This window comes from Megascapheus bottae, chromosome X, assembly GCF_031878675.1.
Source record: "Megascapheus bottae isolate mThoBot1 chromosome X, mThoBot2.hap1, whole genome shotgun sequence".
In the NCBI taxonomy this organism is placed as follows: Eukaryota; Metazoa; Chordata; class Mammalia; order Rodentia; family Geomyidae; genus Megascapheus; species Megascapheus bottae.
Genome location: NC_143547.1, coordinates 45,281,134 through 45,425,312, shown reverse-complemented (window position 1 = coordinate 45,425,312; position 144,179 = coordinate 45,281,134). Strand labels below are relative to the sequence as shown.

Genomic DNA, 144,179 nt, shown 5'->3' with positions numbered 1-144,179 from the left:
AGAACTCTTAAATCTGATGTGATGACTTGTCTTAGGCAGATGGTGCATGATTCTTCAAGGTCACATAATAAATGAGCTATATAACTGGTTTTGTAATCCAGGAACTATAACTTCAGAGTCTAAGACACAAAGTGTCAGTGTTTGTTCCACTACAGCACTGAGCATGTGTCTCCAGTAGTACTACATGACCGCTTATCCACTCTCTTTTTCCTCATCTTCCTTCCCTCACAAGTGTGGCTGTGGCCCACAAAATGCAACATAGGAGGCCTCTTACTTTCAGACAACAGACTTAAAAGAAGAAATCCATGTAGCTAGACATGGAAGGCAAAGACAGGAAGATCTCAATTTTCAGTCAGGAATATAAAGTAAGTCTCCATCTCAAAAATATTTTTTAAAAAAGTGGACACTTTGTGCTAATGGTTGCAAATTTGGCCTTTTCCAGCATACTTTGTGTCTGTAAAAAGGAACTCCCAAGGAACCTAGTGCCCTTTGCTCTAATTCAGACACTCTGCATAGAAAGCATTGGTAGATCTTCCTGACTCATGGGCCTACTACGGGGCCCTCAATAAACATCAGTAATTTCTTCTCTAGGTGAAGACTCTGTCTGCAGAACATTCTTGTTTAGGAGCCAGTAGGAAGGATCTGAAATGTTATTCAGTAGTCTAGCTCTTAGCTAGCATATGTGAAGTCTTGGGTTTAACCTCCAATGTTGAAAGAAAAAATAAATAGCTAGTAGAGTAGCTTCACTGGTAAATAAGACAGGAAAAAAAGAATGGTGTCTGAATTTAGACTGTACAGTGTAAGTAGGAAGGAGGGGAGGGATCCCTTCTTAGCAAAGCACTCACAAGAACCATCTAACTTCCCTGTGAAGCTTTAGTCAGAAACCCAAACAGAACGGGAACTGAATCTTTGTAGATGGCAGATCTGGAGAAACTAGTTTCAAGACTGAAGTCAATAAATTCTGGTAGAAGAAAGGTGGTCCCTGCCAGAGCAGTGTGAATACAAATGGATCCTTATCCCAGGCTATCTCCCAAGGTTTGGCCTTGAAATTACAGGGAGACCTACAAGTGGTAAATAGAGGAGTATGGATGGAGAAATCCATGGGAAAAATTGAGGGGAATGTTTGAATTAGAAAGGCCAATACCATCAAGTCTAGCTTCTAATGATTAAATGAGAAACAAGGCTCTGGGAAGTAACAGGGTTGGAACTAGGGCCCTGGGATCTTGGATCTTAGTGTTGTACCCGAACTCTTGGGACCCCGAAAGAACCACCAGAGGCCGAGGCCAAAGCAAAGGGGCAAGGGTCATTTATTACGAGTTTGAACCTGGACCTCCGTGCACTCGTTGCCAGTGACACTGAGAGGTCCCGAGCAAAGATTTTACAGAGCTTTTATAATCATGTAAAAACAAGTTACAGCTACAGGCTCATGATTGGATAACATTTAGTTTGACATTTAGTTTAATTCATGAGTATATTTCTGATTGTTTTTGGGTGTAGGTGACCAACTGTTGGGTCCTGGTGACTGCTGGACCCTGTAAACAGGCCAGTTATTGGAATTTATGTACATTAATTGTGTCCCTGAAATAGATGTTTACCATGACCACTGGACCCTAAAGTTTTTACTTCCCAGAACAAGGTGGGAACAAGGTGGGCCTACAGGGGTTTTCTTAGCTTGTCCATTCCTCCTTCACTAGGATGTGCTTATTTTTTTTTGAGTTGTCTTTTTTTTGGGGGGGGGTCGGTTGTGGGGCTTGAATTCTGGGCCTGGGCACCATCCGCGAGCTCTTCAGCTCAAGGCTACTGCCCTACCCCACTTCTGGTTTTCTAGTGGTTAATTGGAGATAAGTCTCACAGACTTTAGTGCTGGGCTGGCTTTGAACCTCGATCCTCAGATCTCAGCCTCCTGAGTAGCTACAGGTATGATCCACCATGCCCAGTCGTAAGCCTGAATTTTGAAATAAGGTGGCTGAACCTAAGTAAGGAAACTGAGTCACAGCCATGCCAGCACCAGCCCAGGTGCTGAGGGTTGGGGGAGGGAATTCTCCACCCTGTGCTGGAAAGCATAGTGGTGAAAAGAGGCTATTCATTAAATGCAGATGCCAGGCCGGGACTTAAGCTTCAAAGCCTTACAAATGCAGATTTAGAGTCTGGCCTTTGTCTTCCAGGTGTATGAAGGTAAAGCCCCCTCCCCCAGGTGATGGGTGGTGCCTGCATCCTTGGAGACAGGGTGGGCACTTGGCTGGTAGGTTACTAGGCCTGTCATTCCAGTACCTGGGACTGGGAGCTTCCTGTGACACTACCCCATTCCCTGAGTCTATTTAACTCTGACCCAGTTTGGGCCCCAGGACACCATTACCATGTGTCTCCAAGTTTGCTTCCTGTGTCTGGTCTTCTGGCTGTTCTCTCATCATCGTGGCGTCCCAATTCAGCTTGCCATCAGAGATGAATTGGCTTACTGGTATTGTATCTGTTTTTTCCTGACTGTATTGGGTGTGTTTTCTGGCTGCTGGCCTTTGATACGCAAGTTCTCTATGTGGTCACCAGTCTTTTGAAAAAAGACTCCAAGTTTTGAACTGGGAAAAATGTAGCTTCTGTAAATTCTAGCTTTACAACCATTTTTTACATGCCCATTACATAGATTAGATAGATTGCTCACAAGACATTGAGTACTGCCTAGGGCCCTGCTTCTACTGGTGTGGGCTGTAGACTGAATATCCCAAAGTGTATCCTGAAAATATAATTGTTCCTTTCATTCTCTAAGTCATTACACTCTATGATGGCGGACTATACAGGATGGAAACCCATTGTCTTTCTGGTGGGACCTCTTAGGAGTTGTAAATATATGAGTCTCCTGTTCTCTTACTCAAACTGAAGCTTGCAGTTCACATTAGGGGTCTGTTAACTCTTTTTTTTTTTGAATTTTATTTTTTGCCAGTTGTGGGGCTTGAATTTGTGGTTGAACACAGTCCTTGAACTTTCTTAAGGCTAGAGCTCTACCACTTGAGCCACAGCACCACTTCTGCCTTCTATGTATACGGTACTGAGGAATCAATCCATGTCTTAGGGCTGTGAGACAAACATTCTACCACTAGGCCAAACTCCTGGCCTGCAGCTTTGTTTCCCCCCCTGGGTATGTGGTACTGAGGAATCAAAACCTGGGTCTTTTGTGCATGCTAGGCAAGCACTCTACCACTAGTCCAAACTCCTGGCCGAAATAGTTTTTTAAACTAAAGACCTTTCCTTTTCATTTTATCCTGGGACCTACAAATTATGCTGGTTCTCTATGCCAGGAGACAAGTCAGAGGGTCATTCCAGGACCAGAAAGGATTTGGCTAGAGTGAGAGAACACATGATTGCAATAGAAATGCAATCCAATTTCAGTTTTGCCATAAACATGTTTCATGATACTGGACACCTCCTTTCATCCCTCATTGACTCCATTTATCAATTTTGACAACAGGATTTTCATTAGATAGCGAAAAGCTGACATTCCAGGATTTTCTCAGTTACAATGGGCAAAGCTCCCCATCCTATACACAGGAGAATTCTGCTCTTCTTCTCAGCGGCATGGGGAGGTGGGGAGGCTGTGTGTGAGTCTGTTGGAGGTTGTCTGGAAATGGGTGGGGACACAGCAGTGGGGACTATTGCTGCATTAGCAGTCCCTTTCACAACAGCCCTGTTTTGTCATTTTGCACGCAGATTTCCGTTGGCTAACCTCAACTTTATCTTCCTCATTTCTCTTTCCTCTTCAAGACACCAAGAGTCCTTCAAAACACATGACCTTCCTGCTCACAGCATAAAGACCAGCTCTTTCTCTGGCCTCTACAGTTTGGCTCAGCACCAGTGAACCTGTGCTCCCTCCAAGGCTAAGGCAGCACTCCAATTAAAGGTATAGTATACATTTGCTCTCTTCTTGGATTACCTAGCTAGGGCAGTGTCCACAGTCGTCAATGGTGGACATTACCCTCCATAGAGTTATGTTTAGGAGATAGTTGTACGTGAGTAGTCCTCTGGGTCCAAGAGTCAGCAAATCTGACTAGCAGTCCTAACTTTGTTCTTTACCTGGTGTATTTCTCTTGGGTAAATTTTTTCTTCAATCTAGAATCCATAGTTTGAACCCCTTTTGCAAGGAAGAAGAAAATGATTAGTTGAATGCTGTCTAAACTATTTGATTTTCTATCTCTTATTTTGATGCTTGTCATCCCTCTGTTGAGAAGAAATTGGAGTGATGCTTGAATATGTATTTTTAGGCAGCTCTCCTGGCAATGACCCATTCAGGCTCTCTTAAGAGTGTTCTTTCTTCTCTAGTTTCCTATTTGACCACTAAAATTTGAGAATTAAAAGGATCCTTGGAGATCAAGTACATATGGGGAAAACACGGATCTAGCAAGAGGAACGAAAGTACTTTCCAAAGGTCATACAATGAATCTGACCCAGTGTGTATGGATTCCAGGACATTGTTCTTTCTGTTCTACTCATGGAGGACAAAAACATGAAGCAGGAGCTACTCTGTGATTGATCCAGTTGGGTCTCATAATGGAGTTAGTGTAGTTTAAGTTTGTTCGTTTTGCCAATCCTGTGCCTTGAACTCAGGGCCTGAGCACTGTTCTTGGGCTTTCTCAAGGCTAAAGCTCTACCACTTGAGCTACAGCACAACTTCTAGCTTTTTCTATATATGTGGTACCAAGGAATCAACCTGGGTCTTTGTGCATACTGGGCAAGCATTCTACCACTAGGCCAAACTCCCAGCCCCAGTGTACATTTTTTTAGCCATGGCCCTGAGAACTTTATTTTTTCCAAACCTTTCTCAAACCCTTGGTTCAGTCTAGATGTTTGGACATATCCACATACCTAATCACATCCCCCTTTCCTGGTTTATTTCCTCTAATTCTATTAATCATAGTTGATGTATCCTTTGTCTCAATCATAGCAGCTTTGGGCAGCTCTCCAATGGAGAATTCTCCAATGGAGAGTATTGCAGTTCAGATGTAGACACGTGATATTACATAGTATATTTAAATAACGTAAGAGTTTCTGAGTTCCTCAAGTCTCCCTCCCCCCACCAACTCACATTGTAAGTATCCATCACCTCTATGTGTCTGGCCAATGTTTCTCAAAATAACTAGCTTTACTTATATTGCAGAGTACTAAAACAGCAACGGGTAGACATGAAACTACTGAGCTTCCAGCTTAGCTACTCATTCTTTCATCAATGGTAGGAAAGGACTGTCTTTTATGGCCTTCAAAATGCAGTGTATGCATAATCTTTAGTCTCTTTCATAAATGTCATGGCTTCCTGGGGTGGGTGAATTCAGAAAGGGCATTTGGGAGGCTGTGAATATCTTCAGATTATCCAGGTCTTCTCCCTGCAGCTGATAGGCAATGGAAGTAATGATGGAAGAAGGGTACCAGTCCGTTTCTTTCTTCTGTCACCCCTAAAGCCAACTCTTAGTCAACTCCTTTGGCTGCTTTTACTTACAGCTCCAGGGGCTGAGCCAAGGTTTTCTTAAGCTCTTCTATAAAGAAGCTCTGGAAAGCTTACCATTTTCCAGCAACCTTGCCAGGTAAATCTTTCTGCCCTCACTTCTAGAAAAGACAACTGTAGTTGTCCAAGTTATGATTGACTAGTTGGTAGCTAAGGCGTAATTAGAACTCAAATTTCTCTGATTTTTTTCTACTATACTGTATATGGTAACCATAATTGCCACTTTGGCTGAGTGCTACATTTTTGGGAGCCTAGGCTGAACTGGGTGGGTAGAAAAGGAAGTAAAGGAGTGGCAAAGATAGTTTTGATCCTTTGCTTTGAAGTCATTCCAAGATATTAAATTAAAGGGGCATGTTACCCCTTTACTGTCAATTCAGAGAATTGAGAAAAACACTCTTGCTGAAAAACTTCACTAAGAAGTTTTCCATTCCTGGTCATTTCGGGATGTTTGCCATTTTTCATGGTAGAATTGAATATAGACAAACTACTTTCTTACAGAACAACTGCTACGTAGAGCTGGGCAGGGTAACCTGGATATTTGAGTAACAGCTTCTAGCTCTTCCTAAAATAATTCTCCTAGAAGTTTAGGTCTGAGTCTGATCCTGGCAGCTTCCTTATTGCTCTAGTGGCTCTGGGTTCAAATATTCCAATATCATACTGCAAAATCCACTACCATGTTTTGCTCTTCATTAATGCATCTTTTCCTTTCCCCAGATGTAGATAAAAGAAGAAATGAGGAAATCTAGAGGGCACAATAGGTTAATATATTGTATACCTCCTGACTCTAAATGATGGAATGTATAAAGCCTGAAAAAGCTCAGTCAACATTGTAACTATTATGTTAAATCAATTGTCAGTCATTCTTGCTGTATTTCTAGTAGTACAATCATCTCCTGCCTCTACTTCTCAAGTTCCTGGGATTGCAGGCATGTGCCATGAATGCCCAGCTACAGCAAACATTTTGAACATTTGTTAGATGGCAAATACAAAAGAATTGACACGCATTATCTCACATCACTCTTCCAGTGATTTTTAAAGTAGTATTCTATCTAATTACATACATATTTTATGTAAGTATAGTTAGAGCTCATGGAAGTGAAGTAACTTATCCACATTGTCCAATTAGTTTAATGACAGAGTGTGGATCCAAACCTGTGTTAAAATGCAGTCTATCCTTGATATTATTAAGAAAATAACTTGGAAAAATTGGGAGATAAGGAAGTAGAGCAAGAACTATGGGACTGGTCTTTTTCTCAAATCAGGAAGGTAAGATGATTACCATTACAGGACCTCATTGAAGCTGGAGTCCTGAGGTGCTGTGGTTACTTATAATCCTTCTGGCTGAGCTGTATGCTTTATTTTGCTTATTTCCCTATGCTGCTGTTGAGGATGGGCCCTTCAGTCTCTGAAGTTTCTGGAGAATTTGAGTGTGATTTCATCCCTACTGTCTGTTTTTATTTCCAGGGCCACATCTTCCATGAAGATCTTACTGCCCCAAAGAAGCCCCTGCTCTGGCTTCCTGCAGTGCCACGCTCCGTGTATTTGACAAGCTGAGTTGGACACTCCATGTGGTAGAGTGTCAGTTTGTCAAATACCCCAAGTGCGGCACCTGCCTAGCAGCTCCAGGCCAGGGCGGATGGGTCATGATGAATGAACTGTCAGCTGGATAAAAGAATGATGGCCAAACACCAAGCTCTCCCATTATTTTCTTTGAGGGAACTAAAGCATTGTATTTTAGTGGGGGGGGGGATGAGGGGAAGTAACAGCTCTGGGAGTGACTAGTAATGAGATGTGTCTGCAAACATCATGAGAATGCTGAGGAGTACACAAGGTCTTCGAGGCATAGAGGATACAGAGAGGGAAGTGCTCAGTGACTCATTCTTTTCTTTCTTCATAACCAGGACCCCCAGAATTCTCATACAAGTATTATGACTTATGTGAGCAAATGGGGCATAGAAACTCACTTTATGTTCATTATTGCCTTTTTCATTTTCCTCTTGTTTCTCTCCTTGGTTCACATTCTCCATTTCTTTCTACCTGTCCAATTCATGCCTATATTTCTTTTCCTTGTCAGAGTCCACTTTCTGGGCACTTCTGCAAATCGACCTATATTTTTTTCCTTTGCCATTTACAAAACATTCTTTGTCTGAGTCTTAGTATGTGCCCATATAGCTTCTCGCACTCAACGTTTGGATTTGCTACTAGGCTTTCTTAGGTGATATTCTTGAGTTCTCAACTCAAGAAGCTCAATATTTTGAGCCTCTAGAAAAAGCACAGCTATTTCCTTGATGAATGCTTCCATTGCAGTTGCCTAACATTTTAACTATGATAATAAATGTTTTACTGATTGACTTCATTTTTTGAGTCTATTAGAATTGGGTTTGGGCACCAAATATCACCTAGGATTTTAAGGGACAAAAAAAAACCCCTCCACACTGGACATCATATAGAGTGTACAGAGTATCAACAAACATGGAGAATTTTCCCTTCCTGAGAAATAAAACCAAGAACTAAAAGAAGCAAGCAAAAAATGAGCTCAGAGACCAAACATATTTTGTGATTACTTGGTTAAAAAATTACATGGGTGCTTTATTGCAGAAGTTTTCAGAGACTTTACTATTGTAATATTATATTGCTTATCTCTAGGATGGGGGTAGAGAACAATCTTTCCTATACTTTGCCAATGGAGATTGGGTCAAATATTCCATAGAACAAAATTTGGAAACCTGCCCTGAGGAAATGGATGGACCTAGAAAAATAAGTCAGACTTGGGCAAAGATGTATGTTTACTTTCTTTGGAAGTTAGATCTAAGTTATAAGCATATGCACATATACAGGTTTATATGTGCATATACCGACTGACTTACAGTACATGTATGGGAGGATTTCAATGATGTAACTCCTTAAAACTAGCTTACAGTTTAACAAAATGAATACCAGGAAGCAGAAAGTTGTTTTGTTGTGGAGAGGTCAAGGGGACCAGGGGCAGACAAATGGAAAGAGGAAGGGTGGGTGAATATCGTAATAATCAATGTACATATGTGAAAATTGAACCAAGTAACTTGAGAGGATGGGTGGGCATGGGAAAGATGAAGGAGAACAATGGGTGGGGTGACATTGATCAAGATGCATTGTACTCACTGTTGAATTGAAACCCCTTTGTACAATGAAAAGATAATAAAAACTTCCTTAGAGAAATTTCCCATCATCACTCTCTTCTGGAGATTCTCAACTCTTCATACTTCTACTTTCCCCGGGGGCCAGCTAGGATCCAAAGATGGGTCTCATGTTATCATTCCCATTGATTTTAAATGATCCTGTAGATGGGCTACTACTATACTTAGGAATCACTTTTTGATTTATTCTATAGTAAAAACAAGTGTGGAAGAAGAATCTGCAGAAAGTTCTTGTGATAAATACACATAGAACTTCATAAGCCTTGCTTTTGTTATCCATTCTATCATTTGAAATGTTTGATTTTATAAACAAGTCACTATTTCCTCATCCATAATATGACAGGGATAGAATCAGAAGATGAAAGTTTTTGAGAAAGCCCTGTGGACTTAGTTCCTATGGATAAGGTACCCTCAATTTGTAACACATTTCACTAAGATTCACTGTTCAACCATAGAAATTTTTTTAAAAGGATTCCAGTAGAGAAAGATGATGAGGGTTTTCGAAGTCTGGGATCTAGACACAAAGGAAACTAAAGTTTCCACTGGGTAGGGCCCTGTTTCACAGGCTTGTAACAACAGAGGGAAAGAAGTAGCTCTTTTCACCCATTTTGTGGATCTAGCATCCATGAAAGAGGGCAAGGATGAGGTTGAATGGTGGTAAAGCAGAGCCTCCTCTTTGTTTACATTTGTATGCTATTTTGACTTCTGTAATCATCTCAATAGGGAGGCATTTCCTTCCAAGCCTGTGCTGTACTGGGATTCAGGGGCAACAAGCCAATTCCAATAAAGAGCAAAGAAATTGATTGCATGTGAATTACATGAGAGAAAGGAAGTCTGTAAACAAAGATCTGAACAGATCCATTCTGGTAGCTGCACTTAAAGGTGTATCATTATGTGTACACACACACACACACACACACACACACACACACACACACACACACACACACGCACGAACGCACGAACGCATCATCTTGATTTCAGAGAAAAGACTTTGTTGCTCTTGTCCTATCCATCATTGTAAGAAGAGGTCAAGGGAAAAATCTATGAAGAATACAACTACCCCAAAGATTTTGATTCAGAGAAGCAGAATCCTTAGGAAGGATGCATACATATATATTTTGAAAATGGAAGAATCTTTTCATCTCTACATCCAAAGTTCCCTGACTATGTGATGTAAGAGTGAATTCTTTGTCAGACTACCAATTGTCTTGGGAAAACATCCAGATGGAGCTGATGGGATGATAGGGAAGGGAATGGAAGCTAATAAACTATTTAAGCAAATATTTATTGTGCTCCAGCTAGGATGATATGTGGTATGAAGCCGGAGTGTCATATAGGGTTTGAGAAGGAGAGCAAGAAAACAAAATAGGACAAACAGGACAAAAAGGTGCAATCCATATTCTCAGGGCTTCCATCAGTCTTCACTAATTCCACTTTTAGCACTCTTGGTAGGTGCTACCACACCTTGAGAAATGACTAACAACTGAGATTGCCAACATGATTAGATATTTATTGAATACCCAAAGAATACTAGAGCAAAAGACTCACTATATGGAAGCAAAACTGAACCCCATTTTGTGACATAACATCACTTAAAACTTATCTGGCCCTGGAGAAAGGGAAATGATCTTGATCCTTTGTGCTGGCAGGACTGAACCTTTCCTTGTCTTCTGATAGCACTCGAGGTGCACTGACCAAGCTCTAGTACCATAAGAAATTTTCTGGTGATTGGAAAAGAGCAGTAATATATCAGACAGAGACACTAGAAGAGTCCATGGCCAAGTCAGACAGTTGGCTTGCTTGAGGTGCATATCAAAATTTCTTAAGCAAAGCCAGTCACATTCAGGGGCCACTGTATCAATAGGGTAGACACTTTGAGCTTGCCAGGAAGAAAGGTAGCAAGGAAGGAAACTATATACAGAAGGCAAGAACTGAACAGGGCAAATATGTCAGCAGATGTTGACCTTGTGGTACATTTTCAGCAGATGTTCTTGCTTTTGGTGGCCAGCACCTCATAATCGAGTGGTTCTGTATGCAGCAGGCGGGCATAGTCACCGTTGATCTGGGCAATGATCTGGCAGTCCTGACCCAGGCAGGGATCATCAGAATAGTCGTTACTGACAGCCTGGGAACCTGTCTCATTGTTGGAGCAGCCATTTGCATAGATGGACATCGTCATGGTTTCTCTGCAGTCACTGGCCTCCCTGGGATGTAGCCTGTAACTGAGAGCCCATCATGAGTAGAGATTTGAACCTCAGACCATATTTTCCAATGCTTCTGCTTAAGACCTTACCAACTGGCTTTCAGACTTTTGTCAGACATTCTGGGAGTAGAGGGTTGGTACCTTTAAATAATCTCTCGTGCTTACTGAGCCAGGATAGAACCTCAGGAATCTCAGAGAGTGTAGAGAGCTGTCCTGGCCCTGAATGTCTCTGGCTTTAAGACTACTTTAGCTCCATGCTCTTTGCTTACCACACCCCTTCTTCATTCATATTTCCTGCCAATGATCAACAGATTAAGGGCAGGAAAAGGGTCATAAGATAAGAAAGGAAAGACTATCTTACCTGGCCACTTCATAGACATGCTCTAGAAAAGAAGAAAGATTGAGGTCAGAACTTTCTATGGGAAATGAATTCTGAGTACCAGTCAAAAGGGCACAGGGAATTGTTCTGAATTCTTAACTTTCCAATAATGTGAGACACTTGGAGATTTCCAATATTTATGAGATAAATTGTAACACAGCATATTTATCAGAGAAAGGAAGAGAATACATGTGTGTTTACTGTCCTCTTTGGCATCTATGATTTAAGATATTGAATTGGAGTTGTTGATTTGTGTGACTGAGTAGAGAACACTGAAACTTGATGTTGTCTCAACCCAGGAAACTCATCCAAGATCCTCAGAAAATCCTTGTAGGAAACTTGACTGTCAGGCCAGTATCCAGGAAGAAAGGGCTGGATTCGTCTAATGTCAGGGACCTTGGCCCAAGCCACTCCCAAATGCATTCACTTCCACCCCCAATACATGGAAGGTTCTGAAATAGGTCATCATTGCCCCCTCGTGTCAGTGTAGGAGAAGTGTCCCGAGCTTAGGCTCCAAGATGGATATTGCTTGGCACTTTTCTCTAAGTGCTTATAATCCTTCAAAGGAGCAATTTAGAAATGTGTATATTAGTCACAAAAAAAGTAAACAAGGCAAGCCACAAGAATTCTGCTTCATATTAGAGTCTCAAATTCCCCTGTCTTATGTAGAAAATGGCAATCTGGGGCATGCAAGTATGAATGAAAACCATAAAGGGGTAATCTATATGGCTTATTTGTTTGATTTCAGTGATTAGAAGTGAAAATAGGTAAGTGGGAGTGGAAAGGGTTCAGAAACTACAGCCCTTTCAAAGAACATCATAAACATAACGCTGCTTTTTAGACTTTTATCTTCTGAGCAATGAGGATACATGGAATATTATTTTTTAGAGGGAAACAATGTAATGTGGCCCTTGCTTATACCTAGACATATCAAGACTGTAATTAATGCTTTCCTTTTGGTGTTCTTGAAATTTGTGTTCATGTAAAGATTATCTACACTCAAATTTATACTGATGGGTCATAACCATGGTAACTGGCCAAGATCAGAGCCTATAGTTGATATCCTAGGGAAGGAGCTATTCAAGACTCCCTTCTCGTTGATTAGAGTGACAAATGGTGGGAAATATACTATTTATGAATGGGAAATGCTACAGAGGAAGATAAAGGTTGATGCTAGCGAAAAAGACTAGTATACTGGACAATATTCAGAAATTTGTTTTTTCTTAGAAATAAAGATTCCATTTTTTAAAAAAAATCAATAATATTGCGGCCTATGCGAGAGAGTTGCTGTATTGCTGAGCCTTGCTTTTATCCCTTTTTCCCACTGGTTATTTTTGAGATAGAGTCTTGCTTCCTGCCCTGGTGCATGCCTATTTTAGGTTTCCTGGCCTAATTTAGAGGCTAGGCATGTGAAACCACACCTAATATCTTTCCATTGTGAGTCTTATAGACTTTTCCGCATAAGAGAGCCTGGAAGAATATTCCTCAAACACCAAGTTATGAGCTGATGAGGGGTCTCACAAATTTTTCTGCCCAACTTGAAAATGAAACATAATTCCCTCAAGTAGCTTAGATTACAGGCATGTAGCACCAGACTCCAACTCAATTCTTTTTTTCCTCTTTGTTGGTCCATAGTTATTAAATGGCTCTGACAGCAGTGTCTTCATCATGTTACTTCCCTACTAAAAATGGGGTGACTTTTAGAGCTTTTGCCAGGTCTACTAAAAAAGTCTAAATGCTTTACATTATCATTCAAAGCCTTCTATAATTAGAAATGAACTTTTTAGAGTAATAGAAGGGGTGATAGATAAAAGTGCATTATATATATATATATATATATATAGAGAGAGAGAGAGAAATATCACTATGAAATTCCTTTGAACAAGTAGTATCTGCTAATAAGAATGTTAATCTGAAAAAGCAAGTGAATGTTACTTTTCTTGTGTATTTTCTTATTGTTCATCTATATAAATCTTTTTAATTAATGACCTGATACTCAGTTGAACTTTAGGTTTTTATACTTTTGTTCATAGAGTTTCCTATCTTTGAATACTGCCCATCATAGATTGTTTTCACCTTATTTGGCCTGGTACCACTTTTCCCTCGTGAAAGCTGTTATTAATTACCTAGCTCTAATTCCTTTCTCCTTGGATTCTCGTTAATATTGATTGATTCATTTAGGATTGGATTTTGTTCTGTTTTTTGTTTTATTTTGCTTGAGACAATATTTTGCTACATCATAGCCCGAGCTGTCCTGGGACTCTCAGTTCTCCTGTATCATCCTCCTGAGTTGGGATTATGGGTATGTACTACCACTCCTGGGTTGAGTCTATAATATGTACTGCTTTGAATTGTTATTTATCATCTCCATGCTTTAGCTTTAAGTCCTCTTCATAACTGTTAAGCAACTTAAAAAGAAACTTGTGTTATAGCCGTATAAGGCATTGAGTTATAAGAATTATAAGTACTTGGGCCGGGAGTTTGGCTTAGTGGTAGAGTGCTTGCCTAGTATCCACGAAAACCCGGGTTCAATTCCTTGGTACCACATACATAGAATAAAGAGCCAGAAGTGGTGCGGAGGCTCAAGTGGTAGAGCTCTGGCCTTGAGAAAGTTCAAGGACAGTACTCAGGCCCCGAGCTCAAGCCCAGGACTGGTTAAAAAAAGAATTATAAGTATTTGACTGGGCAACAAGAATTTTCCCATCAACATCTCTAATTTTTTGGCTCTAAAACAAGGCTTTGAACTTACTGAAGTACCTTACACAGTGTTTCATACAGACTACAGGCAAATAAGCCACCAGAAAGAATGATCAAAAGCCACTCACCTTGTGGCGATGTCTTCCGGCAGAGTATGATATAAGCCATAATGATAACAACCGTACAGCATAAGAAGATGATGAGGATGATAGCAAAGATAGGTAGACCCCTTCCTGGGAGACAGAACAGGACTAAGTCATGTGGGTTAAAAATAAGGCCAGAGGATGCATACCTGAGTACTAAAGCTCCTAGTAACAAAAGGCCCTGAACTAAAATTCCAATACCAAATAAATAACACCAGAAACAAAAGATCGAAATATTAGTATACATTATCCCACATCTTTTCTTTTCCATTTTCATTTGCTAAAGCAGTTATTCAGAAATAAACAAAAGGCCATGTCCATGAGAAAGTCTTAAGACAGGCCAGAAATTGCAGACCTTAATAAGATCTTTTAGATCCACAGTTTGGTGATTCTTGGAATTTCTGTAGACCTCCATGGTTTTTCTTTTTCCTTTTTCTTTTATTTTTGGTAGAGACAGATTTTCATGATCCCTTCACTTCCCAGTTTTACTGAAATGCAACCTTGTTGAGATTCTGTTCAGTTATTTCTAGTCACTAATGGTTCTTTCCATTGAAATGCTCTTTGACCAAGGTTTCAACTTGCTTCTTTCTTAGAATATATTATATAAAATATATCTGGCTGAAAGAATCTACTCTCTTGGGTTTCCACTTCAAGACTGGTTATTTATTTTATTTTATTTTTGCAGTCCTGGGCTTGGGCTCAGGTCCTGAGCACTATCCTTGGGTTTTCTCAAGGCTAGAGCTCTACCACTTGAGCCATAGCACCACTTCTGGCTTTTTCTGTGTAAGTGGTACTGAGGAATTGAACCCGGGTCTTTGTGCATGCTAGGAAGCACTCTACCAGTAGGCCAACTTCCAGCCTCTGGTTATTTATTTTTTTTGTATAACTATTATAGGACAATGATCTTTCAAAAATATTTCCATCTAAATTCCTAGAACCTGATGTCAGTTTGTTTTACAAAGAAGAATTAAGGTTGTAGGCAGAAATGTAGTTAATAATTAGCTGGTGTTGAGATAGGGAGATTATCCTTGATTATCTGAATGAGTTCAACATAATCATAAGGATCATTTAAAAGTGGTAGGAATAGATAGAAGGTAACCTTATTCCCCACTCTATCTGTATCTTTCCATTTCTATACCACTTCTGCTCCAGGGCACCTGATGGTTTTGCGGAGTCATATGATATGCAGAACAGTGTGTATAATGGGGAGTCATGGATACAAAGCTCAGAGTTAAGAAAGGAAGGTTAGAAAACTTGCATTAGACTTACCTGGTCCCTCAATGGTCTCCCCAAAGTATCGATGCAGTTCATTGGTCCCATTCAAAGGTGAGGTCACTTCAGTGGCCACATGCCAGGTTGTTGCTATGGCAACAGAGGATCAGAGTTAGAAGCTGTTCTTCCAAAGAAAATCTGTGAGATGTGGGATGGTGGTAAATTTGGGAATATTCTCTAGGAATATGTGCTGAGTTTCAAAGAGAGCATGTCTACATCATTGATCATTATGCTTTGGTGTGAAACATCTTACTTCTTATTGTTAGGGGTGGTCAGTGAAAAGAAGGTGCACACAGGAGAAATAATATACCCAGTCACACAGCAAGGCGGACTAGGAGTGAAAGCTAAGTCACGGTGTTCTTTTGGGATACTCTTATCACAAAGAAGAGTATATATTCACAAATCGACTTCTTAACTATCCTTTATCTTTCTTTGTTATTTCTCTTTTGTTCTCATTCATTATTATGTTCTCTATGAGTATTCTAATGATCTTGAATGCCTTGAGGAATGGCATTGCAATTCCTGCTTTGGTTTCCTATGATGTCATTATATCTCTCCTACTCTCACAGAGTCATGGTAAAATTTACCTTCCAAGGAGAATTGTATGGTTGTAGATGCCTCAGTGTTGGTCTTTTGTAGCTTTGTAGAGCCTGCAAGGAAAAGGGAGCACAGTCAAGGGCCTTGGTACTGTTGGGTGAACAGCTGAATGCCCTAGGAAAATAAGGAAGTAAGTAAAGGCCAGTCCAGTCCACAATGGGGCCTCTTAACACTTCCCTTATGCTGCTAACTTCCATTGCTTGTTCATCTGTCATACACCAGTCTAGGGCAGTGCTGTTAAGTTAAGGCTCATAGATAGTCAAGGAATCTGTGCTTAAAGTTCACAGGGTATGTAAACATGGATGAGAGTATATTTTAACTGAAATTAAATGATTTATTCTCTTGAGAAGGACTTTGGAAGTCTCACAGAGAGAATGGTAATGTGTGATATCAGTCAAAGTGGTTGAGTAATGATTTCCAAAAATTTACTCTTCCACAAAAGCAATAAAAGAACTGGAAAATTTTGACATCATCAACTTTTGCCAGAATTTTAGAAAGTATCCAAAGGTTTGTAGTAACCACCCAGGGAACATTTATAGAAAAAATACCCCAGCTGTAGTAGGAATAGCAAGTGTTGTGGCACTTTAATTTACCAGACTCCCATTACTATCCCTTCCCAGTTCAGAGATAGTCAGAAAAGAAAATGCCAGGGAGAGTGTGGCCTAATGGTAGACTTCTTGCCTACCATGCAGGAAGACCCAGGTTCTATTCCTTGCTACCACATACATAGAAAAAGCCAGAAGTGGTGCTGTGACTAAAGTCGTAGAGCGCTAGCCTTGCAAAAGCCCAAGGCCAGTGCTCAGGCCCCGAGTTCAAGGTCTGGCAATGACAAAAAACAAGAAAGAAAATATCGTTTCTGGGGCTGTGTGCAGAATAGACTTCATTTCCAAACAACTGTGAGCATTTGAGGTGTCTGATGTTTCCCCGTTAGATTTGATTCCAGAGGCTTGCTTTAGCAGTCACTAATAGCCTGCCTAGGTTGGGAGAATATTTTTCATAGAAATACTTTAGACAATGAATAGCAGTCTAGGGAAGGAACAAACTAGCCAAAACCTAAAAGGAAAACCTGGTACATAAGATGTGCATAGAGACTTTGAGAAAATTTTCACATATTCTTGGGAATCTAGAAGGCCATCTACATGTACAGTTTTGTGCTTGCTCTGGAAAGATATGAGAATGCCTTAAGTTCCTATCTGTGGTTATCCTTGAGTCTCTGTATAAGGAGTAGGTGATCATTATGACACAGTGTAAACTGTTTAGGCAAATGTTGAAGACATACCTAAACAGACAGTATACTTCTCCGGTAAAGACTGTAATTTTCATTGACTCAAGGAAAATTTTAAGAATATCTTTCTAATCTCTAGTATAATCAAGTGGAGCCTTAGGTGCTAATCCATGACAATGACTACCTAAGCCTATATACAGAATTCATTCAGGAAAATACAAATTATTGTAGCAATTTGTGTGAACAAGTCCTAGGGGGGAAGAAAGTCAAAGATGCTGCATTGCATGATTCTAAAAATATGAAGCATGCAAACAAAATGAAAACTAGATTACATAAATAGGTTAAGAAAATCAATCAATAGCAATTGTCCATGCTAACACAAGACTGATACTATAAATTAGTAATCAAATAGAAATTCATGAGTTGAAAAGCATAATAACTGAAAGAAAATCTTCATTACAATAAAGAAAAATCCAGTAGAGCAAATTTGAGCAGGTAGAACAAAGCACCTGTTAACTTGAAGATATGAACTTTGAACTTATCTAGTAAGAACGGAAGGGAATATGAGTGGAAAAATGACTTGTGGGACTCCATTGCCAATAATGACCAAAAAGCTGTGCTGGGTGCGTGGCTCAAGTGGCAGAACATGAGCTATGAGCAAAATAAAGATAGTGTGACACCCTGGGTTCTAAAGCCTGGTAGCAGAAAGCTAGCTAGCTAGTTACTTACATAGACAGATAAAAAAGAAAAATAAAGTCTTTTGTGTCTAACAAGGCACAAAAAGGTATTAACAAAGAAAAACAAAATAAAAGATAGCAAACAGAACAGGCTATGCAAATCTTATATTTGCTAAGGCTCTTGTACTCTTCATACATAACTATTACAATTCAACTATAAAAAGTCAAATAACTCAATTAAAAATGGCTCACACATGTAATCCTACCTATTGAGATTGTGATATGAGAATCACAGTTTCTAGCCAGTCTGTGAAGGAAACTCCATGAGACCCCCACGAGACTCTTATCCCCAATTAACCACCAGAGAATGGGAAATGGAGCTGTGACTCAAAGTGGCACAATGCTAGCCTTCAGCAAAAAAGCTCAGGATCAATGCCCAGGCCTTGAGTTCAAGTCTGATGAAGTACAAAATAAGAACTAAATAATTTGGCTAGACAGTTCTCAACGAAGGTTGGAGCCAGCCCCAAACCTTAAGTAATGATATACCACCCAAGTGCAGTTTCTAAAACAACATGTATATATCAGAATAGTCAAACATAAGCAACTTCGGATCAGGGATCGGAGGGGAAACTAGGCAAAATGAAGGCATGGGTGACATTGTCCAAAAAGAAATGTACTCATTACCTGACTTACAAAATGGTAACACCTCCCTACACCACTTCAATAATAACAGTAAAACTGTATTAGAAATAGGCAAAAAGGCAAATGAAACCGAATAGAGGACATAGAAATAAAGTAAAACCAAAATATGCAAAAAAATTTTGGAGAAAGGTTAGCCTGTAGCTGGCCACGGGGACTCATGCCTGAAATCCTAGCTACTCAGGAGGCTGCGATCTGAGGATCAAGGTTCAAAGCCAGCCCAGACACTAAACAACGTGAGACTCTTTTCTCCAGTAAATCACTAGAAAATGGGAAGTGGGGCTGTGGCTCCAGGGGTGGGGCGGTAGCCTTAAGCTGAAGAGCTTAGGGACAGGGCCCAGAATTCAAGACCTAGGACCCCCTCCTCCCCACAAAGTCTGAATCTAAGATTGAAATTGGACCCTATCTCTCATCGTGTACAAAAAAAATAAAACAAAATGTATCAAAGACTTATAGGACCTGAAACAACTAGAAACAGACATAGGGAAACACTTCAAACTATTTTTATAGAAAGTAGTTTTTCATAATATGACACCAAAGCACAGGAAACAAAAATAAAATTAACGATTGAGATTACATCAAATTCAAAAATTTCTACAGAGTTGAAAGACAGCTTATAAGGGTTAATATACCTAATACTACAATTTAAAAATTAAACAGTTAAAAATATTTTAAAAGAAAACCAAGTAATCTCAATTAAAAAGGTGGTAAATGACATTTCTCAAAAGAAAACACAAATAGTTCAATATCATTAGTTCATGATTGTAGTATCATGTGTCACTACCACCAAAACCCAGCAGCATTTGTTATTTTTTACAATAGCAATTCTTTTTTTCATATATTTTTATTGTAATTAATAGAAGGGTTACATGATATTTGCCAGATAGAAGGTGCATTAATTCCCATACATTGATACCCTTTCACATGTCTTGGTCCCCATTTCCCTTCCCCCACCCCCATAAAATAGCAATTCTTAACAAGAGTGAAATAGCATTTTACTGTATTATTTTTACTAGTATTATAGGCATGCACGAACCACCACTGGCACATGCATGAACCACCACTGGCACCAGCTTTATAGGACAAGTTTTTTCACAATTCTTCATCACAGTTGTTCATAAAGGCCAAAATATGGAGACAAGCCAAATACCAACGATAAGAACGGATAGCTTGGTATATGCATGTATTCCTACTTTTTTTTTTAGGTACTGAAAAGAGTAAGGTAGTGACACCTGATACAGCATTCATGAACCCTCAAAACACTGTAGTAAGTGAAAAATAATGGGCAGAAAGGTCACATATTCTATGTCTCATTTTTATTTTTTGATGGTACAGTGGCTGGAATTCAGGGCTTCACACTTGCTAGGCTGGAGATCCACTATAGAAGCCACATCTCCAGGCCTCTTTTGTTTTTAGTTGTTTTAAGATAAGAACTGCAGTTTTTGTCCCAAGCGAACTTCAGACGACAGCTCTCTTACCTACTTTTTCCCTTGTAGCTGAAGTTTACAGGTATACCCTGCCAACTATGGCTTAAATTTAATTAAAAAATTCAGTATAAGTAAATTCATAGAGATAAAAAGCAGATAAGTGTTTTCTAGGACTTAGAAGGGTAGACGGATAAAACTATCCATTTAATATCTGGTTTAGCTTTGACCGAAGTTAGGTGATTGAAAGGTTATGAAAGAAGATAATGGTGATACTTGTCTGACCACTAAACTATATACTTTAATTTAATTTTTGTGTGTGTACTGGTCCTGTGGCTTGATCTCAGAACTTGGTCACTGTCCCTGAGCAATTTTTTTTTTGGCTGCCAACTCTGGGCCTGGGCACTTTCTGCCCTGGCTAGTGCTCTACATTGCCACTTCCAGCCTGGGCAGGAGAGTCTGTGAGATTTTTTATGCAATAAACTACTCAGAAAAAGCTGGAAGTGGTGAAATATTATTAAGGGGACAAATTAAGGGAAAAACTAGGCACTGGTGGCTCACACCTATAATCCTAGCTATTCAGGAGGCTGAGACCTAAGGATCGAGTTTCATAGCCAACCTGAACAAGAAAACCTATTCCACTTTTTTTCCATATATTTTTATTGTAATTAATAGAAGGGTTACTTTATATTCACCAGATAGAAGGTGCATTAAGTCACATACATTGATATCCTTTCTCATGTCTTGGTCCCCATTTCCCGCCCCTCACCTTGTTTTCCTCCCTTCCCTATCTTACTTCAAATAACCAAATACACATATATACAATATATCAGATAACAAGGTAAAATATTGTAACCATATGAGATAACCAAGGGACAGCAAAAGAGATGAGAGATAACATAGTACATTGAGGACAACAATCACTCATATGGCTTTTGTTTCTATATCCTGGTCTATTCCACTCTTATTTCCAGTTGACCACCAAACAATCTGGAACTGGAGCTCAAATGGTAGAGTGGTATCCTTGATCAAAAATATTCAGGGCTAGTGCACTGGCTCTGAGTTCAAGCTCCAATATTGGCATAAAAAAACTAAATTAAGGTTTGAGACCCCTTCACATAAGGTCAACAAAATCCTCTGATTTGACAGATACCTGAAGGGAAGGCACATAAAACCTTTGAGAACACTGATAATTGAGGGGTGAATAAAAGAAAAGCCATCAATGTGTTCTGATAATGACCAGTCTGACAGATTATAGGAGAACCAAGGGAAAGGGATGCTGGTGATAACAGTGTTTGAAAAAAAAACACTGGAAAAACTGCAGGCTTTGGTTATTTGGAGGTCAATGATGATTTCAGTTTGCAAAATTTTTGTGGTAAATTGTAAGGCACAGATGGTGAAAGATATCTTCTTCAAAAAGCAATGAGATGTGATGACAGGAAGAAAAAGTTTTTAAAATAATACAATAATACAATATCCATGTCCTGGAGAGAGGATACTAAGTCAAGCAGGGCACTATAGTAGCTGATGTCAAGAATTCAGAAGTGGAGGTGTAGCTCAAGCGGTAGAAAAATAGCTTTGAGTTAATAAAAGCTTAAGTGAGACTATGAGGTCTGGAGTTCAAGCCCCAGTACAAACATACACAGACACACAGACACACAGACACACAGACACAGACACACACACACACACACACACACACACACACTCAGAATTCTGGAGGAAAGTTTTGCTGTTAAGAGGAGAAAAATGTATCTTACTTTTACCCCAGAGTAAACAAGCAGGGAAATATCAAGGCAGAACAGAGGGTCGTGGAAAGGAATCATATTGAAGAGGATCTGGATCTTTTTACAGAAAAATGGGGTGGCCTCATCTTCTGAGGCAGGACTGGCTGCCTGAAAAAAAGTGCACTGCTGCTAAAAGGAATAAGAAAAAGATGAGTAAATGAGCAGCCTGGGGACAGAAGGTGCATATTGCAGAGAGTAAAATGCTAAGTGGGTTCAAATGCATATTTGTCTTTTCTTTGGTCAGCAGAGCTCAGCTGTCTGTGAGCAAAGGCATGGCATACAGGGCAATTGCAGAATGGTGGAACAGTACAAAGGTAAAGTGGAGGGGTGAAGGTTTGAGAGCTCCCTAGAAAAGAGGGTATAAATAACCTGTAAAATGTAGGGACCAGGTTGAGGTGGAGAGATATAGGCCAGAAGAAGCCAAGAGACTTGGTTTAGAGAACAAAGCAGGGTAGAACATTGAGAGTAAAATGGAAAGACTTGGAAGAATTCATATTAAGTGAAGTAAGCCAGGCCCAAAGAAACATAGGCTCCATGGTTGTCTTCATTTTGCAATAAGTATTACACATCCAGGATTCTCTTAGCAGAGGACCACAATAGCGCAATATCTATGTGGATATAGCCATATAGGGTGAAGATAGGTGAAATAAATTCCAGAATATGGTAACAAGTGTTTTATCTTTGTGTTTGTTGTCCTTAATCTACTGTGTGAAGTTATTTCTTTCCTCCTCCCCTCTCACCATCTCTCTTTTCTATACTTATGGTATATCTCTCATGTTGTTATTGTGTCTGACTTTAGTTTCTGGTATATTGCATATACATTCATTTGTTTATTTGAAGTAGGAAAGGGAAGGGGAAAATCAAGATGACTGGGAGGGGTTGGGAGAAAAACATGAGAAGGGGTATCAGTGTTCCTGACGAATATAACTGTAACCCCTCTATATATCACCCGACAATAAAAAACAATTCAAAAAAAAAGAAAGAGAAAATTGAGAGCAAGTTCCTAATGTGACAGTATGGTCTGAGCATTGTTCTGAGAAGCAGTGAATATTCATAAGTAAAAGGCCTTTAAATTGCAGTTTCCCACGATGACCTCAAGCAGAACATTCATTTTGTTTAAGAAGCAAGGAAGATGAGCCAGCCGTGATGGTGAACTCCAGTAATCAATAAGGAGGATGCGGCAATTCGAGACCAGCCTGGCCTATACCTTTAATAAACATAAGGTTATCTCATATTGTTACAATTTTTCACCTTGTTATCTGATATATTTTATATGTGCTTAATTGGTTATTTGAAATTGGATAGGGAAGAGGGGAAATCAAGATAAGCGGGGCGGGGGAGGGAAATGGGGACCATGTCATGAGAAAGGGTATCAAGGTATGTGAAGTTATGCATCTTCTATCTGGTGAATATAATGTAACCCTTCTGTTAATCAGAATAAAAAATTACTAAAAAAAAGAAGTATGGATGAAAAGAAAATATGCAGAGATCTAGGCTTTTTCTCATAAACCAAAACAAACCTAAGCAAACAAAACCAACAAATGAAAGAATTAGTTAAAAAAACTTTCAGCCAAGAGAAGCCATCAGCCATAGTAAAGGAGCACAAAATACAAGTCTGGTTAAGCAAAGAGAGCAGAACCTGACCAGAACCCAAAAAATGTGAACTTCCTAGAGACAACAGAATATTTTTGCTTTTCTGGGGGTTAGTTTCTAGATCATCTCAGTAAGATATTGCTCATTTTTAACTAGCCTTGTCTTTTCTTTAAAGAAGATCTCTTGGCAGAAAAGAAAACTCAATGGGTAATATCATTTCTCTTCAAGGCCTACTTTGTGATACTCTCCAGACAGTGCTATAAAAATAGCCACTCTTGCACTTTCTTTCTATGAGTCTCGATTTCCTGCTTTTGACTCAATTTCCTGTTCTGTAACATGAGGTAATTATAGACATCTCATGAGACATCAGCGAGATTACACAAGATAATATATGTTGAGGTGTTGAACTTTTGTATCTGACAAATATGGGATACTTAATAAATGTCACTTTACCTTTTGCCATAGTCAGAAATAGGGGCTGTCTCTGACCTTGCTATTTCCAGTTTTGAATTGTGTTTGTGTATATACATGTGTGTATATAATCATTCCCTATTCAGGTCCCAATGCCCTCTTTCTCTGACACAAGGTTTTTATGTATTCTGAGGTATGACTACTTCTAGGTGGGTTTGAATAGATAGTAGGAAAGACAGATCCTTATCTTGAACCACAAACTTTAAAATGTCACTGCACTGTTCATAACTCTGCCCTTGGCAGTACAAAAATAAGATCCTGAGGGAGCCACCACTTCAGGCACAAAGAGCAAGCTACTCAAGGATGTTTACTTTGATGGGCTCCTAGTTTAGTCTCTTCTTTGTACTAAGCATAAGTGATTGGGGGAAAGCCTTGGGCCTGGCATTGAAGGTTGATTCTCATCCCCTGGGTCACTGTGAAGCCATAACCACTGCCAGTTTTCACTGTGGGCTTGGAGATAGAGACTGTAAACAGGGAAATCATTAAAACATGGTGATACAAGGCCAAGTTATCTCCATGAGGCATAAAGATTTGTGCATATCTGCCACTGGAAATATAGGAGCTCATGACTTGGATTGGCAGAGGAGAAAAGAGCAATGGAAGTGAAAATGATTTTGTTTGGAGGATCAGATAATATCGTGTAAAACCAGGGATTTGGGATTATCTGGAGTTAAAAATCAACTTCCTTAGGTGGCCCAGTGATAGAGTGCTTGCCTAGCATGCACAAAACCATGGATTCGATTCCTTGGTACCATATACATAGAAAAAGCCAAAAGTGGTGCTGTGGTTCAAGAGATAGAGCACTAACATTGAGAAAGTCCAAGGGTAATGCTCAGGCCCTGAGTTCAAACCCTAGGACTGGCAAAAACAATCAACTTCTTCAAGAAAACCATGATATGTTTTAGGCTCAATTTTTTTTTTGCCAGTCCTGGGCTTGAGCTCAGGGCCTGAGCACTGTCCTTGGACTTTCTCAATATTTTAAAATCACAGCAATATTTCAAATATATATCAAGAGAGAAATTATTGATGAATTGGAAGCAATATATATAATTTTACACATCAATAAGAATAAAAAAGAACTTAGGGTGATGGGCACTAATTTACTAATATAAATACACACATTATTTGGGCTTAAATTAATATATTTTGGTCAAGTAACAGTTCCCATAAGGCAGATGAAACCTTTGTATGTTGAAAACTAAAGTCTTGAACTGTCATCAAATTATCTGTACCCATGGCTCCAAAGAGCCTCTGTCTGTCCACTCCCTCTGATTAGCACATAGAAGTGATGAGAGTTCATATACAGGTTTATAGAGATCTCTTAATTTGCCAGAAGTTTCTAGGACAGTACTCTATGGAGTCTTAGCTTCTAAGGACTTTTGTACCTGCCCAGTAACTCACGTTTCTTGACTTGAAGCTCAATGATCTTATCTCCAACCACCTTATTGCCATCAGGGGTCTGCCAGGTGACTTCACACGTGTAGTGGCTTCGATCATCTATCTCAGCTGTATCCAATTGGAGAGACACATCCCCTGAAATTCCACGGCGTATATGCAGGCGGCCTCGATATTTTGCCTGCTGGATATGGTCACCAGTGGAGTCACGTAAAAAGATGGTGACTATGTCTAAGTGCCGTTGAACCAGCCACCTCACCAAGACTTGAGTGTAGCCTTCCAGAGGACTGTAGGTGCAGGGTATAGTCACATCCCCTTTCCAGTGCCCAGTCACTCTTTCTGGTGCTTCTAGGATAGGAAGGCCTGAAGAGAAGAAACAATGCATGAAAACAAACATAGATGGCATATCCATCTAGAAACCAGGTTGGCCGAGAGAAGGCCCTCAAGTGGTATGTGAGAAATACTCTTCAATTTCCTTCCATCATACTTACATATGCTCTGTGCTCTTTTGTTCTCTGCCAGTGTTCCCACCAATCAAAACAAGTACTCAGAGGACAGCTCCTTTACATTGGTTACCTCTACAAGTTTCAGATCCTATCTACCTCACTGCCTTGCTAGAAAGGTGACCTGGGGAAAGTCAATATCACCCTAAAAGGATCAATGCGGTTCCTTGATCATATGGTAAAAACTCTATCAAATCTTGACATTCTAAATTTCCATGAAAAAATATCTCTTAACATTTTTCAAAAGAGATGTAGGAGCAAAAATGAACGATTGGGTCTGGACTATTTCGTTTTGTGTAAATATGAGGTTGGCAAGGGAAGGCTGGGTGCCATTACCCCTCTTGCTCTCTGAGGAGAAGGGGTCAATGATGAGGCCCCAGGTCTAACTCTTCAGGAAGGGAAGATGAAGCAGGCAACCGGCAATTCTGAGGGATGAGAAAAGGGCCTGGATGTACATTCTTGTCCAAAAAAACCTATTATTTAAAAACATTCACTTTGTAAACCTCACCAATTGTTTTTGTCTATTTCTTTTTTTCTGTTTATTTCCCTTTTGATTTCTGTTAGTATTCATCAAAGATACATTGGAAAATTCCATTCTGATGGGGAGAAGGTTTTGTTCATTCTTGGTCTGGAGAAGGAAAGTGTCTGAGTTATACCTTGGAGTTGGCTGTGCAAGTGATGGTGGTTCAAGTAAATGGGAGATTGGTCCTTGGTAGAAAGGGAAATCTAGAGAGAAAAGATGGGAACATTGGAACCGCCAGTGTCTGCCCTCATAATTCTGTATTGGTAAGCTCATACTTTGAGGAATTTTTTTCTATTCAGTGGAAGTAGCAGTAGGTAATTATACTGATGCCATGTCTTTACGTTGCCCTAGGAATGATAGTTTCAACATGTAAGCTACTTTCTTTTTATTTATCCCAGGATTCCCAGGTTTTAGTTTAGCAGATGGAAGATAACATCTTCTGGTGAGAGTATTTTGCTCCCATACTAGGTTCTTAAGCACTAAGGCATTTCTCAATGAGGATACTGAGGTTAAGGCTTTGGTCTGGGCCCTCACCAGTGACTTTTGGAACATGAACAGCATTTTTTAGACATGATAAAGGCCTCGAGGAGGAAAGAACAAATAAACACAACTTCATGTTGCTAAATCCACCCCGTAGTCTCTGGAGAGTTTCAGACTTGGCAGGCAGCAGAACTCAGACCCAGGAATGGTAAACAAGGGCGGGGGTGAGGGGAGATGATAGTTTGTCCTCATAAAAATGAACTTCATAACTACAGTTTTCTATGGATAGATTAAGCCATCTGGGGAAGTTCTGAGCTCTATTTGGCTCTTACAAAGCATTTCTTCTTAAAGTACCATACAACCTGAGATGGTCCAGTGCAAATAACTGTACTGGAAACAAGTTAAATACTTGCATATTCTAGCTAATGGTAACCTTTCACCAGGTGGTAGGTTTCACTGTGGTATTGGTAGCATTTCATGCTTTTATGTGCATGCAGGTACAGCTGATGTTCATCATAGACGCATGGACACATATGCCCATCCATACTTTGGGCCATATGCAAGCATAATCATAGGCTCCTTAGGCCTCAAGGAAACCATCTGAGCCTTTTGATTTAATGACCATTTTCCCAATGATCTTCCTCTGACCTTCTCCAGTCTCCTTTATGTCCACTGAAAAACATTGTCACATTCCATTCTGGGCATCAGAGAAGTATTCTGCTAAATGGACATCTGGAGCTGCTTTGTCTATGTGTATACATGGCTGCCCTCTGACCTTATGGAAGCTGCAAGGCTAGGATTGCATTCCCTTTAGGGAATTTGCTGGAAATTCTCACAGAGTCTTCTCTGGTCTATTAGGAACATTGCCACATAATCCCAATGTCACAGTTTTGAAGTCACAATGTCACAATTTCTGGAAGTCAGACTTGACCCTTCCACCTTTGAATGGGCCATTGGTAACCAGATTTTTCTTCCATTCTCCCTCATTGTTTCCACCTTCAACCATCTTAATCTTCATCTTCTTCCTCCTCCTCCTCTTCCTTCTCCTCCTCCTCCTCCTCCTCCTTCCTCCTTCTCCTCCTCCTTCTCCTCCTTCTTGTTCTTCGCTTCCTCTTGATTCATTAATAGCATCCAGAAAGCAAATAGAAGACACAGATCATCCCACAGAGGAAGGCATTGAATTATTCTTTGTGTTCACTGACCTCCAAAATGAAGGTGAGCACACTGGCACTGACATATTTTCTAGCAACATTTGCAATACCAACAGAATTTAGGAAAATACCTGATAAGAGAATCTAATGAGATAAAGAAGGTAGTCAAATACTCCGTGAAATAGTAGAATATTACCATGAAGATCCAAGGTCTACCTTATCCTATTTCTTTCTGTACATCCTTGGATAAATCATGAAACATATCATGAACTTCAATTTAGGTCACTGTGAATAAAAGGAAAGTAAGAGTAAATGTCCCACAGAGAGTTTTTATTAAAATTAAATAAGCTAGCACTCATCTAGGTAAAAGCACTTTACATAAAGGTGCTGAATAAATTTCGGTCTTGTCTTATAGCTCAAGTAAAACTTGTATTACTATTGATTCTTTCTATCCAATGAAAGTCTTCAATATGTCTTCCCCCAATTAAACAGATTAATTTGATTTGATCAATGTTAGTTGTAACTGAGACCCGAAGGAGAAGTTACTACGTGGCAAAGTAATAGCCAACCTCACTAGGCTGATAGATTCTACTGACCTATGGACATTTGTAGATGGTAAGGCAGCCAGAGAGGAAACAGCTTCCAGTAACAGGGAGACCCTGGCAGCTGGTCAAATGAAGCAATACATTTGATTTTCCTGGAAGAGTAGGTGGGAAAGTTACACCTCCTAGGGAAATGCTCTGCCTGTTATAGCTGCTTTAAAAACACTAAACAGCATGGGGCTGTGAGTTTAGCCTAGCGGTAGAGTACTTGCCTAGCATGCATGAAGACACATGTTTGATTCCTCAGTACCACATACATAGAAAAAAAGCCAGAAATGGTGCTGTGATTCAAGTGGTAAAGCTCTAGCCTTGAGAAAGCCCAAGGACAGCACTAAGGCCCTGAGTTCAAGGCACAGGACTCGCAAAAAACAAACAAACCAGAAAACTACTTGATACAAGATGGGTTGAGGGACAAGGCAGGAAGGAATTTGAAGATTTCTGGAATGGTAGAACTGGGAGAACTTTTAAAAAACCACTTAGCTTTTCTCATGAATACATCTAAACAAGGACAAGCTAGAGAGAGAGGGGGGAGACACAAAGAGAGAAGGGAGGGCTTACCCAAAGTTAGGCTTGGGAGGCCCAAAATAGAGGCTTTTCACATCATTCTGTTTTATTTACCTTTTAATTATTCAACCCCAAAGCACAATAGAAATCAGCAATAATTATATATACTTAAATGACACGGCTGCAGAGATATTATCCTGCAACTAGATATTGTGCTTCTTACTACTTAGGAAAAAACTATCCCCATCTGGTAGCTGACTTCTAGAAAGCCTTTATAGAACACTTTTTTCTGGTCCGGTGTGTGGCCTAGTGGTAGACTGTTCGCCTAGCATGCACAAAGCCCTGTACTTGATTCCTTGGTACCACATACATAGAAAATGCTGGAAGTGGTGTTGTAGCTCAAGTGGCAGAGCGCTAGCCTTGAGAAAGCACAAGGACAATGCAAAGGCCCTGAGTTCAAGGCCAGGATTGGTCCCCTCTACCCCAAAAAGAACATTGTTTTCCCCCTTACAGAAAGAGCTGGTTTTCCTTTACTGGTCAGGGAAAAGACCAGGATTGAACACTAATTCATGGAGTTTGTTGAAGGAGGATTTGACTTGAGAAAGAGGGGACAATAACTCAGATCCTGTGACACAGACTTAGAAAAGCAAAGGTCTGAGAGCTCCTCAATGGTCCTGAGAGAAAGAAAAACTAGATTTGTTGGGAATGGGTCCCATTCAAGGATGCGTTCTTAGTATCTTTGTTGAGTTTCCTTGTCCATCCTCACAGAAAGCTTGAGATTTCCCACATCCTGTGCCTCCAGTCCCCATGACTGGCTTATCCTTAGCTATCTCTTGGATAGATAACTAGCTTTCTTACAGTTTAGAAAATGATTTAAAATGTATGTAAAATGCTTAAAACATTTATAAAATGTGGATGTCAGCTGGACACAGTGACTCAGATCTGAGGATCACAGTTCAAAGCCAGCCCGGGCACAAAAGACCACTAGAGTCTTAGCTCCAATTAACCACTAGAAAACCAGATGTGGCACTGTTGCTCAAGGGGTAGGGTGGTAGCCTTGAGCTGAAGAATCCAGGGACAATGCCCAGGCCCAGAGTTCAAGTCCCACAACCAACAAAAATATGTAGATGTCAGGACATTTAAAAAAATGATCATTATTTCCATATGTGTTTTATCACACAGGAAGAGACACAGCTTATTCTGGCCCCTAGAGTGTTTTTCAGAGAATTCTTCATGGTGCATTGCAGCTGGTAGATCCCTTTGAAGGCAGCAAAATTAATTTCAATGTACAGATGAGATGGGGACACTGAGCTCCAGGTAGAGTGAAGGCACTATTGACCTTTCAGTGTAGCTTAAGCCTCAGGTCCATAGAGTAAGACTTTATACACAAATGAAGGACCTCTTTTCAGTGCTAGAGGAGCTCACAGGCTGGACAAAGAATGAAAGAATGAGACACACAAAAGTGCTGATATGATCTCTCCCCTCTCATCTCTTTCCCCTATACTCTACCTCTGCTCCTATCCTGCCTAAACTCACCCACACCTAGGATTTAAATTTAACATTAATATAATGTTCTCCCAAAGCCTGCTCCTACCTTAAGAAATCCCTGACAGATAGGGAGAAGATTGTGAGCTTGTGTACTATAAAACCAGCTAGAGTTATTTGTTTGTGGCCCACATCTATAATCCTAGCTATCCAAGAGGCTGAGACTTTAGTTTGAATCCAACCCAGGCACACAAGTCCAGGAGACACTCATCTCAATTGATCAACACACATTAAGAAGTAGAGGTATAGTTCCAGTGTCAGAATGCCACTCATTTTTTTGCCAGTCCTGGGGCTTGAACTCGGGGCCTGAGGACTGTCCCTGAGCTTTCTCATGGTTAGTGCTCTACCACTTGAGCCATAGCACCACTTCTGGATTTTTTTTCTGTGTTTGTGTTACTGAGCACTCAAACCCAGGTTTTCATGCATGCTAGGCAAGCACTCTACCACTAGACCACACTCCTGGCCTACAGTGCCACTGCTGAGCAAAAAAGCAGATCAAAAGCCAGGTACCAGTGGCTTGTACCTGTAATCCTAATTACACCAGAGGCTGATATCTGAGGAGTGCCGTGGAAGCCAGCCAGGGTAAAGTCTGTGAGAGTCCTATCTCCAATTAACTTCCAGAGAATCAGAAGTGGTACTGTGACTCAAGTGGTAGAGCCATATCCTTGAGCACAAAATGGCTCAGGGACAGTGCTCAGTGCCTGAGTTCAAGCCCCATAATTGACAAAAAAAGCAGAACAAAGCTCCAGACTCTGAGTTCAAGCCATAGTGCTAGGGGGAAAAAAACCCTGCTAGGTAAGAAAATATTGTAGAGCGGGTTTGGTGGCTCATGCCTATAATCCTAGCTACTCAGGAGGTTGACACCTGAGGATCTGGATTGAAAGCCAGCCCAGGCCCTAAAGAATGTGAGACTCTTTTTTTTCATTTTTTCTGTTCTTTCTTCTTTTTCTTTTCTTTTTCTCCTTTTCTTTTAAAGAATGTGAGACTCTTATCACCCATTAATCACTAACAAGCAGTATGTGGGGTTGTGGCTCAAGAGGTAGGGTGTAGCCTTGAGCTGAAGAGCTGAGGGACAGCGACCAGGCCAAGAGCTCAAGCTCCATGACCCACCAAACATATTGAGGAAATAAGCTTATTCTTCTGGAGCATTAAGTTTTCCATTAATGCTGTAGCCTGAGGGCAAACCTTTTCTCTCTCAGTTGGCGTCATTCAGGGTGTTATTTTTATTTTTTTATCTTTAAGTAGTTTTACAAAGGTGTTGTCATTTAAGAAAGCTGTTTATGAATATAGTGCATCTTGATCAGTCATCCCTTTCAACACTCTCACTGATATCCATCTCCTACACATCCCTCCTCTTACTCTTCCTAATTTGGTGGAATATACATTATTTTTTTTAAACTCAAGGTTGTAGGAGTTAATGGGTACAGAGCCAGGTTAAGATAAACTACTCTGAGATAGCTATGGAAAGCTAGATTTCTTTTTTTTCATATATTTTTATTGTAATTAATAGAAGGGTTACATTGTATTCACCAGATAGAAGGTACATTACTTTACAAATATTGATACCCTTTCTCATGTCATGGTCCCCATTTCCCCCCCCACCCCCCACCTCATCTTGTTTTCCTCCCTTCCCTATCCTATTTCAAATAACCAATTAAGCATATATAAAATATAAAATGATAACAAGGTGAAATACTGTAACAATATGAGATAACCAAGGGACAGCAAAAGAGATGAGAGACAACATAGTACATTAAGGACAACAATCACTCATTATATGGCTTTTGTTTCTATATCCTGGAGGTCCTTACATTTAGCGTCATACTATATGGCCTTATGTATCTAGATTTTGTTCTATTGTGAATCTCTGCTAGGAGAGCCCAAGGTTTCTACTGATTATGACAAATGAGGGAAACCATTGAGCCTGGCTTACTGCACTTAATATGATTTTTTCTAAGTCTTTCCATTTCCTTACAAATGGGGCAATATCATTCTTTCAGAGAGCAGCATAGAATTCCAGTGTGTATAAATACCACATCTTGTTGATCCACTCATCAACCGAGGGACATCTGGGTTGGTTCCATATCTTTGTTATGGTAAATAGTGCTGCAGTGAGCATCGTTGTGCTAGTGGATTTAGTATGTCTTTGTTTTTGGACGATTGGGTATATGCCAAGTAGTGGAATTGCTGGGTCCTAGGGGAGTTTTATATTTAGTCTTTTGAGGACCTGCCATACTGGGAAAGCTAGATTTCTGACTGTAAACTAAAATCCATTTAGATTCTCTGTCTAGGAATATGAATAACATGCAGAGATTCTTGCTACACAATCATGAATATCCCTAAACTCTTACCCAGGCTTAGTCTGCTGTAAAGGCATGTACTTGTTAGGGATGTTAATGAGCAGGGAAGAAAGACCCACAGAGATAAGGCCACTATAGGACAGTCAGCCTCTATTAGGACAAGGGTCTACCAGAGGCTCCCACAAGCAGTATGGAGAAACAGGGCTTATTTATAGTGAAGTAGCCCAGGAGGAGGTAAGAAATCAAGTCCTATATAGACCAATTGAAGGACTTAGAGCTTGAAGAAGAGAAGAACTAATAATTGAAGTGGTGATACTCTTTTTCAAATCTTTGAAGGGATGTTACAGAGAAAGGGAACAGATGTATGCTTCATTGAGTGCAAGAAGCAGAGCTGGTTAGACACCAGTGGCTCAATTTATAATCTTAACTACTCAAAAGAGGCTGAGATGTTAGGATCATGAGTTCAAAGTCTGAGGGGGCAGGAAAGTCCTCAAGACTTACTTCCAATTAACCAGGAAAAACAAAACCAGAAATGGGGCTGTGGTTCAAGTGATAGAGTACTATGATTGAATGAAAAAGCTAAGGAAAACAAAGCTTTGAGTTGAAGTTATATAAAGAAGAAACAAAAAGAAGGAGGAAGGAGGAGGAAGAAGATGAAGAAGATGATGGAGAATAAGAAGGAGGAGGAGGAGGAGGAGCTCAGTCCCATTGGATGTATTTCCTTTCCTTCTCTATTTCAGAACAGTCCTGTGGGGTAAGGTGTACCCTTTCCTCCCCTTATCTCCCCTGGGGCTGGATATTTGAGGAAGAGTTAAGCAATTCACCACACAACCCCTGTTAAGGTACTGCCTTCAGTCTCCCTAGTGCCAGTGGAGCCTTCAGATGGAAGCCACAGGGATGTGGATTGAGTTTAAGTACCATACATACCATCTGAATAGAATAGATAGTCAAGGGAGGTAGTAAACTGCTATCTGCCATATAAACTGACGATGATGAGTGTTTTATAGGTATAAGGTATTTATTAGGTCTCATCTACCCATTTGGCCACATGTGTTTTTTGTAGACTATATATCTTTACAGAGCCTGGCACTATTAGCTCATGCCTATAATTGTAGCTACTCAGGAGGCTGAGTTCTGAGGATTGTAATCAAAGTCAGCATAGGCAGGACAGTCTGGAATACTCTTATATATAATTAAATACCAATAAATGAAAACAAAAGGACAAAACCGAAACAGTGGATCTGTGGCTGAAGTCGTAGAGTACTAGCCTTGAAAAAAATAAAAGCTCAGAGACAGTGCCCAAGCCCTTAATTATGCCCCAGCGTCAGCGCATGTGCACGTGTGACCACACACACACACACACACACACACACACACACACACACACACACATCTTAACTGAAACCAAAGCTTGAAAACGCAGAGATTCAGTCTGTCTTATGGTAGAATTTCAGACAGGGGAGGGCCTTTGGGTGGCATTTGATATCCCTGGCATACATTAGAAGTTTTCCAACAAATAAATTCATTTATAATTTCTACCAAGCATGCCTCCCAGATTGGGTCAACAGCTTTAATGCCTTCTTTCTCTCTTCTGCCAAGAACTCAGCAAGTCTATAAGATGAACAGAAACACTTATCTGACTAGCAGGAATAGATTTTTTCTCAGTAAGCATGCCATCAACACCAATGCCCAAATATTTTTGCCTGGGCCGGCCACCAGCCATAGCCACCTGATTGCGTTCTTACCATAGGTGATCACACTTAGGTGGCTCAGTAGCAGTACGCCCAGTAAGATCCCCATCACAGCCAGAGTCACTTCTGTCCTTTCTTCTAGCCTCCTGCTGCCCAGGAAACTTGAGCTCCTGGTGACTGCCAGTGTGTGTGTCTTCTCACTTCCCTTCCTTCTCTATATTGCTCACTCGAACTCTTAGTCCCATTGGATGCATTCCCTTTCCTTCCCTATTTCAGTACAGTCACATGGGGTGGGGTGCACTTCTTCCTCCCCTCACTGCCTGGGGCTGGAGATTTGAGGATGAGTGAAGCAATTCACCACCACCATCCCCCCCCCCCCCGCCCCTGCTAGGGTATTGACTTCATTTTCCCTGGTGCCAATGGAGCTCTCTCTGCCCTTTGATCTCCCAGACTCTGTTTATTTTGGGTCCCCCTCCACAAAATTCAGAGGTTTGGGGACAATCTTTGGGTTGAACCTGCTCATTCCAGTATGAAGGGTGTTTATCTTTCTGGTGGGCTCAGGGTGAAGAAATCCACTTTGTTGGCACATGCAATTTTTCTAGTTACATGGTTAACCCCTGCCTGCTAGAGCTGATTGCAAATGGGGCATCTGTTGGCTTATGAGTACATGAGCTTACTGTGTGAAAGGGCTTTCTGCACATCAAAGCTTAAATAATTGGCAAACCCAATGGATACGACTCTCTCTCTCTCTCTCTCTCTCTCTCTCTCTCTCTCTCTCTCTCTCTCTCTCTCTCTCTCTCTCTCTCTCTCTCTCTCTCTGTGTCTGTGTGTCTGTGCGCGCACATGTGCATGCACGCGGTGGAAGGGGGTCCTGTATCTTCTAATGGTAAAGCTCTTTGATTCACTTTATCTGATACCATCACCTTCCTGGTGGTAAGTGATAATTCATTTTCATTAATACTCTCAAGCTTTTTCAGAAGACACTTATTACTTACTACTTTAAGGTAAAGAAAACCTTCACTTCAAGTGCACTAGACCATTGAATTGATAGCGGTGTATTTTATGAGGCTGAATTTCTTGATTTGAAATCGACACAGACACTGGCCTACAAGTGAATGAGATGAAGCCTTTTAGCAAAGCTCAATTGCTCCTCATGGCCCCTGAAGTGACTGTCATTTCATCAGTAGTCTAATTCTAGGCTTGGTGCTATCTACAATCAGCAAAGCTTCAAAAATACAAGAAATGCCCCAAAGACAGAGAGATCCCGCAAATCATACTACACTGTAATGTCTAAGTCTTTTTCTTTTTTTCCTTCTTTGTTTTGTGATACTGGAGATTGAACTCGGTGCTTCCCATTTAGTACAAAACCATGCTATCACTTTAGCCATACCCCCCAATCCTTTTGCTTATTTTTTACTTTTTCAGATGGGGTTTCACACTAATTTTTTCCAGGTTAGCCTTGGACTGAAATATTCCTACCTCTGCTCACAAAGTAGCTCAAATGATAGGTATTCATCATCCAACCTGTCTATTTTTTTTGGTAAGTCATAGGGCTTGAACTCTGGACCTGGGTACTGCCCCTCAGCTCTTCAGCTCTACCACTTTGAGCCACAGTTTCACTTTGGTTTTCTGGTAGTTAACCAGAGATAAGAGTCTCATGGGGGGCCGGGAGTTTGGCCTAGTGGTTAAAGTGCTTGCCTAGCATGCATGAAGACCCGGGTTCAATTCCTTGGTACCACATACATAGAAAAAAGCTGCTGAGGCTCAAGTGATAGAACTCTAGCCTTGAGAAAGTCCAAGGACAGTGCTCAGGCCCTGAGCTCAAGCCCAGGACTGGCAAAATAAATAAATAAATAAATAAATAAATAAATAAATAAATAAATAAATTTAAAAAAAGAGTCTCATGGACTTTCATGTTTATGCTTGCTTTGAACCACCATCCTCAGATCTCAGCCTCCTGAGTAACTAGGATCACAGATATGAGCCATTGGAGCTGTGCTCTGTTTAGTTTTTAAGATACACCTTTTTCACTTTTACTCAGTCTGGTCTTGAGCCTTTATTTGTCTGTCTTAATGTCTCAAAGTTCAGGCCTTCCAGTATGTACAGCCATTACCTGTTCGAAAGTGAACTCTCTAAAAATTTATTAACATTGATTTTTACATCATATTTCAAATGACATGTTTAACAGACAGGTGTTCAAGAAGGGAATCTCTATATACAATCACTGGCACTTAGTTTTTAGAACTTAATCAAAATTAGGCTAAGGTTTGCATATCATAGATACATATTAATTTATGAAATAAAACATTATGTTCATAGAGTCACAGGTTTTTATGTCTATATAGTTATGTTTATATTTCCATTACCATGTCCATAGCTTTGGGTAAGCAAATGTTGAGTCCTCGCTCTTGTACTCTTTGGATCTAATAGCCATATATTAAGGATACCATGCGCCTTTTGTTCCTTTGGTCTTGACTTGTCTCACTCAACATGATTTGCTCTAGATTCACCCACTTCCCTGTGAATGCCATTATTTTATCTTGTCTGTTGGCTATGTAGAATTCCATTGTGTGTGTGTGTGTGTGTGTGTGTGTGTGTGTGTGTGTGTGTGTGTGTGTGTGTGTGTGTATACCACATTTTCTGTATCCATTCATCTGCAGTAGGGCATCTGGATTGTTTCCATCACCTGGCTATTGTTAATAGTGCAGAGATGAACATAGCTGAGCAGTGTGGAGGTTTCTTAAAGAACTGAAAATTGATGTTCCCTATGATCCAGCCATACCACTTCTGGACATCTATCCTGAACATCATAACCCAAGATATGATAAGGACACCTGCTCAGCTAAAGTGAACTCTTTTTAATTGGATTGCAGGTATTGGTCAGGGGAAGGGGCTTGTTCAGAGATGGGGAATGGGGCCTCTACAGAAAGACATGCTTGCCAAGAGTGGGTCACATACAGATGATATGGGGATATACTAAGAGATAAGAGGAGATCCTAGGATTTCAGGCCCTCTTTGCTGCTTGAACCCAATCCACTCCACTACACCACACTCCTGTTCTGGTTGCGCCTTGCTTTTTGATTATTTCATTCAGTCTGTCTACTGAAACTTTCATTCAGTGTCCCAAAGGAAACTCACTCAGAGAGAACTGAACTTCAGAGGATCTTCTTTTGGGATTTTCCAACCAATACCCTACCACCAGTACCAAACATCACTGCCAGAACACATGAGCACATGCATGTGCGCACACACACACACACACACACACACACACACACACACACACACACACAGAGTTCTCTTCCTTTGTGAGTTTCCTGCTAAGTAGCTGGAAGTCCATTGGACTAATATCAATTTCTCTGTGGCCTAGAACTCAAAATCCTCCTCCCTCAGCCTCCTAAATACTAGGATTATAGACATATACCATACTATTTAGCTATGATTATGTATCTTTTGAGTTACTTCTTTCACCTTATTAGTAGATCAGGGATCTGAAGGTAAAAGAAATTTCAATAGGCTTACGATTTCTGTTGATCATAAGAAAATTGAATGGGAGGAGGGAAATGGGGAAAAAACATGAGAAGGGGTATTAATGTATAAGAAGTAATGCACCTACTATTCTGCAAATGTACCTGTAACTCCTGTATAAATTGCAAAAAAATAAAAAGAACAGCAAAGAAAACTGAATGGGAAATCAATCTCCCTGAATCTCACATTCCCTAACTGTAATATCCACATGATTAGACTGATGTGTACACCAAGGAAGATTTTTAAAACTCCAGCAATAAGAACTATAGCAAAGACAACCATGAAGCTACCAAAAAAAGAAAAGAAAAGAAAATGATATCAACGCTGCCATTTATAGAAGTCTTGTTTGGGGCTCAGTATATTACCTCTAGGCTTTACCTTATTAATCTATTTTTTGGTGATGCTTGGGATTGAACTAAAGAAATTACCTCTGCTGAGCACATAGTGTACCACTGAGGTACACCTTTGGCCCCACGGATACCAGTTTGTGGCTGCAGAAAAGCAAATTTCAGAGTTACAACAGACCGGACCAACAGCCACACAACAGCTTAAGGTGCAGAAGTAATAATTGTCATCCAGATTGACCTGTCTCCAAAGACTTTATCCTTTTTCCTTAGTACCCCAATGATGCTCCCTAAGCTAAACCAGAAAAGATGGAATAGATGAAGAGAAGGGAAAAAAGTCTCATAGGTATCCTAATCCAGGGAGTTGCTTCTTTCCTACCTGGGATAATGACAGGTATTGGCAACAGTTCATAGACTCTGGAGGAGTGGCTGCCAAAAGTACCCTTTAAGGTCCCAAGGCTCCATGCTTTTTGCCTGTCACCTTCCTAGAGAGAAGTTGAAAAAAGTTAGAGCAAGGTATTAGTGTGCAAATATTTGCCGAGCACTGGAGTTTGGCTATGCATGTATTCAAGTGTAAAAGCACTACATTCAAACACAGATGCACATACAAAAAGCCCCACACATAATAGGGATATAGATATGTATATATGTCTAAAATGGCCCTAGGCATAAAATATGAGTCCATTGAAACTCAATATCTAAATCTACATACGACACAGTCACATGAAACAGGCATATAGACCCAACAAACTCTTAAACACAAACCCATGTAACTCAAATTGAGCACAAATAACACATGCATTATGATCACCTATATAAACATAGTTACAACACTGACAAAAGTATACATATGAACAGGAACTCATTCATATGTGTCTATGACATACAAAACCTCAGCTTAATTTTAATTATGGTCTAAAATCTATGTGCCAGTGATTGTGTTTAGAGATTCCCTTCTTGAGTACTTGTTTGTTAAACATGATATTTGAAATGTGATGTAAAAATCAATGTTAATAAATTCTTCAATAAAAAATAAGCACATGGAGCTGAATGCTATGCCTCACACATATAATCCCAGCTACTCAGGAGGCTGAAAGATGATGTTCACAGTTCAAAGCCAGTCCTGGCAGGAAAGGCTGTAAGACTTATCTCCAATTAAACACTAGAAAAAAAGGAAGTAGAGCTGTGATACAAAGTGGTAGAGTGCTACCCTTGAGCACAAAAACTCAGGGACAGGGCCCAAGCCCTGAGTTCAACCCCATAATGGACAAAAAATAAAAGCACATGGGTTTAAGAGCAAACTAAAAGCCTGGTATTGGTGGACCGCATCTGTAATCCTAGATACTCCATTACTCTGAAGGATGAAACCTGGAAGATTAAGCTTCAAAGCCAGCCAAGGCAGAAATTCAAGAGGATTCTGTCTGCAAAGTAATCAGCAAAAAACCTCAATGGACGTATGACTCAAGTGGTGAGCACCAGTAAAGTATGCAGGCTAAGCAAGTAAAAGATCTTGAGTTCAAATCACAGTACTGGCACACATGCACAAAATAAAGAAATTGAACAAGTAGCCTTACATATCAGGGATAAGAAAGTAACAGAAATTCACTTGTGTGGTGGGATTGTAGAACTGATAGCAAAGTTCCATGGACTTCATTGGTTATAAAACTTTCCCAGAGGAGCTGTGTTTAAAACTGGAATTTGAGGCTTGCTTAACACTGGACATGCAAAGAGGATGGAGAAGAAATTACAGGTAAATGACAAAACACTTCCTAGTGGCATGCAAGGATGGAGAGAATTCTGGTGAAGAGAAAATTATTTGGATTTAGCTTTATGCATAGAAAGATAAAGCAATGGAAATTGGAGAAGGTCTTGAAAACCAGGTATCTTGATACCTACATGTGACCTTACAATCTATGATATTCATGGGAGGTTTATGGTGAAGCAGAGGCCTGCTGCTGCAGAAAGCAGTCTTTTAGAATTAAATCACTTGGCAAAAGAAAAATCAAAAGGGGGTGTGGTCAAGGGAAGAGGCTGACAAAGAAGGAGCAGAAGAGGAGAACGTTAATAGCCATATTCACAAGACAATATGTTGCAAATGAACTTTACAACTTGTGAGAGGGTAGGAGGAAGGAAACTGGGAGAAACACATGGGAAGGGGTAACAATGTTCAAGAAGAAATGTACTCACTACGAGTATAACTGTAATCCCTCTATACATCACCGTGACAATAAAACAAAATTTTAAAAAAAGGAAATCAGTATATAGCCTACAAAATTAAATGTGGGAAAGTCTGGCTAGGAGGGATGAATGAAAATTCTGAAAGGGATGACAATGTTCAAGATATGTTGTCAATAGTCATCAGTGATTCATGCCTGTAATCTTAGCTACTTAGGAAACTGAGATCAGAGGATCATGGGTTGAAAGTAGCTGAAGTAGGAAAGTCCATAAGACTTACCTGCAAGTAATCACAGAAAAAAGCCAGAAGTGGTGCTGTGGTCAAGAGATAGGGAGCTTGCCTTGAGAAAAAGTTGCTCAGTGACAGCACACAACCCCAGAGTTCAAATCCCAGGACTGCACTCCTCCCACCCCCCCCAAAAAAGATATTTTGTATTCATAAACTGGTTTGCTAAATTACAACTCCTTTGTACAACTACTTAAATATAACACAAATAAAAAGAAAAATGTAAAACTAGAAGGAATATTAAAAAAATGAAACAGGAGTAGAACATTGAAAGTAGAGATAGCGGAGGTTAACTAAATTCCTGGCAGTATAATTTATTGCAATGGTTATTAGCAAGTCTGGGTTCATCTTGCTCTCTGTGCCTTAAAGGTATGATCATCATCCATGGATTTTTCAACCTTTCTTTCAGAGATTTCTAGGTGAGATCACAATGGGCAAAGAAGAGGAAGGTTTAGGTCAAATGTGTACTTTAGGTAATTTAAATTCTAAGAGATGATTATGAGAATTATTCCCAATCCCATGGTCATCATATCACGCCATAATTCCACAATCCAGGGCTTCATTTTCTGTACTGTTGGGCTTTGAATTCAGCTCACTAGGCTCAGACACACCTTCAGTCAGTCATTTTTTTTTGTTTTTGGAAAAAAAATATTTTTGTCGGGGCCGGGAGTTTGGCCTAGTGGTTAAAGTGCTTGCTTAGCATGCATGAAGACCCGGGTTCGATTCCTCGGTACCACATATAGAAAAAAAGCCAGAAGTGGTGCTGAGGCTCAAGTGGTAGAGCTCTAGCCTTGAGAAAGTCCAAGGACAGTGCTCAGGCCCTGAGCTCAAGCCCAGGACTGGCAAAAAAAAAATTTTTGTCAAAGTTCTTGAGATTAAGACACCTAGAATCAAACGGGTTCCACTTTCCAGGTTACTTTGTGCTAATACTGAGCCTTGAACTGAGAGCCTTGAGCTATCGCTTGAATTGTCCCCCCTACCACATTCAAGTTTGGTACTCTACTACTTCAGCCACACCTTCACTTCCTTTCCAGGTTGTTTTGGAGATGAGAGTCATGTAGACTTTTCTTTCTGGGCTGATCTAAAACCCTGAAACCCTGATCATCCAGATCTCAGTCAACTAAGTAGCTAGCTAGGATTACAGATGCAAGCCAACAGTCTCCCACTAGTGCTTCTTTTTCTCATCAGCGTTGACTCTTACACTTTAACACAAAACTGATTTCAGCTTTCCAAACACATTTCAATCAAAATTGATGATTTTAAGTGCAAGTAATACTGAGATTCTTAAAGGAGTCTATGACAAGATTCCAAGTTCAAAACTCCACTACAGACAAAAATAAAACAAAATAAAATTGCTCAATGATTTAAATGCTTTGAAATCAAGTCATGTACTGGTGGCTCGCCCCGGTGATCCTAGCTACTCTGGAGGCTGAAATCTGAGGACTGCAGTTCAAAGGCAGCCCAGGAAGGAATGCCTTACCTTCAATTAACCATCAAAAAGCCAGAAATGGCTTAAATACCCAGGCTAATGCCCAGCCCCTAAGGTAAATCCCCAGGTCTGGCACCAAAAATGATTTGAAATCACATACTGTCTTACCTTTAAAGACCCTTTTAGGTAGGTCTGGTTTGAAATGGTTGTGATGTAAGGTCCCAGGCATGAGAGGGGCTCATAGTAAGTATTGAACAAATGTATGTGTGATGTTTCTTGTTTCTGACACTATTCTAGGCACTTGGCTAAAGTAGTGAATTGAAAAAAAATTAGGACCTCTACTCAGAAGAGATATTAAACAACCAAATATAGAAATAAAGTGATTTTAATTGTCATATACTACATGACTCAGTACCAGTGATCTAAGTACTGCATATTTTAGTCACTACCCAAATTACCTATGAATATTTTGTTTATGGTAGTAAGTTGGAAGAATAGGACAATAGTAACTATATTCGAACTTTTAAGAAAAGTAGTGGAGTAAATTATAGCTAAGTATACAAAGTATGTTAGTTATAGACATATACTCAACAAATTTTCAAAAAATCAACTGAAAGCATTGAAAGTGATTATCTCTAGAAAGAAAGGGGATGATTTTTAACAAGTTTCATAGAATGACTTGATTGCATGAATGCTTAATTAGAAGATGTGTGCCTTGTGCGTAATGAAAATAAGATCATGGGATAGAGTGTGACCAAAACAATAACAGACTCTCAAAGATGGCTACATGCTAATCTCCTGTTCCTTTGACAGGTTATAAAGCAAAGAAATCTAAAGTTTGTAGGTGCAATTACGCTTGCTAATCAACTGATTGAATACAGGAAGAGTAGTTTGAATTACCCAGATGAGTCCACTGCAATCATGAGGTTCTTAAAGGTGGGGAAGGTGGCAGAAAAGTGAGCGCTAGAAGAGGTGGCCACAGAAGGAAAGCAAGGTTGTTATCTTTGAAAAGAGCATGCACCAAGGAATGTGAATGGCATTTGGAATCTGAGAGGAGAAAGAGAACTGAATTTCCCCCAAAACTTCTAGAAAGTAATAAACTTGTTGGCTTCTTGATTTAGCTCAATAAGAAATACAGGACAGGAGTTTGGCCTAGTGGTAGAGTGCTTGCCTCAGCATGCACAAAGCCCTCGGTTCGATTCCTTGGTACCACATACACAGATATAGCCGGAAGTGGTGCTGTGGCTCAAGTGGGAGAGTACTAGCCTGGAGAAAGCCCAAGGACAGTGTTCAGGCCCTGAGTTCAAGACATAGGACTGGCAAACTAAAAAAAAAGAAAGAAACAACAGACTTCTGATCTCCAAATCTGTAAGCTGATAAATGAGTGAGTTATGTCCTTCTCCTGTCCTCCTTTTTTTTTCTCCTTTGTGTCAAGGACTCACTATGTTGTCCAGGCAGTTTTCTAACTCCTGAGCACATGGGGGTCTCCTTTAGTTTCCTGAGTAGCTGGACCTACAGACAAGGCCACTAGATATCTGGTTCAAATTTGAGTTTTACTTTATTTTGCACTTGTGCTCCACTACTTGGTTCATGTAACCAGCCCCATTTACTTTAGATTCATTTTCAAATGGTATCTCACAATTTTGCCTAGGATCTTGTTGGACTATGATCCTATCTGTACCTCTTACATAGCTGGGATAACAAATATATGCCACTACCTCCAGGTTATTGGCTGAGATGGAGTCTCACAAACCTTTGCCCAGATTAGTCTAAAATGGAGATCCTCTCAAACTTAGAGCCTCATGAGTAGCTAGGATTACAGAAATGAACCATCACACCTGACTTGTGTGAAGACTTTAAATTTGTACAAATATGACAGCTAACTGAAACCAATACGGAGAAAGAAATATGTACTCTCTGAAGAAGTATTAGTTGGAGATCTGAAGAAAGGGAGCATGATTGGCAGCTATCTGGTAAAAGGGAATTCTAGGTATTTGGAGGGGGTGTAATCACATGTACTTAAAAATAATAACAATATAATATTTTAAAGAGTCTTATGGAATTTTCTGCCCAGTTCATTTTTGAACAAAATATTCAGATGTCAGCCACTTGAGTAGCTACTATTATAGGTGTAGGCTACTGGTGCCCAGCTATACATGTAGGTTTTATTTTTTTTCCAGTCCCAGGGCTTGAACCCAGGACATGAGTGCTATCCTTGTGCTTTCTCAAAGCTAGAGCTCTACTACTTGAGCCATAGCACCATTTCCGGGTTTTTCTTTGTATTTGTACTGAGGATTAGGGCCTTCTAGCATGCTAGGCAAGCACTCTACCACTAGGCTAAATTACACAATACCACAGCACCACTTCCCGTTTTCTGTTTATTAATTTTCTAGTTATTAATAAGAGTCTCGAGTTCTTTAGTGCCTGGGGTGGCTGTGAAACTCGATTCTCAGATCTAAGCCTCCTGAGTAGCTAGGATTTTAGGCATGAACAACCGTGCCTGGTTTGTAAATGTAGTTTTGACTTGCATTATTGTCAACTTCCAATATATTTTCAGGATATAACCCTATCATAAGAAAAGGAGCAAGTCAGTGGCAGAAATCATATCATAATTTGAGGAGAGTCTGTACATGCAGGTAAGTGGCAAAAATCTGGATGGAGAAAACAAGTTCTGTGGTGTACGCAAGTCCCTCCTTTTCTATTTTCAGAAAGTCGAAACCCAGCCGGGAGCAGTGCTTCATGCTTGTAATCCTAGCTACTCAGGAGGCTGAAATCTGAGGATCAAGGTTCAAAGCCAGCCCAGGCACAAAAGGACCTGAGACTCTTATCTCAATTAACCTCAAGAAAATGGGAAGTGGGGCTTGGCTTGACGGTAGGGCTGTACCCTTGAGGTGAAGAGATTAGGAACAACACCCTGGCTCAGGGGTACCGGTGGTAGCCTTGAGCTGAAGAGCTCAGGGAGAGCTCCCAGGCCAAGTTCAACCCCATGACCCATAAAAAAAAGAACGTCAAAACCAAGACAATACTTTAATACCACAATTACTCTTATTTTGCCTCAGTTGTGCACAAAGGAAACCAGAAGCCTAGTGAGCAAATGACATTTGTTCAAGAATGCTGAGTAAGGGGTCTGGAGTGTAGCCTAATGGTAGAATGCTTGCCTTAGCATACACAAAGCCCTGCGTTTGATTCCTTGGTAGTACATACATAGAAAATGCCGGAAGTGGTGCTGTGGCTCAAGTGGTGGAGCATTTGTCTTGAGAAAGCCCAAGGACAGTGCCCAGACCCTGAGTTCAAGCCTAAAGACTGGCAAAAAGAAAAAAAAAGTATGCTGAGTAAAAGTCAGTGGTAGAGGCTGGATAACTAGAACTCAGACTACTTTTAAGTACTTCACACTGCTCTAGCTGCTACAACACTTTTACAGCTCTTACATAATCACCTTTGGAAATGCACTAGAAGAGCCTGCATATAGACTAGACAGAGTAGAATTGGTTTGTTCTTATTGGGCCTCAGTTTTTACCCCTGAAGTAATGATAAGGAAAGCAATCAATCCACTGGAATATCTCAGAGTATGCTTGACAATCAATACTGGATCCACAGAGAACAGAAGTGGCTCACATATCTAATTCCAATTACTCAGGAAGCAAGATCAGTTAGAATGTGGTTCCAGTCCTCATTTCAACCAAACCAGAGGCACATATCTGTAATCCCAACTACAGGAAGCATAGGTAAAATAATTATAGTCTAAGATAGGACCCAGGCAAAAAAGTAGCTGGAAAGGACATGTTAAACAGGAGAAAATTATGGTCTGTAAATTATATCCCAATAAAAGTGTTAAAACTCATTATAGTTTTGGAAGCATTTTTAATGGCCTAGGAAAAAAGTTTATAATATGAAGTACTAAAGCAGAGTATGAAATGGTGTGTAAGCCACAAACCTAATTACATTATAAATGTGATGGGCTTCTTTTAATTTTTCTGTATTTTCCATTTTCCTAATGGTCTTTCTTCCTCTAATAACATTTTTTTAAAACTTTCTCCATCTATATGGAGATATTCATTTTCTTTGTATTTTAAGATATTTCTTTTAGTACTTGGTATTTTTCATCATTTTATGATTTTCTATAATGAAAAGAATTATTTTAAACAAACTCAAGTATTTGAAAATATCATCAGATCTCCATTATATATTCTAGCATTGACAAATAAGTAGTTTAATTGAACTAATGAAAACTGAACAATCATTAGCAGACAGCTTGTAGAAGAAATAACATATTTGCATAAATACCACATGAAAATGGCTAAACTTCACTTCTAATAGAATTAAAATATTTGATACTAACAGATTAAAATATTTGATACTGCCTATTTATATAAAGGCCAAGATTAAAGGCACTTTTCTCCTGAGAGGTTCAGAGGGTAGACTACTGCAGCACTGTAGAAAGTTGACAATATCAAGATATTATAAACACTGTTTCTTAAATATAATAAAATGAAACTATAAAACTTGAGGCTTTAGAATGTTTTAGAACAGAGATCATGCGCACCTGTGTGTGTGTGTGTGTGTGTGTGTGTGTGTGTGTGTGTGTGTGTGTGTGTCCTAGGGCTTGAATTCAGGAACTAGGTGCTATTCCTGAGCTCAAAGTTAGAGGTCTACCACTTGAGCTACACCTCCACTTCCAGCAATATGGTAGTAAATTGGAGATGAGTACCCCAGACTTTACTTCTTGTGCTGGCATTGAACTGTGATGTTCAGATCTCAGCCTCCTGGGTAGCTAGGATTGCAAGCATAAATCACTGGCTTCAGGCTTATGACAGAATTTTTATATAAGCATAGAAAGAAATATGAAGATGTTTATTGCATCAGTGATTATTTAGGAAAAAAGAAAAATATATATCAAAAAAGGGATTTCTTAAATTTTAGTTCATCAACATACTAAAGAATACTAAGCCCCTCCCCCTCAAAAAAAAGCCAACCTTGCACAGATATATGGGGAGGCAGGGTCAGGGGTGGGTATTCTAGGCAGAGGGAACAGCAACTATATGTGTGTTCTGCAGGGAAACTTGAGGCCCTAAATAAGACAATGAGGACATTCACTATGACTTACTCTTAGACTACTGACAAGAAAATATTTCCATTTAGTCTCAGTCTCCAAAACTATCTCTTCCAATAACTACTGAAGATGTTTCTGGAGGCAATGAGGAAAAGAAGGGAAAGGAAAAGAGAATGATACAGGGTAATATAAAAATTAATTATATTTACATATGAAGAGGAAACATTGCATTGAAAGCTGTTTAGTATTAGGGAGTAAAGGAATAGGAAAAGAAGCAATAGAACCAATAGGAAGGATCATTCTGATTAAAATATAATATATGCATGTGTGAAAAAAATCTATTTTCATAAGCTTTGAGTCAGTCTATGTACACTTCTATGATAGTTCAGAATAAAACAAATACATGGAAAAAAAAGAATACTAAGAAGCTATTAAAAACAATGAGAGAAAAACAAAGCAAATAAGAGCTTGGAGTAGTGGTACATGACTGAAACCCCAGCACTTTGGGAAGCTGAAGCAGGAGGACTACAGGTTGAAGGCCAGCCTGGACTATATAGTGACATATTATCTTGAAAAGGAAGGGAGGAAAGAAGGATGTGTGAGAAAGAGAGAAGGACAGAAACAAAAAAGACAGAGAGGGAGAGAATAAGGAAGTGAGAGTGGAAGTGCATCTCTATGTAGAGAGGCAGAAATCTGTCTGAACATTTCCCATGAAGAAAACAATTTTAAAAGTAAACGTGTAATACAAGCCTATTTTTTGTTTAAAATGTAGTTTAACACATGCAAAAGAAAACTGTGATGCGTAAGTCAAATTTTAGGGGGGGCTCTAGCTTTGCTTTTTATTTTTTTAATTGTTGGGATAATGTATAAAGGGGTTACAGTTACATTCATCAGGTAATAAGTCAAATGTTTAGCTACAGAGACTTTTGACAAAGGAGGACTGAATGCTAAAGCCGGAAATGTCATATATATTAATTTCAGTTTTGTCTTTTGGAACACAAGGCTAAAATGATACATTTCCCCTTAAAATTCTCCTGAAACTACAATGGGAAAAATACACAAAGATGCTCAATGTCAATTATCCTTCTGTAGAGTTGCCTATGTTTTAATACTTTGCATGCATTGTTTCTGAAATCCAAATAAAATGGCAAGGAAAATTAACACTCCACTTTCCAATATTGACTGAGCAATTTTGTCCAAAACTTCCCTATGGGGAGAACATCTGGCCATCTGGTAAGGTTCCAAAGAGCTCTGTTGATGAGAAAAGCCTTACATATCTCCTCTCATGTTTTTGGAAACTGAAACACTTGTGCATGTATTATCTCAAACTTGACAATAATTATTACTCTACTTTGCAGATGAAAATAAGGGGGTCTGAAGCCAAATGATTTGCCCAAGGCCACCCAGAGTAGACCCAGGAATTTTATCTGGTTCATGTGTGTCTTCAACATTGTGTTCTTTTGCATTGCACAACACTATCCAGATTTATTTAAGTGGAGATAAAGTAAACTTTCCCTGGTGTATCCCCTAATTCTCTTGAATACCCATGGCTTTTCGCACACCAAGCCTTATTTGTTTGCTTTAGGAACTGGAAAGTGGAAGTGGAAATCTCATTTCTTGGCTGAAACAGGCATCTTGCTAGGTCGTGGCTTTTACTGACCACAGAGTTGCGAACTCTTGAGCAAACCAAATTCTTCTACCTTACTGGTTGGGGAGCAAAGCAGAAGTGGCAAAAGCTGACAAAAGCTCGGATGGAGCAGGGATGTTGAAATGAACACAAATAACACATCTTTGTGAATGTAACCAATGTAAATGTTCTCAACAGACTTCCTCCTGGTGCTATGCTTACGTATTTTCTGCTACTCTCTCTTCTTGACCCTAACAAACAAACATGTCACTTAAGTTCTGTGTAGAGCACAGTGGGACTAAATTAGATTAAATTAAGGTGCAAATTTATACCATTCTATTTTAATCATCTTTTCTATTTCTTCAAAACTACTCAACAATTCATTCTTATCATCTGGCTATTAAATCTGGACTTCAAAATGGCAGATCTTCTATCTAAGTACGGTTTAATTCCTTTCCATTTTTGGTGCTGGAGATTTGACCCTTAGGTTTGAGCTATATTCTGAATTTTACTATCTGCTAATCTATCAGCTCCAGGACAGTACATTTGACTATTTTGATACAATTTTGCCTGGAGCAAAATGAATGAATGAATGAATGAACATCCTAATATAGTTCATTTACTTCCCTTAGAGTGCTCTAATAAGAGTCAAGGAGGCTTTGGAAAGAATAAGACACTACCTCTTAGTACTAACTTATATAATAACTAGGAATAAGACACTACTTTTTTTAGTTTTTTGATGTGGGTGCTGGAGGGATCCTGATATTTGAACTCAGGGACTTGTGCTGGTGAGGTAAGGGGCAGCAGTTATTTTTTGCTTTATATTATTTTTCAGATAAGGCCTTTCAGTTTTTGTCCAATCTGGTCTTGTATCAAGATCTCCCTATGTCTCCCACTAGTTAGAACTGCAGGTATGAATTACTCTATCCAGCTTGTTTGTTCAGATGTATAGATGGGACCTCATTCTTCTTCTTCTTTTTTTTTTTTTGCCCAGGATGGCCTTGGACTGGGATCCTTTTGATCTGCACCTCCTTAGGAACTGAATTACAGGCATGAACCGCCATCATTTTTATCATGCCTAGTTTATCATGAAAATATTCTCCAGTTTCTTAAACGGATCACTAATGGAAAGTGTGTTTTTCGTTATGCATCTCATTCATTCTGTGGCTGAGTGTCTATGTGCCTGATGCCTGACTGAGCTGGTACCAAAAGTACAAACATGAGAATATAATATTCCTTCTATCAGTAAACCCAGAATCCAGAGTAGAAACTACACTTCATGGTTGCATATCATAAGTGCTATGTAATACATATTAAATAATCCAGAATAGAAAGGGGCAATATATGTTCAATTCTTTTCACTTTATGTAGTGCCTTAAGACCATCTAAGCTTAGCAGAAAATAATGTGTGTTATTAAGCATAGTTTCCAAGCTTCATATACTGTAAACAAGATTACCCTCCTTTAACACTCTTATCTTCAAATTTCTTCTTCTCTGTGACATATAATACTAGTTTCATTCGTTTTACTTCATAGAGCCTTGCGTATTTCTTATTAGGTTTCCTTCCTAATAGTTATATTCTAGTGAGTTGTCACAGTCAACCTCATGACTGGGGGATTGGGAAATTCAAGCAATCTTGGAGGGTATGCTGACTGAGATGGAAAATGGCCTTGATGACTTAATAGTGAAATCAGAATTCCTCTCCTATGGAACATGTAGTAACTAGGGTGATGTAGCAACTGAGTGGAAACAGGGGTGGTCAGAGAGGTCAGGTGGCCAAAACCATGAAGAAAGATTTAAGAGAAGTCACCAGGAGGCTCAGACTGGGAAGACCATGGTTTCCCTCAACTGATACTTTCTTACAGAATGACTTGGTAACTTGTCACCTTAGGTAGCGACTGGTGATTGAAAATTCATTTATTCAGGGTGTGGGGAGAGAAATGGGGACCAAGACATGAGAGAGAAAGGGTATCAATGTATGTGAAGTACTGCCCCTTCTATCTAGTGAATATAATGTAACCCTTCTATTAATTACAATAAAAATATTTGGAAAAAAAGAAAATTCATTTATTCGTTCTTTCCTCCTCCTCCTCCTCCTCCTCCTCCTCCTCCTCCTCCTCCTCCTCCTCCTCCTCCTCCTCAAGAGTAGCTATGATTACAAGCATGAGCCATCAGTGCTTTATGTGCTACTATTCTTTCTAAAGCTGTTCCTGGCTGGCACTAGTAAGAAGGTGGCATGGTAAGACACAGGGAGTAATGGCTTGGGCCCCAATAGTAGCAGGGCAGGTGAGCCTTCAGATTCACTGACCCCACAGACACCTGGAGAGCGGTGCCTACCCCTGAATCTCAGGTGCCAGAAATAACCTCAGACTCATCACTGATGCCCAGGATGGGGGAATGGAGTCTGCAAGAGCCCTGGACTGGCACAAGGCCCTACCTCCTTGGAAAAATTATACTATGTGAAGTAAGCTAGACTCAAAGAAACACAGGCTACATGCTTTCCCTCATTTGTAGTAATTACAATATGCCTATAAATCTAAAAGTAAACCCGATGGATATTAGAAGATAAATAATTACACTTGGACTTGATTAGTTAAAATGGAGCAAGAACAAAAGAGGTTATTTTGGGGAGAGGATCACAAGGGCTCAATAGCTATGTACATATGATCATATAAAATGATACTTATGGAAATCAATTCCAAGAAGCAAGAGGTTGTTTTATTGTACTGTTTTCGGTATTTTTTTTTCCTGTTTTTCTTTTTTTGTTTGGTTAATTCCTTTCCAGTACTGCTTTTTATTTCTGAACCCTTTGTCTTGTATGTAAGTTTATTTGATTTGTGAAGGGGAAAGGCAATCATAGAAACAATAGGACAAAAGGTGAACCAATTCAGCAGTGAAATCCACTAGATGCTATGTTGGAAACAAACTATATAACTTAGTGGGGGAAGGAAAGTTTGAGGAGAGGACTGGGAGAGAATGAGGAGGGACTGACACTGTTAAAAGGGAAATGTACTCATTACCTGACTTACATAACTGTAACCCTTCTGTAAGTCACCTTTGCAATAAAACAATTTTTAAATGATTTTTTAAAGGAGACATGAGCAGATCTATCTGTAGCAACTGGTTCAGTGGTGCTATATTGATGTCGAACCATATTGGGAGATATAAACTGTAGTTGTAGATTCTGCTTTTACTATGTACAGATGACATAAACATATGAATGCAACTGTTGTCTATGTCTATTCTAGAAGACACAGTTAGGGAAAATGTTATTTAAAATCTTATTTAAATCTGATGACTAGCTTCCTCTAATTGCTATAATATCTCAAAGTGACTCTTAATACCACCGAAATGTGAAAAATTGCCTTTAATTCAATATTTTCAGGCAATAGGAAGAAACATTTATTTATCATGCTATGTAAGGGAACATGTTCATATTGTTTCTGGTTTAAAAGAACTTCAGAGGTTGGTTTGGGTCCAACTACTTTAGGATTGGTTTTCAAATTTAGGGATCCAAATAATTCATTTTTGGAACTCTGACGAATGATGTCAAATTAATCATGATTATAAAGGTGTGTCTCTCATACCAGCTACACTGAGAATTACCCAGAGAACTGCTAAAGTTCCAATACCCAGATATTACTGCACACATGTTAAACTGAAGTCTTCAGGAGCAGGTCCCAGATATCAGTAGTTTATAAATTCTCAAGTCAATTCCATTATGCAGCCAAACTTGAGAAGCCCTCTATCACTATAAATCTAAATGCCACTTTAAGCTTCTGTGATAAAAGACAGAAATAGAAAGAGTTTCAGAGATGATCATCTCTCCTGCCTTCCTCTTTTGGTATAGAAGAAACACTATTCTAGGAAGTCGAGCTAACTTCTGTGTTTGATGGAACTGTGGTCAGGCTCTGCTCAGTTACCAAGGTAACAATTTTTATCCTTTAACAAAGTTCCTAAGTGATGGGGCAAGGAGCATGGCCTAGTGGTATAGTGCTGGCCTAGCATGCACAAAGACGGATTCCTTGGTACCACATACATAGAAAAAGTCAAAAGTGGTTCTGTGGCTCAAATAGCAGAGTGCTAGCCATGAGCAAAAAGTGTCCAGGGATAGTGCTATGGCCCTAAGTTCAAGCCCCAGGAGTGCCAAGAATGAATGAATGAAAGCAAGCAAGCAAGCAAGCAAGCAAGCAAGAAAGTTAGTTCCTAAGTGAACTAACAACCCGAGAGCCTTAAATTAGGCAACAGAGATCACGTAGCCCCCCACTCTAGCACGCCCAAGTACTACTACTATATAATACCATGCAAAACTCCAACACTAGAGGACCATGACATGAGAAAGGGTATCAATGTATGTAAAGTAATGCACCCTCTATCTGGTAAATATAATGTAACCATTCTATTAATTACAATAAAAACATATGAAAAAACTTCCAACATTAAATGATATAGGGGTATTCCTAACCTATTATTCTTTCTTCAATATTTTTGGGCCCATTCCTGGGTCTGGAACTCAGGGCTGGACCACTTTCCTTATGCTTTCTCAAGGCTAGCACTCTAACACTTGAGCTACTGTACCACATCCAGCTTTTTCTATGTATGTGGTACTGAGGAATTGAACACCAGTCTTCATGCATGCAAGGCAAGCACTCCATCATTAGGCCACACTACAGGCCCTGGGGCCTTGCCTCTCATTTTTGCTTAACTTTTTCTACACAAGGCTGACAGTCTACCACTTGAGCTATACCTCCACTGTGGCTTTTTGCTGCTCAAAACTGCCTGGGCTGGCTTTGAACTGTGAACCTCATATCTCAGTTTACTGAGTAAGGATTACAGGCGTGAGCCACCGGAGCCTGGCCCCTTCTGTGATTTATTTACTTTAAGGAAACCAATGTTATTGAAAATTTTAAACAATTCATTTTCTAGACAACTTTGTTGATATCTCTACATGTTATGAAACAAGTAATAATTGTGCTTATCAGTTAAGATAAAAAACTTTTTGATTAGAAAACTTTGAGCAAGAGCTCCCTGTTTTGCAGGTCAGCACAACAGAAAAGAACAGTCATTTGAAGAAATAAACAAGTAATAGAAGGGAATAAAGAACATGAAATAGGGTCGGGAGTTTGGCCTAGTGATAGAATACTTGCCAAGCATGCCCGAAGCCTTGGGCTCTATTCCTTAGTACCACATACACAGAAAACGCTGGATGTGGTACTGTGACTTAAGTGGTAGAGCTCTAGCCTTGAGAAAGCTCAAGGACACTGTTCGGGCCCTGAGTTTGAGCCAGGACTGGCAAAAAAAAGAACATGAAATAGTTAATAAAAATTCTTGATTCGAAGTAGTGAGCATTCTCTTTACATATTGCATTGGAGAGTGAGTTCATTGTTCCAAGATGGTATAGTTTTGCCTAAGTACTATGAAATGATGACTTACCATATATATAGGTGATCATTCTACATGCACATACTTAAGTTCTATGTTCTAACCATTAGTGATAGAGAGAAAGCAACAGAAAACCTGTGCCTTTTAAACTAGTGTGCCATCTAGTGATCCATTCTCTTGGCTGAGATCTGAGGATCACATTTTGAAGCCAATCTAGACAGACAACTCTGAGAGTATCTTATCTCCAATTAACAAACAAGAAGCCAGCATGGAGGTGTGGCTCCGGTGGTAGTACTCCAACCTCAAGGAAAGAAAGCATGAGTGTAAGGTCCTCAGTGCAACTACCACACCCCTACCTCCTGAAAAAGGAGAAATAAGCAATAAATAAAGTTTCTACTTTTTCTTTCTCAACACAGTTACCTGCTTATATGATTAATAAGACCCTTTCAGAAACTGAGAGAGTTGGAAATTGAATTTATGTCTTCTTCGTGGTCTTATGTTCAATCTTGGCACAACCAAGTCCTCAAAAATTACACATTAAATTAAAAAAAATTCAACACAATAGAAAAGCAAATGGTGGTTTATCACATTTTCTAATGATAAGCTTTACTACTTTATTTTCTGTCTTTAGTGATAACACAAGAGTTGAAGTCCAGAATGACATATTCGCTCAAAATCTTGTCATGTTTAAAAGAGCCTTGATCCAAGAGAACCAGTGTTCGAAAATCTCATCTACTGATACTCATTTCTCAAGGACAATGTCCTCAGACTCTAGCAATGTATAATGAGCTAAGACATTTTTTGAAAGTGTTTCCATTGTATGAGATACTTTCTTGATTTTGAATCCCCAAAGCAGTGATGAGTGCCTTCAAAGTCTTCAGTAAGAAAATTAATACCAAAATACATTCCAGGATGAATACGATGTTTTAAATTTAAATTTGGGGATATACATATATATATCTTCCTATAGAATGGAGTTTTTCCATATATTTTTATTGTAATAATTAGAAGGGTTACATTATATTCACCAGACAGAAGGTGCATTACTTCACATAAATTGATATCCTTTCTCATGTCTTGGTTCCATTTCCCTCCCCCCACCCCCGCCTCTCATCTTGTTTTCCCTCCTTCCCTATCTGATTTCAAATAACCAAATACACATATATACAATATATTAGATAACAAGGTGAAATACTGTAACAATGTGAGTTAGCCAAGGGACAGCAAAAGAGATGAGAGATAACACAGTACATTAAGGACAACAATGTTTTATTCTTTCACTGAGAAGCTGTTGGAATTTTTGCCTGGCATGGACGATAGGCTCCATGACTCTTCCGGGGAGGAAAAAAAAATCCAAAGTCTTAGAACTCAGTGATTTGGTATGAAATTACTTCATGGTCATCCTAAAAGTATAATAATTCCTTTCTATAGATATTCCAAAGCAATGTGATGGGTTTGAAGGAAAAACAATCCTAACTTGCTAATATAAAGCACAGTTGCAATTGTCTCTTCGTAAACATTAAGGTTTCTCATTATTGTGATCTTTGTAGGGTGTCAGTAGGAAAGGATGTTTCATTCTCTATTTGATATGGGCTGTAGGCCCAGGGGAAGAAGTATTTAATTGATAGATGTAGCTATAGTCAGATTATTCACACAGCATACCAATTGGATCTTATTTTATCTTTCAGCTATTCTGACACTTTCATACTGCTGATTACATTGTTATAAATGCCTGAATTTTAGATGTGGATATAATGCATTACATATCACTCTAGTCCTATCTGTAGCCCCTGTCCCATTTATGCCCTTCTCAATTGAAGTTTTCCCTATGTTCTTTCTTTGAACTCCCGGTACAATTTAAGGACTCAACCCTTCTGTTCATCATAGATCACCTGTCAACCCAAATTATGCTTGTTCATGCTGGTTTGTAATACTTATGGCTCTGTGATGTTTGTAAGCAGGCATAGAATCAGACAATAGTAAGTTTCTTTGGAAGTGAAATAAGGGCAAACAAATTCATATGTATGTGCACATGCAGTCTAAAGCTTCATTTCTTTTGGTCACAGAGCCAAGTGTATTTCAAAGACTAAGACACTAGGAAATTCATGCTCAATTTTTATTAACTTTAAGTAACATGTAGAATAATACTATAGTGACAAAACTTTTACAAGTTTAAAACGATGCTAAGAATGTTCCAGTATAGCATAAGCTCATGTGTGAATAAAAGGAAGTTTCATGAGAATTTTAAAGTTTGTACACCTATTACATTGACATAAACATATTTTTTCATGATGTGCTAGTTTCTTCTTTCCTTTGAATGCATATGCAGCTTGATGAAGTAAAAGAACCACAAAAATAAGTCCATTTGCAGAGATTAACAGATGGGATAAATGCACTAGTAAGTACCACAAACTGATCCCTTAAAATTTTATCTTCAAGTTTCTGTGTTCAAATTAAAAATAAAATGTCTTGTACATATTATGATGCTTCCTCTACTAAACAGATGATCTAGAGTCTAAGTTTTGTGGACAAATGTGACTGTTAGGTGGGAAAATTTGCATGAAAATTTCCATATTAATGAAATATAGCAATATTTGCAAAAATTGAAGTTGTATATCCATGTCCAAGTATACTTGAAACAACTGAGGTGGATGCAGAGATGGGAAGTGTAGTGGAGAAATTGTACCGAATGTGTTAATTTAATTTTTAACAAACAACTTATTCTAGATTTTCCTATGCTTTGGAGACCTTGACTACAGCTTGAGTTCTAACCCAGGAGTTAGGTAGGATTTAACAGACTAAAGAAAGAGACTCCTCTACCAAAAGAACATACCACCAAGGGAATATAAAATACTGTTTTCAGTTGAAATTTCAATTCCCCTTAGGAATTAGAATTTTCATATTACATAAAGAAAGCATGCTGAATTAAATGTATAAAACAAAGGGAAAAGTGTAGTGCCATCCTTTCCACTGTTAACAAAAAGTCTTGCTTTTTAAAGTCACAGTTAACTGTCCCAAGAAACCCTGGAATGGCATATTTGTTTGTTATATAGCAGATATTAACCACATCAAATTGCAAATTTAGAAAACTACCAGGATTAGTGTCATTTAACATAACTTTCTGTTGTACACATAAATAAGATATTAGAGGAATGTTAGCCTAAAACTTTTTTTTTTTGGAGGCAGTGGAGCTGTGGCTCAAGTGGTACAGTGCTAGTCCTGATGGGGGGAAAAGAACTTAGGGACAGCACTCAAGCCCCAAGTTCAAACCCCAGGACTGCCAAACAGAAAATGCAAATTAAATTTTTTTGTGCTTTTTGTGTGCATATGTGGGTTCTGGAGCTTGAACATGGAGCCTGGGCACTGCCTCTTTCTTAAACCATGATCTTCACATCGCAGTCTCATGAATAATTAGAAATATTATAGGCACGAGCCACCAACTCCCAGCAAAACTGTTTTTTTTTAACTTAAAAGTGGTACTGGGATTTGCACTCAATGCCTGGTGTTTGCTTGGTGATGCTCCATCACTTGAGCCACACTTATACTTTAAGAAACTTTATTTTAAAAAAACTGGTTTAATCTCTCTTAACACTGACATATTCTCTGTATTTGGGGGAGGTGGAGTTGAATTCAATCCCAATGGCTTTGCTTAGATACTAGGAATTAACTATTTAATCTTTATCTTTTCTTAATTTAACTACATTTTTAAGCTACACGGGTTATGAGACGAAGAGAAACCTACAAGAGAGTCAACAGAAGAGCTCTTGTTTTTCAAAAGTAATACTAAGTGAATTCTATACCAATTCAAGAAGACTCGGTTTCAACACACTCTTCAAAAAAACTGGTACTAGAGCTTATAAAGAACAAGGGGAGTACACTGGATCCCCCAGTGCTTTCCATGTGTAACACGGGTACCATGTTTTCAACATGATTTTCAGTATCTTCTTGTGGAGGAGTATTATGGGGTGCAAAATCTGATAAGCCATTTGATGGGTTCTTCAGGTCTTCCAAAACAACATCATTAGAATCTTGACACTTCTCTGGACAATCACTTAAGGGCACCTCTTCTAAGAGGAAAACCAGAGGGATTTCTTTGCATTCAATTATGCACTTGTCTGTGGAGAGACAATGCTTTGTTAATATACATGATATAGAAGAAGGAGTAAGATTTCTTTTCTGTTCGTTTTATTTTCTCTTATTGTTTATCCCTGGTTGTTACTGTATCTGACTTTAGTACCTGGTGTACTGTATATACATTTATTTGTTTATTTGAATTAAGGAAGAGAAGGGGAGAAACAAGATGACAGGACAAATGACAAAGTGTCAACCGATATAACAGCAATATTCACAAGACACTATGATGGAAGTGAACTTTACAACTTGGGAGGGGGCTGAGGGAGGGAAAGTGGGAGAATAATGTGGGAAGGTGTAACGGTGTTGGAGAAGTAATGCACTCACTATCTTAGGAATTTAACTGAAACCCCTCTGTACATCACCTTGACAATAAAATAAAATTTAAAATAATAAAAAATAAAGTAAAATTCACAAGCCTTACGTTGCTAAATAAATCACAGAACAGAATGAGGGATTATCCTTCTGCTTGTCTGAGGCAAACTCCCTAAATTAATCAAGTCACACTTGCTGAAATAACCAAGTATCTTGGCTCTTGTTTTCTGCCAGTACCAGAGCTTGACCCTACAACCTCACATTCTTGGTTGGCTGTTTTGCTCAAGGCCAGTGCCCTATTACTTGAGCCGTACTTCCACTTTCAGTTTTTTGCTGATTAAGTGGAGAAAGCCTCCTAGACTTTCCTGAACTGATCTAAACTTCCTGAGTACTTAGGATTACAGGAGTGAGCTACCAATGCCTGGCTAAAACTAGCTTCTTAACCATGAAAAAATGTACTACTTTCTCTGGTCTTAGGAGCTAATCTATCTGTCTTACTAAGAGACCTACTATTTTCCTATATTTATACTTCTATAGGAAAAGAAAGTGATATTATTGGGTGGGGGTGTGGGGGGGAGGGTGATGGGTACCAAGACATGTGAAAGGGTATCAATGTATGTGAATTAATGCACCTTCTATCTGGCAAATATCATGTAACCCTTTTATTAATTACAATAAAAAATTAAAAGAAAAAAAAGAAAGTGATATTATTACATTCAAATCATTTTTGGGACTTAAGAATAGAACTAACCAGTGAAATATAGATCTTTGTAGGATATCCTTCCAAAAAATATAATCTAACTGTGGACTAGGAATAAGCAAGAAGCCCACTATCTGACAAAGCACTTTCTTGGATATCATGTGAAAAAAAAACAGACTTTTTATATCATATCCCAATCAGGATGTTTTTGTCATAATTTCTGCATGAAGATTGGAGACATAATTATATATCCTCACAAGGTTATATGGTAGTTCACAGGGCTCTTTTCACGTCTAGTGTCTTATTTCTTATTCAGAGGAATTTGTTAAATAAGAAAACACTTATGATTATGTTTATCCAGGCATAAGCTTTGGTTCCAAGATTAAATGACTGCCAAGAATCAACTGAATAAAGTGTGGGCTGGGCCTAGGACATACATGCACCTTATGATCCTTCTACATGTACATTTTTTTTAGTTTCATTCAATTGTATTTACCAGTTTTTTGCCAGTCCTGGGCCTTGGAACTCAGGGCCTGAGCACTGTCCTTGGGCTTTCTCAAAGCTAGAGCTCTACCACTTGAGCCACAGCACCACTTCCAGTTTTTTCTATGTATGTGGTACCAAGGAATAAATCCCAGTTCTTCATGCATGCTAGGCAAGCACTCTACCACTAGGCCAAACTCCTGGCCCTGTATTTACCAGTTTTTTCAAAGCTAGATAATTTTATCACTTGGGTGTTTTACCAAGATTCTCATCATTCTCCCTCTACAAATATTATACCTTTTTCTCTACTAGTTCCATTTAGGTCTTCTTCTTTATTTAGGTGTTCTTTGTTTTCCATCAGATTTAGATTCTAGAAAAGAAGACTCTGGTATCATTATCAATACATCATTCTTAAGAGATGAAGTTACATATTTGAAGTTAAAAAAAAAAACCTCTCCGATGGGGTTAAGAGTTTAAGGTGGTCAGCAAGTATGAAGCTCTTGGTTCTATCTTCAGTACTCTCCATAAAATATGCATATCTCTTGAGAGATTAACAAAAATGAAGGACAGAGTTTCCATTTAGGTTGTTTTCTAAAGGTTGTAGTTTTCTTTACTAACTGCTCTTTTATACAGAAGGGAGAAAAATCAATTCATATTGCAGCAAAAGCCAGCTATACAATGTAGGTCCATTTGTCACTTAGCTTGAACTAATATTGACCAATATTTATCTGCCAAGACAGAAGCAAACATAGTAAATATTGAATTTGAACCTGAGCGTTTGAACCTGAATGATGAGACTCATCAAACACTCCTCCTAGGTCTGACCAAAATAAAAGAGCCCTTCTTTCATGTCATCCTAGCTAAACAATTCAACAAGAAGCAATGCCCTCAGGGTCTAGTCCTATTACTTATTGGTTACTGACAAAAGAATTAATGGTTCCATCTGGAAATCCTCCCTAACTGAGCAAAACAGTTACGGGAAACTAGAAATGTTTTATTTCTTTATTTATTTGCTTTAAAAATAGCAACAGCAACAGCAACAACAAGTCCATACTAAGCTAAGAGAAAGACATGTGTAAGTACATTTGTAAATTGCTAAAAATTGAATTTCCTTGCTATTCACAAGAGGTTAAAGAAGAGCTTAATAAAGACAGTTTTAAAAAGCACATGTCCTGTCCTTTTTCTGTCCTTCACAATTTCCAGTCACAATTATGGCCATTTAATACCTGACTCAGTCCACTCCAAAATGCATGATTTCTTTGTATTGACAAGATTTGGTTATCTCTCTAAAATATAGCAGTGCATTTAATATTCAGATATTTAACCTTGTCACCATTTTAAAAGCACAAGTTTTCTCTTTATCAGATGTTCTCATTAAAATTTCAACTCTAAACTGGGTGCCCAGACCCTGAGTTCAAGCCCAAGGACTGGCAAAAACAAACGAAAGAAAAAAAGAACAAAATGAAATATATCATCATAATAACCTTGGCTACAAGAGGCAAGTGTTCTCAAGGAAGCTGCTTTGTCATTATTATTATTATTATTATTATTATTATTTCAGAATGATACTGACAGAAAAAAGCCCTTGAAATTGAATGCATAGTCCATTTTTTGATCACATACACAAGTGCAGAATAATATTCCTTTCTATATAACTTATCAATTGCAAAGAAAAGCAACAAATTCACTTAAAACAAACTATTTTTTTGAGTCAGGGTGTTGATATGGCTTCGGGCTGCTCAAACTTTCTTCAGCTTAAATTACTATGTTGCTTCTGCATCTTAAGTAGAGTAACTAGGACTATAAATATGCAATAATGCCCCAGGCTTGTCAGTTACTTTGATCAGTGGCCATTTGGACATATGTTTACAAAGAGGTTCTACTTTGCTAAGGAGACTGCTAATCTATTTTGCATACACAGCAAAATAGTAAAATATTGAATAAGTAACAACTTGGACTAGACATTTTTGGAGTACATCAATATTAAGCAGAGGAAAGTGTGAGGAAGGTAGTGCGAGCCACCTTACATCACTCACTTAACTGAAAAGCTTCCCTGAAGAATCTACAATTATGATAAGCTACATCACTAAATGGACATTGCAGGTCTCATGGCTAGATGGTAAATAAAATTCAGTCAAGAAAGAAAATGGAATCTTACATCTATTTCCATCATGACATTCATATTAAGTTTCAGTTTTGTTTTCCAACAATTTAGGAAGTTTATAACTTACTAGCTGCAAAGAAAACAAATAATTCCCAACCTGTCCTTTAAATATAAAACTTAATTAAGTCCATTTGTACAACTACTCAAAGATTTTAAAACTCTATGTATAAATAAAAATAAGTAAAACAAAGACTTACATAAGTAAAACAAAGACTTACATAAACTAGTGAGAGATCATGTGACAAGAAAAGGAACTTAAATTTTGTTCATCGTTTTTATGTAGTTGTGGCAAGGGGTTTTAATTAAACACGTTGTGAGTGCACTTCATCATAATAATGGAAGGATATCACTCCATTATTCTCTCCATCTCACTTAACCCCTACAATCTCCCTCAGGTTACCTCATTCTATTTTTACATATGCATATTGACAATGACTGCATTCACCCACCCTTCTTCTCACCATTAATCTACTCCCCTGTCTTTGACCTCAATCCACTTTCAACAACACCTATAATTGCTTCCTAGTATTCATTTTAGTATACTGTAAAAGTTAGTTGTTCAAAGAAAAGAGCTACAACTTTGCAAACCTCTTCTATGAAAACATGAACTTTGGATGCATGAAAAATTATTTTGAAAAGTATCATATTCCACAAAAGGGATACTTTCTCATACTGACTATTTTTAAGCGATTAGAGAATGGAAAATCACCGTATAACAACCCATAAATTGTCATAGTTCCACAAGGACAAGAAATACAATAACCTCTTCATTTTTTAGATCAGAAAATCCAAGACAAACCTCACATATAGGAAATAAATGGAAAACCAAAGTAAGGACACAAGTATTGTTGAACCCCGGGCTTAATATTGTAAGTGCCAAGTGTTATATCATTTTTCTTTGGGAATCATCTACATCAATGCAGTAAGTTCTCAAAAATTAATTGATAGGCTTACCTTGCTGACATGCTCAGGGTCCTGATTCACTTCCTTTTCAGATTGTTCAGCCAGGTTTCCTTCAATAGAGTGCAGGTGCATTTCATCACTTAAATGAAAAATAGAGAGGTGGGGGAATCAACCAGCTCCCATGCCAAGCAGAATGAAGGTGGATGGAAAATAATGGTACTCTAACTTCCAGGAGACAATCTTTGAGAAAATCCCACAAACATAATAAATTGCACAGGTTATGGCATATTCTCAACCAAGAAGCCACAAACCACATGGCATTTTCCACTTAAAGATATTTCACTTCCTGACTCTACAGTCTAATGGCTATTCAGAAGATTTAAATACATAATTCATCTTATAACTCAGCCAGTCTAGCCCCACTTCCAAGTAACACACGAGAGTTTTCATCCTTAAGATGTCCATTAAAGAACTATGGAAGAAAGAGCACATTTAGTCTGTTTCCTAGGAATCTTGAAAAGGATCCTGGCCTGGGAAAGATGTCAGTAGCCACAAGGTATCTCTTGCATATTTGATGCCAAGTAAAGACAATAAATCACTGTCTAGAATCACAAAAGACTGAGATGTAAGGCATAGCAACAATGTAGGTAGCTAATCCAGATGGCCTCTGAAGTCCTGGGGAGATCTAGTGAGCACGGCCTTTAAGGTTTTTAACAACCGGTAAAAACAGAGAAAAGCTAGTAAGGTTGCCTGTAACAGGAAAAACTGCCAGCTTCTGGCTGCTGCTCTTTGGGCTCCTCAAAGAAGAGGCACCCAATGTATATCACCCAGCCCGTCCATTTATGAGACTCTATACACTCCAACATAGGCTTTGAAATGTCTATTTCTTCCAGTGAGCAACACTCAGTCTGCATCTCATCAACAGATGAGAGCCACAGACTTTCAGGAGTGGCATGTATGGCAGCTGTTGATGAGGAAAATAAAGCCTCTTTTTGACTTTATAGAGTTTTGAAGCTCTAAGCTCCATTTTATGGTGCATTCACTATGAAAACATGGTTCTCTGAGGACTATTTGCTGCACTATTATCAACTCAATTTAACTGGATTTAAGAGCCCCAAATACTATTAAATTACTGTATATGAACACAAGGAGTCATTGGTCTTCCTTATAACAGTCTCAACCTGGCAGAACTTGAACCTAGCTTTGGTAGCCAAACCAGGCTACCAAATTAGGCTAATTAGGCTAATCAGGCTACCAAATCAGCCAAATCAGGCTAAAGCAGCTCAAGATCATCATCTTAATCAAGAGATTGATTGTTTATGATGTACGAAAAGTCCTAAGAAAATGCCGTGTCCTGAAGAATGATGACTATTTTATTGTCTGGAGTAGTTCCTTTTGGAATGGATTTGAGGGTCCAAAATACGGTTTCAGTTAAGGCTGAGGAAGCTTTATAGGGCTCCTTTTTGGGCGTGTTTCCGAGGAAGCTATTTATGAGAAAAGGCGTACCAAGAGCCACATTCTTTGTTCCTCTGAGGTTGGGCAATAAATGAGGGTCAGTAGCAAAAAAAATTACAAATATGAGATGATAAAGCATGTAAACAGACAAATGTAAGCATTGCTGATGAGGTGAAATTTAGGCTGACATCCCTCCTCCACATGCTACCAGGGGTTTCATGGGTGGATTATTTGCTGATCATAGTGCTTTGGCAGGCCCAATTTAGTAGCATTTCTGCTGAAGAACACACAAACTCCTAGTTTCAGGAAATGAAGACTCTCTCTCTCTCTCTCTCCTCTCTCTCTCTCTCTCTTTTGCTTATAATTCTGTGGTAACCAGGAGATTTCTCCCTACTTTCAGATCAAATTTCATATAAAAGATAAAGTATTTTATACTACAATTATTTGGCTCTTCTTTTCAGAAGGCCCTAGAAGGAAGTCTGTAATATAGGAGAAATTATGACAGTATTAGGAGTGAACAAGCCTAAGGGAAATGTTACCCTAAATCATATAATTCTTCTCATGGTAAGATTGTACCCTGGATTAAGATGCAATTTTCTAAACTCAGAAGTATGGATAGTTGAGCCAGGTACTGGTTACTTACGTCTATAATTCTTGATACTCAAGAAGCTGAGATACAAGGATCACAGTTTGAAGCCAGCCCAGAAGACTATTCTCATTTAATTAATAAAAAAGCTGAAAATGGAGCTGTGGCTTAAGGGGTAGAGCATCAGGCTTGAGTTAAAAAGCTGATGGACAGTGCCCCAACCCTGAGTTCAAGGCCCAGTAGCAGCATACACACAAGAAAGAAGCACATGTACTTGAAAATCAATATTTGTACTTCCAAAGAAACACAAGCTGTATGTAACAACCAAGAATTAGTATAAAATTTTGACTATAATTTAGCATGGCTAAAGTTTCAAAGTAAAAGTAGACTTAATTCAATATTCAAAACTACATAAGCTGGCCGGGGGTTTGGCCTAGTAGTAGAGTGCTTGCCTAGCATGCACGAAGACCCGGGTTCAATTCCTTGGTACCACATACATAGAAAAAAGCCAGAAGTGGTGCTGAGACTCAAGCGGTAGAGTGCTAGCCTTGAGAAAGTCCAAGGACAGTGCTCACGCCCTGAGCTGAAGCCCAGGACTGGCAAAACAACAACAACAACAACAACAACAACAAAACCAAAAAAAAAACTACATAAGCATGGGTATAGCTTAGCATTACGCTATCCCTCCCCCAGTGGTAGTCACTTGCCATATACCCAGATACACAAGACTCATCACCAGTAAAAATAAGGTTTTGGGTCTTTATAGGAGTGTAAGGAAAAGAGTGGAGAAAGGTAGTCTTCAAAGACTCTTTAATTCTAAACAGACATATTTTCTAGACTGTAAAAAAAATACCAGAATACAAATTTCCTCTAATTTTAGACATGTACAAGGTCCCCTAAATTAGAGAAGGAAGAGACTGTATACCTTTTTTCTGGACTGATGCACTGAGTATCTGATTTGTCTTCAGTCACGATTGACTCATTCTTAAGAAAAGACACTGAGTTCGAAGAACTATCTTTAGCTTCCTGTCCAGAGGATTTGTCAAGCATTACTTCTTGAAAATACAGTACAGGAAAATTCAAATTCAGGGTCATGGAGTCTTCAGTCATAGATACATCCTTACTTGACACTTCCTGTTTTTTTCTGAGAAATAATACAGGAAATACTCATGCAATATATTATAAGATCATGTATCATAAAGGATGTAACCTATACATAAATTATATAGCCTCAGTGGATTGTGGTATTTAGGTCAAATAATTCATAAGATACCAACAAGCTCTCCTTTCATTTGATTCATATATTATATAATAAAATATCTAAACATTTGAAAAGACTGGCTGTTCCATCATCTTAGTGTAATGAGAAAGTACTTACAGTTGGAATGGCTACAATAAAAAGGACAGATATTACCAAGTGATGGAAAAACCACTTTGCTGGTGGAAATGGAATATCCATTTTGAGAACAGTTTGACAGTTTATTAAATAATTTTCTATTTTTTGCCAGTCCTGGGCCTAAAACTCAGGGCCTGAGCACTGTCCTTGGACTTTCTCAAGGCTAGCACTCTACCACTTGAGTCTCAGCACCACTTCTGGCTTTTTTCTATGTATGTGGTACCGAGGAATTGAACCTGGGTCTTCGTGCATGCTAGGCAAGCACTCTACCACTAGGCCAAACTCCTGGCCCTATAATTTTCTATTTAATTACATCTGGTTATAGAAATCCTGTTTTGTTTTTAGCCAGGCACTGATGACTCACACTTGTAATCCTAGATATTCAGGAGGTTGAAACCTGGAGGATCAAGTTCAAAGCCAGCTTCGGCAGAAAAATCTGAAAGTCCAATATCCAATTTACCATCAAAAATGGGAAGTAGAGTTGTGGTTCAAGTGGTAGAGCACAAGCAGAACAAGCAAGGGGGCAGTGTAAGGCCCTGAGTTCAAGGCCTAAGACTGGCGCGCGCACACACATACACACACACACACACACACACACACACACACACACACACAAATTCTGTTTATAGATAAGTGCTGAAGAGAAAGATAAAAAGAAAAATGGGAGTGTGAAGATTATTCTTTAAGTGTTTGCTTAGCATGCACGAAGACCTGGGTTCCGTTCCTGGGTACCACATACACAGAAAAAGCTGGAAGCGGTGCTGTGGCTCAAGTGGTAGAGTGCTAGCTTTGAAAAAGCCCAAGGACAATGCCCAGGCCTGAGCTCAAGCTCCAGGACTGGAAAAAATAGATTGTTCTGTAAATGTTCATAACAGCTTTATTCATAGTAAAAATATTAGAAAACAATCAAATGTTGTTTCTATTTTTTTCAATCTCGTTACAGATATAAACTAGATATAACTAAGGGTAAGATGTGAGAGAAGTGCTAGCAATCTAATAGCAGCATATAACATGTGGAATCATCATGTAGAAGAGTAGGTAAAAAGAGAAAACAATCACATGTCAATTAGCTAATGAATAAGCAAGTAAAATATGGTATTAACGTATAACAAAACATTTAGCAATAAAATTATTGAAATACCTATCCATGCTATGACATGGGTGAACCCTGGAAATATAAATAAGCGAGAGACAAAAGACGATTCTTTTTATGATTCCACGGATGTGAAATGTCTACAACAGTTAGCTTGATAAAAGCAGACAGAAGGTTTAAGCCAGACCCTGGTGCCTCACTACTTTTACTCAGGAGGCTCACATCTGAGAATTGCAACTTGGGGCAAGACTGGGTAGAAAAGTCTGTGAGACTTCTAACTCCAATTAACTGGTAAAAAAAGTGCTGTTTACACAAACAAAAAGCAGAAAACAAAACATCCCCCTTCCCCCACAAAAGAAAACAGGAAGAAAGAAAGAAAAAGTAAAAAAAAAAAGCAAGCTTACTTAAATGGGCACTAGTTATCATACCGGGTGATGAAAATGCTCAAATATAGGATTATGGCAATGATTGAACAATCAGTAAATTCATTATAAATCACTGAATTATAAAATTAAAAGAGAATATAAATATATATATATATCCCCAGTTGTTAATATACACACATAAACCTTAACTATACACACACACATATATGGAACTATTATACTTATATGACTATACAGATATCTGTCTGTCTGCCTATCTTTTTAACCCTTAGGTTGTATGTAGGGGTGGAAAATGTCCAGCCCGTAGGCTTCATAAGACCCTCTAAATCCATTAGTTTGGCCCTTCCATGACAGATACAAGAGTTAAGTTCCAATAAATCTTCCCAGCATTATTTCATAATAATATAAACATTAGTATCAGCTAACATTGCACACCAAATCACTGTTGGCAAAGGGTTCCCCCATTTTGAACATAACATGCATAGTATCTCAGAGCAATGTCATGGTGCCAACAGGACCAGCACTCATAGCTTAGAGCCCAACTTTCTACTCTGTAGTAGGGGCCTTGAACATTTTTATCTCATTTGAACTGTAAAAGAAGTAGAATGGAGCAATATTTGCTTATCCTACAAAGGAGAAAGTAGTGACTGGGGATGTGGCTCAAGTGGTAGGTATAGCACCCGCCTAGCAAGTGTGAGGCCCTGAGTTCAAACCCCATGCTGCTAAAGGAAACATATAAAGGGAAGGAAAATGCTTGTTGAATTGTTTCTCATATTCAACACCAAATTACACAGGCTTGTGTGAGAGAAAAGATGAAAGTCTAAAATTTCCACTGACCTGAGGTAAAGATACAGCAGAGGATAATTTTATAAGATTAGACGTTTGTTTTCAATGGAATAATTAAATTGGATAGGTAACCATATTTTCCATATTCTTTCTGACTTGACATTTAGTGAACTGTCGAATATCTATGCCATTTCCCTGAAAGTTGAATTTTAATTTAGCTTCAAGGATTCAGTGTACAGGTGTTTAAATAGCATTTATTACAAGTATAACATTCTCAATGCCAAAAAGTCTGAGATCTACTGACTTCTTTTTCTCTATTGTTTTTTTTTAGATGTGCCTGTGGTTAGCATTCTGTACTTCTGTTCACTTGCTGAACATGATAAAGAGAATATTTGTATGCCATTCTTCTGAGCCAGTGCCCAGACAGATGGCTTTCATTCTATTGGCTTTCCCAGTTTCTGTATAAAAAGTTAATTCAAGCACTGATGTTCTACATTAATACATTATTCTCCACAAATATACCTTGTCATGTGTGTGTGTGTGTGTGTGTGTGTGTGTGTGTGTGTGTGTTGCATGCACATGTGTGTGTGTGTTGGTAGTAGAACTTGAAATCAGAGCTTTGTGCTCTTGCTTAGATTTATCTGCTCATGGCTGCCACTCTAACAGTTGATACACAAATATACTTCTGGATTTGGGTGATTTATTAGAAGTTAAGAGTCTCATGGACTTTCCTGCCCAGATTGTCAGGAATCACAATCCTCTGATTTCAGCTTCTCGAGTAGCTATTAGTAGAAGAGAGAGCCACCAGTGCCTGGCTCATTTTCCATTATTTTGACCCTAAATATCACAGTTCTGAGACATCACTGACTCAGGGTTTGCTTCTTCTCTGTATACAATCAGACTCTAAGATACCTTTGTTCGTACCTGTAAGGACCTTCCCCCTCAAAGACTCTATCAAAATCTTTGAGCCTTTCAAGTTTCCGTTGACTGCTTTCAAAAAATAATACTCTGCCTGAGCTTCTACCTGAAGTATTCTCCTTCAACCGTTCCCTCTTTTGCTAGATATATTGGCCAAAAACTCCTATCATCCTGCATCATATTTCTTTTTTTAATTGTAAACTACTAGCAAAATTCAGAAACTGACATGTGAAAGGGTATCAATGTATGTGAATTAATGCACCTTCTATCTGGCAAATGTCATGTAACCCTTTTACTAATTACAATAAAAAAATTTAAAAAAATTCAGAAACTGATTTTATTTTTATTTCAGTATAAATTAGATTATTTTTTCATATATTTTTATTGTAATTAATAGAAGGGTTACATTATATTCACCAAATAGAAGGTGCATTACTTCACATACATTGATACCCTTTCTCATAAATCAATTCCCATTTCCCTCCCCCCACCCTTGCCTCTGATCTTGTTTTCCCCCCTTCCCTATCCTATTTCAAATAATCAAATAAACATATATTCAATATGTCAGATGACAAGGTAAAACACTATAATAATATGAGATAAGCAAGGGACAGCAAAAGAGATGAGAGATAACATAGTACATTAAGGACAACAATCACTCATTATATGGCTTTTGTCACTATATCTTGGAGCTCCTTTCATTTAGCATCATACCATATGGCCTTATGTATCTAGGTTTTGCTCTATTGTAAATTTCTGCTAGGAGAACCCAAGGATTCTACTGATTAGGACGAAAGAGGGAGACTACTGGGACTATGTTCCTTTGAGTCTGGCTTACTTCACTTAATATGATTTTTTCTAAGTCTTTCCATTTCCTTACAAATGGGGCAATGTCGTTCTTTCTGACAGCAGCATAGAATTCCATTGTGTATAAATATCACATCTTGTTGATCCACTCATCAACTGAGCGGCAACTGGGTTGGTTCCACATCTTTGCTATGGTAAATAGTGCTACAATGAACATCGTTGGGCTAACAGTGTAGTAGTGATCCCTTCTGGCCACAACACTTCAGCATCTGTTGTTATTAGATTCCTTGATCATGGCCACTCTAACTGGAGTGAGATGGAATCCTAGAATTGTTTTGATTTGCATCTCTTTTTTTTGCCAGTTGGGGCTTGGACATAGGGCCTGAGCACTGTCCTTGGGCTTTCTCAAGGCTACAGCTCTACCACTTGAGCCTCAGCACCACTTCTGGCTTTTTTTATGTATGTGGTACCGAGGAATTGAACCTGGGTATTCGTGCATGCTAGGAAAGCACTCTACCACTAGGCCAAACTCCTGGCCTCTGCATTTCTTTTATGGCCAGAGATACCGAGCATTTCTTCATGTGTCTATAGGACATTCTTATTTCTTCTACAGAGAAGACTCTCTTTAAGTCTTTGGCCCATCTTTTTAATGGGATGGCTGCTTCCTTGGAGATTAGTTTTGGAGTGATTCAATTTTTTGAGCTGTTGATATATTTTAGATATGAGGCCTTTGTCCATTGTATGGTGAAGATCTTCTCCCACTTTGTAGGCATTCTAGTTAGTTTGCTAGCTATGTCCTTTGCCATACAGAAGCTCTGTAGTTTAACGCAGTCCCACTTATCCAGCCTTTCTCTGATTTGTGTTTCTGGGTCCTTATTAAGAAAGTTTCGACCTGTGCCAAGGAGACCTAGTGTATCTCCTATTCCTTCTGGTAAAGTTTTCAGTGTATCAGCTTTTACCTCGAGGTCTTTGATCCATTTGGAGTTAATTCTAGTGCAGGGTGACAAAGAAGGATCTAACTTTAGCTTTCTGCAGGTGCTTAACCAGTTCTGCCAGCACAACTTGTTGAAGAGGCTGCCTTTCTTTCATTCTATTTTTTTTGGCTCCCTTGTCAAAGATTAGGTTGCCATAGGTCTGTGGTTTAATATCTGGGTCCTATTGGGTCCTATTCCATTGGTCTTCAGGCCTGTTCTTGTGCCAGTACCAAGCTGTTTTGATAATTATAGCTCTGTAATAGAGTCTAAAGTTTAGTATTGAAATTCCTCCTGCGCTGTTCTTTCTGCTAAGAAGTGGTTTTTCTACACGGGGTCTTTTATTATTCCATATGAAATTTTGGATTGCCTCTTCTATTTCTTTAAAGAATAACAATGCTACATTGATGGGTATTGCATTGAATTTGTAGACAGCCATTGGCAAGATTGCCATTTTCACAATGTTAACTCTTCCAATCCAGGAGCATGGGAGGTTTTTCCATTTCCTCAGTTCTGCTTTAATTTCTCTTTTCAGGATTTTAAAGTTTTCATCAAAAAGTTTCTTTACATTCTTAGGTTAATTCCTAGGTACTTTGTGTTTTTGAGGCTATTGCAAAAGGAGTTGCTTTTGTGATTGTGGCCTTGTTCTGCTCATTTTTGGCATATAGGAAGGCAGTTGATTTTTGAGGGTTAATTTTACACCCTTCTACCTTGCCAACGTTTTGAATCAGCTCAAGCAGATTGGGACTGGAATCTATAGGATTCTTTAAATACAGAATCATGTCATCTGCAAAGAGGGAGAGTTTCACTTCCTCTTTTCCTATTTGGATCCCCTTTATTCTTGCTTCTCCTGCACTATATTTCTGATTCTACACTTGACTTTTCCACCTACCTAAATGGGACTACAGAGCTTTAGATGTCTAAATAACTGACCTTCCTTAACAGACACCCCAGATATCTACCAACTGTAACACATACTTTAAAATTATGCAAACCAGCATCCAGGTATGGTGGCTTATATTTTTAATTCTAGCAACTTAGGAGACAGAGAAAAGAGAATTGTGTTTCATGGCCACCCTAGGAAAAAGACAATATGATTTTTTTTCTCAGAAAGGGGCTGTATAGAAAATATGTCATAATATAGCAAGTTTTAACTTACAGAATCAGTTTCTTTGTTGTAGGCTAAAAAAAAGCTGAAGAAGTAAAAATGGCCAGTAGTCACATAAAGATTATGTAATTAAAAACAACACTGAGATTCCATCTTACCCCAGTTAGAATGGCAATTATCAAGAAATCTAACAATAACAGATGCTGGCGAAGATGTTGCCAATAAGGAATCTTAACACATTGTTGGTGGAAATGTAAACAACATTTAACAACACTGGAAAGCAATATGGAGGTTCCTAAAAAAACAAAACCAACCCCAAACCCCAATTCCAGCAATTTCATTCCTAGATATTTATCGAAAATATTACAAACCAGGACACAGTAAAGCCACCAGCACAACCACATTAATTTCAGCACTATTCATCATAGCCAACATGTGGAATCAGCCCAGATGTTCCTCAATGGACAAGATGGATCAAGAAAACGTGATGTGTGTGTGTGTGTGTGTGTGTGTGTGCGTGTGCGTGTGTGTGTGTGTGTGTGCGTGCATACCATGAAATTTTACTCATTCATTGGAATGAATGATATTGTATCATTTGTAAAGTAATGGAAAGCCTGGAAAAATTATGTTAAATGAAGCTGGTCAGAGATACAAAGGTTGCATTTTTTCTCTCATATGTGGAAGACAGAGTTAGCTTACAAACCTATAATTATGTTGGGTGATATGCAAGTGTATACAAATGTATTAGCTGAAATGTGGTACATTCAAGGGAGAATTCAAGTAGTGTCATTCCTTAGAAAAGCAAAATCAAAGTTAAACAAAACAAACATTATGAAATGAATACTTGAAAGGGATACAGTTGGGGCTAAGGGGTGAAAGTAGATGAATTAGGAGGGGGAGAATGAAGTAAAAAATTCAATGCATACCCTACAAAATTAGGGAATGAGGGAAGATGTGAGTTGAGAGGGATTTGTGAGACTGCAGAAAAATGGGACATTGATGAAGATGAATGATATTCATAAACTGTTATTAAATGAAAACTCCTTTGTAGAAGTACTTAAATATAATAAAATAGTTTTGTAAAAGTTGGTGCCACCAATCACTAAATGAGCATAGGAACTAAAGACAGACTTATCAAAAGAAGAGGTTAGGGGCCGGGAGTTTGGCGTAGTGGTAGAGTGCTTGCCTAGCATGCACAAAGACCTGGGTTCGATTCCTTGGTACCACATACTTAGAAAAAGCCAGAAGTGGTGCTGAGGCTCAAGTGGTAGAGTTCTAGCCTTGAGAAAAATCCAAGGACAGTCCTCAGGCCCTGATCTTAAGCCCAGGACTGGCAAAAAAGAGAAGAGGTTAAAATGACAGAAAAACATATGAGAAAATTCTCATCAACCGTGGTCATAAAGGAAATGCAAATAAAAATAACCCTTACTGCAACTAGAATGGTCAATATTCTGAACTCAGGCAATGACAAATGCTGGCAGGGTTTTGCAGAAAGAGGAACCTTACTGCTATGGTGATGGGAATGTAATCTAGTTCAGGCAGTCTGGAAGGCATTGTGAAGGTTTCTTAAAAAACTGATTATATTTCTTAGGATATTTGTTTTGGAGAGATTCAATTTTTTAGCTGTAGATATATTTTAGATAGGAGGTCTTTGTCAGTTGCATGGTTAGTGAAGATCTTCTCCCACTCTGTGGGCTTTCTATTTAACTTCCTAGCTATGTCCTTTGCCATATAGAAGCTCTGCAATTTAATGCAGTCCCATTTGTCCAAGCAATCTTTGATTTGTTGTTTCTGGGTTTTTATTAAGAAAGTTTCGACCTGTGCCAAGGAGGCTTAGTGTATCTCCTGTTCCTTTTTGTAAAGTTTTTAGGGTGTCTGCTGTTACCTTGAGGACTTTGATTCATTTGGAATTAATCTTGGTGTAGGGTGACAAAAAAGCATCAAACTAGCTTTCTGCAGGTGATTAACCAGTTTTGCCAGCACCACTTGTTGAAGAGGCTGTCTTTCTTCCATTCTATTTTTTTGGCTCCCTTATCAAAGATTAGGTCTATGGGTTGATATCTAGGTCTTCAGTTTTATTCCATTTGGTCTTCAGGCCTGTTCTTGTGCCAGTACCAAGCTGTTTTAGTTACAATAGCCCTGTAATAGTTTCTAAAGTTTGGTACTGAAATTCCTCCTGCACTGTTTTTTCTGCTGAGAATTGTTTTTGTTATACTGGGCCTTTTATTATTCCATATAAAATTTTGGATTGCTTCTTCTATTTCCTTAAAGAATGACATTGGGATATTGATGGGTATTGCATTGAATTTGTAGACAGCCCTTGGCAAGACTGCCATTTTCACAATGTTAATTCTTCCAATCCAGAAGCATGGGAGGTTTTTCCATTAAGAAACAACCATCCCACTAAAAGATGGGCCAAAGACTTAAAGAGAGACTTCTCTGAAGAAGAAATAAGAATTTCCTATAGATACATAAAGAAATGCAAGTCAAAACAACTCTGAGATTCCACCTCACTCCAATTAGAATGGCCATGATCAAGACATCCAACAACAACAGATGCTAGCAGGGATGTGGCCAGTAGGGATCACAACTACAGTGTAGGTGGGAGTTCAAACTTGTTCAACTACTATGGAAAGCTGAATGGAGGTTCCTCAGAAGACTAAACATTGAGCTCCCCTATGATCCAGCAATTCCACTACTAGGTATTTACCCTTACCCAACCGTCCAGAAACAAGGACACAAATCCACTAGCACAACAATGTTCATTGCAGCGCTATTTACCATAGCAAAGATATGGAACCAACTCAGATGCCCCTCAGTTGATGATTGGATCAACAAGATGTGGTATTTATACACAACGGAATTCTATGCTGCTGTCAGAAAGAACGATATTGCACCATTTGTGAGGAAATGAAAAGACTTGGAAAAAATCTATTAAGTGAAGTAAGCCAGACCCAAAGTAACATAGGCTCAATGGTTTCCCTCATCTGTAAGTCTCCTAGCAGAGGATTACAATAGCTCAAATTCTAGATACATAAGGCCATACAGGATGAGGCCAAATTAATGAACCTCCAGAACATGGAAGCAAGAGCTTAATTATAAGTGACTGTTACTCTTTATGTATTATATTTTTCTCCCTTCACTTTTATTGCCCTTTGGTTAATCTCATATGGTTACTGTATCTCACTTTGTTCCCTGGTTTATTATATAGATGTTTACATGTTTATTTGAAATAGGAGGGGGAAAATGAGGGGAGGGGATGGGGGGAAGGAATTTGGGACAAAAACATAAGAAGGGGGTATCAGTGCATGAGAAACAATGCACCCTCTATCTGGAGAATGTAACTATAACCCCTCTATACATTGAAATAAAAAAAAAACTGAAAATAGGCCTTCCCTACAATCCCACCATACCACTCCTGGGCATCTACCTTGAGCATCATAAGCTGGATATATAAGGACACCTGCTCAGCTATGTTCATCTCTGCACTATTCACAATAGCCAAGATATAGAAACAACCCAGATGCTCTACTGCAGACTAATAGATATGTGATATATATATGATATATATATATATATCATACAATGGAATTCTACATAGCCAACAGACAAGATAAAATTATGGCATTCACTAGGAAGTGGATCAACCTAGAGCAAATAATGATGAATGAGTGAATGAGATAAGTCAAGACCAAAGGAAAAAAAGGAGCATGGTCTCCTTGATATATGAAGATTAAATCCAAACAGTACAAGAGCGATGACTCAATATTTGGGTACCCAAGGTTATGTACATGGTCTTGGATATATAAACATAACTACATAGGCATAAAAATCTAAGATGGGTTGTATACTCTCTAGAAATAATGTTATATTATATAGATTGATATGGATCTATGACATCCAAACCCTCAGCTTAATTTTAATTATGTTCTAAAATCTATGTTCCAGTGATTGCATATAGAGATTCCCTTCATGTTGATTAAACACAACATTTGAAATATGATGTGAAAATCAGTTAATAAAATCTAAAAAAAAGTTGAGGGCCGGGAGTTTGGCCTAGTGGTTAAAGTGCTTGCCTAGCATGCATGAAGACCCGGGTTCGATTCCTCGGTACCACATACATAGAAAAAAGCCGGAAATGGTGGTGAGGCTCAAGTGGTAGAGCTCTAGCCTTGAGAAAGTCCAAGGACAGTGCTCAGGCCCTGAGCTCAAGCCCAGGACTGACAAAAAAAAAAGTTGATACCAGATGCCAGTAGCTCAGTCCTGTAACCCTATTTACTCAGGAGGATGGCATTTTGAGACCAATGGAAAAGTCTGTGAGGCTTCATCTCCAAAACAACCAAGAAGAAAAGATGGGCTGGAGGTGTGGCTCAAGTGATCGAACACCAGCTGGGCAAGCAAGTTGTGTGAGTGTGAGACCCTGAGTTCAAACCCTGGTGTTGTCCTCCTTTCCAGAACAGGAAGAAATTTGGTAGAGAAGCACACACCTGTGGTTCCAACTACTCAGGAGGCAGAAATAGGAGGATCTCAAGTTTGAGGCCAGCTCAAGCAAAGAGCCTGCTTGAAAGGCAAACAAAATATCAAAAGGATTTGGAATAGGCCCCAGTTAATAGAGTATGTGCCTAGCAAAAAGAAAGTTCCCCCATAGTACAGGAAGGTATCTGCTAAATCCATAAATAATAAAATTAAAGTGGGTCAAACATCTGAATAAATACTTTTCAAAAGAGAACATACAAATGGCCAATACATGTATCTAATGATTGGGGAATACAAATCCAAATTCCAAGAAATGTCATTAAAATGGTTATAATCAACATCACCAAAAGGATCAAAAACAATGCTGGTATTCAGTGAAATGTACTGTTAGTGGGAGTGTAAACTAGTATAATCATTATGGAAAAGAGTACAGAGATTTCTCAAAACTGAAAAAAAAATAGAACTATCGTGCAATTAATTCTCCTCCCAAAGGAGATGAACTCAATTATAGCAAAAGGATATCTGCTGTTCTGTGTTCCTCAGAACAAAATTCACAATAGTAAAAACATGGCAATTAACCGATGACCATCCGTAGAGGAAGGATGAATATGTGCTTCATGTATCCAATGAAATATGACACAGGCATAGGAAGAAACGAAGTCTTCTCATTTACAGAAACATGAACAAAACTGGTGATTGCTGTTTAACAAAGTAGGTCAGACACAAAAGGCCAATATCATGTATTGTTACCCATCAGAAACAAAAATGATCATCTTATAGAAGAATGGAGAGAAACTGGGAATTATAGGAAGAAGATAAATAAAATTTGTACTTGGTTGTTTGAAATTGGATAGGGAAGGGGGAAAACACGATGAGGGGTGGGGGTGGGGGGAGGGAAATGGGGACCAAGACACGTGAAAGGGTATCAATGTACATGAATTAATGCACCTTCTACCTGGCAAACATCATGTAACCCTTCTATTAATTACAATAAAAATATATGAAAAAAAGAAAAAAAGAACATGAAAAGTCATGAAAACACAGTATAGGAATCAGTTCTATTATACCGTAGGAGGATAACAATCACTTAAAACCATCTATGCTGTATCTTCAAATGGACAGATGAGAACCGAATAAGAAATGGTTGGCATTTGAGGAGACAGAAAGGCTTGATGTGCAGATTTGATTATTGTATATTGTACATATGCATTGCTATTATGTACTACATAAATACATACGAATACTATATTTTAGTAAAAATCTTCATGCTTATTTTTCTATTTTTTGGTTCTTTTCTTTTCTTTCCTTTTTTTTTGCCCAGTCTAGAGCTTGAACTCAGAGCCTGGCCTGGGCACTGTGTCTAAGTGTCTCTTGTTCAAGTCTTGAGCCACATTGCCACTTCCAGATATTTCTGGGTGGTTTATTGCAAATAAGTGTCTTATGGACTTCCTTGCCCAGGCTTGCTTTGAACCACGATCCTTAGATCTTAGCCTCCTGAGATGCTAGGATTACAGGCATGAGCCAACAGCATCAGGCTTATTTTCAATTTTGCTTAGTATGTATAGAAAATCCCAAATTTGCAGGCCATCCTTTTTTTTTCCCAAACTGAGGGAAAGTTCTCATTCCTAATCAATTTATAATATTTACTGATTAAGTATTTGCAGTTCTTGGGATTGAACCCAGAGCCTTGCATATGATAGGGCTAGCCCTTTAATTTTTTGTTGTCATATGTTGGTAATTTTTTATTAGAATGTGTTAACTGTACAAAAGGGTTTTCATTATGCTGTTTCTATGTGTACATGTAATTTAACTTGCTCAAATTCATCCCCTCTATTGTTCTTACTCTTCTTTAATCATTGCCTCTTTCCTTATTTAGTATTATTATTTTATTAAGCTATTATTACCAATGTATATATCTGGAGTGTATTCAACCTCTATCACTCTCTCCTTTCTCCTCTCCATTTCAATTTGTCCCTCCCTAAGTCTCCCATTTTTGTTATTATGCTGGCCCTGAGGCTTTGAATTCAAGGCCTGGTCATTGCCCCACAGCTATTTTGCCCAGGGCCAGCACTCAACTACATGAATCACTTTCTATTTTTGACTTCTTGGTTGTTAATTGGAGATTAGACTCTCATGGACTTTCCTTCCTGTGATAGCTTTGAGCCCCAGTCTTTAAATCTTAGTCTCCTGAATAGGATTATAGGCATGAGCCCCTAGTTCCTGCTCAGTCTCTCTTATTTTAACATCATTTTACTATTACTTTTAAGGAGGGAGTGATTTCTGCATATGACAGAAAACATTTGCTATTTGTCTTTTTGAGGTAGGCCTATCTCAATTAATACGATGACCTCTCTCTCTCTCTCTTTCTCTCTCTCTCTCTCTCTCTCTCTCTCTCTCTCTCTCTCTCTCTCTCTCTCTCTGTGTGTGTGTGTGTTGGTATTGGAATGTGAAGTTAGGGTAAGTGTCTCATACTCTGACTTCAGATTTTTTCCCCTCAACGGCTACTGATTTACCATTTGAGCCACAACTTCACTTCTGTCTCTTTAAGGGTCAACTGGATTTAAGAGTCTCACCAAGTTTCATACCCAAGGGCTAGCTGTGAACCATGATTTTCAGATGTCAGCTTCCTGAGTAGCTAGGATTTTATAAGAATGAGCCACCAGTGTCCAGTCCAGCTGTTTTGTTATAAAGGATATGATTTTTAAATGGCTTTTTCTGACATGGAGCAAGAATATTCATTTTTATGTTTATATATACTAATTTATCTGATATATATTACTTATCAAGTAAGCTACATTTTAATAATCATACTATTGTATAAATATTCTAATAGAAACTTCTCATCACCTTGTTCTGTGGTAATAAAATATAGGACAAACTGGTTTGAAAAATTGTCGTTATTCCATTAATAACGCATGACATATTGATAGTGCCAATAATGTTACTTTTTGTAATTTAATGAATCATTATTCACTTATAAACAAGATATAGCTCATGTTTTAACATAGATGCAGACTATATATTTCATTTCCAGTACATTTCCCACAAGGCTGCTTACCCATCATCTGTATTTTTTTGGACTATCGATGAAGGTAAGTTCTTAGATTGATCTTTCAAAGCAGATAAGGTTTTGTCCAAGAGATGTTTATATTCCTCTTCAACAATTGTATAACCCTCGTTTACTATCTCCATCTAAATGGGAAAGTTAGAGAAAATGAGAGTTGATTCCTTTGTATACATCTGTTTTTTTTCCAATCCTATGTGATGTGATTCATAGAAAGAATATTTAATAATAACATAGGCAAGCACAGCAAAAGGCACTGGAAATTTTCCTGACACTGAATGTACATTTTATACCCATTGACCACCATCATCTTTGATTTTAGACTCTTACAGCTTCTTCCTTCTTCTCCTCTGGAATATAGAAATACTCTCGGGCATATTTTGATGTTGATGGTCCATATATGGATTGTAATGATCTGCAAAGAGATTCAAAGTTCCATGTTATCTTAATGCAGCAATCATCGGGAAACTGTATTATGTGGAACCTACATGCTAATCATCCTTTGTCAGAATTGTTTTCGTTAGACCAATATTTTAGAATCTTGACATCAAAGTGTAAAGAAGATCCAGAATATTTAAATAACAGGTAGACTAGAAGAAGCTATAAAACTCCCAGGAGTTTAAATTTTTTGAATATAAGCAGGTCTTGGAGGTAGGGGGAGAGGAAGTGGGAGATAAACATAGGAAGGGGTAACAATGTTTAAGAAGAATTATGTACACATTACCTGATGAATGTAACTGTAACCATTCTGTACATCATTCCAACAAATCTATAGATATAGATATAGATATATGTATGGGCTGGGAGTTTGGCCTAGTGAAGGAGTGCTTGCCTAGCATGCACAAAGACCTGGGTTCGGTTCCTTGGTACCACATACATAGAAAAAAACCTGGAAATGGTGCTGTGGCTCAAGTGGTAAATCTCTAGCTTTGAGAAAGCCCAAGTACAGTGCTCAGGCCCTGAGTTCAAGCCCCAGGACTGGCATATATATATATATATATATATATATATATATATATATATATGCAAGTGCATTCAAACAAGAGCCATCTGGCTCTGGTGTCAATGTCTATCCAGACTTCACTATTAGCTTTATCATGGATTGAGTATATGAGTTTGGATAATGTAGTTAATCTTATCCTCCATCTGTGAAATGAGTACATTATTAAATTTTGTCTAGTAAGAACTTCTGAATTAAATGAAATAGTCCATGCAAGGTAGTAAACACAGTTACTATTAAGTACTCAATAAACAATCGTTATTTTTTCCATGTTAGTTCTAAGTTGCTTAATCAAGTTAGTAGAATCTATCCAATAACAGAGAAGTTTGTATCTAAAGTACAACTAAATGGTGTATCACTGAAAAAATGTTTTTTTGTTGTTGTTGTTGTTCCTGTACTGGGGCTTCAAATCGGAGCCCCAATCTCTTCCTTAGCTTTTTCACTCAAGGCTGGTGTTCCATCAGTTGAACCACAGCTCCACTTTTAGCTTTTTGTTCACTGATTGGAGATAAGAATATCAAATATTTTACTGCCAGTGCTAGCTCCTCACTGTGATGGATCAGACCTAAGCCTCTTGAGTAACTAGGCTTACAGTTATGAGCCCTAGCTCACTATTACATACTATTTTTTGCCAGTCCTGGGCTTGACCGTCCTTGGACTTTCTCAAGGCTAGAACTCTACCTACCACTTGAGCCTCAGCACCACTTCCAGCTTTTTTCTATGTATGTGATACCGAGGAATCGAACCTAGGTCTTCATGCATTTTAGGCAAGCACTCTACTTCTAAGCCAAATTCCCGGCCCCTTATATACTATTTTTAAGGACATGCACAAAAAGCCTATGACTTTAAAGTTATAGAAGGGCAGTAAAATTGGATCTAAGCATATTAGAAATCACACATGTTAGGTACATAAAGTCATATAGGATGAGACTAAATGAAAGGATATCTAAGATGGAAACATTTATTTTGTGTGATTGTTGTTCTTAATGTACTATGTTATCTTCTCTTTTTTTGCCCTTTGGTTATTCTCATATTGTTGCAGTATCTGACTTTGTTATCTGGTATATTGTACATACGTTTATTTGTTTATTTGAAATAGGAAAGGGAAGGGTGGAAACAAGCTGATTGGGAGGGGTGGAGGAGGGAAATAGGAGCAAAAACATGAGAAAGGATATCAATGTGTGAAAAGTAATGCACTACAATCTGGTGAATGTAACTGTAACCCTCTATACATTACCCTGGCAATAAAAAATAAACTAAATTAAAAATTAAAAAAATCACAGGTGAAATAGTTTAGTTCTCTCTCCTCAGACTAATCCCTTGCATAGAGAACATCTATGGGAAGAGCTCCATGGCTCCTTATGATGCAGTTAAAGAATACATTCCAGTTTATTTCAGAATAATCCCAGGGAAGATGTAAGATGGAAACCAGAGGACTGGAGGCATAACTCAACTGGTAGAGTACCTGCCTACTAAGCACATAGCTGAATTCAACTCCAGTGCAGCCAAAAAATTAAAAGGGATCTAGGGACTGAGAGGGTATCACACTTGTAAATTATATGCTTTGTATATGTAAGCAATAAATAAACCAAATAAAAATGCCATATTTAATAAATAATAATCTTATTTTTGAATGTAGCATCCACTTCCATTTGGCCCTTTAAGAACTTACTGAAAGCCTTAAAATTCCTGGTAGGCGGTAGGCCTATATGAGCTCTCAATGGCAGCCCTAGAAGTTAAGATGTTAACTATCTCGACAAAAGCCAGTAAGTACCAAAAGCCAGCAAGTACAGTACTCCTATCATAACCACACCATAATAAATTAGTCTGTGATCATTTAAAAGTAGAAAACCAATATACAGTGAGCTGATGATACGCTTTGACTATCTTAGTACATATAATTTTTATTCTTACATGTACAATTAATACATGATGACTAAATATTCTAACCCCCCAAATAAGAGTGAGACCTGGGAATAAAGAGAAGATCTGAGTACCCAGGAAACTTTTGGAATCAAGGAACGTAGGTTCCATGTTGTTCTTTATTTTAATAATGAGTACACATCTAGCTTTTTCCTAGCAGAGGATCATAATAGCTCAAAAGCTATGAGCGTATTGCTGTAAAAGATGAGGCTAAGAGAAATGAACTCCAGGATAGGGAAATAAGAGTTGTAGTTGTTGTTTTTATTGTGAATTATTTATTGTGAATTCATTTCTTTTTTTGATTTATTTATTTATTTTTATTTTTTATTGTAATTAATAAAAGGGTTACATGATATTTGCCAGATAGAAGGTGCATTGATTCACATATATTGATACCCTTTCACATGTCTTGGTCCCCATTACCCTCCCCTCCACCCCCACCCCCCGTCTTGGTTTTCTCCCCTTCCCTATCCAATTTCAAATAACCAAATACAAATAATCAGATAACAAAGTGAGATACTGTAGCAATATGAGATAACCAAGGGACAGTAAAAGAGATGAGAGATAACATAGTACATTAAGGACAACAGTCATTCATTATATGGCTTTTGTTTCAATATCCTGGAGGTCTTTTCAATTAGCTTCATACTATATGGCCTTATGTATCAAGGTTTTACTCTATTGCAGATCTCTGCTAGTAGAGCCCAAGGTTTCTACTGGTTATGACAAATGAGGGAAACCATTGAGCCTAAGTTCCTTTGAGTCTGGCTTACTTCACTTAGTATGATTTTTTCTAAGACTTTCCATTTCCTAACAAATTGGGCGATGTCGTTTTTTCTGACAGCAGCATAGAATTCCATTGTGTACAAATACCACAACTTGTTGATCCACTCATCAACTGAGGGACATCTAGGTTGGTTCCATATTTTTGCTATGGTGAATAATGCTGCAATGAACATTGTTGTGCTAGTGGATTTAGTATGCCCTGTGAATTCATTTCTTTACTCCTTTTTCCCTCCTTACATTTTATCCTCTGTGGCTGCTATATCTGACTTTGGCACCTGTTATATTTTGTACTCATTTATTTGATTATTTAAATCAGGGAAGGGAAGGGGAAAACAAGATGATAAGACAAAGAACAAAGGATGAACAAGTGTAGCAGTGATATTCACATGAATACGCTGGAAATGAACTTTACAACTTGGGAGAGGGTGGGGCAGGGAATTTGGGAAATAAAATGGAAAGTGGTAACAGTGTTCAAGAAATAATGTACTCACTACCTTATGAATGTAACTGTATCCCCTCTATACACCACCCTGATAATAAAATATAAATTAGAAAACTTTTGGAGTCAATAAATTCACCTTTTCTTGTTAGTGTTCTCTGTGCGTTTTCCATTAATCAAACTCATGATAAAATGTAGAATCTGAAAAAAACAAAGTCTATTTTATTTAGGACATCACACTCAATAATTGAGGAAGCCAACAAGTAGAAAAAATTAGAATTCACCAAGTACAATTAAAACAAAAATACTTTCTTTTGGCTGTCACAGAACGTAACATTGTAGTCACTTTCTGTTTAAACCAAAACTTCCATGGAAAAGCAACAATTTAAGAAAAAGTACCCTTTAAAAGACAAATAATAACCTGGGTTAAGAGAGTCTGCTGTTCACAATACTTCTTTCTTAGGTTTGACATTTCAAGCCAAAGGGTGGCATATTCCCTGCAACATAAACAGATTCCTCAAATTAAGCAAGATAAAAATATTCCTGCAGAATTCTGAAGATTAACCTAGTAATTTACCAACCTTTCTCAGTTAATAATTTTCCAAATATTATTTCATGAAGATTTTACCCCTGCTATCCTCCTAGAATATATCAGTCTTATCATTTATGATTCAATCTCTTTCAGTTAATTAGTCCACACAGAAAACACAGTAATATTTTTTACAGTTGAACCTATCACAGTGCACAGGTCAGGCTCTCTCTCCAACCAACACATTAATATCTACAAAGATAATTATGATGATCATGATGAAATAGTTGTACAGAAAGGTTACAATTCCATAAGTCAAGTTATGAGCATAATGCTCCATGATCAGTGTCACCCCTTCCCACGTTAATTTATTTTGGCCTGCCTTGTGGCTTGAACTGAAGGCTTAGGCACTGTTCCTGAGCTTCATTTACTCAAGGCTAGCACTCTACTACTTGAGCTATCCAGCACTACTTTTGGCTTTTTCTGAGTAATTCATTGGGTTTAAGTCTCACAGACTTCCTTGCCTGGGCTGGATTTGAACTGCAGTCCTGAGATCTTAGTCTCCTGAGTAGCTAGGTTTATGGGCCTTAGCTACTGACATGCAACTCCATGTCAATATTTCTGGAAGCACAGATTCCTTTAATATTCTAGATTTCAGAAAGTGAGAATCATTGCAATTTAAGATAATACTAATATAAATTTCTTACTAGCAATCACAGGGGTAGAAAAACAGCTTCATAGAACGCTGAAACAACAGATAAATCTCTAGAATAATGGATTTACATAATAAGAATATATCTGTATTTCCATTAAACAATATGATCAGGGACAGATGGTATGAAATGAAGAAAGGATAGCTGTCTGATATATAATTTTAAATGTGATTTAAAATATCCAAATTCCACAAAGGGAAAAATATATTATATATTTGGCAAGAAGGACCCTCCAGAGGCTATGTTGTTCATTATTTCCCAATAGTTTTTGGTCTGATTTACCTATAAAACCAGCCAAAATTTGCTGGAACTATATCAACCCACATGATACATACGTATTTTATGGTTACCATTCAACAACAGGCTGCTATCCAAAAGCAATATGGTCAATGTCAATGAATTATTTTCAATGTTGATGTAAAAGCAAGAAAACAATCTGTCCCAATCCCTATCTCTTTACTTTTTTACTGATTGTAAAAGGTTTAATTCAATTATTACCAAAGCTACAATCCTGAAATGAATGTTCTTCATTGAAAGATTTTTAGAGCCATTCACACTTAATTAGAATACTGATAAATATTTGGTGGAACATATTAACACACGTTTCCTCTAAATGGATCATAATATTTTCCATATTATCGTGAAATATTTTAACCTTTTATTATTTGCCTTTGAATACTATTGCCTAAATGAAAGGCCTTAATTTAGAGAAACAGTGTGTTTACATATACATTCTGATGCTTTATAATGTATTAAAAATGATTTAGTTAATACACCAAACTAAAAAATGGGCCAAAAATGAGAAAATAAGACAGGAATGTAAGTCAGAATACTTAAACATAAATATTGAACATCTTGGTTGTTTTTCTGCTGAATTTGAAATGGAAACTGTTATCTCCCATGTTATTCACACCTGCATGGTTATCTTGGATGTTGATTATTTTACTTCTGATTAATGTAGTGGTCTGTTAGTCAGCCAGAGTTATGTGATCTGAGTCATTGGAACATTCACAACAATTCAAACATTAAGGCATTTGATTCAGTGCTGTGGTTTTACTTAAAAGAAACCTCACTAAAATACCATGGAAAATAAGAGGTCAGTTTTTCAACTCAGAAGCAATAAGCCTGAAAATCTTGGAAACAAGCATTGGAAATCTTGATCAATACTCACTTTTCCAGTTCTGCCAGCCTGGAATCCACATTGCCTTGCTTGGCTTTTAGGCTTTGTGTTTCCGTCATCATTTTCTGTACCTCATCACAGTAGATTCTGACATCTTCGATTTTTAATGGCCCCTGAAATGGAAACAGAATACATAAAGCTGGTTAGAAATTTCACAAACCATCAACTCTCCATTATGGATTATAATGGAAGGAAAAACAGGTGTGATTAATCTAAAACAGAATAAAAATTCTATAAATATACCTCTAGAATAGCACTAAACAAATTATGCCTTGTATCATAGTTCTTACATACACTGTGATCCTTCCTGCTATATTGAAAATGTCTGGAAGGTTAGAAATATCTTCTCTGGCTATCCTTTTTTTCTGATTGCCAGAACACCTTACACATCACAGACCTCTAATAATATTTATTAAGTTCATTATCATATAATTTTGAGCAAAATTTTCACATTATGAACTGTATAGTTGGGCATTCAGAAGCTCAGAGAATAGTAAGTTCTAGGTCAGATGGAGAGACATAGCAGAATTTTGGCTTCAATAGAAGAAAATGTGGTTGTGTCAGAGTTTCTGTTCAGAAAACATTAAATATATTTATATAATACATATTCAGAAAATAATCTACTGGAAAATATACACTCACACCCACACTCTCCCCACACAAATACAGAAACCAGGAGCTATAATACGACAGTCTGTATATGTGACTTTGAGATACATAGAAAATATATTAACTTAGAAATGTACCTGAATAGATACATATCATTCTCTTTAGACTAGAACTCTGGCCCTTATCCAAGTCCTTCCTATTTAGAGCAGTGTTGAGGAGGGACTTTTATCTATGGATAATCCACAGTTTGGTTAATTTCTGAGAAATAATTCAAAGTAGACTGTTGAATTTCCTCTCCTCCTTCTCCTTCTCCTTCTCCTTTTCCTCCTCCTCCTCCTCCTCCTCCTCCTCCTCCTCCTCCTCCTCCTCCTCCTCCTTCTTCTTCTTCTTCTTCTTTTTCTTCTTCTTCATTTAGAGCTTCACCTGTGAGGTTCGCGCTAAACATGCACAGGTGAAGTACCTCTGAAGAATGCCTTGCTCTGAAAATAATCCTATGAGGCATTGTATAAAGATGTCATCTGCTGGAAGTTTGCTGCGTTTCCTGTGCAATCATGTTTACAATGATGACTTATGGTGATCAAAGTATGTCCTGCAGAGATGGCCTCCAGAAAGAACTATACCAAGAAGTGAGGAGGTCCTGGCAGAGTAAAGTAAGGAACAGAAAAACTCCTGATTTATGCAGCTGACACTTACAAAAAATGCCAGACATATGTCCTCTGGTTGGGGGACAAGTGCAGAGTGGTAAGAAAGGGACCGAGTGGTAAGAAAGGGGAAAACAGTACATTGGTAGTATTTAAATTCTGTTAAGTCAGTGACAAAGCTAAGCCATTGTACCTAGCAATTTGATGAAGTGTATCTTCCTTTGTTCACCTAGATCCTGGCTCTTAGCTGGAGGACGTTTCCTCAGGATGCCACTGCTGGGGTATGAAGAACGTAACGGTCCACTCCCAAAGAACCAGGCTGCCAGGTAAAATGAGGCTGTGGACAAGTTCCTATGTCAAAGACAGCACAGCTTATGCTTTTCTGGGACAATGTAAAGCAAAATTTTGATTTTTAGCTAATAAAAGCAAAACAGGGATATGCTAAGCAAACTTTTCTGATTATCAACTTTGACACTCAAAGCATCCCCAAACATTGGGGATTCCTGACAGACATCAACCGAACAACATTATATAGATGTCCTACTTAAGTCTACTGGGATATGAGAACATTGTTTTATATAAACATGTTCCGTGCTAGGGTTCTACTATTTAGTGCCAAATAATGTCTACAATAACAATTTTGTAATTATTTCAACAACTGGTAACTAGACACACTTTCAACCACTAGACAGAGTGGTTCTATATGCTTGTAAGATACATTGACACTACATTTAACAATTTCTTGAAAGGCTCATTCATTCTGTTTGGCAGTGGTGGCTCAGACCTGTAATCCTAGCTATCTAGGAAGTTGAGATATAAGGATTGTGCTTCAAAGCCAGGCCTGACAGGAAAGTCCATGAGACTCTTTTTTTAAATAATTTTTTATTGTAATTAATAAAAGGGTTACATGATATTTGCCAGATAGAAGGTGCATTAATTCACATATATTGATACCCTTTCACATGTCTTGGTACCCATCACCCTCTCCCCTACCCACTACCCACCTCCCGTCTTGGTTTTCCCCCCTTCCCTATCATATTTCAAATAACCAAATACAAATAAATTCAATATATCAGATAACAAAGTGAGATACTGTAACAATATGAGATACCCAAGAGACAGCAAAGGAGATGAAAGATAACATAGTACATTAGGGACAACAATCATTCATTATATGGCTTTTGTTTCAGTATCGTGGAGGTCCTTTCAATTAGGTTCATACTATATGGCCTTATATATCAAGGTTTTGCTCTATTGCAGATCTCTGCTAGTAGAGCCCAAGGTTTCTACTGATTATGACAAATGAGGGAAACCATTGAGCCTAAGTTCCTTTGAGTCTGGCTTACTTCACTTAATATGATTTTTTCTAAGTCTTTCCTTTTCCTAACAAATGGGTCGATGTCATTTTTTCTGACAGCAGCAGAGAATTCCATTGTGTACAAATACCACAACTTGTTGATCCACTCATCAACTGAGGGACATCTAGGTTGGTTCCATATCTTTGCTATGGTAAATAGTGCTGCAATGAACATTGTTGTGCTAGTGGATTTAGTATGCCCTAGATTTTGGATGATTGGGTAAATGCCAAGTAGTGGAATTGCTGGGTCATAGGGGAGTTCTATGTTTAGCCTTTTGAGGCACTGCCATACTGCCTTCCATAGTGGTTGAACGAGTTTGCACTCCCACCAACAGTGTAGTAGTGATCCCTCCTGGTCACATCCCCTCCAGCATCTGTTATTATTCGTTTTCCTGATCCTGGCCATTCTAATTGGAGTGAGGTGGATCTTAGAATTGTTTTGATTTGCATTTCTTTTATGACCAGAGATGTTGAGCATTTCTTTATGTGTCCATGAGACTCTTATCTCGAATAAATTACTGAAAATTCTGCCATTGGAGCTGTAGTTCAAGTGGTAGAGTACTAGCCTTCACAAAATAATCTCAGGAACAGTGTTCAGGCCCTAAGTTCAAGCCCCAGGACTGACACACAGAACCTTTCGTTCATTCAGACTCTCACAGTATAGGTACAATAAAAGATTTTATTTGAACATTTAGTGTAGCTAAGAGAAGTAATAAAAATAAAGCTCTTAAGAAAATAAAACCTCGTATCACATCATCAATTATTCTAAATTGAAGCTTTACATCATGCCACTTCTGTAACTAGTTTTTTAGAAGCAAATAACTATAAAATCCATGTGCCTGAAGTTGAAACTTAAAATTTTTGAAAAGAACTTTCAATGTGTTTTTTTTTCCTGCTGCAAAGGGGTCTGAGGAATGAACTGATCCATCAAACATCCCTTATGTAATTAACTGATCCAAAGAGAAGTTTAGCTATTTAAACATAAAATGATGACTATCTACCAAAAGCAGTATGTAATAAATGGCAAATGAGTAGCACAGATATCAAATTTCATCAGGATTCAAAAGAGGGAGCAATTACATTTGCAGTGAAGCAGATGTCTCTTTTGATTTTATGATAATGAAAAAATTGCCTGTCATCTGTTTAGCCAATAACCTGGTCATTTCTATAGATGGAAAGTATCATTTCCCAAATATTCATTAAACAAATGGACTTGAAAACTATCAAGTCAACACAACAGTTAGAAAAAGCATTTGAAGGTTATGTTTTCTTCCATACAAAATAAAAACAAATGTACAACATCAGTTTTCATATACCAAGATTATCACTTGCAGTAACCAATGAGATATAAGATCCAATGATATCTATATAAAAGTTTTTGACTCGGGGCCGGGAGTTTGGCCTAGTGGTTAAAGTGCTTGCCTAGCATGCATGAAGACCCGGGTTCGATTCCTCGGTACCACATACATAGACAAAAAGCTGGAAGTGGTGCTGAGGCTCAAGTGGTAGAGCTCTAGCCTTGAGAAAGTCCAAGGACAGTGCTCAGGCCCTGAGCCCAAGCCCAAGACTGGCAAAAAAAAAGTTTTTGACTCACAATAAACATTGCTCAGCTCATATGCTTATATCACTCTAAATAAGACTAAGAAGATAGAGTGCCTCAGTAGACTCAGAGACATCAGTATGACTTTTCTATGAGATTGGATACTGAAACACCAGAGTTTAGCGTTGTTTTTCATTCTCCTACCACCCACAGTGGAAAAGGTCTTTGCAAGGTCACAACTAAAGGAAGGTCATGTTGCTTTGGCTGTATGAAAATAGTATACTGTGTACTGAATTTGGTATATCGCAATGGTCCATTAGTCTTCAGATTACTCATATTTTTTAAAACAAAAAAGATTTTGTTTGTGTAGGTAACATGTATAAATATTTACTCTTCTGGAATTTAAACTGATAAACTGATAAAATCCTACTTTCTTTACAAGTTACAATTATATGTGCCTTACATATTAACATGAGACAATCAGACATCATGCATCCTTGAGACTATTTCAGTGTACTCATGTGAGAATAAAGAATTGGGAAATTACAAAAAATACCCCAGTGTTATTAAAATAAGTTTGATCTCATAGATCTCTCATAATTGTTTCAAGACACCTAGAGGGTCAAAAATCATGCATTGTGCCATGCACTGGTGATTCAGACTTTTTGGGAGGCTGACATTCCTAGGATTACATCTGAAAGCTAGTCCAAGCAGAAAAGTTTCCAATTCCAAAATAAACGACGAAAAGCTAGAGCCTGAATTCAAACCTCAGCACCACAAAAACATCATTTGTTGAGAACCACTATTCTAAGTGATATTCCAAATAGTTCTGAATTTGCTTTTGGCCCAGAAATTTCAATATATAATACAGTCATCATTTGAACATCACCTCCATATTACACATAAACATATAGGGACATCTCATAAGTGAAAAACTGTGTCACTGTTTATATTCTGTCTGGGGATAAATTTATTTCATAAGAGAGCTAGCAAAATACATCATAAATGAGTGTAAAGTAGGTATATTCTAATAACTGAGCTCTTGCACTTAGAGAAATAAGAATATATTTACAGACAGGGAAGTTTGGCTGATACTCAAAAATACTATGGAAAATGGTCCAACACCTACCTTGCGCTTAATGTTTTTCAGAAGGCTTGCTCCTCCTTTTTGGAATAGAGGGTGTTGAAATTCAATGCTTAATTTTTCCTCACTAGACTTTTCGTTCTCCCCTGGAAGCACCTTTCGGAAACCATCTAATAGGAACATCAAATACCAAAATGAAAACAAAGGTTACCAATAACATTTGACAAGAAGGTTGAAAATGATCAGGATCACAATATTCAAAATATCTTTTTTTCCATATATTTTTATTGTAATTAATAGAAGCGTTACATTACATTCGCCAGATGGAAGGTGCATTACTTCACATATATTGATACGCTTTCTCATGTCTTGGTCCCCATTTCCCTCCCCCCCACTCCTACCCTTACCTTGTTTTTGCCCCTTTCCTATCCAATTTCAAATAACCAAATACGCATATATCCAATATATCAGATAACAAAGTGAAATACTGTAACAATATGAGATAACCAAGGGACAGCAAAAGAGATGAGAGATAACATAGTACATTAAGGACAACAATCACTCATTATATGGCTTTTGTTTCTATATCCTAGAGGTCTTTTCATTTCGTGTCATACTGTATGGCCTTATGTATCTAGGTTTTGCTCTATTGCAAATCTCTGTTAGAACAGTCCAAGGTTTCTACTGATTATGACAAATGAGGGAAACCATTGAGCCTATGTTCCTTAGAGTCTGGCTTACTTCACTTAATATGATTTTTTTTTAAGTCTTTCCATTTTCTTACAAATGGGGAAATGTCATTCTTTCTGACAGCAGCATAGAATTCCATTGTGTATAAATACCACATCTTGTTGATCCACTCATCAACTGAGGGACATCTGGGTTGGTTCCATATATTTGCTATGGTAAACAGTGCTGGAATGAACATCATTGTGCTAGTGGATTTAGTATGTCCTTGTTTCTGGACAGTTGGGTAAATGCCAAGTAGTGGAATTGCTGGGTCATAGGGGAGCTCTATGTTTAGTCTTTTGAGGAACTACTGCTTTCCATAGTGGTTCAATGAGTTTGCACTCCCACCAATAGTGTAGTAGTGATCCCTCCTGGCCACATCCCCTCCAGCATCTGTTGATATTAGTTTTCTTGATCCTGGCCACTGTAACTGGAGTGAGGTGGAATCTTAGAATTGTTTTGATTTGCATTTCTTTTATAACCAGAGATGTCAAGCATTTCTTCATGTGTCTATAGGCCATTCTTATTTCTTCATCAGAGAAGATTCTCTTTAAGTCTTTGGCCTATCTTTTGATGGGATGGTTGTTTCTTTGGAGATTAGTTTTGGAGTGATTCAATTTTTTGAGTTGTTATATTTATTTTAGATATGAGGCTTTTGTCTGTTGTATGGTTGGTGAAGATCTTCTCCCATTCTGTAGGCTTTCTAATTAATTTACTAGCTATGTCCTTTGCCATACAGAAGCTCTGCACTTTAATGCAGTCCCACTTATCCAGCCTTTTTCTGATTTGTTATGTTTCTTGGTCCTTATTAAGGATGTTTCGACCTGTGTCAAGGAGGCCTAGTTTATCTCCTATTCCTTCTTGTAAAGTTTTCAGTGTGTCGGCCTTTACCTCCAGGTCTTTGATCCATTTCGAGTTAATTCTAGTGCAGGGTGACAATGAAGGATCTGCAGGTGCTTAACCAGTTCTGCCAGCACCACTTGTTGAAGAGGCTCTTTCTTCCATTCTATTTTTTGGTTCCCTCGTCAAAGAGTAGGTGGCCATAGATCTGTGTTTTAATATCTGGGTCCTCAGTTCTGTTCCATTGGTCTTCAGGCCTGTTCTTGTGCCAGTACCAAGCTGTTTTGATTATTACAGCTCTGTAATAGAGTCTAAAGTTTGGTATTGAAATTCCTCCTGTGCTGTTCTTTCTGCTAAGAAGTGGTTTTTCTACACGGGGTCTTTTATTATTCCATATGAAATTTTGGATTGCCTCTTCTATTTCTTTAAAGAATGACATTGGTATGTTGATGGGTATTGCGTTGAATTTGTACATAGTCCTTGACAAGATTGTCATTTTCACAATGTTGATTCTTCCAATTCAGGAGCATGGGAGGTTTTTCAATTTTCTCAATTCTGCTTTAATTTCCTTTTTCAGGGTTTTAAAGTTTTCATCAAAAAGGTCCTTTACATTCTTAGTTAAGGTAATTCCTAGGTACTTTATTTTCTTTGAGGCTATTTCAAAAGGAGTTGCTTTCCTGATTGTTGCCACATTCCTCTCACTGTTGGCATAGAGGAAGGCAGTTGATTTTTGAGGGTTAATTTTATATCCTGCTACCCTTCCAAAGTTTTGAATCAGGTCAAGGAGCTTGGGAGTAGAGTCTATAGGGTTCTTTAAATACAGAATCATGTCATTTGCAAAGAGGGAGAGTTTCACTTCCTCTTTCCCCATTTGGATCCCCTTTATGCTTGCTTCTTGCCTTATTGCTCTGGCTAGGAATTCTAATACTATGTTACAGAGGAGTGGAGAGAGTGGGCATCCTTGTCTCCTTCCTGATTTTAGAGGGAATGGCTTTAGCTTTTCGCCATTAAGTATAATATTAGCTGTGGGTTTGTGATAGACTGCTTTTATTATACTGAGGAATGTTCCATGGAGTCCTAGTTTCTCCAGAGCTTTTAGCATAAAGGGGTGTTGGATCTTGTCAAATGCCTGTTCTGCATCTATTGAGACCGTCATGTGATTTTTGTCCTTGCTCCTGTTGATGTGTTGAATTATATTAATTGATTTGTGTATGTTGAACCATCTTTGCCTCCCTGTGATGAATCCTATTTGATCATAGTGTACAATTTTTGATGATTTGTTGTAGACGGTTGGCCAATATTTTGTTGAGAAGTTTTGCATCAATGTTCATCAAGGAAATGGGTCTATAGTTCTCTTTCTTTGATGGATCTCTGTCTGGTTTGGGGATGAGGGTTATATTGCCATATTATACTAAATTGATGCATTATTTACTAGTATCATTTCAAACCTAAATGGAACCAAGATCTCTATAGCTTATTGTCTTTTGTTTATATTACACTGAAAAAGACTCTTGCACTGAAATAAGAGTACTTCAAAAAATATTTGCTGATGCATCCCCATCCAGTTTGCTCTGTGCTACTGGCCTCTGATTGGAGCTGTAGAGTCTATTTCCTGTGAGAAATTTGACTGCTAAAAGCTTACTGTTCTTGTCAGGCACTAGTGGATCATGCCTAGAATCCTAGATACTCAGGAGGCTGAGATCTGATGACTGAGTTTCAAAGACAGCTAGGGGTAGGGAAATCTACCAGACTCATGTCCAATTAAGTTAAAATGCTGCATGCAGACCTATGGCCCCAGTGGCAAAACTATTCTTGAACAAAAGAATCAAGAAACATCATAAGGCACTGAGTTCAAGCTCCAGTACTGACATGTGATAAAATACTACTGCTCTTTTCCTAAAAAGATAAATTTTTTCAGTAAAAATATAAATAATTCTAGAGCACTAGCAGATGATTAAAATGCTTATTTAATACACAAACCTATTTTAACCAACAGCTTCCAATTTTTCTGGCCATCCACTTAATGCTGAGATATGTCAATACAGCAAGGATTACTGGGTGGGAGAAAAATTAAATAATTTGAGTTTCATTTCCTTTTATTGTTCTGCTAATGCTTTAAAAAAGACTGAACAGGAAGTCTTGAGACTGAAAAAGCAGTATGAGGAAGGAAGAAATAGGACTTAGAAAGATGACAAAATATATCATCTGCTTCAGAATAATCAAAACAAATTAAAAAATGGGTTATGAATCCAAATAAATTTTTCTCAAAAGAAGAAAGATAAATGACCAACAAATACATTAAAAATGTTCAGCATCACTGGTTGTCGGAGACATGCAAATCAAAACCACAATGCAGTATCAACTTGCTCTAGTATAAACGGAGATAATAGAAAGACAGAAAGAAAAGTCAGTGAGGATGGGAAATAAAGGGAACTTTATGAGAGTATAACCACTAGGAGGATTCCTCAAAACAACAACAACTAGATCTATCATATGGTCCATTAATTCTGCTTCTGGCTTTATAGCTAACGCAAATAAAATTTTCCTACTGTGTCAGGCATGGATACATATTATACATGTATAATCCTAGCTACTCAGGAAGCTGAGATCTGAGGATCAAAACTTGAAGCCAGCTATCCTGTGCTGAAAATTCCCTGAGACTCGTATCTCCAGCATATCATCAAAAGGCTAGAAGTGGAAGTATGGCTAAAGTGGGAGAGCATCAACCATGAGCAAAATGCTAAAGAACAGTGCCCAACTCCTGAGGTCAAAAGCCAGTAATGGCACAATAAAATGCCTTCCTATGAGATATCTGTACACTCGTATTTATTGTTGCATTGTTCTAAACCAGAGAATAAAGTGGAATGAAATCTGTCATTTTCAGCAAAATGGAGAGAACTGTGTTAAGTGATATAAGCTATACACAGAAAGACAAATAATGCATGCTCTCTCATAAATAGATGCTAAATCAGTGCACTTATATGGAGAAGAGTGATTACTAGAGGTTGGAAAATGAGGGTTGGTGAGCATGGATCAAAGAAGGTTGGATGGGTAAAAAAGATAGCTAGAGAAAAGATACATTCTAGTATTCCATGGCCCAGAGGAATGACTATAATTCAGAGGAACTTAGTATATGCTTTTGAAGATATAGAAGAAAGGTCAAAGGCTCTGAACAGAATGAAAGGATAATGAAAGGAAAATGCTAATTACTCTGATTTGACTACTGCATGTTGTACACATATGTTAGAATATCACACTTATGGAACACTCTTGAGGCTAAGGCAGGAGGACCTTATGAACCTATGAGCTCAAAGCCAGGCAGAGTAACACAGGGATACACTGTCTGAAATCAAAACAAAAGAAATAGCATATATATATATATATATATATATATCAGTGAACTCCATTGGTATGAACTAGCATGATAATACATAAAATGAAGAAAAATAGCAACAGATGTCATCTAAATGGAAAAACAAGTCATATTAAATGAAGTAAGACAGGCTCAAAGAAACATAAGCTCCATGGTTCCCTCATTTGTAATAATTAGTATATGTCTAGCATAGTCCAAGCAGAGTTTCACAATATCCCAAAAGCTACATACATATGACCACATAAAACTATGCTAATCAAAAAGATCTCCACAATATGGAAATAATAGGGTTTTTTCTTTGTGGTTGTTTTTTTCTTTTATTTTAATGTACTGTTTGCTGCTTCTTTTTTCATATTTTATCCTCTAGTTTATTCCCAAGTCACGGTTTCTGGGTTTGGTACACTTTGTCTTGTATACAAGTTTCTCTGAGTTGCGGAATGGAAGGGGAACAAAGAAATGGTGGGACAAAGGGTGAATTAATTCAACAGTGATCCTCACTAGACATTATGAACTTTACAACTTGGGTGGAGGGAAATGTGAGAAAATGAGGGAGGATGTAGCAGTGTTTGACAAAAAAATGTACTCATTACCTTACTAATTTAGATGTAACCCCTCTTTTCATCACCTTTAAATAAAAACAATAAGCCTCACTAATTTTTATGACTGGGCTTACTCTAAACCTAAATCCTCAAATCTCAGCCTTCTGAGTAGCCATGATTACAAGAGTGAGCTACCAAGTTTGTGTGTATTTTTACTATGAGAAAAATATCAGAATTACATAACTAAGTCAGAGATACAGTATGGACCCACAAGAAACATTATTTTTTCATACAGTTTTATTGTATTTAATAGAAGGGTTACATTATATTCACCAGATAGAAGGTGCATTACTTCACAAACATTGATACCCTTTCTTATGTCTTGGTCCCCATTTTCCTCCCTCCACCCCCGCCCCTCATCTTGTTTTCCCCCTTCCCTCCCCAATTTCAAATAACCAAATACGCATATATCCAATATATCAGATATATCAGTGAAATACTGTAACAATATGAGAATAACCAAGGGACAGCAAATGAGATTAAGTACATTAAGGACAACAATCACTCATTATATGGCTTTTGTTTCTATATCCTGGAGGTCCTTTCAGTGTCATACTATATGGCCTTATGTATCTTTCCGAAATCTTTCCATTTCCTTACAAATGGGGCAATGTCATTCTAAGAAACATTATTTTAAAAAGAAGAGACTCAGGCTAAGGTTGTAGTTCAGTAGAAGAGTGCTTGCCAAGCAAAAAGGAATCTTCACTTCAGAAAATATACAAATTCATAATTGATAAAACTAAGCAAGGAAAGGAAACAAGTGTACCAGTAGATGCTAACTACGATTAGAGAGAGAGAGAGAGAGAGAGAGAGAGAGAGAGAGAGAGAGAGAGAGAGAGAGAGTGAGTGTGTGTGTACATACAGGAAAATAGTGAAATACTGTTTACTCTTGTATTAAGAAGTCTAATTTTCCTTTTCTGCCTCCACTTGGGGAAGGTATTAGTTGCTAAAATCTAGAGATTCTATCTTCTTCCACTTTGCGAACAATGCTTTAGTCAATAATCTAAAAAGGATCTCAAGCATATCCTTTACATCACCATAGACTAGAACCAATACTCAATATAGGAAGTTTTCTCATTTGACCCTAAACATCACTAAAGTGGGCTTGTTACTGTCAAAAAGAAATTATCCTATAATGGAAACACAACTCTAAAAATGACTAAGAATTGTGCCTGGAAATTACTTTTCCTCTAAAAAACACACAGCCTCTTCAATTAATACTTATAGAAAACCTGGCCAGGAAACTGATACTAGACCTCTCTCACCTTGTACAAAATTCAACTCCAAATGGATCAAAGAGCTTAATGTAACATCTGAAAATTTTCAGACCACTGCAGAAAAATGTATAGAAAAATTCTAGAACATATAGGCACAAATTATTATTTTCTGGATAGACTACAATTGCTTTGAAAATAAGCAAGCATTGACAAGCGAATTTAAATTGTTTCTATGAAGTGAAAAAGACAATTGTTAGAACCAAGTGGTAATCCACAGAATGAGAAAAATCTTCACCAGCACTTCAGCAGATAAAGACTAATATCCTGGATATACAAATAACTTAAAACATTGGTCATCAAAAGTACAAATAATCCAATTTAATAAATAGGCAAGTAAAGTGAGCAGATTCTCAGAAAGAAATACAAAGGGAATAAATAAATATTCTTGACATGCACAAATATTGAAATGAGACATTTTCCCATCTTCAAATGCCTTCACTTAATAAATTGGCTATGACAAGAAAAATGATTTCCTTCTTCTTTGATCTTTTTGTAGTGTATACAATAGCTAGAACCTTAGCTCTATTGATGTTTTGTATATTTTAGGCATTGATCCACTCATTCTTTCCTATTGTGCTTTAATAGTTACTACTATCTATCCTAAGCCATTCTATTGCTGAATTTTCTTGAGCTACTTAAGTTTAAGCATTACTGTAATTGTCGAACACCACTCAAATTACATTTTCCCATGAAAAAAAGGTAATAAAGATGACAGTATCCTTGTTTTTGCACCTTTCTGTGTATTTATGTTTGTCTGTGTGCTGGTACTAGGCTTGAACTCAAGCTCTAAGACACTGTTAGCTTTTTTGCTCAGGGTTACCACTCTACCACTTGAACCATACTTTTATTTCCAGCTTTTGGTGGTTAATCATAGGTAAGGATATCCTGAACTTTTCTGCTCAGTCTGGCATCAAATCATGATGCCTGGATCTCAGTTTCCTGACTACCTAAGATTACAAATATGAGCTAATGGCACCCAGCTTTGCACTCTACCAGGGAACTTAGGTCCCTCTTGAATAATAATCCACTTATCCACTCTGCTCTATGCTTGTACATACATCCTATTTGAGTATGTTTCTCTGACAAGCATGTGAAGAGAAATTCCTAGATCATCTGGGTTTTTTTTTTGCCAGTCTGGGGCCTTGAACTCAGGGCCTGAGTGCTGTCCTTGGGCTTTCTCAAGGCTAGAGCTCTACCACTTGAGCCATAGCACCATTTTTGGCCTTTTCTATGCATGTAGTACCGGGGAATTGAATCCAGGTCTTCGTGCATACTAGGCAAGCACTCTATCACTAGATCAAACTCTCGAACCCCTAGATGATCTTTTCTCCAAAGCAAAGTATGTATGGAATTGTTTAGGGAACCCACTTGTATTCATTAAGACTAATGACTCAACACATTGGTGTAGATATGACAAATTTATCTATATCATCATACCGAATGGGGAAGAGTTAAAAATTGTTCCTCTAAGATTATGAATAAAATAAGAATGCCCATTTTCACCCCTGGTATTTAACAAAGTACTGGAAATCTTAGCTAAAACATAGGCAATAGGAAGAAATTAAAGGGCATTTAAACTGAAAAGGAGGAAGTCAATATATTTGCAGAGATCATCCTGTAGGTATAGAAAAACCTAGACTACATCAAAATACTGTTAGAACTAAAAGTGAATTCAGAAAGATTGCAAGCTACAAGAATCAGTACAATTTACTTTTTCTAGCAGGGTGTTTGAACTGAAGCAAATCATGCTTATCATGCTTTCTAAACAGGAGCTCTACTGCTTGAGTGATGCTTCCAGCCCCTTTTATTCTATCTTTTAAAAGTTTTTAAAATATTTTTTATTGTAATTAATAAAAGGGTTATATTAGATTCGCCAGATAGAGCTAACTTTTTTTTTGCCAGTCATGGGGCTTGAACTCAGGGCATGAGTACTGTCCTTGGACTTTTTCTTAAGGCTGGTACTCTACCACTTTAGCCACAGCACCACTTCAGCTTTTTTTTTCCTATGTATGTGGTACAGAGGAATTGAACACAGGTCTTTGTGCATGCTAGGCAAGTGCTCTACCACTAGGCCAAACTCCCGGCCCCATATTCTGGCTATCTTTGAGATAGGACCTCACTTTTTGTTTGGGCTAACCTGGAATGCAATCCCCTAATTATGCTTTCCTATGTAGCTAACAGGAAATATATCTACTACCATGCCTGGCTTGTTTTTGATGAGTTAGGGCAGTGTGATCTTTTCTTGTCCTGGGTAACTGGGAAATTTAATCCAACCAATCTCAGCATCTCCTGCAGCTAGGATGAAGGGCCTACTACTGTAGGTAGCTATTAATTGAGATGGAGGGAGGAGTCCTCTCAAAGTTTTTGCCTGAACTGGTTTCAAACTAAATATTCCTGATCTCTACATCCAAATTGGTGTAGTCATTGATATCTGCCTAAAAATCAGTAGCTGTTAACATCAGTTAAAATTGTTAACTAGATGAACAATAAAAATAAACGATTAATTCCATTTATTATAGCCATAAAAATATCTAGGAGTAAATTTAAGAAAGTGAACAAAGACCTCTTTAAAAATTCTGACAAAGAAAATTAAAAAGGACATAATTAAAAGGAAAGAATTAATATTATTAACACAATAGTTTTCAAGGCATTCTATAGGTTCAGCGCAATTAAAATACCAATGACATAATTCTCAGGAATACAAAAAATATCCTTAATTATGTGTGTACGGTGACCTTTTATGCCCTGTCTTGTTTTATTTGTTATTTACAGCAACTGGAAATTATTTTACTTCATTTTAGCCTGTGTTTCTATCATAAAGAATTGATCAGTATGTAAATATGAGATTGGAACTCTGTTGTCATGGAAACCTAATATTTACTGTGTGCTAACCAAAGCCCAGGGAAGCCAGTGGTCACATGCTTTGGGGAGAGCTGGAGTAGCAGTACTGTCCACCCTATTCTCCAGTGGATAGCTGACTCTCAATAAGGGAAGCACAATTGATATACACTTTATTGCAGTGTTTTTTTCATATCTGAAATTGTATCATTTAATATTTTAAATAAGGTTTTTTTTTACCAGTCCTTGGGCTTGTACTCAGGGCCTGAACACTATCCATATAATTGCCATATAATGTGCAATTGTTGTTCTTAATGTACTATGTTATTTCTCATCTCTTTTGTTGTCACTTGGTTATTCTCACATTGTTACAGTATCTTACCTTGTTATCTGGTATATTGTTTATCTGATTATTTGTTTATTTGAAATAGGAAAGGGAAGGGTGGGAAACAAAATGAGTGGGGGGGTGGGGGAAAGAAATGGGGACAAAAACATGAGAAGAGGTATCAATGTGTGTGAAGTAATGCACCTTCTATCTGGAGAATGTAACTGTAACCCTTCTATTAATTACAATAAAACATCTAAAAACAACAGATACTGGTGGGGATGTGGCCAGGAGGGATAGCTACTACACTATAAGAAGATACTTCTTAAAGGATGATATAAAATGATAGGCGTATGAAAAAATGTTCAATCTCTTCTATGATGTTTTATTATAAAGTATAGGGATCAAAAAGGGTAAAGTATTTTGAATGATGTTGCCACAAAAGTTATGGATGTTTGATATGCTAATTATTGATTTTATCATTACTTTATTTATTTATTGTGGGTCATGGGACTTGAACTGGCCTAGGTGCTGTCCTTGAGCTCTTCAGCTCAAGGCTACCACCCTACCCCTGGGCCTTGGCATTGTTCCTGAGCTCTTCAGCTCATGGCTTCCACCCTACCTTGAGCCAAGACCCACTTCCCATTTTGTAGAGGTTAATTGGAGGTAAGAGTCTCAGGTCCTTTTGTGCCTGGGCTGGCTTTGAACCTTGATCCTCAGAACTCAGCCTCCTGAGTAGCTAGGAAAACAGGTGTGAACCACCTCCTCCGGTCCTAATATATACATTTATTGAACAAGCACCATTCTTACCAATAAAAACGTAAATATGTTCGTGGTCAAATAAATTTAAAACTGAGTAAATTTCATGAGAGTGTAATAGTATAGGAAAATCATTATTTACTTTGAATTAAGAAGAGTTTTTGAGGTTTTCTTGGCATCTTAAAGAGGAAAGACTATTTAAGCAAATAAAGAGAATGAACATATAGGCAAGTGCAAATCTGCATCTTGTTAATAGGAGAGAATTTCCAGATTGTATTTTTAAAGGAGACCTATTTCTTTCAGAAATTACTTTCAGAAGCATTATTTCTCCCTCCTGTGGTAAAAAAGTTAACTTCATTTTCACTTCCTACAATCGCTATCAAAGTAGATAGCATAGAGAGTTACTTTCCTTACTGAAGACTGATTTGGTTTGTCTTTGCTGCTTTTTTTTTGGATTTTTTTTTGCTGTTGGTGGCAGGCCTGGGGCTTGAACTCAGGGCTTAAGTGTTGTCTCTGAGCATTTTTTTTAAAACTCAAGGCTAATGCTCTATCACTTGAGCCACATCTCCACTTTTGGAGATTAATTAGAAATAAGAATATCATAGACTTTCCTGCCTTGGATGGCTTTGAACATTGGTCCTCAGATCTCAGCCTTTTGAGTAGGTAGGGTTACAGGCTTGAGCCACTGGTGCCCAGAAAAAAAATCTGGTAAATTTTAAAGAAAGATATAATTGATTTTCATTTGGAATATATTTGAAAACAGATAAACTAACATACTCCCTTGGCCCCTTAATCTATAACTTTAAGTTATCTTATCATATATCCATTTAACTACCACTTATTGAAAAATTAATTTCATCCTGGGCTAGGTTCTAGGATACACAAACATTATGAAATTCTTATTTGCAAGAAAATATCATTCATAACTTCTATAACACAAAATTTACAACTCAACAATACATCATATAGGAGGAACATAGGAGGAACAATTGATTACCCCTAGAATGGATATGCCTAGGTATCTCTTCAATTAAAACTGAAAAAGTGAAAAATCAAGCCAGGTGCTAGTAGTTTACACCTATAATCATGCTACTCAGGAGGCTGAAATCTGAGGATCAAAGCACAAAGCCAGTCTGGAAAAAAAAAGTCTGTGAGGCCCTTATCATCAACTAACCACCAAAAAGCCAGAAGTGACGCTGTGGCTCAGAGGATAGAGCGCATAAAGGTCAGTGATAATGCTAAGCCCTTGAGAGCAAGCATCAATCAAGACTGGCAAAAAAGTATGAAAATATCTTTTATTTCTAGAAAAGAAATTTCTAACAATATAAACACACTATATAGAATTACACAGGAAGAAACCTTGGATCAGAACAACTGATCCAATATATATATTGATCTATTTGTAAACTCTTGTTGACATGCTTAACACAGAAAAAGAGAAAAAAGAAAGGAGATGAACCATTGGAAAAGGATGATCATCAACAAAAAGTTTTCCTTGATGTCTGTAAATTTTCATAGACAAAATTATGAAAAAAATATCACCAAAAGCATTTCTACAGAAAGGTGTCTAACTTTGTTCTGGAGTACCAGCAGATCATAACTATAATCCTAACTACTTAGAGGGCTGAGATATGATGGTTGAGGTTTGCAACCAACCCAAGGAGACATATCTGTGAAATTTTTATTGCCAATTGATCAATAAAATCCATAGCTGGAGTTGTGGTTCAAGTGATAGGGCACCAGTCTTGAGTGAAAAAAATTAAGCAGAACAACCCAGGCTCTGAGTTTAAGCGCAAGTATTGACAGAAAATAAAACTAATGTGTGTAATCAAACAATCTATCCATTTAACAATTCAAGCATGGAATTCAACTATGAAATGTGATTATCATTATAAAGCAACTACACTTATAGTTATGCACGTTAGAGATATGCAAGATACCTCAAATATTTAATATCTAAAAAGTAACAAGCTTTTGTGAAATATGCATACACATATACACACATCCAACCATAGTAAAAGTCTGTCTAGTGTAGAGCATGCAGTTTCTTTCTAGAGCCACAAAAGTAAAGCAATTAAGTTGAGCACTGGTGGTTATCACCTATAATCCTAACTACTCAGGTGGGTAAGATCTGAAGATCATGGTTAGAAATCATCCCAGACAGGAAAGTCTATGGCACTCTTACCTCTAACAACCAAAAAAAAAAAAAAAAGAAAGGTGAAATGGAGCTGTGACTCCAGTGTTAGAGTACTAGACTTGGGTAAAATGCTCAAGACCAGTGCCCAGACCAGTTCAAGCTTCAGGAACAGCACAAAAAAAGTATAAAAAATTAGACTGTAGTTGATCATCACTGGTTCACCACTGTTATCCTAGCTACTCAGGACACAGAGATCTGGAAGATGGTTGTGCAAAGTCAGTCCAGGCAGAAAAATCTGCAAATGTCTTCTTCAAATTAACCAGCAAAAACAGGCAGGTGAGAGTAAGGCGTGACACTGTTCAAAAAGAAATGTATTCTTTTTCTGACTTATGTGTCTGTAATCCCTCTGTATATCATCTTTATATTAACAATGAGATTTTTTAAGCCAGGCTGGAAGTGTGTCTCAGGTAGTAGAGCCTCAGCCATGAGCAAGCAAGCCTAAGAAGAATGAAAAGACTCGCGTTCAAGCCCTAGTACCAGCAGTAAGTAGATTCTATATTACATTCTATAATATTAGATTCTATATTAGAAACTATATAATCCTGTGAACATAATAAAAATGAAAGAATGGACACTTTACATGGGCAAATTATGTAGTATATATATGAATAACTCAGAAAAAAATGAGACTATAAGCTTGGTGATGTCTTAGAAATTAAGTATTGTGGTTTTATACAAAAAGATTTATTCTTACATGAGCATATGGGACTTCTCGAAGAAGCTCAAAAGTGATCTGGGACTTGAAAGATAAATAGAACTCTGAGAAGCAGACAGTAAGAATGAAGCTGAGGAGGAACGGCATTTCACACAAAGAAAGCAGCAATGAGGAAAGGCACTAATACCGAAAAGACTACAGCAGGCTACACAAAGTGCAATTAGTGTTCATCTACAAACCATTGTTATTGGTTACATATAATATAGACATTAAAGTTGAGAGTAGATTTTAGAAAATTTTATAATGATTTGTCATTACAAGAATATCCAAATATTGCTCAGGTTCATGTTGCTCATGCCTATAATCCTAGCAAGTCGAGAGGGTAAGATCAAGAGGTTTACAGTGCAAAGCTAGTCAGCCTAGGTAGGACGTCTGTGAGAGTCTTATTTTCAATCAACCACCAAAAGGAAGTAGTGTTGTTCAAGAGGTAAAGCACTAGCATTAAGTAAAAAAGCCAACTGAATTCAAGCCCCAGTATTAGCACAAAAGAAAAATCAAAAAGCAGAAAAACAGCACCTTTAGGAAGTGTATAAAAGTAACAGACAAAAAGTAAGCTATAAAACTTTGTAAATAAAAAATTGTGACAGTGTTCGATTAAAAATAAAATTTAAACAAAAAAATTCAAAAAGGGTATCTATTATATGTATATATATACATTTTTGCATATGTATGCATTTTTGTATTTGTGTGTAATTTTCTGTATTTCTCAAGATTTCTTTTTTTTTCTTTTTTTTTTGTGCCAGTCCTGTGCTTGAGCTCAGGGCCTGAGCACTGTCCTTGGACTTTCTCAAGGCTAGAGCTCTACCACTTGAGCCTCAGCACCACTTCCGGCTTTTTTCTATATGTGGTACCAAGGAATCGAACCTGGGTCTTCATGCATGCTAGGCAAGCACTTTAACCACTAGGCCAAACTCCAGGCCCTGTATTTCTCAAGATTTCTATGCTGGTATCACAAAGAATAGCCTTGCAAAACAGAGGCCTCTGTGCTATGTCAGATCTTTAAGTCTACTATTAATCAAAGTTGTGGGGTCCAGACTTAAATTACCTAGCTACATGATGTGTATCATGTATACACAAGCTCTGTAGATCTCATTCCTTAATTCTAAGGTGGTATCATTCAAAAGAATTATAACAAGTCTTTCCAGAAGGGTGATTTTTATGTTATGTGCTCCCTCCCTCCCTCCCTCCCTCCCTCCCTTTCCCTCTCCCTCTCTCTGTAGGTAAGTCTGTGTATGTGCACATGAACATGCATGTACACACTAGTACCTCAGGTTGAACTCACAGCTTACATGCTGTCCCTTAGCTTTTTCACTAAAGGCTGGTATCCTACCAGTTTGTGGTTAACTGGAGATACAATTCTCATGGAGTTTCTTGACTGGGATAGTTTCAAAACTTAGTCCTTAGATCTCACTATTCTGAGTAGCTAGGATTACAGATGTGAGCTACCAGCACTAGGCTAGAAATTTTTATGTTGGAACTCCAATCAATAAATTACACTGAGTATTTTTTTCTGTTGGTCTTGGGGCTTGAACTCAGGGCACAATCCCAAGGTGAGTGTTCTACCACTTGAACTGCAGCCCCACTTCTGAATATTCCTGAGATTAATTAGAGAGAAGAACCTCCTGGACTTTACTTCCTGGGCTGGCTTTGAATCTTGATCATCAGATCGTAGCTGCCTAGTATCTAAGATTATGAATTTTCACCACCATTGCCTGGCCATAATAAGTATTTAAAAAATGTCCAAATAAAAGGATATACTAAAGCCACTGGCACGACGATGCTCATTGCAGCACAATTTACCGTAGCAAAGATATGGAACCAACTCAGATGCTCCTCAGTAGATGTCTGGGTCAAGAAGACCTGTTATTTATACACAATGGAATTCTATGCTGCCATCAGAAAGAATGACATCACCCCATTTGTAAGGCAATAGAAAGACTTGGAAAATAATCATATTCAGTGAAGTAAGCCAGACCCAAATGAACATAGGTTCAATGATTTACCTCTTTTGTAATAATTAGTACACATCTAGGACTCTCCTAGCAGAGGATTACAATAACTCAAAACTTATGTACATAAGGTCATATAGGATGAGACTAAATGAAATGAACTCTAGGATATGGAAACAAGAGCTTTATCTTGTGTGATTGTTGCTCTTAATGTATTATGTTATTTATCTTCTCTCTTCTTTTTGCCCTTATGGTTAATCTCATGTTGTTACTGTATCTGACTTTGTTGCCTTGCATATTGTATATATGTTTATTTGTTTGAGATAGGGAATGGAAGGGTGAAACAAGATGATTGGGAGGGGTTAGGGAAGGGAAATAGGAACAAAAACATGAAGAGGGGTATCAATGTGTGAGAAGTAATGCACCTACTACCTCACGAATTAACTGTAACCCGTTTATACATTATCCGACAATAAAATTTTAAAAAATCAGTCTGTTACTCAACTGAAAGTGTATCTACATGTTTAAACTAAAAGGTTATTCTTTCTGTCATATATCACTAAATTTTAATAATAGTTTCAGATGTAAGCTATACTCACACATGTGGAGTTGTCGTACAAAGCTGGAGAAGTTGCTATGTTTGAAATATTTTGGAAGTACTTGTTGGACAAAAGCTTTTTCATCCACTATTTGAAAGCTGAGTCCATTCTACAAATAAAAGAAAGTCAAAGTAGTCATTTATGAAATAAATGGAAGTTTCAACAAAGGAACATTTCAAAAATGCTTTAGGAACCAACATGTGTAAAAGACTTGCAAAAATGTAAATCCCATAATACCAAAACACCCAGTGTGGATGTGTAGCTCAGTGGTAGAGTGATGTTAAGCCCTGTGATCAATCCCAATTGAAAATATAACTTATAAAGTATATGACAGGCTGGAATATGGATTAGTGGTAGAGTGCTCACCTTGCATACATGAAGTCCTGGGTTCAATTCCTCAGCGCCACATAAACAGAAAAAAAAAGCTAGGCTGGTAAAATAGTGTATGACAGAGGAAAACCATGAAGAGAAATGTAACTAACCACGGACCCACAAACATGGGAAACATATACATAGCATAGGTATTGGTGGCTCATTCCTATAATTCTCGCCAATTAGGAGGCTGAGTTCCGGAGGACTGAAGTCCAAGTTTGCTAGACTCCATCTCCCAAACAACCAACAAAAAGCCAGAGTTAGAGCAGAGAATGCCAGCCTAGTACTACAAAAGAAAAAGAAAAAGAAAAAGAAAGAAAGGCAAGCAGGCAGGCACAGAAAAAGAGAGTAGCATCCAAGCCCTGAGTTCTAACCCTAGGGCTGACAAAAAAAATGTTTTAGAGTTTAATTCTGCAGGTATCAGAAATCAAGATGACTCCTCAACCACCATAAAACAATGGTTAAATAAAAGATGTGAATAGAAAAACAAAGCATAAATATATTCATGATCCATCTTGTTTCTGTTTAGTAGAATTAGTCTTACAAACACATTCTAACCATTCACAATATCAAACAAAGAACTTGCCACTTCTATACCTTAACTGTTAAAATTTAAGTTCCAATATATGTAGGAGGATATTTTGCTTGTTTAAAAGAATGTGATGTCTAGAGTTTCTAGTAATTTTCTTTTTTTTTACATTTACAGCCTTGTCCTTGCTGTACTCTCATTGATTGATACTAGATTTTGATTTATTTCCTTACTTGATAAACTCAGGGATTCTCATTGCAGCTTTGCTTTTTTTTTTATCCTCATATAACACTGGGGAACTCTGCAGGAATATGACACAGTAGTGAATTAAACATTAACTATTGCATTATTTGATTTTTTTCATAGATGCAAGACTTTGCTACAAATTTTGGCATTCCATTTGATCTATGCTTGTGGTTTTCTAAACAAAATTGTGGTGTACACAAAGTATAATACCATCATTTCATTCCTAACAATAATTAGTATATGTTTGTTGATCTTTATATTTTAATATTTTGTACTAGAGGATCTAATTTTGGTTAAAAATACCAAATAGAAATCAAGTCTCACACTAAGTATAAAAATGTACATGTATACTGAAATTACATTTAAAAATAAAGTGATGAGTTGGGCGAGGTGGCTCACGCCTGTATTGCTAGCTACTCAGAAGGCCGAGGTCTGAGGATCAAGGTTCAAAGCCAGCACAGGCACAAAAGGACCTGAGACTCTTAGCTCCAATTAACCTCTAGGAAAATGGGAAATGGGTATCGGGGGGTGAGTGGGAAGGAAATGGGGACAATGTCATGAGAAAGAGTATCAATGTTTGTGAAGTTATGCACCTTTTATCTGGTGAATATAATGTAACCCTTCTATTAATCACAATAAAAAATTGTGAACAACAACAACAAAAGAATGGCCTATAGACTCATGAAGAAATGCTCCACATCTCTGGCCATAAAAGAAATGCAAATCAAAACAACTCTGAGATTCTGCCTCACTCCAGTTAGAATGGCCATGACCAAGAAATCTAATAACAACACATGATGGCCAGTATGTGGCCAGGAGTGATCACTACTATACTGTTGGTGGGAGTATAAACTCATTCAACCACTATGGAAAGCAGCATGGCCATTCCTTAAAAGACTAAACATAGAGCTCCCCTATGACATAACAATTCCACTTCTTGGCATTTACCCAATCATCCAGAAACAAGGACATACTAAATCCACTAGCACAATGATGTTCATTGCATACTATTTACCATAGCAAAGATATGGAACCAACCCAGATGTCCCTCAGTATCAACAAGATGTGGTATTTACACACCATGGAATTCTATGCTGCCATCAGAAAGAATGACATCACCCCATTTGTAAGGAAATGGAAAGACTTGGAAAAATCATATTAACTGAAATAAGCCAGACCCAAAAGAACATAGGCTCAGCTGTTTCCCTCGTTTGTAATAATTAGTACCAAATTTGGACTCTCCTAGCAGAGGACTATAATAGCTCAAAATCTAGATGCATAAGGCCATATAGGATGAGACTAAGTGAAAGGACCTCCATGATATGAAAACAAGAGCCATATAATGTGTGAGTGTTGTTCTTAATGTACTATGTTATTTCTCATCTCTTTTGTTTTCCCATAGTTATTCTCATTTTGCTGTAGTATCTTTCCTTGTAATCTGGTATATTGTATATACGTTTATTTGTTTATTTGAAATAGGATAGGGAAGGGGGAAAACAGGATGAGAGGAGAGGTTGGGGGGAGGAAAATGGGGACAAAACCATGAGAAGGGGTATCAATGTGTATGAAGTAATGCTTGTGAAATAATGCACCTTCTATCTGGCGAATATAACTGTAACCCTTCTATTAATTACAATAAAGAAGAATTTTAAAAAAATAAAAAAAGAGAAAATGGGAAGTGGGGCTTGGCTCAAGGGCAGGTCTGTAGGCTTGAGCTGAAGAGCTCAGGGACAGTGCCCAGGCTGAGTTGAAACCTCACCACCCACAAACAAAAATAAAATAAAATGATGAATCTACAGCTTCAGTCATCTGAATTATGACAAAGGGTTCAAAACATATACTAGAGAAAAGATTAAACCTTCAACAAATGATGCTGGGAAGCTGATAGTAAATCCTTATCTCGTTCTTTGTGCAAAAATCAATTCAAATTGGATCAAAGATCTTTAACGTAACATCGGAAACTTTTGAGATTACCACAGGAAGCATAGGGTACACATTTAAAGACAGAGGCATAGGAAATTATTTTCTGAAAAAAATATTTGCTCAGGAAATAAGAGCAAGAATTGACACATGGGATGGGATCAAATTTAGAAGTTTCTGTACATCAAGGAAATTTAACAATCAAATTTAATTTAATTTCACAGTCAAAATCAATTTAATTTCACAATCAAAATATGGGAATGGGAAGCAATGTTCAAGAAGCAATGTACTCACTATCTTACAAATATAACTGTAACTCCTCTATAAATCACCATGACAATAAAATAAAATTTAAAAAGAGAGAGAAAGATTACCCACAGAATGGGAAAAAATCTTTTCCAGCTATTCAATGGATAAAGAACTGCTATCCAGAGTAGACACAAAGTAGATACAATTACACAGGAAATGAACAAATAACAAATGAACAATTAATAAATCAGCAAAGGAATTAAACACACAGCTCTCAGAAGAATTACAAATGACTAGTAAATATATGAACGGATTTTTCAAGATCCTTAGTCATAAAGGAAATGCAAAGAAAATGTACAATGAGATTCCTACTTGTCTCAGTCACAACGTTAATACTCGAGAAAATACAAAATGTCAGTAAGGATTCAGTAATCATGTGCTGTGATAGGGAATATAAACTAGTACAAGCATTGTGAAAATCAGTATAGACGTTCCTCAAAAAAGAAATAGACCTATGTTATGATCCTGCCATACCACTCTTGATATATTCCTGTTGTTGTGGTGGTTGTTGTTTTGCCAGTCCTGGAGCTTGAACTCAGGCCTAGGCATTTTTCTTGAGCCTTTTCAAGGCTCTACCACAGCATCACTTCTGGCTTTTCTGTGTGTGTGGTAGTGAGGAATTGAATCCAGGGCTTCATGCATGCTAGGCAAACACCCTACTACTAAGGCACATTCCCAGTCCTTCACTCTTGGTATACTGTACATTCATAGTGAGCAAAAAAATCATATATTTATGCCCTACAAAATTAAGAAGAGTGAGGGAAAGGTAGGTAGGGGAGGGATGGTTGTAAATGTTGAAGAGGTGACATGGATGAAGATATATTGTATTCATAAATTGCATTGTTAAATAACAACTAATTTCTGCAACTACTTATAGATAATAAAAGTAAAAAAAATTATATATCTCTAAGAAAAAGTTGACTTAAGTCAAAATGCACATGAGACTTGAACTTAACGGAAAAGGATACCCATGGTTCAATAACATTAAACAAGTGATCAGACTTATTAGTACTCAAGGTATTCAAATTAAAGCCGTCATCAAATACCATTACATACTCTCCAAAATGATAAAATTGAAAGATACAGGCAACTCTATCTTTTGTTAACTATGGGGCACAATGAGAAAGAGTGTATACTGATTAGTCGGTGTTCAATTATAGTGACAAATAGCATGTCGAATCCTGTTTATCCTACTTCTCAGTATAATTGTTTTCCTGGGAATATAATTTCATTCAGATGTGAGTTCATGTGCGCTAAGAGCTATGGGAAGAATGCTTGTAGTAGTATCATTTATTTTAAATAATCCTAAAAAATAAAAATAATTCAAATATCCATCCAAAATACAGTAGAGAAATAAATTGGTATATAATTGGACATTAATAATGAAGGGAAATGAGGGACTGGACTTGAAACCCAAGGACCTCCAAGCCAAGAAAAAATGATGATGTCATTTTGAGTGAATCTACTATAAGTTTGACAGATTTTGACTGCCATTAACTTGCTTAGTAGGAAATCCTACTCAGAAGCAAGAGCTCTGAAAGTCGCTAGGTGGCAATGTCTCCCAGCCCAACCTACCACAAACTGTTTTTTTTCCCCCAAGTCTTCTAGTTCAATGCTGGCAATGCAGTGATACACAGCCCAAATCAGAGCAGGTGCACAGGCTGTTTGCTGTACACTAGAATCAAAATTGCTTATTATTTATCATGAGTCTAGGTCAATCCCTCTGTCACAATAATAAAAATAAATAAAAGAATCCTGCCACCCACTAGTACAACATCAGGGCCCTCAAGGAAAAAAACTAAAACTAAAAAGTGATATTCAGAGAAATATCTTCTTAAACACATGTATAGCTTGATTTAGAGACACAACAGACCTCTAGGAAGTTTATTGTTCTAAAATCTCCAAATTATCTTTGTGATTGTTGTTCTTAATGTACTATATAAAGTTATTTATTTTCTCTTTTTTCTCCCTTATGGTTTATCTCATGTTGTTACTGTATCTGACTTTGGTACCTGCTATATTGTATATGTGTTTATTTGTTTATTTGGAATAAAACAAGATGATTGGGAAGGGTTGGGGGAGGAAAACTGGGAGAAAAACATGGGAAGGGGTATCAATGTTCAAGAAGTAATGTACCCACTACCTGATGAATGTAAGTGTAACCTTTCTACAAATAACCCCGACAATATACAATTTTTAAAAACCCCAAATTTGAGACCGATTGAATTAGAATCCCTATGGTACATTCAATACTTTGGTATAAAGTCTCAAGCTACAAGTATGTATGGAAGTAGAATCAATTCAAATATTATTTCCTGTCAACAAACTTTGTGTAATAAGAGACATAATTACAATAACTGTGACCGTATATTTTTCAGGGACTAGGGGCTGTAAGTAAAATCAGTGAGGTACAGAAAAAAAACTGAAATTTTTAAATTTTTCATTGTTATCACGAAGGTTATATACAGAGAAGATTTTAAAAAAATTTTTTTGCAAATCCTGGGGCTTGAACTCAGGTCATGGGAACTGTCTTTGGGCTTTTTCTTCAAGGTTAGTTCTCTACCACTTGAGCCACAGCACCACTTCGCCTTTTTTCTATGTCTATGGTGCCGAGGAATTGAACCTGGGTCTTCGTGCATGCTAGGCAAGCACTCTACCACTAGGCCAAACTCCCGGCCCAATATTTGAACATTTTTAAAAGGCTGAGCACCAGTGGTTCAGACCTATAATCCCAATCTCACACTCAAGAAACTGAGATCTGTAAATCACAGTTCAAAGCCAGCCCAGGCAGCAGAGTCCACGAAGCATTTATCTTCAATTAGTCACCAAAACCTGAAAGGAGAGCTATGCTATGGTTCAATTTGTAGAGCACCAGTCTTGAGAGGAAAAAGCTTAGGGACAGCATCCAGTTCCTGAAAAACACACTGACTTGAAATAGCTCATGCCTGTAATTCTAGCTACTCAGAAGACTGAAATCTGAGATTCAAGGTTAAAAGCAAGCTCTGGTGAGAAAGTCCATGGGATTCTTATCTTTTTCTTTTTTACATTTTTTTTCCAGTCCTGGGGCTTGAATTCAAGGCCTAGGCATTGACCCTTGAGCTTTCTCAAGGCCAGCACTCTACCACTGGAGCCAGTGCACCACTTCCCCCTTTTTCTGTGTATGTCCCAAGGAATTGAACCCAGAGTTTCATGCATGCTAGGTAAGCACTCTACCATTGGTCACACTCCTGGCTCCATGGGATTCTTATTGTCAGTTAACAAAAAAAAATCTAGAAGTGAAGCTCTAGTGATAGAGTGTTAGCTGTGGGAACAAAAGCTTGCGGACAGTGTCATGACCCTGAGTTCAAGCCCTAGGCTTAGCACAAACAGAAAAAAACGTGATGGAAAAGGTTAAGAACAACATTTTTTAGAAAATAGTGTTTTACTGTGTAAATACACATTTTCCAAAGCTATCAGTTAAGTCATCCAGAAGGTTTCCAGGTATGTATCTGTGTAACAATGTCACAACCTTCTTGTGAAACTAGAGGCAACCATTCATTGCTTTCATATCTCAGTTGTTATTCAATAAATGTGCAACTGTATCATTTATACTTAGATAATAGAGAATACTATGTATGTCTGTTGAGCTTTATTGTTTACCAAACATTTTCACATATATTTTTTTCACAAATACTTAGGTTAAAGAATTCAGGCAGGTATGTCACATATTCCAATCATAAAAAGTCACCAAGTAGGACTGAGAAGGACTTACGTTCTGCAAAACTTTCTGAAGCCATTTGCTTTCTTTCTCTTTTTGAGGTGTTTTATTTGGGGGGAGGGGATGGAACCCAGGGCCCACGCATATTAGAGAAGTACTCTAACAATGGGTCTTTTTCTTAGCCCCTTTTTGCATCATGTGTTAACATTGTTCAGAACAGCTTCCTTTTCAATATATATTAAGAAGTTATAAATGAAGTAACAAGGCATGAAACACTTGTTTCAAAATCATTATAAAGCGGCTAGGTCCTGTGTGTAAAACAGGAAGGGGCGAGTGCAAGAATGGGGTCATCTGATCACTTAATGCAGTTGTCTGTTATGTGGAAATTCTTTATCCCATTTTAAATTTGTGTTTGATTTCTTTTTTGCCAGTCCTGGGGCTTGAACTCAGGGCCTGAGTGCTGTCCTTGGGCTTCCTCAAGACTAGAGCTCTACCACTGGAGCGACAGCAACACTTCCATTTACATATATATATATATATATATATATATATATATATATATATAAACGAGGAATCAAACCCAGGTCTTGGTGCATGCTAGGCAAGCACTCTATCACTAGGCCAAAGTGCCACCCTTGATTTTTTTTCTTTCTTTTTTCTTTTTTCTTTTTTTGTGGGTCATGGGGCTTGAACTGAGCCTAGGTGCTGTCCCTGAGCTCTTCAGCTCAAGGCTACCACTCTACCCCTGGGCCTGGGCACTGTCGCTGAGCTCTTTAGCTCAAGGCTACCAACCTACCCTTGAGCCACTTCCAGTTTTCTAGAGGTTAACTGGAGACAAGAGTCTTAGGTTATTTTGTTCCCAGGCTGGCTTTGAACCTCGATCCTCAGATCTCAGCCTCCTGAGTAGCTAGGATTAAAGGCATGAGCCACCACGCCCAGCAACCTTGATGTTTTTTTCTATAATAAAATGTTGTAGTCAAGTCTGTCATGATGCCAATTAGTGGATTATAGAGGTAACCACAATCTGGAAGCTGTCCTCGCTCACGTGTAGGCCAGGACTAGTCTAGAAGAAGACAGCTAGGCTTGTAGGAAGGAAACTGAGGCTGGGTGAATAGCTAGTCCACTGGAAAACATGGAAGAGAGTAATTTTAGGGACACGTAGCAGAAAAGTTTTTGTTACTAACAGAAGAAGGCCTTCTAGGGATGGCTTAAGAGTAGAGGACTTGTCTGGCTTGCCAGGACCTTACATTCACGTCTAGTTAGGCCAAAGCACACAATATAATAGTGTGTTTTAACACACCTCGAGAAGGGACTATCTTGGGCGCGAGGCATTTCTCATGGGTCAGATGTTTCAAGATTCTAAAGAGAAATGACTTTTTTTTGATATTACTATAGAAATGAACGTGATGAAAGTTCTTTTGTGAGGAAAAAGGACATTTTGAACCAAGTAGCCATGGAGCGGGAAACCGGTCTCGCATTCCTTTGATTGACCCCGTTCCAAGTATCCGTAGTTATTAAGACAGTCTTCCTCCTCCTCGAGCGTCCTCCCTCCCAAGGCTTATTACCTTAGTCCAGCGAATCACATTCTCTAACCCGGAGTCCTCTACTATCGCCTGCAGTTTGATGAGAAAGCTAGGAATGGGAATCTTCTCACTGGGACTACACATTCCGTCGATGGCCCAAGAGGGCTGCGACTTCTAAGAAGTCAAAGACTTGGTCAACGGTCTGCCACTGCCAGGAAGACTTCGAGCTCTTCAGCTTGGGAAAACCGATCACGTGTACCCATTGTGCGTAGCAGACGTTGCACGCCCACGCGCACGGGGGCGGGGGGGAGGGCTGGGGGCGGGCTTGTCTCCCAGACAAACTTCATTGGTTGGTTCTATTGTGGCAGTTGGTGATTTACTGGTACGTGACTGGAAACTTTCAAGGTCAAGAAAGGGCCTTGAGGCAAAGTAGCTACTAGAAATCTGTACCTCGAGTTGAGTTTTCGATGGATTTCCTGGTTCTTAGCACCGAAGTAGGGGGATTACTGTAGCTTCAAACTTTCATATCATACTTTGAAGTAATTCATGATTTGTGTTTGGTAGTTCAAGGCAAAATTTGCATATCGTAGGTTAGGACGTTAATATGCTTATGTAATTTCCCTGCATCGTGGGCATTATGAGTGGCACTCAAGGACATCACACTTTATCAACTGTAATTTAAATACATCTTGATGGTACATTGAATGGTTTTACAAAATAACAATTTTTAGGACATGATTTTGATTCTCTGGAGAAATGATGAACATTCTTCCTCTACATTTTTTTTTCACTCCAGAGATACTAGAAAATAGATCTTAATCTACTCTGGGAAAGAGATAAAGACCAAACTTGAGGAAGAAACTCCAGAAAATTTCTTTTCTTGTTCCCTTTTGTCATTAGAAAACTGGAAAAGGTTAGATTACGATCTGCTTTCTGTCTTCTTATGCCTCCGCAATTTGTTGCTATTTGGGAGGTGGGCTGCGGGGGTACTGGGTCTTTAACTAAAGGGCCTCACAAACTCTCCCTTAGCTTTTTCACTCAAAGCTGGCATTCTACTACTTGAGCCACACCTCCACTACTGGAGGGAAATTAGAGATAAGGGTGTGTCTCTTACATTTGTTTTCCCAGATTGGCTTTGAGTCACAATGTTCAGATCTCACCCTCCTAAGTGGCTTACCAGTATAAGCCACTACTGCCTATCCCTTACAGAGTTATTATCCATAGAAACAAAAGAAAAAGCAACAGAGGGTATGTAACATGTAGTTTGTTGGATTTTGGTAACTTACAGGCCCAAGTGCACAAAATGTTAGAAGAGAAATGGATGTCAAGACTCAACATCCTAAATTTTATGTTGGGAATAAATAGTACTTATTTTTGTTGTTGTTGTTGTTGACAAGTAGTGAATTTATTTGGAAATTGAAACCCAGATTTTTTTTCATATATTTATTATTGTAATTAATAGAAGAGTTAAATGATATTTCTCAGATAGATGGTGCATTAATTCCCATACATTGATCCCTTTCACATGTCTTGGTACCCATTTCCCTCCCCCCACCCCAACCCCTCATCTTGTTTTCCCCCTTCCCTATCTAATTTCAAATAACCAAATACAAATATATCCCATATATCAGGTAACAAAGTGAGATACTGTAACATTATGAGATAACCAAGGGACAGCAAAAGAGATGAGAGATAACATATTATCTTAAGGACAACAATCAATCATTATATGGCTTATGTTTCTATATCTTAGAGATCCTTTCATTTAGCGTCTTACTTTATGGCCTTTTGTATCAAGGTTTTACTCTATTGCAAATCTCTGCTACGAGAGCCCAAGGTTTCTAGTGATTATGTCAAATGAGGGAAACCTTTGAGCCTAAGTTCCTTTGAGTCTGGCTTACTTCACTTAATATGATTTTTTTCTAAGTCTTTCCATTTCCTAACAAATGGGGAAACGTCGTTCTTTCTGACAGCAGCATAGAATTCCATTGTGTATAAATACCACATCTTGTTGATCCACTCATCAACTGAGGGACATCTAGGTTGGTTCCATATCTTTGCTATGGTAAATGGTGCTGCAATGAACATTGTGCTGGTGAATTTAGTATGTCCTTGTTTCTGGATGATTGGGTAAGTGCCAAGTAGTGGAATTGCTGGGTCATAAGGGAGCTCTATGTTTAGTCTTTTGAGGAACTGCCATACTGCTTTCCATAGTGGTTGAACAAGTTTGCACTCCCACCAACAGTGTAGTAGTGATCCCTCCTGGCCACATCCCCTCCAGCATCTGTTGTTATTAGTTTTCTTGTTCCTGGACATTCTAACTGGAGTGAGGTAGAATCTTAGCGTTGTTTTGATTTGCATTTCTTTTATGACCAGAGATGTTGAGCATTTCTTCATGTGTCTATAGGCCATTTTTGTTTCTTCTTCAGAGAAGACTCTCTTTAAGTCTTTGGCCCATCTTTTAATGGGATGGTTGTTATTTTCGAAATTAGTTTTGGATTGATTTAATTTTTTGAGCTGTTGATATATTTTAGATATGAGGCCTTTGTCTGTTGTATGGTTGGTGAAGATATTCTCCAACTCTGTAGGCTTCCTAATTAGTTTACTAGCTATGTCCTTTGCCATACAAAAGCTCTGCAGTTTAATGCAGTCCCACTTGTCCAGCCTTTCTGATTTGTTGTGATTCTTGGTCCTTATTAAGAAAGTTTCGACCTGTGCCAAGGAGGCCTAGTGTGTCTCCTATTCCTTCTTGTAAAGTTTTCAGTGTGTCAGCTTTTACCTCCAGGTCTTTGATCCATTTGGAGTTAATTCTAGTGCAGGGTGACAAAGAAGGATCCAACTTTAGTTTTCTGCAGGTGCTTAACCACTTCTGCCAGCACAACTTGTTGAAGAGGCTGTCTTTCTTCCATTCTATCTTTTTGGCTCCATTGTTGAAGATTAGGTGGCCATAGGTCTGTGGTTTAATATCTGGGTCTTCAGTTCTATTCCATTGGTCTTCAGGACTGTTCTTGTGCCAGTACCAAGCTGTTTTGATAATTATAGCTCTGTAATAGAGTCTAAAGTTTGGAAACCCAGATTTTTATCTATGAAAAGCAAACATACTACCACTAAGCTGCTTTCTAAGCATTAAAGAGTGAATTTCTTTGTATTTATTATTTTCTTTTCTGTGCTGGTGCTGAGGTTTGAACTCAAGGCCTGAGCGCTGTCCCTGAACATTAATTGATCAGGGCTAGAGCATTCTACAGAAGCAAAGCTTCACTTTCAGCTTTTTGGTAGTTAATTGAGGACAAGAGGCTCAGGTACATATTTTCTCAGGCTGGTTTCAAGTCCCAGTATTGTCATCTCAGCCTTCTACTTAGCTAGGAGTACAGGCATGAGCCATAGTGCACAACAAGTTATGTGTCTACTTCTACTAGATAGATTAGACTTGTTTGTTGAACAAATAACTATTAAATGCCTTATTTCTGTGCCAGGTGATGGGATTTAAATGTGAACATAAAGTTGATCCTTGTCTTAACAAAATTCTAGTAATAACATTGGGATTAAAAATAAGTTAAAGTCTTTCCATTTTGGAAAGACTTAGAAAAAATCATATTAAATGAAGTAAGCCAGAGTCAAAGGAACATAGGCTCAGTGGTTTCCCTCATTTGTCATAATCAGTAGAAACCTTGGGCTCTCCTAGCAGAGACTTGCAATAGAGCAAAACCTAGATACATAAGGCCATATAGTATGACACTAAATGAAAGGACCTCTAGGATATAGAAACAAAAGCCATATAATGAGTGATTGTTGTCCTTAATGTACTGTGTTATCTCTCATCTCTTTTGCTGCCCCTTGGTTATCTCATATTGTTACAGTATCTCGCTGTGTTATCTGATATATTGGATATATTTGTATTTTGTTATTTGAAATTGGATAGGGAAGGGGGGAAAACAAGATGAGGGGTGGGGGTGGGGGGGAGGGAAATGGGGACCAAGACATGAGAAAGGGTATCAATGTATGTGAATTAATGCACCTTCTGTTTGGTGAATATAATGTAACCCTTCTAATAATTACAATAAAATATATGAAAAAGAATAAAAACAAAATAACAAAAATAAAGTTTCAGAATAGTTTAATAACTTGCAGTGTTTTTTTTATTAGATACAGAAAGGCTGCTGTGAGAGTGTAGAGGGCCCTAACTTAGACTTTCAGGACCAGGGCATGCACCCTGGAATCTCTGATAGCTGAATGGACAACTGGCAAACACAGGTAGAGATAAAATTGGAAAAAATTGACATCAACCTACTTGTAAGGAAATGGAAAGATGGTAAAAATGCTATTAAGTGAAGTAAGCCAGACCCAAAGAAACATAGATCCATAGTTCCCCTCATTTGTACTTAGTAATTAGTATTTGTCCAGCATAGTCGTAGCAGAGGATCGCACCAGCTCAATAACTATGTACATATGATCATTTAAATGATGCTATTCAAAATGAACTCCAAGATATGGAAACAGATATGTACTGTGTGAAGTTATTTCTTTTTTTTCCATTTGGTTTAATCCTCTCATGGAAATGGATTTGATTTTGGTACCCTGTGTCTCGTATATACATTTATCTGATTTGGGGAAAATAAGGAGAATAACAAAATGATGAGAAAGAGCACAAAAGGTGAACCACTACAACAGTGGTACTCACAAGACATTTTGCTGGAAATGAACTTTAAAGCGTGGGTGGGGAGGGGTGTCGATGGTGAGGGGTCAGGAAGAAAAATGAGTAAAACCAGGGAGGAGGTAACAATGTTCAACAAGAAATGTACTCATTACCTTACTTGCATAACTGTAACTTCTCTGTATATCACGTTTAAAATAAAATAAAACAAAAACTTTTAAAAAGAGAACCTCCTGTGTCAAACTTTAGAGATAACAGGGAACAAAAAAGTTTAAACATTTTCATCATAAAAATGTCACTATGGCTGGATGTTCATGGCTCATATCTATAATCCTAGCTACTTAGGAGCCTAAGATCTGAGGATTGCAATTCAAGGCCAGCTCAACATGAAAGTCCATGAGACTCTTTTATTTGTTTATTTTTGTCAGTACTGGGGCTTCCATTCAGGACCTGAGCACTGTCCTTGGACACTTTTTGCCCAAGGCTACTGCTCTACCACTTGAGCCACAGCAGTACTTCTGGCTTTTTCTGTGTATATGGTACCAAGGAATCCAATCCAGGGTTTCGCGCATACTAGGCTAGCACTCTACCACTAGACCATGCTCCTGGCACCCCCCACCAGACTTTTATCTCCTATTAACCACCAGAAAACCGAAAATGGCACTGTGGCTCATGGTGTACAGTACTAGCCTTGAGGTAAAGAGCTCAGGGATAGTGCCCAGGCCCAGATTTCAAGCTCCAGGACTGGGAAAAAATTTTTAAATACTATTGGGCCAGGAGTTTGGCCTAGTGGTAGGGTGTTTGCCTAGCATGCACAAAGACCCTGTTTCGATTCCTTGCTACCACATGCAGAGAAAAGCCCAGAAGTGGTTCTGTGGCTCAAGTGGTAGAGCTCTGGCCTTGAGGAAAGCCCAAGGACAGTACTCAGGCCCTGAGTTCAGTCCCCAGGATGGGCTAAAATAATAGTATGGGAGTACAGTGTAGTGGCAGAGTACCTGACTAACATACCTATGCCCTGGAATCCAACTCACCCAATAGTGAGATTCCAACATCTCATAATCATCAGATCTCAGCTTCTTGGGTAATTAAAATTATGGTGGCTCCAGGACCATTCAAATAATTTATCTTTCAACATGAACAAAGGAAGAATTTTATAAGGAATATACATGACTCGATTCCTGACCTTGAATAATTATCAGCATATGGCCAGTTTTGCTTCATTCAGAACTTTCTTCTTCCCTTGATTACTTTGAATATGTAAATACTATACCAATTAATTAAAAATAAAATTTAATATATAAATACTTTAATAGATCTTTCTGTAAGATAGCCACTTTTTCTTTTAATGTAACTGAAATACCAAAACCTTATCTAAAATTGTCAATTATTTATCATGAAATACCATTATTCAATATCTCTAATTTTCTTACAGATTTTAAAATTCAAATCTTAATGAGATAAAATTTGGCACATACATAATATGTCAGTATTTTGGAGGCTAGGGCTACAAGAAATCCTTACAGGTTTTTTTTGATGCTTACCAAGTATAAGTATGTATATACCATATTTATGAATAAACATATATTTATATGAGCATAGTTGTACGGTAAGTTTTCTAAGCTGAAATTGATGGGTTAACATTTTTGTAGACAATTTCAATTTTTTCTTGAAAATTTTACTAGTTTCTAGTTCAGTCAATCCATTAATTTTGAGAATTAATGTTTTCCAATACTCTCCTAAGTAATATGTATTATCAAGTTTTTGATCTGTGTGAACCAGATAGCTTGAAAATGTTACTTTTCTTGATTATGGTTAGCACTCTACCACTTAAGTCACGTGTCATTTTTTTTGCCAGTCCTGGACTTGAGCTCAGGGCCTGAGCACTGTCCTTGGACTTTCTCAAGGCTAGAGCTGTGCAGCTTGAGCCTCAGCACCACATCCAGCTTTTTTCTATGTATGTGGTACCGAGGAATTGAACCTGGGTCTTTATGCATGCTAGGCAAGCACTCTACCACTAGGCCAAACTCCTGGCCCTCAAGTTGGTTTTTGCTGGTTATTTTTTGTATGGACGCTTGAGAAGTCTTCTTCCTTAGCAAGGTTTAAACTACAAGCTTCCAGATTTCATCGTCCTGAGTAAATGGGATGACAGGCATATGCCATCAGTGGTACACAGCAAAAACTTTCTGCTGTATTTCTTTTTTGCACTTGATATTTTCTTTTACATGAATTGTTCCATTTCTTTGCACATTTTTCTATTTGGAGGTCTTTTGTTGAGTTTGGTGTGTGTGTGTGTGTGTGTGTGTGTGTGTGTGTGTGTGTGTGTTCCAATGGCAAATCAGTTGTTCTAGAATTTTTAGTGCTACAAATTGATCCCGGACCTCACATGTACTAGAAATGCTTTGTATATTTATTGAATAATCTATGTTTCTCCTATGCATTAGACCATTGCTGGACTCTCTTCTACTGCTTTTTTTAATTTTTAGTAAATTTTTTTCAGTTGCCATTAGTTTATAATCTATTAAAACGTCAGGTAAGATCAGTACCTCTTCATTTCTTTTCCTTCTTTTTTTAAAAAATACTGTCTCTTCTTATGAGTTTCCTTTTCCAAGAAAACATGAGCATCATTTTTTAAAAGTTATTTAAAAGCATCTTTTTAGATGGTGATCTTGAGTACACAGATGAGTTTCAATAGAAAAATCAATTTCGAGGGTTTTATTTTAGAACTTGCCATTTTTTCAAGCCTTTGTTTATGCACCCAACTTTTCTTCATATAGGTATAAAATGTTTATCTTTATACATCGAGGGAAAAAGCTATGTAAATGGGCTCAGCTTCTGAAATCTTTAATTATTCTTATCTGGTCTAGACAGCTGTGTCATAAGATGTCTGTAACTGTTATACCGATACCAAACTTGAGTGACTGAAATAAATGACTGGTGTGTGATTAGAAATTCTTTCTAGGTTACACACAAATGCAGACAGGCCTTTGGTTTGCAGCTACAATTATTTAGCCAGGTTTATATTATTTACACCTCTGCTTATTGGTTTTATACTCTGCCCTGTATCCATGTTTGGCTAGAGCTGCTCCATTTCTACCAGGATAAAGCCACTCATTAACTTTGGCTTTGACGTGAATCACCCCTCTCCCTAGATTCTAACTTCTGCAATTATAAAGCTGGTCTGTTTTGTATCTGGTGATGTTGGCAACATCACATGAGTTAATATAGAGAAATGAATTTGATAAACAAAGGCATAGACTAATTCCAGGAATTCTTATAAATTGCATTAATGTATCTCTCCTCTCCAGCTGTCATTTCCCAGAAATTCCTAAGTATTCTGCATCATTTGAAGTTGGACTTCAGTGGATCTTAAAAATGTGTTTTCTTTGCAAATGGGTCTTATCACGCCCACTTCAGCTCTGTACTCAGTCGCTGATTGCTCCACTTGCTGCCACCCACTCACCGCCCACTCACACATTCTGCCTGCATGTGGATTTCATCCCCAGCTTTTCACAGAAACAGTTCTCTCAGGGGTCAGCAAAGACACTCTAATAAACAAACCCAGCTGCTTCTCTCCTATCTTCTATCAGCCTGATATTCTTATCTTAACTGTCTCTGCTCCTTAGCCTCTTCCTCAAACTTTCTTCTGCTTGGCTTTGGCATGGCTGAAACAATGGTAGTTGTTACTCCTTAGGACCATCTTTCTCTGCCTCTGAAAGGGGGTCTCTCCCCTCTAGTCATTTGCCATAGCTGGTATGTGTGTGTGTGTGTGTGTGTGTGTGTGTGTGTGTGTGTGTGTTCTGGGAATTGAACACAGGGCCTATGCGCTGACTTCCATCTGTTTTAGGCGACTAACTGGAGATAAGAACACCACAGACTTTCCTGCCAGGCTGTCTTTGAACCACTGTCTTCACATCTAAGTAACTAGGATTACAGCCTTGAACAACCAGTGCTCTTAATACAGTCATTGTCTGAGATACAGTGTATCACTACACACACTGCCCTATTTTACTGAATAACTTTGTTCCTTTACTGTTACTCAGCTTGATTATCAACTTAATGTTCAATACTCCTTTTCCATTGCCACCTACCACCATTCAATCATTTAAGTCTGTCCATTGTGTGTGTGTGTTTGTGTTTGTGTTTTTCTCTCAAGGCTGAAACTCTACTGCTTGGGCCACACCTCCATTTCTGGCCTTTTGCTGGCTAATTGGAGATATGAGTTTCACATACTTTTCTGCCTAGGCTGACTTCCAGCTTGGATCTGCAGACCTCAGCCACTTGAATAGCAAGCTAGAATTACAGACATAAGCTGCAAGCTCCTGGCTCCCTTCCTCCCTTCCTCCCTTCTTTATCTCTTTCTTTCTTGACAGGATACAATATTCATTGATAAACATGACTGTGATAATTAGGGAGTGGGGTGGCTTGTGGTATAACACAGTGAGCCAAGGCCCTCAGAAGTATAAGGCTCATCTCTTATACAAAGGATTTTTGATATGTTTAACTCTACAGTCATCAGGGATGAGGTGATTATCAGCTATCATGGCTTTAAATTGCTTTGCATTCAGCTTGATAAAGCTTCATTTCTTGGAGATGTGGATATTTTGGCAGCCAGAGAACTTGAACTTGGCCCTGCATAAGACCTCAAACACATGTTCTTTATTCTGCAGCTTGGTATGGACTCACATGACTATCTGGTCAATAGAAACCCTGGCCACTGTGTCCTAAAAGCACCCTGCATACCAGAGTGGAGCTTAGATAGGGGGTCAATGTGAGAATAGTGGTATGAACATATGCTAGAAAATGGTCTGCAGTGAATACCTCATACAAACAATGCCACTGAAGTGGTTGCTGTTTGCAGCTATCTAGCCCATACCAGAACCCTGTTTGGCTTAATTGGCTGCATAGTTTTCATTATTTTTTAAAAAGAAACCACATCTTGTGGAGAATTTCACACATGATGTATTTTTTGTTGCCCCCTCCCATATTATTTGTAGTGGCATGATTGAATTTAAAGGCTTCTGCACACTGTCTCTAACTCCAAGCTGTAACCTTAGCTCCTCTTGCTGCCATTTTTCATGCTTAATTTTCTTCTGATTTAAAGGCTTCATTATATCTGGGTTTGATTTTTGGGGGGCCATTTAGTCAGTGAAAATGTGCTTCCCTTATTTCTATAAGCATCATTTTATATAGGAGAAATACAATGTCTAGTTGTCTATCTTTTGGTGGACAAAGATCTTAGACCTTTTTGGACAGGCTTGTATATTTTTTTGCAAGCCTGATGAGTATGAAATACAGAAATTCTTACTTTTTTAGCCTTTGATTAAGATCAGATGTGAAACTGAATTTCATAGTGTGCATGTGGGTTTTTCATTAAAAAAAAATAGGTGTTCCTAAGGATTAAGCTCACAATCTACACATACTAAGCAGGTCATTAATCCCTGAACTGCATCCACAGCAACCTCATTTTGATTCTAAATGCAGTATTTCTTCAATCCTTCAACTTTTTTTCATACTTATCCCCCCGGTATTGCTTTTATCATCTTAATGTTTGTATATGGCCTTTCCCACAGACTAGTAGCAAGATATTCAATATCTCAGATTAAAATTACTTTTTTGCCAGTCCTGGAGCTTGAACTCAGGGCCTGAGCTCTGTCCTTGGACTTTTCTCAAGGCTAAAGCTCTACCACTTGAGCCATAGTACCATTCCCAGCTTTTTTTTGTTTTATGTATGTGGTACCTAGGAATGGAAACTGGGCCTTTGTGCATGCTAGGCAAGCACTCTACCACTAGGCCATACTCCTGCCCCCTAAAATTACTTTTTTTAAGGATATTAAAAATACTACCAAGACGGGGGGTGGGGGGTGGGTGGGGGGGAGGGTAATGGGTACCAAGATATGTGAAAGGGTATCAATGTATGTGAATTAATGCACCTTCTATCTGGCAAATATCATGTAACCCTTTTATTAATTACAATAAAAATATATTTTAAAAAAGACCAAAAAAATACTAAAGTTGGCAGGTTCCAGTGTTTCTTATCTGTAATCCTAGCTACTCAGGAGGTTGAAATTTTTAGCTTATAATTTGAAGTCAGACTTGGCTGAGGTGTCCATGAGACTTCACTCCAATTACCCACCAAAAAGCCAGAAGTGGAGCTGTGCCATAAGTGGTAAAGTACCAGCCTCAAGCAGAAAAGCTAAAAGACAAAGCCCACACTGAGTTCAAACCCTAAGTCTGACACATAAAAAACACTGAAGACATATTTATTTTTAAGCCAGGTACTGGTAGTTTACACCTATAGTTCTTGGTACTCAGGAGGCTAAGATCTTAGGACTGTAGTTCAAAGCCACTCCAGGCAGGAAAGTCTGTGAGACTCTTTTCTACAGTTAACCACCAAAAAGCGAGAAATGGAGCTCAAGGAGTAAAATGCCAGATTTTAGTAAAAAGGCCTAGGCCTTGAGTTCAAATCCAGTAATGGCATGAATGAATGCATGAATAAATAAATAAAAATTTCTTTCAAAATAAATGTACAGTTGGGTTTTTTTATGCTATGGAGTAGTGACTGCTTATGATAACTTGAAAAGTCTTAGATTACATTCAAAAATCCTTTGCTCTTGCCCCAACCCTACATAGCAAAGTCACTTTGCTTCTTTGTCCCTCAAATCCTCAAGGGCTTTTGAATTTAGTGGCTCTGTCTATTTCATCTCCAATTCATTCTGATTTTCACTTCACTATCCCAGTCTAATTGCTAAATCCTAGTTCCAAATTGAGACACATGATCTACAGCTTTCTTTAACAGGGACATATCTTGGTCTATCAACCTACTTCTCTGCTTCGCATTCATTACTTCTGTCTGTAATAGGACTCTACCCTTCTAGGGGATTTCTTTTTCTATCATTTGTTCACCAAGTTAATTTTCATTCAGTACTCACTGAGGTCACTCACTCACTTAGGTCTTGGTTTTTGTTGAACTTAATAGACAATTTCATAGGGCATTATTCCGTTGTTCCTGACTGTTTTTAACAAAGGAAGTGAAACTTCCTTTGGATAAGGGCAGAAGTGCTCTGTAATAGCTACAGAGGTGCAATAACCCTCATGAGTCTTATTAAAGTCAACAATTTTCATTGTGTGAAATGTAATGTTTGGAGTAAGAATAGATTTTATATGCTTTATACTTTGAATGATGTGACCTTGGGCAAGTGACATAACCTATCTGGGATTCTCACCTGTATAGTAGGGGCTATGATTCCTAAAGTTCTACAATACAGAGAGGGTACAGTAAACTGCCAGTGGTGGAAACTGTCACCATATATTCAGCACTTGAAAAACTCTTAATAAATGTTCTCTAGCTGAATGTTGGTGGTTCACACCTGTAATCCTATTTCTCAGGAGGTGAAATCTGGAAGATCAAAGTTTGAGGCCATCCCAGGAAATAAAGTCCCAACTATTCCTTTTCCAAAGTAATCAAGCAAAAGCATGACTACAGAGTAGCTGAATTAGTAGAGTACCAGCCTAGTGAGCAGAAAACCATGAGTACAAATGTTAGTATTACCATTAAAATGTTTTCCTTAAAGGATACGTGAGTGTGTGTGTGTGTGTGTGTGTGTGTGTGTGTGTGTGTGTGTGTGTGTGTGTGAAGTCTGTGACTTAAATTCAGAGCCTGGATGCTGTCCCTGAAATTTTGTGCCCAAGGATGGTGCTCTACCACTTAAGCCACAGCTACACTGGGGGATTTTGGTGATTAATTGGAGGCAAGAGTCTCTCAGACTGCCCATACTGGCTTTGAACTACAGACCTCAGATCTTAGACTCCTGAGTAGCTAGAATTATAGACATGAGTCACTGGCACCCAGCTAAAGTATATCCATTCCTGAGGCAGTTAAATGATAAATTTATAAGTTTCTTGACTTTTAAATTGGTATTTTGGTACGGTGGTGAAGTTAGAAGACTGCAGTATTATACAAATAACTGGCTTTGGTAGCTTATGGCAAGGACTAGAATATAAAATGGAAGCTAAGAAAACAGGGCTACTTTTCATTCTAGAACAACTTTCAAGAACTCAGTTTCCTTCCAGGTACAGAGAGAGTTTGTGATCAGTAGGTAATTTACATAAGGCAGCTCTTTTCCATGGACTCTTCACCATTCACATTTTTTTCTCTTTTCTCCTCCCCCCTTTTCACTCTTCCTCTATGTTTCCCTCTCCTCCTTTGTTTTATGGTCTTAAGACTCTAATTCAGGCCAACCTAGTTCATACTCAGCTCTTCCAAAGAGCATATATTCTGCCTCCCCTAAGGTTTTGTTTTCCAGTCCTGGCTTAAACTCAGGGACTGAGCACTGTCCTTGGGCTTTCTCAAGGCTAGAGCTCTACCAATTGAACCACAGCACCACTTCTGGCTTTTTCTATGTATATGGTACCAAGGAATTGAACCCAGGTCTTCATGTATGCTAGGCAAGCACTCCTGGCCCACCCCTATGTTTTTTGGAAGGAATTTGCCATCATTTTTAGGCCATTACCATCTTCTTATATCTCTATTGAAATTTTAATTTACTCTCAGCCCAAGGACACATCACTGGAGGGAAATTCAGAGTTGGAAGATTTTGTTTGCTTTTATTTTTTTAATGGCCAAGATTTTGAACTCAGATAATGACAGTTGCTGGCAGGGTTGTGGAGAAAAAGGAACCCTACTACACTGCTGGTGGGAATGCAGACTAGTTCAGCCACTCTGGAAAGCAGTGTGGAGGTTTCTTAAAGAACTGAAAATAGACCTTCCCTATGATCCTGCCATACCACTTCTGGGCATCTACCCTGAACATCATAACCCAAGATATGATAAGGGCACCTGCTCAGCTATGTTTATGTCTGCACTATTCACAATAGCCAGGCGATGGAAACAATCCAGATGCCCTACTGCAAATGAATGGATACAGAAAATGTGGTATATATATATACATGATGGAATTCTACATAGCCAACAGACAAAATAAAATAATGGCATTCGCAGGGAAGTGGATGAATCTAGAGCAAATCATGTTGAGTGAGACAAGTTAAGACCAAGGGAACAAAAGGCGCATGGTATCCTTAATATTTGGCTATTAGATCCAAACATTACAAGTGTGAGGACTCAATATTTGCATACCCAATGCTATGGACATGGTATTGGAAATATAAACATACTACATAGACATAAAAACCTATGACTCTAAAGACATAATGTTTTATTTCATAAATTAATATGTATCTATGATATACAACCCCTTAACCTAATTTTGATTATGTTCTAAAAACTAAGTGCCAGTGATTGTAAATAGAGATTCCCTTCTTGAACACTCGTTTGTTAAACATGTCATTTGAAATATGATGTAAAAATCAATGTTAATAAATCATAATTTTTTTATCAGTCCTGGGCTTGGACTCAGGACATGAGCACTATCCTTGGGTTCATTTTCTCAAGGCTAGAGCTCTACAATTGAGCCTTTGCACCATTTCTGGCTTTTTCTGTGTATGTGGTACCTAGAATCCAACCTGAGTCTCCGTGCATGCTAGGCAAGCACTCTACCACTACGCCAAACTACCAGCCTTGCTTTTATTATTTTTTTAGAACTCAAACTTAGTTCCTGAGATTTTCACTCATTGTTTAGCACTCTATCAGCTGAGCTGTGTCTCCAAACTGCTTGGTGTGTGTGCGTGTGTGTGTGTGTGTGTGTGTGTGTGTTTGCCAGTCCTGGCACTTGAACCTCAGCACCACTTCTGGCTTTTTCTCTGTATGTGCTACCAAGGAATCGAACCCAGATCTTCGTGCATGCTAGGCAAGCACTCTACAACTAGGCCAAACTTCTGTCCCTATTTGCTTGCTTTTACCAGCACTGGGGTTAAAGATAAGAGCCAGAGCATTTTCCCTTAGCTTTTTTCATTGTATTCTATCACTTGAGGCACAACTTAACTTCTGCTTTTTAATGGTTAATTATAGGAAGAGTCTCAAAATTTTCTGCCTAGGTTGGCTCTGAACCAAGATTTTCAGATCTTAGCCTTGTTGAATAGCTTGGATTATAGACTTGGCCACCAACATCTGGCTTAGAATGGGATCTTTACAGAAGCAAGTCACACACTTCTGTTTTAGCCAGGTCTGGGGCTTGAACACAGAGCCTGAGCACTGTCCTTGAGCTTTCTCAAGGATAACACTCTACCACTTATGCCACACCAACCACTTCTGGCCTTTTCTGTTTATATAGTATGGAGGAATAGAACGCAGGGCTTCGTAAATGCTAGGTAAGCACTCTACCACTAGGCCATACCCTCAGACCCTCACACTTCTTTTTACAATGAAGGGGCTGTATAGTCAAACACATGATAAAACTTGCTCTAAGAAAGAAAGAGAGAAAGATAGAAAGGAAGGGAGGGAGGGAAGGAGGGAGAGAGAGGAAGAAGGAAAGAAGGAAAGAGGAATAATAAAGGAGAGAAATAAAAGAAAGAACCAATAACTAAGGCCTTTGGGTCTTTCCTCCAAAATAAAATAAAATACATGTTTGCTGCTCACAGGAAAGTGAAGAAATCATATATATATATATATATACATATATGATATATAAACATATATATATACACATTGGTTGTAGGTCTTCTATGCTATCCCTGAGCTCTTCAGCTCAAGGCTACCACCCTACCCCTTGAGCCTCAGCGCCACTTCTTATTTTCTATTAATTAATTGGAGATGAGTCTCATGAGTCTTTACTGCCTCAACTTTGAGCATGCTAAGCAGCTAGAAGTACAGACATGAGCCATCACGCCTGGTTAGAAATTATATTCTTCGTCCATCTGTTTTCCTGATCACCATGTATCTTTAAATTACTGTTTTTTTAAGATTTAAAGATTTATTAGATGGTCTCTCTTAGCCAAATGAAGTGACATACAAAAATTAACTGAACATAAGGTAAAGAAGACAGTATCATCAAAAGGTAAAAACTTAAAAACAACAAAAAAAGATGAAGGAACTAAAGTAAGAGGTTTCATGTTTACATACCTTGGAGTTCATTTCGGTACGTGTATTTTATTTAAATATGAAGAGGAACTTAGGCATTGCACCTTTGTGTTTCTCTCCTAAGAACATCCTGCTTTGGTCTTACTTTGAGTATCTAGAATCCTATGTGATTTATCATATCGTATTGTAGTTTTGATCTAACTTTAGTGTATTGAATAGAATATGCATCATTTGTCTCTCAGTACCTGGCTTACCCCCCTTAACAAGATTGGTTCCACTTCCATTCAACTTCTGGCAAATGACAGAATTTTATTCTTTCTGTGTAAAATTTCATTTTTTAAAGGAACCATATTTTTGTGGATCCACTAATCTATTGTGGGACATGAGGGCTGCTTCCAATTTTGGCTTCACCTTATGTATGGTGGATTCAAGTGTGCATTTTTGGTAGCGTGGGGAGAAGGGTACAGAACTGGAGGGGAAAAGGGTGAAAATATGCAGCAATGGACACAGATGAAAGTGAATTATACATCTTGTAGGTGGAGAAGGCAGGGAGGAATTGGGAGAGAAGGAGGAAAGAGAAGACACTGTAACAAAGGAAATGTACTTATTATCCCACCTCATGAAATTCTAATGCCTCTATAGTTTACCTCTATAATAAGAAGAATGCACATTTTAAAAAGTAATGATAGTAATATTTTTGGCAATACACACCACCTGAGATCATCAATCAATTTTGATTAAGAATATGTATTTCTATTAAGGTATGAATCCCTCCTGTGAATATACAGGTATGCACATTTCTATATTGCATAAATTAATGTAATTTTAAAAGGTTGCTTCTTCATATTTCTTTCCCAGAGCTAGAAGCAGGAAAACTATTAAAATCTATTGTTCCAAGACATGTGAAAGGGTATCAATGTATGGGAATTAATGCACCATCTATCTGGCAAACATCATGTAACCCTTTTATTAATTACAATAAAAAATATATGAAAAAAATAAAATCTATTGTTAACGCATCATATTACAAGTAAGTACTTTATAGCTTTATACAATAGTGTTTGTTCAACCTAATACTTTCATATTTTAAGAATGGAAATGACTTTCTGTTGAAACTGCGTGGTGCATGATTTGCAATAAAAATCATTAATCCACAGCAAGGGAAAAAACTTCCTCTAAATCACAGTCAATCAGAAGTGGTGGTACTGGGAGTACAAACTAGATATCTGAACTCTAAACCCTTTTCATAAATCCATTTGGTCTACATTTCTTACTATGTTCAAATGTTAACATCTTTTATTTGTGTGCTGGTTCTGAGGTTTGAACTCAAGGCTTAGGCACTATCCCCTGAGGATTTTTTTTATTCTCAAGGCTAGCATGCTACCATTTGTGCCACAGCTACATTTCAGGCTTTTTGTTAGTTGATTTGATATGAGTTTCATGAACTTTCTTTCCTGGACTGGCTTAGAACTGTAGTCCTTTTGTCTCAATATCCTGAGTAGGTAGAGGTGCAGGCATGAACTACCCATGCCTGGTATAACCTTTCATTAGTTTTTGTTTTTCTTTTTTAGTGCCAGTACTGGAGCTTGAACACAGGACCAGGGCAATGTCCTTCAGCTTTTATGGTCAAGGCTAGAGCTTCTACCATTTGAGTCATAGCTCCACTTCTGGCTTTTTTGGTAGTTAATTGGAGATAATCTCAAGTACTTTTTTACCCCAGTGGTCTAGGAACTGTAATCCTCACATCTCAGTTCTGAGAATCAAGGATTACAGGCATGAGCCACTGGTGCCCCACTAACATATTATGTCTTTAAACTCATTCTTGTCTTATGGTGTAAGTAACCAGAGGACACTTACATGTGAACCTGGCTTGATAAGGCACCAGAAAGAACAATATTCATAATTATTGCTTTTTAATGAAGATGACTAGGACATGTTCAAAAGAGAGGAATTAAAAAGAGCAAAGGCTTATTTACATTTCAATATCGGTTCCAGGAAGTCATTTACTAAACCATCAGCCACTTCATCAGAGTCACCAGGGAGACTAGCAGTGTTCCAGCCTGGGTGTGGAGCCAGTCTTGGAAGTTTGCTCAGCTCGGAGTTGATTTACCATTGGCTTCCTTTCAAAATCATTTCATTCTGTTTCAGTGATGGTGATCTTTAAGTTTTTAGGTAAGAAGCCTGGACCTTCTCTCAATTGAGTGAGATCTTAGAGCCTGGAACAATCCAGAACCTTATAAATAAGTTTTTATGTTGTCTCCTAACACATCCATATGCATTCTCTCATTTGATTTCAGGAAATCCTGGAATGTATGTCTGCTTGCTATGTTTTGGTTATTCCTTGTTTAGCAGATGAGGATTGCAAGATTCATGTTCTCTGGTAATGAAGAAAAGAATAATGCAAACGCCAGGACTGATTTAAGACCACCTGGCTTTCTACTCCAGGGCAATGACCCAGAAAATAGAAAGGAAATCAAGAACACCTAAGTCCTACTTCTCAGTATATGTGCACGCATTGTTCTGAAGCAGGCTTCTGAACGATTTGGTTCAAATTGGTCAGCTATTTCCTGTTCTGCAGTGGTGACACCCAGAGCTACTCCATTTAATATCACATCTCGCAAATGTATAAAAGTATTATTTAGACAGAAATCCTATAAACGTCACTATAAGACAAACCAAGTAGCTCTGTAAGATACGGCTCACCACAAAATGTTACAAACTGTTATGACACAGTTTCTAACATATACATGTGAGAATACAATATATAGTCCTTTAATCTAGCATTTGGGTTTTGAGTTTACCTGGGATTATGTTAAAATGAAAATCAGGGACAGATAAGCAGGAACACACATAGGTCACCAGACTGACAGAGACTTACACATACGTAATGGTAGGAACAGAGTGATGTAAAAGGATAGAGAGAGGTTGAGTGAGAATCTAAAAAGACTGAGAGGCCAATGAGACTCATCAATGAAGGAAGAATAGAGAGATGGGGATGGAAAGGAATAGCAAATGGGACAGGTAATAGGATGAGTGGAAAGGATGAATGAGAGAAGACAAAAGAGGAAGGGGGAATAAGGCATCTCAGTAGGAAAATTTTTGTACTGGGGCTTGAACTTGGTCAGGGCCTTATGCTCTTGCTCAGTTTTCTTGCCCACATGACTTTAGAGACATTGCTTCAGTCCTTTATTATTTTTTAACCTCTTAATAGAAAGCTGTAGAATCAGATCTTGCATTCTGGTTATCGTGTTCACTACCAAATGGCAGGGATGTGCCAGGGAGTTGCAAACAGTGGAAGAATACTAACAATAGTTCCTTGCATTTATATAGCATTGGAAGTTACCATATTGAAACTTCAAACACATTATCTTATAGAAATGAGTTACTTGAGTATCCACAATTTAAAACATTTTGCTTTCATTATTGTTCAAGTTGAAAGTTCTACAAAGAAAAACTGAGTTTGCAGGATGCGAGCAAGAAAACTTGCATCCTGGCTAGATGCTTACAAATATTACATCATTTTTCCCTCCATTCTAGTGAAATGAAGCATTTGGTTTAGTACTAAGTCATTTCTATGTAGGATGGAAATTTGGATTCTGTATTTTACATTGATAAGTCTTTTTATTTCAGATCATCACATAACACTTTTCTTTCTAGAAAATGCCCAGTGTTGATAAAAAAAAAGCCATATAAGAAGAGGTCTGTTTAAATTTCAGAAAGTGAAAGCCCTCCAAAATCTCACTCAATGAAAACTTACATGTTTGCTTTAAAAAATAATGCAAATGGGCCTGGAGTTTGGCCTAGTGGTTAAAGTGCTTGCCTAGCATGCATGAAGACCCGGGCACGATTCCTCGGTACCACATACGTAGAAAAAGCCGGAAGTGGTGTTGAAGCTCAAGTGGTAGAGCTCTAACCTTGAGAAAGTCCAAGGACAGTGCTCAGGCCCTGAGCTCAAGCCCAGGACTGGCAAAAAAATATAATGCGAAGTTGGGCCTAGCAGCACACACTCCTAGTCTCAGTACTCAACAGACTGAGGGTGAAAAATGCAAGAGTCTGGAAACAGGCAGCCACCCTAACCTTTAAACTAGTCATTGCAACTGAGGTGCTGTAATACCTTCTCTATATTCTTGTTTGGGAAGATTTCTCAGTTTTCCTGACTTGAGATTTTTTTTATGATGCATTAAAGAAGTGGACTTGCTCCAAGAACACAAGTTGTTTTTTTTGATTTCTTAATCTTAGTAAATTGTCCCAAGGTAGGTATATTAGAGAAAAGTCACCACAATCAATCAAGCTTGAAGTGAGGACAACTGCACAGAACACTCAGAAATGACATCCAGATTTTAGTAGCACATCATCCAAGCCCCTGAGCCAGTAGAAGCAATAAAAAGGCTACGCTCAGATGAACAAAGAACAAATTTGGAATTAAAATAGCTGTTTCCTTAAAGCAATTACCTGATAAACTGTCATCAGGATGTGAAGAAGGTCTGGAGGAAATCAAGATTGGTATCTCATGGTAAATAATGGTACATTTTCAAAGATATACCAGGACCCACAGTCTAGAAGTAGCGTGTTTATTATTTTAGAGGACTTCCTTCCAATGAAGGGATGAAATATTGGAGTTTCTGTAGAGGAACATTATTCTTAGCGCGAGAGGACTGCACAACAGAAGAAATACGTGCACTAACTGGGTGCTGGGAAAGCTGGTCCTGTGTAGGCATGACAGGCACCAGATTGGGGGTGAAGTCATCATTTCACAAGATGCGGAGTTAGCTGAGTAGAAACCAATAGTGTATTGCCAAGTATGCTCACAGTGTTTGAAGAAGAGAAGAGATTTAATGACATTTGGAATTATGGGGTGTGATGAGAATTTGTTTAGCTGTAACTGTCACTATGATGAAGATGACCGGGAAGAAAGCTGGGCCCATGTGGTGCACCAGTCTTGAACTGCTAATGCCAGAAAAAAAGAAATGGTCAAAAGTTGAACTGGAAAGTGGGAAAAGGCCATGTCTAGCTCCGAATTGTAACCAGTGTGTGGAGGAGTTGTGGCTTTGCTGCTGTGGGCTTTGTTTTGTAGTTGTTTTTCAATTTGGCATTTCAGGATCAGCATGTGAGGTATTCTTTTGCATTATATTTTTATTATCTTTAAGTCATTGTACAAAAGAGGTACCAGTGAACAAATCAGTTTATGAATACAATGGATCTTGACTGATGCTACCCTTTTCGTCATTCTCACCTATCCTGCCAGAAACATGTCTGTCCCCTAAATTTTTCTAGTTTCATAGAATATGCATTGAATTTTGTGTTGTTGTTGTTGCCACTCCTGGGCTTGAGCTCAGGACCTGGGCACCGTCCTTGGGCTTTCTCAAGGCTAGTACTCTACCACTTGAGAAACAGCACCACTTCCAGCTTTTTCTATGTATGTGGTACTGAAGAATTGAAACCAGGGCTTTGTGCATACTAAGCAAGCACTCTACCACTAGGCCATACTCCCGGTCCCTATGCATTGAACCTTATGACTGCATTCTCCCACATTTCTCTCTTTATCTGTATACCCTCCTCCTTTTGACCTCCCTTCCTTTGTGATAGTTTTCTGGCATTCATTTTGTTGGATTGTGAATTCATTTTTCTTAGGAATCATGTCATTTGAATTTACCCCTGCAAATATCATACTTTGGTTAATATGCTTGTATATACTTGCATATCACTCTGTATGTGGGCAATTTATATTAATTAGTCCTAACTTTCATATATGAGAGAATACATGAGTTCTTGTCTCTCTGGGCCTGATATTTTAAAGGACTTTTTTAATGGTTCATTCCTGGAATTGATATCACTTCAAAAACATTTTAGTTGGTTAGGGTTGAAATGTTTATTATTATTATTATTATTATTATTATTATTATCATCATCATGGATCATAGGGCTTGAACTCAACCTGGATACTGTCCCTGAGCTCTTCAGCTCATGGCAACCACCCTACCCTTGAGCCAAGCCCCACTTCCCATTTTCTAGAGGTTAATTGGAGATAAGAGTCACAGATCCTTTTGTGCCTGGGCTGGCTTTGAACATTAATCGTCAAATCTCAGCCCCCCTGAGTAGCTAGGATTAGAGACTTGAGCCACCACACCTGACTAATTTTTTTCTTTTTCTGTGCGTTATAGGTCTTGAACTTGGCCTGGGTGCTGTCCTTGAGATCTTTAGCTCAAGGCTACCTCCCTACTCTTAACTTTTTTTGAAATGTTTATTAGAGTCAAGTAAAACATTTTAGCTTTAGGGGCCGGGAGTTTGGCCTAGTGGTTAAAGTGCTTGCCTAGCATGCATGAAGACCCGGGTTCGATTCCTCGGTACCACATACATAGAAAAAAGCCAGAAGTGGTGCTGAGGCTCAAGTGGTAGAGCTCTAGCCTTGAGAAAGTCCAAGGACAGTGCTCAGGCCCTGAGCTCAAGCCCAGGACTGGAAAAAAAAAACATTTTAGCTTTAAAGTTAGTTACAAATACCATATTTTGTTTGTTTATTTACTTATTCATTTATATGTATTGTAGTCACATCAGCACCTATTTATTTCTTGCACTTAAAAATCTCTTAATTGTATGTTCTATATGGATATGTTGTATATATAATTGTATGCTCTATATTGATATGTTGTATATAACTCTAATGAACAGTACCTTTAACTTTGATATAAAGTCACAGCTATTGTTAGGTAAAATGTGTGTTTTACTGTAACAATGGGTCAAAACTACATCTGTAATAAAACTGTCAATAAAAAATATTGTGGTCCAAGAATCAGAGCAAGACTTGTTTACAAAAAAATTGTTGGAGCAGGGCACTTTGGCTCATGCCTGTAATCCTAGCTACTCAGGAGGCTGAGATCTGAGGATCAAGGTTCAAAGCCAGCCTGGGCACAAAAGGACCTGAGACTCTTATCTCCAATTAATCTCTAGACAATGGGAAGTGGGTCGTGGATCAAGGGTAGGGTAGTAGCCTTTAGCTGAGGAGCTCTGCAACAGTGCCCAGGCCTAGGGGTAGGGCCAAGAGTAGGCCTTGAACTGAAGAGGTCTGGGAAAGCGCCCCAGTCAAATTCAAGTCCCATGACACCCCAAAAACTGTTGGAGGAATTTGAAGGGGAAATTGATTGATGAAGACTGGAGTAAAATATTTTCTGGGCAAAATGGGATTTCAACTTGTTTCTGATGGGCAGGAAGGATTTGGAATAGTAGAAATTAAAGTGAAGTTGTAATGACCTGAGAGGGAGAAAATCCAAGGAGTCACGGTTAAAGGTGACAAAGGTATTTTATTAGTCATTCTGCATCCATCTGCCTTGTCCCAGGTTACCTCAGAAATAGGAGCAGTTACATCTTGCTTCATGGCAGGCCTGTATCTTCTCCGCAGACCTGTTACATTGGAGAAAATATCCTACATCCCTAACTAAGCTTTAAGTATAAATTGCCTTTTTGCATCTATAATTTTTTTCCTCTTACACCATTTTTCCCCCCCCAGGTACTGGGAATTGAATCCAGGGCCTTGTATATGAAAGTGCAGTACTTTAACGTTGTGCTATACCCTGGTCCTCCTACTTTTACATCTAACCAATACCTAAGAAGAAAGAGTGCCCTAAGAATTCTTTCCAACGGGAAATGAGTCTGGGATGCATACCTATAATCCCAATACTCTGGAGGCTGGGGCAGGAAGAGCACAAACTCAAGGTCAACCTGGGTTATGGTGTCTCATAATAATAGCAGAACTTGGATTTTTACCTTTAACATTCCTTTGAGTTAAAAAAAATGTACGATGGTTTGAACTCAGGGCCTTGTACTTGTTAAGTCATGCCTCCAGCACTCTACCACTTACATTTTATTGTGCCAATTTTACCAAATTTATAAATGCATGAAACAATTCATCCATAAATGCATCTTCACAGAGCTGTAATAATATAATTTGTCCGTAGCTTATTTATTACTATTATATTCAATGCCACAATGAACATCTTTGTACATTTTTTCCCATGTTGTTGAATAGTTAGGAGCTGAAATGTGGTTATATAGTGATAAAAACAATATGTGTGGATTTTGATACATGGCCCTATGGTAGTTCTAGCAGTCTATACTTTTCAAAGTTCAAGAAGAATTCTTTCAGTAAACATTTTCATATACTTCCATCTATTTCTAAATGCTTACAAAGGTACACAAATAAGCCAGGCACCATTGGCTCATACCTGTAATCCTAGCTACGCAGGATGCTGACATCCAGAGAGCTTGAGATCTAACACAACCGAGGGAAAAAAATGTTCAAAACTAACCCACAAAAAGCTGAGCTGGAAATATGGGTCAAATGGTAAAGCATCAGTCACGAACAAGAAAGCTGAGCCCAAGCATGAGGCTTTGATTTTAAGCCCTGGTATCAGCAAACTAAGCTAAAATAAAATATAGTATTTAAAAATGTCAGCCAACACAGTCGGTTGGTTAAAAATACATATTTTTTTGTTATTCAAATGTTCATTTTCCTAATTGCTACTGAGTTTGAGCATTTTCCCTTGTGACTTGGGCTCCCTTTTTTCCTCTTATCTTTTGAAAGCTTTCATTACATTGACTCATACATGTCTGATTAGTGTGTCAATAGCAGAACTTAGAGCTCTTGATTCCTATGTTAATTTTGCTATAGCTGCTATCACAAATTAATAAAGGTGCTACTGCTTTACCCAGTACAGCATATTCATTACTTTATTGCTTTGTTATGCTATAAGCTCAGGGGCTAGTGGAGTGGTGAAAGTAATAGAGTGCCTACCTAGCAAGTATGTGGCCCTGAGTTCAATCCCCTGTACTGAAAACAACAGCAACAAATCCCCTGAATTATGTATAGTTCTTTTAGAGGCTTTAGACAACAATCATGAAATGGAGTTTTGAAGCCTTTTTGAAAAATAATTATAGATAATTATCTGCCTCCTGGCTTTCTTCTTCCATCTTTAAAGCAAGTAAATAATCAACTGAATCCTCTCACAATTCAACACTAATGATCTCCCCTGCCTCCCTCTTCTACTTTGACAGAGCCTTGTGATGACATTGGGTTCATCTAGGTAATCCAGGATAATCTTCCTGTTTTTTTTTGTTTCATTTTTTAATTATCTTTTAGTTATACAGAGGGGCTTCAATTCAGCATGTCAGTTTATGAGTACAATGTAATCTTTCTGTATTAAGGCCATGTGATTCCTAACTTTAATTCTATTGATGACTTTAATTCACTCTTGCCAAACAATATTTAAATATTTCAATATTTAAAGGTTTCAGAACATAAAATCACTGCAGGAAGCATTATTTGGCTCACTTCACTTTAGCAGTGAATCTACTATTCCCCCCCTTTCTCTGTGTCTTAATCTCTCCCTCCCATCCTTCCTTCTTTCCTTCCTTCCTTCCTTCCTTCCTTCCTTCCTTCCTTCCTTCCTTCCTTCCTTTCCTCCTCCTCCTCCTCCTCCTCCTCCTCCTCCTCCTCCTCCTCCTCCTCCTCCTCCTCCTCCTCCTCCTTCTCCTCCTTCTTCTTCTTCTTCTTCTCTCTCTCTCTCTCTCTCTCTCTCTCTCTCTCTCTCTCTCTCTCTCTCTCTCTCTCTCTCTCTCTCTCTCTCTCTCTCTCTCTCTCTTTCTCATCTTGAACTCAGAGCCTGGTTGCTGTCCATGAACTTTTTTGCTCAAGGTGAGCTCTACCACTTGAGAAACAGTTGCTCTACTTCTGGCTTTTTGGTAGTTTAAACTTTCCTACGAGGGCTGGCTTTGAACTACTATCCTCAGATCTTAGCTTCATGAGTAGCTAGAATTTATAGGTGTGAGCCATTGGCACCTGGCTATATTGTCACCTTAAAAGATTCAAAATTTGAGCCGAGAATGGTAGAGTGCTTGCCTAGCATACACAAAACCTGGGTTCGATTCCTTGGTACCACATAGAAAAAAGCCTGAAGTGGTACTGAGGCTCAAGTGGTAGAGCTCTAGCCTTGAGAAAGTCCAAGGACAGTGCTCAGGCCCTGAGCTCAAGCCTAGGACTGGCAAAAAAAGTAAAAATAAAAGATTCAAAATTTGCCAGAAAAATAATAGAGACAAGATGAATTGGTTTGGAAAATGGATCTGAGTAGAAACTCACTTTCTTTTGCCTGGAACCAATCCTGAAATTTCACCTTACTCATACTTTGTGGAAGAGGAGTTGCATTGGAAGGATCTCTGGGTTTTCGGCATGTTAACAAAAAGTCAGAGTTTGAAGTTCCACATGTCTTCATTTTCTCAAATGTTAAACTTGCTATAAAGTTATTTGTGCAGACAGAGAAGGCCCATAAATTGTGTTCAGACACTTGCATGTGCCTTCTAGATATTTCTAGGCTCGAATCCAAAACCCTGAGTGAAAGAATCATGGGGTGCGAGAACTGGAAAGGGCCTCAAAGACTAACTAATAGGAGCCAAATTAAACTGTCAATTGGATGGGGGAAGTGGGTTTGGGTCTGTTAAATCATATTATGAATATGACCACTTCCTTCAGGTGATCATTAAGCCAGCCACCATAGTGGGATTTTCTACCACAGGACTCTGAAAAGGAAAAAAAGTATTGCGCATGAGAATAAAGAAAAGATCAAATTTGGGAGCTAGGACTGCATTGTAGGCATCCAAAAAGAAAAAAAGGATCTTTATCAGATGGCTGCTTCGTCTGTTGGTAATAAAGAGTGTGGCAACTGAGTTCCAGTGGTTCACATCTGTAATCCTAGCTACTGAGGAGGCAGAAATCTGTAGATAGCGTTTTGAAGGCAACCAGGGCAGGAAAGTCCGTGAGACTCTTTTTTTTTCAAGTTCTGGGGATTGAACTGAGGGCCTAGGCACTGTCCTTGGGCTTTCTAAAGGCTACTGCTCTACCACTTGAGCAATAGCACTACTTCCGGCTTTTTCTGTGTATGTGAAAACCAAGGAATCAAACCTAGGGTTTCCTGCGTGCTAGCTCCCTGTGAGGCTCTTTAACCACCCAAAAATCAGAAGTAGAGGTGTGGCTCAAGTGGTAGAGTAGTATTCTTGAACAAAAATGCGTAAGGACAGTACCTAGGACCTGAGTTCAAGCACAAGTACTGGCACACAAAAAAAGTGGAATGCATGGCACTCATTTTTACTCAGGAGTCCTGATTTTTCTAGAAAAGGAAACAATGAAGGCGTATGTTTGGTCAGTCAATATCAAGAAAATTCATCTAGAGATGGAATGACTTGCTTTGGGAGCAAGTGAGCTTTCAGTTACTAGACATATTGAAGCAGAGTTGAAAATAACGCTGTAGATAGATTTGAGTGGCTTCTCCCTGCCCAAGTGCCAGGGGTCAAATCCAAGGGATAGTAAACAAACATTACCACTGAGCTACTACAGACCCAACCTGGATTTAGGGGGATTTTAATTTTATTTTGGCCACAATTTTCTCATTAAATGCAAGTTTACCTGGCTTTCTTACCCAGAATAGAAAGCTTATAAATAAAATCCTTTTTTAGAACTTGTGAAGCAACTTAATCTGAAATATCTTTCATGCTTTCTGATTTCTTCTTCCCCTCCCCCATAATACTTATATTTTTATATTTTTCTGAATCCAGGCTTGAACTCTGGGCCTCATGCTTCATTCAGTTTGGATGGGTCTCTATCACTTGAGCCACACCTCCAGCTCCTAAACCAGTGTGGCACAAGAGATTTTGGGCATAGGAAGAGGATTCAGTCAGTTATTAATTTGAACAACCCAGGGCCTGGCAGTACCATACACATAGGTGTTAGAAACTTGGCTTGTTGGCCAAGCAGTGATATTCTCAGTACGTGTGTGTGTGTGTGTGTGTGTGTGTGTGTGTGTGTGTGTGTGTGTGTATGTGTGTGTGTAG

General features: G+C 38.2%; 2 protein-coding genes across 2 annotated transcripts; both read right to left on the bottom strand.

Annotated features, from left to right (window-relative positions):
* Positions 1-10,631: 10,631 nt before the first annotated feature.
* Positions 10,632-34,761, bottom strand: Vsig4 (V-set and immunoglobulin domain containing 4). The gene is made up of 7 exons (XM_090326263.1): positions 34,580-34,761; positions 25,233-25,589; positions 15,946-16,008; positions 15,356-15,448; positions 14,072-14,176; positions 11,229-11,250; positions 10,632-10,880 (listed from the first exon to the last, which is right to left on the bottom strand). Exons 1-7 carry the CDS (start codon positions 34,632-34,634, stop codon positions 10,643-10,645), a joined length of 933 nt encoding a protein of 310 aa, XP_090182389.1. The 5' UTR covers positions 34,635-34,761; the 3' UTR covers positions 10,632-10,642.
* A 21,785-nt stretch (positions 34,762-56,546) lies between these two features.
* On the bottom strand, positions 56,547-116,925 carry LOC150040979 (heat shock factor protein 3-like). Its single transcript, XM_090325945.1, has 12 exons — positions 116,728-116,925; positions 108,090-108,198; positions 91,935-92,059; positions 86,650-86,771; positions 84,658-84,733; positions 84,376-84,437; positions 80,419-80,503; positions 80,083-80,216; positions 66,009-66,227; positions 63,094-63,181; positions 60,273-60,345; positions 56,547-58,461 (listed from the first exon to the last, which is right to left on the bottom strand). Exons 1-12 carry the CDS (start codon positions 116,827-116,829, stop codon positions 58,151-58,153), a joined length of 1,506 nt encoding a protein of 501 aa, XP_090182071.1. The 5' UTR covers positions 116,830-116,925; the 3' UTR covers positions 56,547-58,150.
* Positions 116,926-144,179: the final 27,254 nt, after the last annotated feature.

Coding starts and splice junctions, on each gene's coding strand:
- Vsig4 (XM_090326263.1), bottom strand. CDS start 34,634: ATGGGGATCTTACTGGGCGTACTGCTACTGAGCCACCTAAGTGTGATC. Junction 16,009..25,232: donor TGAGCTTCAAGTCAAGAAAC/GTGAGTTACTGG, acceptor TTTTCCTTGCAG/GCTCTACAAAGCTACAAAAG. Junction 14,177..15,355: donor GGAGACCATTGAGGGACCAG/GTAAGTCTAATG, acceptor TCTGTCTCCCAG/GAAGGGGTCTACCTATCTTT.
- LOC150040979 (XM_090325945.1), bottom strand. CDS start 116,829: ATGTGTAGTCCCAGTGAGAAGATTCCCATTCCTAGCTTTCTCATCAAA. Junction 92,060..108,089: donor TGTACGACAACTCCACATGT/GTGAGTATAGCT, acceptor TGTTCCTATTAG/ATGGTTTCCGAAAGGTGCTT. Junction 60,346..63,093: donor ACCCTGAGCATGTCAGCAAG/GTAAGCCTATCA, acceptor CTTCTTTTCTAG/AATCTAAATCTGATGGAAAA.